The 139,326-nt window shown below is 50.5% G+C and overlaps 5 protein-coding genes and 1 long non-coding RNA gene across 9 annotated transcripts; 3 read left to right on the top strand and 3 right to left on the bottom strand.

The window, feature by feature from the left end:
* The first annotated feature begins 5,780 nt into the window (after positions 1–5,780).
* Positions 5,781–15,174, top strand: JPH4 (junctophilin 4). Of its 2 annotated transcripts, XM_007536491.3 has the most exons (6): positions 5,781–6,383; positions 6,872–7,420; positions 7,972–8,740; positions 11,653–11,771; positions 12,055–12,587; positions 13,575–15,174. In XM_007536491.3, exons 2-6 carry the CDS (start codon positions 7,042–7,044, stop codon positions 13,656–13,658), a joined length of 1,884 nt encoding a protein of 627 aa, XP_007536553.1. In that variant the 5' UTR covers positions 5,781–6,383; positions 6,872–7,041; the 3' UTR covers positions 13,659–15,174. The 2 variants fall into 2 exon arrangements, with proteins under 2 accessions (XP_007536553.1, XP_060031288.1); XM_060175305.1 differs by lacking the exons at positions 11,653–11,771; positions 12,055–12,587; positions 13,575–15,174 and adding an exon at positions 9,177–9,497 and having other exon boundaries at positions 5,784–6,383.
* Positions 15,175–15,302: 128 nt separating this feature from the next.
* AP1G2 (adaptor related protein complex 1 subunit gamma 2) lies at positions 15,303–23,469 on the top strand. 2 transcript variants are annotated; one of them, XM_060175304.1, is made up of 22 exons: positions 15,303–15,475; positions 15,820–16,065; positions 16,435–16,559; positions 16,699–16,840; positions 16,961–17,057; positions 17,169–17,245; positions 17,337–17,432; positions 18,073–18,153; positions 18,410–18,508; positions 18,626–18,681; positions 18,845–18,958; positions 19,099–19,239; positions 19,320–19,374; positions 19,451–19,573; positions 20,245–20,334; positions 20,409–20,536; positions 20,738–20,842; positions 21,019–21,124; positions 21,207–21,342; positions 22,474–22,745; positions 22,944–23,042; positions 23,184–23,469. In XM_060175304.1, exons 2-22 carry the CDS (start codon positions 15,862–15,864, stop codon positions 23,283–23,285), a joined length of 2,448 nt encoding a protein of 815 aa, XP_060031287.1. In that variant the 5' UTR covers positions 15,303–15,475; positions 15,820–15,861; the 3' UTR covers positions 23,286–23,469. The 2 variants fall into 2 exon arrangements, with proteins under 2 accessions (XP_060031287.1, XP_016049903.1); XM_016194417.2 differs by having other exon boundaries at positions 15,318–15,475; positions 22,582–22,745.
* On the bottom strand, positions 23,454–26,555 carry THTPA (thiamine triphosphatase). Its single transcript, XM_007537634.3, has 2 exons — positions 25,645–26,555; positions 23,454–24,294 (listed from the first exon to the last, which is right to left on the bottom strand). The coding sequence occupies exons 1-2, from the start codon at positions 26,189–26,191 to the stop codon at positions 24,161–24,163; spliced, it is 681 nt and encodes a 226-aa protein (XP_007537696.1). The 5' UTR covers positions 26,192–26,555; the 3' UTR covers positions 23,454–24,160.
* A 6,546-nt stretch (positions 26,556–33,101) lies between these two features.
* On the top strand, positions 33,102–70,518 carry ZFHX2 (zinc finger homeobox 2). Its single transcript, XM_007536522.3, has 10 exons — positions 33,102–33,498; positions 53,061–55,114; positions 55,256–55,773; positions 56,231–56,471; positions 60,121–60,195; positions 61,118–61,176; positions 62,642–62,842; positions 63,202–63,328; positions 63,490–66,972; positions 67,170–70,518. Exons 2-10 carry the CDS (start codon positions 53,110–53,112, stop codon positions 68,141–68,143), a joined length of 7,683 nt encoding a protein of 2,560 aa, XP_007536584.1. The 5' UTR covers positions 33,102–33,498; positions 53,061–53,109; the 3' UTR covers positions 68,144–70,518.
* A 3,085-nt stretch (positions 70,519–73,603) lies between these two features.
* On the bottom strand, positions 73,604–82,538 carry LOC132533477 (uncharacterized). The gene is made up of 3 exons (XR_009545377.1): positions 79,032–82,538; positions 78,598–78,702; positions 73,604–77,780 (listed from the first exon to the last, which is right to left on the bottom strand). It is a non-coding gene; the product is annotated as an uncharacterized LOC132533477 (long non-coding RNA).
* A 36,411-nt stretch (positions 82,539–118,949) lies between these two features.
* NGDN (neuroguidin) lies at positions 118,950–127,880 on the bottom strand. 2 transcript variants are annotated; one of them, XM_007536530.3, is made up of 11 exons: positions 127,680–127,878; positions 127,177–127,236; positions 126,115–126,186; positions 122,820–122,957; positions 122,506–122,590; positions 122,154–122,206; positions 121,707–121,830; positions 121,429–121,597; positions 119,905–120,061; positions 119,750–119,807; positions 118,950–119,120 (listed from the first exon to the last, which is right to left on the bottom strand). In XM_007536530.3, the coding sequence occupies exons 1-11, from the start codon at positions 127,689–127,691 to the stop codon at positions 119,101–119,103; spliced, it is 948 nt and encodes a 315-aa protein (XP_007536592.1). In that variant the 5' UTR covers positions 127,692–127,878; the 3' UTR covers positions 118,950–119,100. The 2 variants fall into 2 exon arrangements, with proteins under 2 accessions (XP_007536592.1, XP_060031294.1); XM_060175311.1 differs by lacking the exon at positions 126,115–126,186 and having other exon boundaries at positions 127,680–127,880.
* Positions 127,881–139,326: the final 11,446 nt, after the last annotated feature.

Consider the following 139,326-nt stretch of genomic DNA (forward strand, 5'->3'; position numbering starts at 1 on the left):
TGTATTATAGGGCCATTGTAATCAAAAGTGCTTGGTACTGGAACATGAATAGACACACTGACCAGTGGAATAGAATTGAGAGCCCAGAAGTAAGCTCCTACACCTATGGACATCTAATCTTTGACAAAGGGGCCCAGACTATTAAATGGGGAAGGCAGAGTCTCTTCAGAAAATGGTGTTGGAAAAAAAAGTAGAAAAAGTTGGAAAAAGTAGAACCTGAACTGGAATTGGCATATTGCACCAAAGTAAAAGACCCTGGGGTGTGTGTGGGAGGGGAGGGGAGAATACAGGTCCAAAAAGGATAACAGCCGACCTAGTGGGGGTTGTATTGTTATATGGAAAACTGGGAAGTGTTATGCATGTACAAACTATTGTATTTACTGTTTAATGTAAAACATTAATTCCCCAATAAAGAAAAAATTTTAATAGTGATAACATTCTGGAATCATGATCCCAAGAGCAGGGGAAGTAGTGTATCCAGCCAGCAGTGGTTAGAGAGAGGAAATGCAGTATCTGGCAGCAAGCCATTCTTACAGGCTGCCATCTCTGGATCTCTGGCCCAATCCTGACCCCTGGTGGCTTCCCATGTGATGGACAGAAACTCATCCCATGTTGGGGAAGGGGATGAGGGTGGGAGATACCCATGTTAAACTGATTCCAGGACAGCAGGAAGATGAATTCCCCACCCCAGGCTGGGGTCTCCAGGAGATACCATTTCCCTAACCTGCTAGAAGTCCTTCTAGAGGCTTTGCTATGCTATAGTTGTTAAGTGCCTTCTCAATGAATTCTTCAATCAAGTATATCAATGTCTAAGAAGGATGCATTTGTTATCTGTCAAGGTGGCAAAAGGTGTGTGTGTGTGTGTGTGTGTGTGTGTGTGTGTGTGTGTGTGTTACAATTAAAGGTCAGCTCAGGTTGTGATACAATATAAGCAGTTGTGGTCTGGGAGGTGGCGCAGTGGATAAAACACTGGATTCTCAACCATGAGGTCCTGAGTTCTATCCCCAGCAGCACATGTACCAGAGTGATGTCTGGTTCTTTCTCTTCTCCTCTTTCTTTTTCATAAATAAATCATTTTTTAAAAAACTCCTAAATTCTTTTCTTTTTTAAAGCAGCATGCTTATTCACCAGTGGTGAATGCAAGTTTGTGCAATTTTTCCAGAAGTGATTCTTTTTAAAAAATATTTATTTATTTCCTTTTGTTGCCCTTGTTGTTTTATCATTGTAGTTATTATTGTTGTTGTTATTGATGTCGTTGTTGTATAGGACAGAGAGAAATGGAGAGAGGATGGGAAAACAGAGAGGGGGAGAGAAGAGAGACACCTGCAGACCTGCTTCACCGCCTGTGAAGCGACTTGCCTGCAGCTGGGGAGCTGGGAGCTCAAACCAGGATCCTTATGCCGGTATTTGTGCTTTACGCCATGTGTGCTTAACCCGCTGCACTACTGCCTGACTCCCTCCAGAAGTGATTCTAGCAAGATAAACTCAACATCTCACAACATTTCTCTCTTCTGAACTGCTAACTCAACTGTCAAACATCAAACCTCAAGAGATCAACAGGCTGAAACCACACACCTATAATATGAAATGGCCGGGAAAGAGCAAGATTAGCCGCCATGTTTGTTACTCAGACTGGAGGACGGGTCCATACATGGGCATTCTTTATATTGTTGTTCAATTCTGTTTTCTTTATGTTTGAATTTTTTCCAGGATAAGAATATTTTAAAGGAAACACCAGAAATGCAAAGATTTGTACAGGGGCGTTAATTTTTAAGAGCCAACTCTGTGCACTTATCATAAAAATGCTATGCTTGGAATGGTTTAAGCAAATTACACAAATGGTGGAATATTATATAGTCATTAAAAATTCAAGGCTATTTTAATGATGGGGAAATGCTTACAATGTAATAATGCAAAGCAGATAAATAGGATAAAAATTGTGTGTAGCACTTAACTAATTTACTGTTAAATAAAACTGCAAGTAGAAGAGAGTCAGGCGGTGTAGTGCAGTGGGTTAAGCGGACGTGGCACAAAGCACAAGTACTGGCGTAAGGATCCCGGTTCGAGCCCCCAACTCCCCACCTACAGGGGAGTCGCTTCACAAGTGGTGAAGCAAGTCTCTCAGGTGTCTGTCTTTCTCTCCCCCTCTCTGTCTTCCCCTCCTCTCTCCATTTCTCTCTGTCCTATCTAACAAGGCATCAACAACAACAATAATAACTACAACAACAACAAAAAAACAAGGACAACAAAAGGGAAAATAAATAAATAAATAAATATAAAAAACCCTTAAAAAAAACTGCAAGTAGAGAAGACTACTTGAAAATACCAAATGTTTCACAGAACTATGGATGATTTGTATTGTTGATATTATGCTATATTTTCCTAATTCTATAATGAGCATGCTTCACTTTGATTAATAGGTCCAAAAAGCACATTTGTCAAAGTCTACTAGCATGCGGCGCTGATAAATACTCAGCTCTAGGGACTACTACGGATTAGTTATGCAGCAATAAGCAGATTAACTCTTGGGGCCCAGAACCCTCACCTATAAAGCTGACATAGGGGCCCGGCAGTGGTGCACCTAGCACAGCCCATACATCATCATGTGCCAGGACCTGGGTTCAATTCCTGGTCCCCATTGGTGTCGGGGGTGGGGGGAGGGTGAGGAGTGGGAAGTTTTATCAGCAGTGAAGCAGTGATTTGAGGGTCTCTCCCTCCTCTCTCTATCTATCTTCCCCTCCCCTCTCAATTTCTGTCTCTATCAAAAAGAAAAAAGGAAAACTGTCTGCTGGGAGCGGTAGATTCCTCATGTAGGCACCAAGCCCCAGCTGTAACTCTGGGGGGAAACAGGACTGACCTAATGCCAATCCGTCCTTCAGGTCACCATTTACTAGGTGTTCACCACACACCAGGAAGCTATACACAGGAATGGATCTCCTATGTGCGCTTAGTATATGCAAATTCAGCCTCTTCAGCTCCCCTGGGTGATGCAGAGGGCCAGTCTCTCAGCCTCGCCCCTCAATGAACACACATGCTCCCCCATTTTATTTCTACAGGATCATCTCAGCCTCCATTCTGAGTTCCAGAGCAGATGATGATGATGATCCCATCTAGAGCTGCACAACCAGGAAGATTTTTCTTTTTTTTTTTTTTCCTCCTCCAGGGTTATTGCTGGGCTCGGTGCCTGCACCATCAATCCACCGCTCCTGGAGGCCTTTTTTTTTTTTCCCCTTTTGTTGCCCTTGTAGCTTCGTTGTGGTTATTATTATTGCCCTTGTTGATGCAGTTCGTTGTTGGATAGGACAGAGAGAAATGGAGAGAGGAGGGGAAGACAGAGAAGGGGAGAGAAAGATAGACACCTGCAGACCTGCTTCACCGCCTGTGAAGCGACTCCCCGGCAGGTGGGGAGCCGGGGGCTCGAACCGGGATCCTTACGCCGGTCCCTGCGCTTTGCGCCACATGCGCCACCGCCCGACCCCCCCAGGAAGATTTTTCAATTTAGCAGCCAGGGCTCAGCAGCATCAAGAATCAGACACTTCTGGCCCAGCAGGCTAGCTCACCTGGGGAAACAACTGCTGTGCCATGCCCGCAACCCAGGTTCAAGCCCCCAGCCCCCAAGGCGCTGGGGGGAGCTTGGGTGCTATGGTGTTTCTCCCTTTCTGTCCGAGAAAGTCAGCCCCAGCAGTGTATCCCTGGTGATCACAAAAAGGAGGAGGAGGAGAGGGAAGAGGGAAGGGGGGGGAAGAAGGAAGGAAGGAAGGAGGAGGAGGAGAAAAGAGGAGGGGGAGAAGAAGAGGAAGAAGAAGGAAAGGAAAAGGAGGAAAAGAAGAGAAGAAAGGAGAAGTTGGGAAGGGAAAAAGGAGGGGGAGGCAGAGAAAGGAAAGAAGAAAGAGAAAAAGAAAGACTCAGCCATCTCCATTTTCCGCAGGCCCAGCCTCAGGCCTCCAGCCTGGGCAGAAGAGGCTCCTTTGGCTGTGAGGACTGAGTGAAGTCATTTTGATGGAGTGCCAATTCGGCTGAAGCTGTTCCACTGACGCTGGCTCCCTCTGCTCTGACGCCAGGACACTGGGGGACGGTGGCAAAACCAACCAGAGCATACACACACACACACACACACACACACGCACACGCACACGCACACGCACACAACCTACATACCTGCCCCACAAGAAGGGATAGCAGGACCTGGAGGGGCACAGAAGCACCAAAGGCCTGACTCAGGTCAGATATGGGGTGTGGAGACTGTGCTGAACATTCCACATGTTCCTAACAGCTCTGTCAAGCACTCTGCTTATTTCAGCAGCTTCTATTTCAGCGGAGTCATTCTGCCAACAAGGCCCACTCCCTGTCTTTCACTTGACCTGCCCCCGACTCCCTGGAAAGCAGAGTGCAGGTTTCCAGCCCATTAGCTGGTTTCTCTGTGTTTTCTCCTTTTCTTGGGGGACCTTAACTGAGGAACAGAGGGAACTGCATGGAAGAGGGTTAAATTCCAAGGGTGGACTAACCCATAGCTTGCTGCCCTGAACTCCTTTCTGGAGTTCACCTGCAACCAGTAGATGGCACAGTAGAAAGCCCTGAATTCGCCTTCCAGCACCACTGCGCATACCAGAATATTGCTCTGGTTCTCTCTTTCTCTCTTCACTATTTCTTTTTTTTCTTTCTTAGAAATTAAAATGAGGGCTGGGGAGCGGTTATACAAATGACTTTTATGCCTGAGGTTCTGATATTCCAGGTTCAATCCCCAGTACCACCATACACAAGAGCTGAACAATGCTCTGCTCTGGTGAGAAGAAAGGAAAAAAGATTTAAGTGTCAGGGGGACTGGTGGTGAGGAGGAATAACATGATGGTTGTGCAAAGAAAAGGACCCAGGTTCCATCCTCTGCACCACCATAAGCCAGAGTTAAGCAATGCTCAGGTAAATAATAAAAATAATGATAATATCTCTTTCCCTGGGGGAGTCAGTCTAAGTTAGAGTCGATCCTTTTGCCCTGTTTCTAGCCCACAAGCCTAGCCCAACTTGAGCTGAGGGGCGAGGGCCTTTTTCCCCCTGTAAGCAGCTCTCTGGGGAGCTGTCAGGGTGGGGTGGGGTAGCAGGCTAAGGAGGGCCTTCCCCAGCACAAGGGCCTGCAAATGGGTAGGTGTGTCCTGGCCTCTAGGTTAGCAAAAGATTCCCAAATGCCAGATCTACTTAGCATTACCAATCATGACCTGGCTTCCTATGGGGGCGCAGGGTGGGTGTCTGGAACAGCACAGGGAGGGTGCAAGTGGGGCAGCCTCCAGTTCAGGAAGAGCAGTGAACCAGGTAGGCAGAGGCATCCATGCCCAAGGCTTCCTGGCTTCAGTCCAAGCAGCTGGCAGATTTACCCTTTTCCTCAGGGTCCCATAAACACCACTTCCGGTCCCCCAACCTTTTGCCAGGGTGCTTCCCTGGCAGAGATTCTCTCCCTGCACGGCTCTCCTTTCCCTCTCTCACATCGAGCTTCTCCTCCTCCTTCTTCCTGGCTTCTCTCCCCCCCACACCCTACCCCCATCCTTCACCAGCATCAGAAAAGGGGGGTCTCCTCCCACCCTCCCGCACCCCCAGGCTCTGGCTGCACCCCTGCGCTCCTCAGCCTCACCCCCAGCACCTCTCTTTGCATTCCTCTCGCCCTCTTCCAGCCTCGCAGCCCGCAGCACCCTCCCCCCCCCCCAGCTCTGCTCGGCCTCCCCCAGCCTCCCCATCTTCAGCTCAGACTCCTCCCCCTGCTCCTCTCCCCTCCTCCAGCCTCACCCCACTGCCTGGGGGTCTGGTGGCTCTTACTTCTCTACCTACCTCCCCTTCTTGTGGTGGGCATCCCCCCTTACCACCACCACCATCATTCCTCACCATCTCCCCTCCCTCTCTGCCCCTCCCTTACTTCCCCTCTGCTCTCTCCTCCCGGCCCCTTTAAGTCCTCCTGGCCCTGCCTCCCCAGTGATGCTGGGATGGAGCAAACATTGATTTGTGCTGGGATGGAATCAGAATTTTGATTTTTTTTTTCCTCTCCCAACCATAAGAAGAAGAAAAATAATAATAATAAAACACCCCCTCTTGATAGCCCCCTCCTTCCCCAACCCGCTCCCCGCTCCTCTTCTCTCCCTCCAGCCCAGCAGATCTTCTCGCTACACTATTCCCATCTCCCCACCCCTGCCCCAGCCTCGTCGCCCCCCCACTTCCCACTGCCTGCTCTTCCAGCTGGGGAGAGAAGGGACTTGCTTCAGCGGCGCCCCCACCTTCTCTCTCTGGGTTGGAGCAGTCTCCCCGGAAGGGGAGGGGGCTCGGCTTGTCTGGGAGAGGTGGGAGTGGAGGTACCCAGCCATGGCTGCTGTGCCCGGGAGGCAGCCCGCGCCCCAGCCCACATGGTGAGTAGCCTGCTTGTCCCCACCCTCGCCTTTCCCCCTGCAGATCCCCCCCCAGCCTCATCTTCTCCCCTACCAAGCCCTCTGCCCACCTTGCTCCATCTTTCCTTACACCCCCCCCATGCCCCGCGCCCCTTCTGGCCAGGGAAGCCCCCCAAAACGGGGTGCTAGAGGGGTCCTGACAGCAGGCAGGGAAGTGGATGACCTACGGCTCTGCCCAAGAGCCGCCCCCCCCCCCCCGTTAAAATTGCCATCCACACTTGCTACTTTGGGGCTCTAGGTTAGAGAAGTGGGACTCCTCGGGGCTGGAACCCCAAGTCCTGGGAGGGGTGGGGGGCGCCCCGGAGCCTCCAAAAGCTTAGGAAATGTCTGAAGCCGCTGCCCTGGGGTGGGGGCCCGGGGGCGGTGCTGGTGCCCCCGAGCCGCTGGGCCCACGAGCGGTGGGCAGAGAGGAGGGGCCTCGCTGCCACTTCCCCCCTCTCTCTCCGCAGCCGCTCAGGATGAGGGTCCGGCCCTGTCAGCCCGCGCTGGGCACCCCCCGCCCGGCCCCCGTCTAACTGCCCCCGCCCCCAGGCCTCGCCCAGCTCCCAGGCCCCAGCCGGCTCTCCAGCCCCAGGATGCGCTGAGCCGCCCGGGGGCTGAGGCCGCGCCAACTACATGCATGTCCCCCGGGGGCAAGTTCGACTTTGACGACGGGGGCTGCTACGTGGGGGGCTGGGAGGCGGGGCGGGCACATGGCTACGGCGTGTGCACCGGGCCCGGCGCCCAGGGCGAGTACAGTGGCTGCTGGGCGCACGGCTTCGAGTCGCTGGGCGTCTTCACGGGGCCCGGCGGGCACAGCTACCAGGGCCACTGGCAGCAGGGCAAGCGCGAAGGGCTGGGCGTGGAGCGCAAGAGCCGCTGGACGTACCGCGGCGAGTGGCTGGGCGGGCTGAAGGGGCGCAGCGGCGTGTGGGAGAGCGTGTCGGGCCTGCGCTACGCGGGGCTCTGGAAGGACGGCTTCCAGGACGGCTACGGCACCGAGACCTACTCGGACGGAGGTGCGGGGCCCCGCCCACGACTGTGTGTCTGTTTGTCCGCGCGCGCGCGCGCGCGATCCCGCCCGGCCTGGCCCGCGTCTGCCTCCCCGCCCCCCGCTTCCCTCCAGCCTCCCCCTGGGGCGCGCCCCCGGGCCCAGCCTCGCCTCCTGCCTGCCGGCCCGCTACCTGCTCGACTCCGTTCTCCACCGCCCCCCCCCCCTGTCTGGCCCTCACACTCCCCCTTCCACCTCTGCCCTCTGCCTGCAACCCCCCCAAGTCAGCTCGCCCCCGTCTGCCTGCCACGTGACTGTCCCATACCTCCCATGCCCCCCCCAGCCCCCATCAGCTTCGGCACTCGCTCTGGACTGTCTGTCCTGCCGCATCCAGCCTGTCTGTCCCTCGCCCTGGCCCTGGCCCGCGCTGCCCGCGTGCACCTGTCTCCTGGGCTCTCCCACCTGCCCCCACATGGCCCGTCCCCCGCCTGCCCCGCCCAACACTTGGGCCTCCGGGGTGCGAGGGAGCCGGGATGCGGTGAGCTGTGGGCCCTGACTCTGTGCCCCCCACCCCCGCAGGCACCTACCAGGGCCAGTGGCAGGCGGGCAAGCGCCACGGCTACGGGGTGCGGCAGAGCGTGCCCTACCACCAGGCGGCGCTGCTGCGCTCGCCCCGCCGCACCTCGCTGGACTCTGGCCACAGCGACCCCCCGACGCCGCCCCCGCCCCTGCCCCTGCCGGGCGACGAGGGGGGCAGCCCGGCCTCCGGCTCGCGGGGCGGCTTCGTGCTGGCCGGGCCGGGGGACGCCGACGGCTCCTCCCGAAAGCGCACCCCCGCCGCCGGGGGCTTCTTCCGCCGCTCCCTGCTGCTCAGCGGGCTCCGGGCCGGGGGCCGCCGCAGCTCCCTGGGCAGCAAGCGGGGCTCCCTGCGCAGCGAGGTGGGCAGCGAGGTGGGCAGCACGGGACCCCCGGGCTCCGAGGCCAGCGGGCCCCCGGCCCCCGCGCCACCTGCGCTCATCGAGGGCTCGGCCACCGAGGTGTACGCGGGAGAATGGCGCGCAGACCGGCGCAGTGGCTACGGCGTGAGCCAGCGCTCCAACGGGCTGCGCTACGAGGGCGAGTGGCTGGGCAACCGGCGGCACGGCTACGGGCGCACCACCCGGCCCGACGGCTCCCGCGAGGAGGGCAAGTACAAGCGCAACCGGCTGGTGCACGGGGGCCGCGTGCGCAGCCTCCTGCCGCTCGCCCTGCGCCGGGGCAAAGTGAAGGAGAAGGTGGACCGGGCCGTCGAGGGCGCCCGTCGAGCCGTGAGCGCCGCCCGCCAGCGCCAGGAGATCGCCGCGGGCAGGTGGGCACGCGGCGCGCAGGACGCAGCTCGGCAGGGGCCGGGGGCGCCCTGAGGACCAGCCTAGAAGCCTGTGGGGCTAGAGCAGGCCAAGAGGGCCCTGGGTATTTGGGGTGCATGTTTCTGAGGCTACAGGTGGAGGTGGGTGTATCTGTGGGTGGCTGGGTGCTTGACGGGGCACCCAGAAGACTGGGAGTGGCAGTGAGCGCTGCCTGCTACAGGCCCAGAAAGCTTCTCGGAACCCAGGCGCGCCCTGTGTTGCCTCCTCTTACTGCCCATCCAACCTCTGGGCAGAGACGGGGAGTCCAGTCCCTGCCTGCCCAGAGTCTAATCCCAGCCAGGTCTTGGGCCTTGGGCCTTGGGCCTTGGGCAGTCCGGTTTGGACAGCTCCTTTGTTTTGAAAAGACAGGAGCTCTCAGCTTTGCCTCCCTTTTCCCAGCCGATGGAGTTTGAGAGAAGGCATGCTTGTGGATGCAATGTGCTTCCTGTAAATCAGACTACGTTTCCATGCATAGAAATCGTCCTGTCCAAAACAGTCCAGTCCAGTTCGAATAGAATGTAAACCAGATGCAGAGTTTCACATCTTCTAGTAACCATAGGAGAAAATTAAAAGAAACTGATGGGGGGGAGGGGGCAGCATCCTGATCATGCAGAAAACTCTCATGCCAGAGGCTCTGAGCACCCAGGTTCTGTCCTCAGCAGCACCATAAGTCAGAGCTGAGCAGTCCCCTGGGGGAGTGTGTGTGTGTGTGCATCTTTCTGTCAGTATCTCTCTCATCAAAATTAAAAAAAAGAAAAAGAAAAGAAAAGGAAACAAATCGATGAAAACATCATAAAAAAATGAAAGGGACTTTAACAGTGTAATTGTATATGACCCAGTATGTCCAGATTATTATCATTTCAACCTACAATGATATATTAAGGAGCCATTTCACATCCTTCTTTTCAACTATGTGAAATATAATATGCATCCTACCCTTTATGCACATGATTTCCATTCAGACTGGCCATAGCTCAAGTGTTTGTCTGTCTGTTTGTTTGTTTCTTCCTTTTCCACACTGCACTACTCAGCTGACTTATGGTGGTACTGGGGATTAAACCTGGGACCCAGGAGTTTTACGTATGAAAGTCTTCTGCATATCACCCCCACCCTCAAGTGCTTTTGTAAAGATTTATTTCTTTTATTTACTATATATGAGACAAGAGTTTCACATGAGACAGAAACCCACATGGTACATGTGGCTCTGGGAATTGAACTGGAAACCTTAGGCATGCAAGTTAAATGCTTAAACCAGCTGAGCTATTTTCCCAGCCATTCAAGTATTTACTAGCTACCTATGGCTTGTTACTGTTAGATAGCATCGATCCAAAGGAAGCCAAAAAAAATGCTATTTGTAGTGATACTCACAGACCTGTAATCTAGACAACTCACACATTTGAATTTTTATAAGTGAATTTTTCTTTTAAAGAAAAGGAAGGATGTCACAACTGAAGGCCTCTGTTTAAATCTGAAACTGTTTCAGAGGGTCAAGATATACCCAAAGATATTTAAATGGGCTTGCATATTGTTTGTGTGTGTGTGTCTGTGTGTGTATTAGAGAAGATAGCTGAATCAGAGCATACTAATCTGGATGCATATATGGGTGCCTGGATGGTTGGAGTCCAAGGCCTTAAGCCAGGAAAAGGGGAGGGCAAGGCATCGGGATACTTTGGGCTAGGTAGAGAGTGGGCATGTGCAAGAAAAACTGATCTCAATAGCTAGAGAATCAGGCAGTGGGAGGAGGCTGGTTGGTCTCCCCAGCAACAGGCCTGACAACCCTCATTGGCTGCTGGCTGCCATGGAAACAACAGAGCCTCAGCAGCAGGTGTCTCTGCCAGGTAGCCTGAGCCTGGCCTGATGCCTGACTACAGACTGGGTCTGCTGCCTGGAACCTGATTCCTAGAGCCTCCATCCTAAAACACACAGGCCTTTCTCAGTATTCGTGCATTTTGGCTGCCATTAGTACTCCATGAAACCCAAGTACAGCTCGGTTTCAGGACAGGGCTCATCATGCAGTGTGAAAGCCCTACGACAGAACAACAAGGTTCTCTGAGGCCTAAAAGCTCCAAGGGTTCTTGATTCACCCGATTAGAAGGCAGGAGGCTGGCCATACAAGGTGATGCTTCAGTGCCCACCACTATCTTTCTCTCTCTCATGCCCAGACTGCCTTCCTGGGCCGGGTCAAGCAGGTCTGTGGCCACAGGGCATTCTGGGTCTTCCTCCCATCTGATTGCCTCCAGCTCGGCTTCAGTGAGGGTTATGGGACTTATTTCATGATTCCAAGACATCTGTGATGAACATCAGCTGGTGGAAAGAAAGGGAAAACATTAGTATCACCTGGCCTGAGTGGAAGGCCACAGTGGAGGGAGGACTGCCAATGCCTCGAGTGTACCTGCAGCAAAGAGCAGGGTGGCCCCAAACTCAAGGCAGGGCCACTCAGAGCTACAGGATGGAGGTTCAGGTGCAGGGTTCTGTGGCCCTGGGGAGCATGTGAGGAGATTAGCACTGGGAGGTGAGCGCTCAGAAGTGCAACTGCAGAGGGTGTGCAAAGAGCACGAGGTCGCTTCTGTCACTGGGAAGATGTGAGTAGAAGTGTGGTGTGGAGGGCCTGGCCCATGCAACTGGAGCAAAGGAAGTGTTACTACAGGACAGGGTGGCAGGAAGGTGTGAGAGGAGGAGGAGTGGGTAGTGACAGCAGTAGGCACAGCCCAGGGCAGGACAGGAGATGGGCCAGGGCAAGTATGAGCAAGGGCAAGGGTTCCAGAGCTGAGTGCATCCATTGGTGGTCCGGTTGGGGAGCTCAGCAGGGGTGAAGGAGAGTCTAGAATGCCTCATGCTGGCTGGCTAAGTGTCTGTCTGTCCCCGGGCCCCACAGGGCCGCAGATGCCCTGCTCAAGGCGGTGGCAGCCAGCAGCGTCGCAGAGAAGGCTGTGGAGGCAGCTCGGATGGCCAAACTCATAGCCCAGGACCTGCAGCCCATGTTAGAGGTCCCAGGTGAGGCGTGGGCAGCCTGGGGAGTGGAGAGCAGTTGGGAACCAGGTGGATGGAGTGGGGGAGTCATGCATGGCAGAAGAAAAAGGAATCCCTGAAAGGAAAACCGAGAGGTTCAGGTGTAAGGGTGTGGGCCAGGTCTGGTTGCTTGATAAAGCAGCATGATCAGGACTAGGGGTTCAGGGGTCTTGCAGGGAGGGACTGTGCCCACACAGGGGATGCAGCTGTAGCTTCTGTAGCCCAGAGCTAGTCAGGTCCCTCTGACTCCCAGCATTCCCTGCCCCAGGCCGCAGACCCAGGCAAGACTCAGAAGGTTCCGACACCGAGCCCTTGGATGAAGACAGCCCTGGGGTGTATGAGAATGGACTGACCCCGTCAGAGGGCTCCCCTGAACTGCCCAGCAGTCCTGCCTCCTACCGCCAACCCTGGCGACCCCCCACCTGCCGGATCCCACTGCCTCCTGGAGGCAACCGGGGACCCTTCTCCAGTCCCAAAGCTTGGCCTGAGGAGTGGGGGGGCCCAGGCGAGCAGGTGGAGGAACTGGCTGGCTATGAGGCCGAGGACGAGGCTGGGCTGCAGGGCCCAGGACCCAGAGTTGGTTCCCCACTCCTTGGGGGCTGCAGTGACAGTTCTGGAAGTCTTCGAGAGGAGGAGGGGGAAGATGAGGAGCCCCTGTGCCAGCTGAGGGCCACAGGAGCCCCAGAGCCTGAGCCCCTGGCCACAGCCATCCTGCGGCACCCCTTCTCAGGGGCTCCTGAAGCCAGGTGCCTGACAGAAGAGCCTGAGGAGCCCGCTGCCACCGAGAGGCCTGCCCAGCCGGTGAGACCCTCTCTGCGCCCTAAGTTTTGCTTCCTGTCTCCCTCTTTTCTCAGCAGAGCCTTGCCACTCACCCTTTCCAGGCCTTCCTGATCCCAGGGGGAGCAGTGAGAGCTGATTTGGACTCCTTAGACTCTTGCACAGTCTAGGATCATATCCCACCTCCAAAAAGAGAGAGGGAGAGGGAGAGGGAGAGAGAAAGGGGCACCTTTGAACTGGAAGAAACTGTAGACCTTCCTGCCCATCTCCTTCACTTGACAGATGGGAGGATTGCCAGCCCTAGAGCTTCAAGTAACTTCCCAAGGTTACAAACTAATAATTACCAACAGTGCCTGAACATCTTTCCTTGTTCTCCTTCCATATCATTTCCAACTCTGGTTTCCTACTCCACCCCCTACCCCCACCTCCACACTTTCCCTCTTTGGTGCTCAGAAATAAAAAAGGAAAAACTGGTTCCCTCCCCACCCTGACTCTCCCTCCCTCTCCTGGGAGGAAGGGAAATAGGAAAGGAGGCAGAAAAAAAAAAAAAGGAGGGGCGGGGTTTCCCCAGAATACTCTGTTCTGATTGGACACCAGGCCTCCTCCCGTTTCCTAGCAACCACATCCTCACCCCCTCCATCCCTCTCCGCTTTGCTGCAGTACCGGTGGCGGCTGCCAGCATCTGCTACCAAGGCCAGGCACCTTCTGCCTGAGCCACGTGACATGCTGGTGGGAGGGAAGCAGAGGGAGGAAGGGCTGATCCTGACTTGAGGGAGCTGGAGAGAAGGCAGGGCTCTGCCTGGAGAAGAGAAGTGTTTTGCAATCCAGAACAAAGGTTGATGTCGGAGTCGCCCCCTCCCCCCACCACACACACACACCCAACTTTGGCCTCTGAGGAGAGGTGCTGTTTCAGCATTGCCACGTTGTCACTGCAGGGTAGGGTGGAAAGTAGGGGCTGCCATTGGCCCCTAGTCCTCAGGATCTGAGCCTGGTTCCTGTCTATCTCTCTAGGGAGCTGCCAACCCCCTGGTGGTGGGAGCCGTGGCCCTCCTGGACCTCAGCCTGGCGTTCCTGTTCTCCCAGCTCCTCACCTGAGGCTCCTTCTTGGCCTACTTCTGGCTTTTGGTCGCACCTCTTGGCTTCTTTGGCCTGCCTTTTTCTCTGTTCCTCCTTCTGGTCGGGTTTATTTTGTTTTGTTCTTTCCCCTCTCCCCCGTCTCCTTTACTTTCTGTCCCCTCCCCCATCTCCTTTTCGTCTCTGGCCTTTTCTTCTCCCTTCTCCTTTCAGATTCTCTCATTTCCTCTGGACCTGACTGTCTTCCTCACCCCCTCCCCCACCCTCCCTTTCTCTAGATTGTTTACATACGAAGGGCTTTTCTTGCTCAGAGTCATTCTCCGCTCTGAGGCACACACACATCTAAGTCAGACCATTGCCCCCCACCCTCCCCTTTTCTTTCGACCTGAACTTTTATGAGGGTGGGGGTCTGGTGTCCTGAGGAGTATCCTGAAGCTGAGTGGAAAGGAGGAAGAAAATGGACAAGGGGTGACCATACTGGACGAGATCCTGGCTGAGCTACTGTGCTCCCTGACCCAAGGGACCGGGTGTCCCTCCGAGGCCTAGTGTTAAACCTCCACGTGAGCCCTTGGAGGCTCCGAGCTAGGTTCTTACCTAACCTGAGCCTTCCTGAAGGGGCAAAGGGAAAAGCTATTAATTCCTCCCTGCTACTCTCCTTTGTCTCTTTCCTCAACAGCCTGTCTTTCTCTAGTCCCTAGGATGGCACATTACATCAAGAGCAATGTGTAGAGGAAAGAAAATGCCCAGTGCAGCCAAGTCCACCCACTAGGCTTTCCCACCCTCCTCTCCCCCTCCCCTATATATTCATTTGGTTGGTCTGGACTCACTTGTGGCCTTTGATTAAACTTCTAAGGGGGTCTGAAGAAGACATTTCTACTGCAGAAGGTAATCGTAGTTGGGGAGCAAGGACTCTACTCCACAACTCTTGAGAATTGTGACTGGGAAAGGCAGACTGGAAAAACAGGAACTCCGGGGCCAGCAGAAGGTGACACAAGCTTTAGTAGTTCCACAGAGGGTCGGGTCCCTTCGGCCATGGCACTGGGATCTTGTGGAACTGGGAGAGGACAGGAGGGACCAGAGGAAGTCAATATCCCAAGTCCCAGGCAGGGTGGGGTGAGTGGTAGGTGGAGAGCCCTGTTGGTGGTTGAAGCTGGTAGTAGCTTTTCCCCTGGGAGCAGGAAGCCCTAGGAGTGGGGACTGTAGGGTCCCTGGGGGAATCTTTCCTCCCTCCCCTGCATGAGGCAGAGGCAAGCTGCCTGCCACCCCCCTCCCTAAGGAATGGTCTTGCCTGGGAATGCCCACCACATCCTCTCTGTGTCGTTGTCTTCTTCTTTTTTTTTTCCCTAGTCAAACTGTTTACTCCCTGGCCTGCCCCCCCCCCCCTTTCCCTCTCAACCTTTACTTCTGATTTCTATTTCATGGAATTTGGGATTGAAGATAAACTACAACAGTGCCGCCAACACCAAGTCTTGCAGGAAAAAAAAAATACAAAGAAATTTAACAAAAAAAATATATTAATAAAAAAGTTCAAAACGGGGGGGAATTGTGATCTCCTTTGGGGGTGCGATGGCTTCAATGCCAAGTTTTCGAGACTCTTAGGCTGATGAGAAGGTACCAGGAGGCCCTCTCAGAGGCCCCCAACCCCGGCAACCAGGCCTGTGACACAAGCCCTTCTGGGGGTACCAGCTTCTTCCTCCTAATGCCGAGGCCGGAGGACTCGAGGACTCGGGAGGTTGGGAGGGGCGGGCCCCGTGACGCGGGCGGGGAGAGGAAGGACCAGCTCCCGCCCCGCAGCGCCGCTTCCAGGAAGAGCTGGGGGGAGAGCGCGGAGAAGCCAGGTAGGGCTGGCGTCTGGGGGGTGGGGGGGACGCCAGAGACGCGAACGGGGTGGGCGGGAGCGGTGGCCGCGGGAGGCGCAGGCCCCGCACTGGGCTTCCCAGCCTCGGGCGGCGGGATGGGCGCGCAGGTGCGGCGGCTGGGGCACTAGGCGGGGCTGCGCGTGCTCAGGGGGAGAGCGCATGCGTAGTAATGGCGCCTTCCTTGGGCGGTGGGGTAGAGGGCGGGGTTTGGAAGCGCACGTGGCTTCAGGTTTAGGGTCACTGCCAGGCTGGAGTCATTCGGGTGGCGGTGTAGGGCAAGGCTTTCCCAGCCAGAAAGGTTTCAAGCCCCTCTGCCTCCCTAGGCTCTGTTCCCCCTCCATCCCCTTCCATCCCGGCCCCCCAAGATGGTGCTACCTTCACTGAAGCTTCAAGATCTAATTGAGCAGATTCGTGGGGCCAAGACTCAGGCCCAAGAGCGGGAAGTGATCCAGAAGGAGTGCGCCCACATCCGGGCCTCCTTCCGGGATGGGGACCCTCTGCACAGACACCGCCAGCTAGCCAAGCTGCTCTACGTCCACATGTTAGGCTACCCGGCCCACTTTGGACAGGTACAGGGCTGCACCTGCTCCATTCTGAATTGGATGGGGGGGGGGGGAGGCTAGCGGGCCAGGGTCTCGGATCCCCTTGCCTCTTTATACCCCAGCGTTATTTCTTCTGCACCACTTCAGAGCCTTCACAGCTTCAACCACAGACCTCCTTCCCCGGTACCCCTCTCCGCTCTTTCATCTGGACTGAAACCTTCGTTTCTCTAGCCAGCCCTTCAGAACACTGCCTCCACTCCACGGAGGGCTAGTTCTGCCTCTCCTCTTGTTAAGGGAAGGCTGTGGGATAGAGCGTCCCTGTAAACTAATCTGGCGGGAAAGAAGACAAAAGGAATGGTTGTACCCGCAGTTTCATTTCTGCCCCTTTCCCTATAGATGGAGTGCCTGAAACTGATTGCCTCCACCAGATTCACAGACAAGAGGGTGGGCTACCTGGGGGCCATGCTTCTGCTGGATGAGAGGCAGGATGCCCACCTGCTCATTACCAACAGTATTAAGAAGTGAGAGGGTTCTGGGAAGCACTTGGAATCAGGGAGATGGGAGCGCGGGGAACTGGGAAATCCAGGGGGGCTCCCTGCTGGAGATACTGGGAAGGCCTTGGTTTCTCAGTGGCTTGACCAACTGACTTCCCAACCGCAGCGACATGAGCCAGGGAGTCCCGGCAGTGCAAGGCCTGGCCCTGTGCACACTGAGCACCATGGGCTCTGCTGAGATGTGCCGGGACCTGGCCAGTGAGGTGGAGAAGCTGCTCCTACAGCCCAGCCCCTACGTGCGCAAGAAGGTGAGGTGGCAGAGTTCCAGGCATTCGCCCCTCTGAAACTGTCCCATTTGCTGTGTGGTGGAGAGACAGAGGAGGTGTCCTGGTGGAGCCTGGCCCTCTCTGAGCCCCTGGCCTCTGCAGGCTGTGCTGACTGCAGTGCACATGATCCGGAAGGTCCCAGAGCTCTCCAGCATCTTCCTCCCTCCCTGTACCCAACTGCTTCGTGAGCGCCACCATGGTAAGGCCCAAGCTTCTCTGCAGTGGGAGCACCAGCTCCTAGGAGAAGGGCAGAGTGCAAACACACACACGCACACACACGCCCACCACTCACTCCCCACTCTGACTCCAGGCATCCTGCTGGGCACTGTCACACTGATCACGGAGCTCTGTGAACGAAGCCCTGCGGCCCTCAAGCACTTCCGAAAGGTGGGCTGGTAGTAGGGCAGTGGGCTTGGAACTGGGCTGCAGGCTGTGAGGATCAGGAAGGGTGTTCAAGTAAGACTGTGCCCTCCTCTAGATGGTGCCCCAACTGGTGCAGATCTTGAGGACCCTGGTGACAACAGGATACTCCAAGGAACACAGCATATCTGGAATCAGTGACCCCTTCCTGCAGGTGGGCTAGCCCTTCCTGGCTGCATCCCTGGGACAAAGTTTAGCCATACACCTGTGGCCAATGGCCCCAACACCATTTAGGAGATGCTGTGGAGGGAGCTTCAGTGCTCTAGGAGTCAGCCCAGAGCCGTGAAAGTGCACGTGTGAGGCCCCAACACAATAGAAAGAAAAGCCAGATTTTTTAAAAGATGGCCTTTCATTTGCAATGGACAGGTTCATGTTTGCGAGAAACTAGTGCTCAGTCTCTAGCAGTACGTGCAGTGCTGGAGAATGAACCAGGAACCTCAGTCACACAGGGCCTGTTCCCTACCACCTGAGCTGTTCCCCGCCATACCCCCATCAATAAAGAAGAAGAAAAGAAAAGGTGGGACAGAGAGATAGCATGACAGTTATGCAACAGACTTTCATGTCTGAGGCTCCTGAGACCCCCTACACTACCATAAGCCAGAGCTTAGCAGCGCTCTGGTAATAATTAAATAAGTAAAAAGCCTGATCACCTCTCAGGGTCCAAAAGGCTTATGGAGGGAAGGAGGGACAAGGAGGCTCTCGGGATACCCTCCTCAGTGTGGGGTGTTCCACAGCCCCATGTGACTCCTTGCCCTCTGAGGCCCTCTCCCCTTCGACCTGTAACCTATCTTCAGGTTCAAATACTTCGTCTGCTCCGGATTCTGGGCCGGAACCATGACGAGAGCAGTGATGCCATGAATGACTTACTGGCTCAGGTAGGGGCCCAGAGGGGTACTGGGCTGACCCCTGGTCCCAGCAAACCTGAGCCATCCTCAAGTGGACACACATGTGCAGATGACATGTGATGTGGAGAGTCATGTCCATGCTTCCTTCTGGACTGATCTTGGGGACAGGGACAGTCTGCTTTAGTGTGGCAAGCCCAACACAGAGCAGGGGCTCACAGAACTGCATCAGACGGCTGAGGGACAACATGGTAGGGATGGTAGATGCAGCCTGTCTCTGTCTACCCAGGTGGCCACTAACACTGACACCAGCCGGAACGCAGGCAACGCAGTCCTGTTTGAGACAGTGATGACCATCATGGACATCCGCTCTGCTGCTGGCCTGCGGGTACCATCCTCTCTGCTTCCCCTTTGGTGACCCCACTCGCCCGCCCCACCCCCCAAGCAGACAGGTCCTGTTCAGTGTCCCCCCGTCCTGACTGACCCCACCCTCTGCTGCCTCTAGGTTCTAGCTGTCAACATCCTAGGCCGATTCCTGCTCAACAGTGACAAAAATATTAGGTAACAGATCCGAGTGTCTGGCTGAGCTGTGCCCCTGAGCCAGGTTCCCTGCTCTTCTTCCAGAGTGTCCTGATGTGCCTGCCTGGTCTCCCTGCACCCAGTGAAGGGCCAGGCAGGGAGGGGTGACAGCCATGACATGGCAGGGCCTCTCCACTCTGGGCAGGTATGTGGCACTGACGTCGCTGCTGCGGCTGGTGCAGTCTGACCACAGTGCGGTGCAGCGGCACCGGCCCACCGTGGTGGAGTGTCTTCAGGAACCTGACGCCTCCCTCAGCCGGTGAGCAGGGCAGAGGGCAGGCAGGGGGCCCAGCCCCAGCAGCCAGAAAAACTGGAGTAAAGGAGCCAAGGGGGAAGGGGAGGGCCTGCGTTGCATCTAGGTATGAGCTGCCCTGTCTGGACACATCTCTCTCCTGCCAGGCGGGCCCTGGAGCTCAGCCTGGCTCTGGTGAACAGCTCCAATGTGCGAGCCATGATGCAAGAACTACAGACCTTCCTGAGCTCCTGCCCCCCTGACCTGCGGGCTGACTGTGCCTCAGGCATCCTGCTGGCCGCAGAGAGGTGAGGCCACAGGTGCCTGACAGACATAGAGGGTGGGGTCGGGAGGGCACGCCAGGAATCATGAGCCGAATGTCCCATAGGTTTGCCCCCAACAAGCGTTGGCACATAGACACCATCCTACGCGTGCTGACAATGGTGAGGTGGGGGCCAAGCCGAGGGAGCTGGATGGGGGCAGGCAGGGGTCACGCTGACTGAGCCACGCTTCCTCCAGGCAGGCATCTATGTGCGGGATGATGCGGTGGCCAACCTGATCCAGCTGATTGGGGGGGCCCAGGAGCTCCACGCCTACTCTGTGCGCCGTCTCTACAGTGCCCTGGCAGAGGACATTTCCCAAGTACGCCCACCCCTGCCCCACCTTGATCCCTTTCAGCACTCTGGGACACCTGCTCTCCACACCTGACCCCCCCAAGGTTTCTCCTTCATGGACAAAGCTGTCTGCCAGTGGAGGAAGCACTCAAGAATAGAGGCCCTGTTTCTAGCTAAAACGATGCTTGGACTTATATCCTGCCTCCCTGGCCACCGATGGCTAACTGAACCTTCTTTCTGCTGGGCAGAACGCTTTCTGAACTGCCATGAAACTTTCAGCTAAGGAGAGATACCAGTCAGGTTTAAGCTCGGCCCCCACTGCACTGGGGGAAGTTTCTGTGCCTTGGTGCACCTGTCTCTTGCCTCTCTCTCTCTCTCTGAAGTCATCCTGAGTCAACAGCTGCCAGCCAGCATCCTGAGTCCCTTTTCCATCTGCATGAAGCAGGATGCACCCAAACCATCCACCCTCTCACCTCAATCTCCTGTGCCCTTTGTGGTTAGGCCATGTAGTTCTGATGATTTTCCACCAGAGGGCAGAGGAGCCTAGTTGCAATGGAACCTGACTGCGCCCCAGCCCAGCCCTCCCCTCTGGACATCCCTTTAAGCCTCACCATCTTGGCAAAGCCAAAAGGTGTCTTGGGCCCTGGCAGTAGAGATGGGACTCAGACGGGGCTCAGCACACTGCTTTTTCTCACACAGCAGCCAACGGTGCAAGTGGCCACCTGGTGCATTGGAGAATATGGGGACCTGCTGTGGGAGGGCAGCTGTGAGGAGAGCGAGCCCCTTCAGGTGAGGCCAGCATCAGGGGACACCGAGGAGGGGCCTGTCAAGAAAGGAGACGCTCAAGACTTGCACCCCTGCAGGTGGAGGAAGAGGAGGTGCTGACACTGCTGGAGAGGGTGCTGCAGTCCCACTTGTCGCTGCCGGCCACCCGAGGCTACGCCCTCACCGCCCTCATGAAGCTCAGCACCCGGCTCCGTGGAGACAACAAGTAAGAAGGGTCCCCACCCAGTCTGGACACCTCCAGCGAGAGCTGCCCCTTCATGGTACCCAGCAGTCTAAGCCCCCCACTCCCTGGGTCCATTCTGCTGGGGGGGGAGGTTGGAGGCGAAGACACTCTCCCCTCCTGGCCATACCCAACTTGAAGGCTCTGGACAGACTGCCTTTCCCACTCACATTGCCCATCTCCCAGCCGAATCCGCCAGGTGGTGTCCGTCTACGGAAGCTGTCTGGACGTGGAGCTGCAGCAGCGGGCTGTGGAGTACAACGCACTCTTCCGGAAGTACGACCACATGAGGTGCGGGTCCCTCCCCGGGCACAGGGGCTCATCCTCACCCACGGTCAGCGCCTCCCCTCCCACCAACCACTGAAGCTAAGCTGTCCTCCAGGCCTCCTGGCTGGGCAGAGGACCAGCAAGGAAGTCAGAGCATTATTTCCAGCCCTGGGGGCCAAACCTGCCTTCCATCCCCTCAGGGCTGCTATCCTTGAAAAGATGCCAGTTGTGGAGCCGAGTGGCCCTCAGGCTGATGAGGAAGCAAAGGAGAGCGGAGAAGCTGTCCCCAGCCCTTCAGAACCCCAGGTGAGTAGGCTGGGAGCCCCTGAAGCGGAAGAGGATTTGCCTGGGCTCTATCCCGCCACACCCTTCTCTGCCTTTCCCCCAGGCCTCAAAGCTCATGGATCTATTAGACCTCCTGGATGGTTCTTCTGGGGAGGCCCAGCAGCTGCCCCCCATGGCTCCTTCCCCAGAAGACAGCCTGGTCCACCTCCTTGACCTCCCCTGTGATCCTCCAGCCCCAGGTAAGCCTCAGCTGGGGGGGGGGGGGGGAACAAGAGCATAGACTGCTGTTGTTTCTCAGCCCCAAAGACTGAGTTCCAAGGGCCATGTTCCCTGCTATGTGTCCCCACATTGGCAGCCGGGTTCATCAGGTGGTGTCCCTCCCCTGCTGGATGGTCTAGAGTATCTCCCCTTGGTTCCAGACTTTTTTTTTTTATAGTTTTTTTAAAAACATTTATTCCCTTTTGTTGCCCTTGCTGTTTTTTATTGTTGTAGTCATTATTGATGTTGTTGTTGTTGGATAGGACAGAGAGAAATGGAGAGAGGAGGGGAAGACAGAGAGGGAAAGACAGACACCTGCAGACCTGCTTCACCGCCTGTGAAGCTTTTTAAATTTTCTAAAAATATTTGTTCCCTTTTGTTGTTTTATTGTTGTAGTTATTATTGCTGTTGTTGATGTCGTTGTTGGATAGGACAGGGAGAAATGCAGAGAGGAGGGGAAGACAGACACCTGAAGCTCTGCTTCACCATCTGTGAAGCGACTCCCCTGCAGGTGGGGAGCCGGGGGCTTGAACCGGGATCCTTATGCCGTTCCTTGTGCTTTGCACCACCTGCACTTAACCCTCTGCACACCGCCCGACTCTTGCCCTTGGGGTCATGCTTCCTCCTGGCTGGGCTCAAAGATGTGAATTACCCATTCCAAAGGTCCTTTCACATCCTCCTTATGTGGAGTGTTCTTTTCCTACCCATCACATGACAGTTTTGTTCTTATTTTGCAGGCCTCACTGAAATGTCAGGTGTATTTCCCTGCATTTCCCTGCTGCGCCCACTTCAGTGAGTTCCTCTCAGTTATATATGCAAAGTTTGCTTTGTCCTGCAGAGCACCAGCTAGAACCTTGGAGGACTTCCTTGTTCTCTTTCGTTTTTTTGTTTTGTCATCTCTGGGGCTTCAGCATTCCCAGAATGACTTATTTCAGACAGAGACAAAGAGGCAGAGAGAGAGAGAGACCACAGCACTGTAGCTTCCTCCAGTGTGCTGGGAGCTGGGCTGGAAGCATGGGGACACACATGGCAATGCAGCCATTTGCCGGCCCTCTTCCTTGTTCCCTCCCAAGAGGCAGGGCAGCCCGGCTTCCTGTTCACTTCATCCCCAGCATGTTCGAGCAGTGCTGCGCACCCAGCGGGTGCTCCCCCACTTCCGGTAGATGACGGGACGCGCTGTCTTCGGCCCACGCGTGAGCTACTTCTCTCCCCTACTCCAGCTCCCATCCCAAATCTCAGAGTGTTTGAGCGCGAAGGACTGCAGATCAACCTGTCTTTTGTTCGACCCCCCGAGACCCCTTCCTTGCTCTTAATCACCGTCACTGCTACCAACACCTCAGGGGGTGATGTCACCCACTTCATCTGCCAGGCTGCTGTGCCCAAGGTTTGTAAAAAGAGACAGCACCTCAGGAGAGAAGATCAGAGTAGAGACGGGTGGGTGAGCAAATGAGAAGGGAAAGGTGTGTGTGTGTGTGTGTGTGTGTGTGTGTGTGTTGCAGAGACAAGACTTGGGGGGCTACAGGAGACGGTGTGGAGCCCGGCTAGCTTCCTCACTGTGCTCTGCCCAACCTCCCACATCCAGAGTTTCCAACTGCAGCTACAGCCCCCAAGTGGGGACACAGTTCCAGCTCAGGGTGGCCTTCCGATGACCCAGCTGCTCAGGATCCTTAACCCTAACAAGGTGAGAGCCGCAGGAGCTCAAGCCTCCTCCACCCCTAAGGCCCAGGGACTGGATGAGTGGGGGGTGTGTTTTTCTCTCTGCAAACGTGTGTCGTGACTTTGCTGACAACGCGCTGACTCCAGTCTCCACTCATGTCCCTAGGCCCCCCTGCGGCTGAAGCTGCGCCTCACCTACACTCACTTCGGTCAGTCCGTGCAGGAGATCTTTGAGGTGAACAACTTGCCTGTGGAGACCTGGCAGTAACTCAGCGTCCACTCACAGCCTGAAATCCAGATCGGGGACCTGGGCTACTTGGAGCCTACTCCTGGGTGGGGGAGCTGCCAGCAGGTGGCGCTCCAGGCCTGTGCTAGCCACTGCGAAAAGCCCAGAGCCTGCCCACCCCGCCCCCCAAAGAGAAAATCCAATAAAGCCTGAAGGGGGAAAGCCATTCCTGAGGTTTATCTGAAGCAGGAAACAACAGTTCACAACAGCCAGGGAAGAGCTTCTCACACAGAAAGCTTGCATCCACCTCTGAGCCTCAGGAACCTGTTTCAACAAAGAAGGGTTCTTCTCCAGCTCTTTCCAGGTGGGGGCACAACTTCGCCCCCTAAACTTCCACAGGGGGCACTTCCCACCCTGAGCCAGAATGCAGCACGTGGGCAAAATCAGAGCAGAAGCTCCATGTTTCTGACACACAGGATCCCCAGACTCTCCCACCCTGCTGCTACCCCTCACCTCCGCTGCGGCAGGGAAATCCCCGATGCCTCCCCTCGGCTCTAACTCAGCTGTAAGGCGCTTTAGGAGCCGCTGGCAGAATCAATGGCATCGACCAAGGGAGGGGGGATGGCAAGGGATTTTCCTGTGCTTAACTACTGATCACGGCTAAGTGGAAATCCTATAAACACGAGCGGAAATCAATGGAGGCTGCTTAGCGGCCAGGGGAGAGGGGCGGCCCACAGATCGCATCTGACGGATGAGGGAGAGGAAGCAGCTGGGGAGGGCTCTCGGAATGATAACGGAGGGTCTGAGGGAGGAACAGATGGATCTGGAGAGAGAAGTTGCCGGGACGGGCCCAGCGATAAGCCCTGCTGGACCCAGAATGCTTTGCCTGTAGAGAAGGGGGTACCCTAGTACAGGCTTCAGCCAGGCTGTTGCGTCCCTTGTGGCATCTCTCTGAAGTCATTCACTTCCAGCAAGCGCAGATAGTCCTGGGGTCGGAAGCGCTGGAGGTACACAAGCAGCTTGGCAGGTGCTTTCTCCTGCACCAGCACACCTACAGGCAAAAAGAGAGTGAGAGGACCAGACCGTGCAAGCACTTTCGCTCTGCTCCTAGCCCACCCGGCTGGGACTCCAGAGTTGTTTCCAAGGCAGCGCTGGGACTCTGACTGTCACCCACCAGCCTGCTCTCTTATCTGCCTGTGGAAGTGGACCGGCCATAAAGGGCCCTGCAGGCCAGACTAGGACTGAGAAGCCAGGCGGGAGTCCCTCCTCCCATGAAGAAAAATGGTGGCAAGGTTTTCAGGTGCCCTGGAGACAGAGGGAGCCTCCGTAGCAACTCGTTTCAATTACTACTCCTTGCGCCCAATCAAGATTAAAGCCTATCTAGGCAAGCCAGAGCTCATTAGCTTGGTAATGAAGCACATGCAGAGCTGCAGAGGGATAGGAACCAAGGGATGTGGAGGGGAGAGAAGCAGCTACACCCACGGAGTCAGATTCATGTAGACTTCCAGCCTCTGTGTGGTGCGGAGCCGCGAAGAGGCAGCATCTCAGTTGCTGCTGGCACCTGCTGGGACTCCGTGCTGTAAGCCCCCATGGGAAGCAAACCCCAAACTTATGCAGATGAACTGTCTGCAAGGAAGCTAAACCTGGGAAAAGGAGAGTCTGCCTACACTCCTCCCGCTGTCTCACTCATCTAAATTCGGCACAAAGGCAACAGGACAAATTAAATGAGGATTTAGGTAGTTATCAAGAAAGCGACAGGACAGGAATTAAGGGAAGGGAGGTAGGACAGAAATGGCCAGTGGAGCCAAAGGAGGCCTGGAATAGCTGGAGATTAAGAGAATTCAGATCAATATGAAAGGCTGGTTCCACCCAGAGGTGATGCAGTGAATAAGGTGTCAGATACTCAAGTGTGAAGTCCCAAGTTTGAATCCCAGCACTGATGTGCCACAATGATGCCCTGACACTCTTCTGCCCCCCACAATTTATTACATAAATAAATCTCTTTAAAATAAGAAGAGCTGGCAAAATAGTTCCCCTGCATAGGGTACCTGCTTTGTCATATGCACAACCCAGGTTCAAGCCTATCCAGCCTACAGCAGTGAGAGAACTGGGGAGACAGCATAATGGTTATGCGACACACTCTCATGCCTGAGCTGCTGAGGTCCCAGGTTCAACCCCCAGCACCACCATAAACCAGAGCTGAGCAGTGCCCTAGTCTTTGTCTCTCTTATTAAAATCAAGTAAATAAAATTATAGAGAGAGAGAAATGACTGGGACAGCATGGATCAAAAAGACGAGTTAGATCCAGGTGAGACTGCTTCCGGGAAAGAAAACGAACTGAATATGCAAGACCCCTGTTGGGGGAGGGCAGCTGAGGAGACAGGCCGCCTGTCCCTCTTACCAAGCAGGCTGCTGAGGCTGTTGATCTTCTCTAAGGCAGCTGGGACTTGGGCCTCCTTGTGCACCAGGGCCTCCACCTCACCCATAGCGTAGCCGAAGTCAGCTGTGTCCAGGTCTACCCTCAGTGGCGGGTCACTTTCCTCAACGTGCGGGAGCACCACCTTCCAGGATCTACGTTTGGTCACAAAACTGGCTACTTCCTGCAGCCCCAGGGGCCCCAGCACAGCAGCCACACCTTCAGCTCCCAGGACCCCGACCCCCAGCACCTCACAGAGCCGGGCCACCACTGCAGGCTCGGCTGTGACCTCCACGTACTTATTGTGGGGTCCCGACACACCTGGTGCTCCGGGACATTTGAACTCCCACCCACTCCCCTCTCGCAGACGCAGCCAGTGGTCAGCTCGCATGAGGCTCAGCTCTGCCGTGTCATAGTAGATGTCTCGGAAGCTGACCCGATGCTCAAGGATGCCCCCCAACTCCTGCAGCCGCTCCTCTATCTCAGGCCCGGGGAAAAACTTTCGCTCCACCTCAATCAAACCCTGGGCCATGCTGCCTGCAACGTCAATCAACAGATTTCTGCTGAACTCCCTGGGTGCTCAGATGGGGAGTCACAGCCCTTCCCTCCCTGCCCACCGGGCTGGCAGTGATGGTATAAGGCTCTGCAATAGTGACTTCCGCCGCTGCTGTCGCCCGAGCGAGCAGCGGGCGCCCCAGAAAGCAGGTTGCAGTTCACGGTCCTGCACGCCAGCCTGCGAGCCTGCTGGGCACCTTCCCCCCCATCTCAGCACCCGCCCCGAGTCTCTCCTCACTGCCTACGGGTCGCCCTCTCGCCCGACGTGCAGATAGGTGGAGCGAGTCCACGCCGCGCCGGTAAGGAATGCCGGGAGCAACCCCTGACCCCCGACCTCGACCCTGCGGGGCGCGCTGCCCAGATCCGGTGCACTGTCCCGACCCAAGGCGAGCGGCCATGTTAGACCCGCCGCGGCCGTGCGGGGGCGGAGACAGACGGAGCCAAAAGGCCCAGCTGGGAAATAGGCGGGCAGAGACCTCCGCCGCCGTGAGGCTCGGACTGAGGCCGCCTCGCGACATACAGCTCCCGGTCCCTGCCGGTTCTTTGAGATCCGCCTGGGTCTCGGGCCCCAGGTTGAGCCCGGCGCCCTGGCGTCCGTTGCATGCTGGGAATTGTAGTTCCCAAAGACGGGCTACGCTCATCCGTCGCCATGGTGACAGGAAAGCTGTGATTGGTGCCAGCAGGACTCTCCTCTAGTTGAGCTGGAGCCTTCGTTCAGGTGGGCCCGAGATACAGACCACTCACTCAGACACTGCTCAACAGATTTTTTTTTAATATTTATTTTATTTTATTTATTCCCTTTTTTTTGCCCTTGTTGTTTTATTGTTGTAGTTATTATTATTGTTGTTGTCGTTGTTGGATAGGACAGAGAGAAACGGAGAGAGGAGGGGAAGACAGAGAGGGGGAGAGAAAGACAGACACCTGCAGACTTGCTTCACCGCCTGTGAAGCGACTCCCCTGCAGGTGGGGAGCCGGGGTTCGAACCGGGATCCTTATGCCGGTCCTTGTGCTTTGCGCCACCTGCGCTTAACCCGCTGCGCTACAGCCCGACTCCCAGATTTTTTTTTTTTTTTTACTACAATGGTGGCCCACTAAGTGCAGACAGGTGGCAATGGGCTGAGACTTTTTAAAAAATATTTTTAAAAAATATTTATTTATTCCCTTTTGTTGTTTTATTGTTGTAGTTATTATTGTTGTCGTCTTTGTTGGATAGGACAAAGAGAAATGGAGAGAGGAGGGGAAGACAAGAGAGGGGGAGAGAAAGATGGACACCTGCAGACCTGCTGCACCGCCTATGAAGTGACTGCCTGGCAGGTGGGGAGCCGGGGGCTCGAACCAGGATCCTTGAGCCGATCCTTGCGCTTCGCTCCATGTGCGCTTAACCCGCTGCGCTACGGCCCGACCCCCGGCCTGAGACTTTTAAAACGTGTTTATTTTATGTTCTAGGGGAAGAGTGAAAGAGACCAAAGCACTGAAGCTTCCTTCGATTAAATAGGGGTTGGGCTTAAAGTCTAGGTGGTGTGCAAAACAAAGCAGCGCACTATCTAAGGGAGCTATTCTGCCAGCCCTCAAAATGGTATATTTGAAATTAGAACTAAAGTCATGATGGGATTTCCATAGTTGGAAACCCGGAGAGAGGCAGGACCAGCATGCGCAAAGAAGCTAAGAGAGGGCTTACACCCCACCCCACCCCACCCAACCCCCCCCCCCCCCCCGTGTGTAAACAGAAGATGCTGGAAACACAGGGGCATATTGGCAGCAGGCTGAGGAGTTTGTTACCGAGATTCCAATGACCCTGAAATGGCTTTGTCAGAGATGTAACAGAAATACTTGTGTTCCCTTAAAATCTTCTCTCTATTTTAGCGTAGAGAGAAACCCATCATAATTTGAAAGCGCTGACTGGGAGCTGGGCTCACTGCCATCGCACAGCAGCACAAGAGGTCATTCTGTTGTGGTTTCCACTTAATGCAAGTTGCTTTCACGCCACTGTGAAGTTAAATAAGTCGAATGCTCTGAATTGAGGACTGGGCATATAACTGAATGTTAGGACACAGGATTGAAGCTCCTGGTTCAATCCCTGGAATTGCCATATGCCAGAGTTAAACAGTGCTCTGATCTCTTTGTTATTTAGGCTTTTGTTTGTTTTTACTAGAGCACTGCTCAGTTCTGGCTTACAGTGGTAAGAGGAATTGAATCTGGGTCTTTGAAGCTTCAGACAAGAAAGCCTTTCTGCATAACCATTTGCCATTGCCCCCACACTCTCTGCCTCTCTTTTATATTTTATGAAAATAAATGTAAAATTCCAGTTAACCCGGTCTATAGGGTGTTCCCACCCCACAAGCGATGGAACAGGCAGCAGGTAGCTCTGTCTTTCTCCCTCTTCTCTCTCTCTCACCCAGTTTCTGTTTCTGTCATAAAAAAAGTAAAATATTTTTTTAAATGAAGTGAATATTTTTTAAGAATTTATTTATTCATAAGAAAGATAGGTAGGTTGAGAGAGAGAAAGAACAAGACATCACTCTGGTACATATGCTGCCAGGGATTGAACTCAGGACCCCGTGGTTGAGAATGCAATGCTTTATCCCCTGCACCACCTCCCAGACCACAAAGTGAATATTTTTTTTAAAAAATTCCAATCCAGCAGCCAGGTGGTAGTGCACCTGGTAGAGCACACATTGCGATGTGCAAGGACCTGGGTTCAAGCCCCCGATCCTCACCTGCAGGGAGAAAAGGTTTGCAAGTGGTGAAGCAGTGTTGCAGGTGTCTCTGTCTCCCTCTCTATCACCCCCTTTCCTCTTGATTTCTGGCTGTCTCTATCCAATAAATAAATAAAGATAATTTTTTTTCAATTCTAGTCAAGTTGAACCACTATAAACGTAGGTCCATCTGTATAGGAAAACACAGAAGTGGCTTTTTGCTTTGGCGGACCGAATAGCTTACTTCCTCTGATGTTTGTGGAGGTAGCAACTCTATACGTCAGCTTTCTGGGGCAGTAGCTTGCTGAAGATCAGTGACATTCATCAGTTCCTGAGCTCCCTCCTACAGTGGATGAGAAGTTCGAGGTTCTCAACACCTGTCCTCAACTCATTATGTTTCTGAAAACACAGCCAGTGGGAAATACTATGGGTTGCACACTGGTTTCTACATAAGGCATCTTGAGCTTGAAATGTCTTGGATGTACCCGCAACTAATTTCAAGTCAGCAACGCCACAAATTGTGTCTGACGTATGTGCTTTATTTTACTGAAGACCTTTGGTGACAGCTGTCACAGAGTTAGAAGTGGATAAAATGGAGTTTGAAAGATAGCTGAATAATTTGGTTCTAAAATGAGTCTTGACATTCTGCTGGGGAGTCATGGTCCCTTTATATTTAAACACATTTTAGAAGAACTGCACTCAACCAAAGCACTTAAAAGGAAGCCATAAGGGGGAGTCGGGCAGTAACGCAGCAGGTCAAACATAGGTGGCACAAAGCACAGGGACTGCCGCAAGGATCCGGGTTCAAGCCCCCGGCTCCCCACCTGCAGGGGGGGGTCACTTCACAAGCGGTGAAGCAGGTCTGCAGGTGTCTTATCTTTTTCTCCCCCTCTCTGTCTTCCTCTCTCCATTTCTCTCTGTCCTATCCAACAACAACGACATCAAGAACAATAATAACTACAATGAAACAAGGGCAAGAAAAGGGAAAATAAATATTAAAAAAAAAAAATTAAAAAGGAAGCCATAAGTTAAGTGTTTTTAAAATGATATCTTAAAATTTACTGATTGTTTGATCTGTAAAACAAATTTCATCTTTGTAGAGCTTCTGATGACCCAATTAATATGCAATGTACCAGTCTTTGTATATACTGCTTTTTAGAAATATCTACTAAAATGAGTCACTTGGATTTAAGAAAGAAAGAAAGGCAAAATGTGAATGTGTCCTTCACCCAAGAAAAACTCCAGTGGTTAGGGACTGAAGGGACACCTACCCTAACTCTTTTCACTAGCTTTTCATCTGCCCTTTGCTTTTCAGGGTTTTTTTGTTTGTTGTTTATGTTTGTAATTTTAGGAAGGGGGTCTGGCAGAAGAAAAATGTCTTCCCTGGGTTTTAAGGTCCTGTTCAGGAGGGCAGAGGCAAACTATTAACAAGCTCAGACTTCAAAGTCAAGTGGAGCTGGGGTTGAATCCCAGTTTCACTCTGTGTGTATGTCTGGCCTTGGTAAGCCACTCTGTGCCCTAAACCTGGTTTCTCGTGGTTGCAATATAGGTGCTTCAGTTACATGTGAAGATCCAGTGACAAAATGTCACATAGTAGATATTCAAGATGTTTTCTCTCTCCTTCTTCTCTCCCCCACGAACTCCTGTCAGCCTGCACCTCTCTTAAAGAGACATGAGTTATAGCAGTTAGTGTGGGCTCTGAAGCCAGACTACCATCAATGGTTCAGTCAGGATGCTGTCACTTGTTGGCCATGTGGCCTGCAGTTAATTATCTTTTTTGTGCTATGGTTTCCTCAACTGTAAAATGACACTAATTGTGAGAATTACACACAGTATGGAAAAATGCTTAGAACTGTATCTTTGCACTCAATAAATCTTAGCCACTATTGTCATTAGAATGCTGAAGAGTGGGTAGCAGGGTGGTGTCACACTTGGTTGAGTGCACGTTACCACGTGCAAAGATCAGGGTTCAAGCCCGTGGTCCCCAACCGCAGGGGGAAAACTTCATGAGTGTTGAAACAGTGCTGCTGGTCTCTCTCTCTTTCTCTCTCTCTCTTTCTCTTACTCTCTCTCTTTCCTCTCAGTTTCTCTCTGTATCAAATAAATAAATAAATAGGCTATAGAAGAGTTCAGCTGGGATGGTGCAGTGAATAAAACATTGGACTTGAGGGTCAGGTGGTGGTGCACACAGAATCATGCAAGAGGACCCAGGTTTGAGACCCTGCTTCCCACCTGCATGGGGGATGCTTCATGAGAAATAAAGTAGGTATACTAATGAAGCAGGTGTCTATCTTTCACTCTCTTTATCTCCCCCACCTCTCTCAATTTATCTGTCCTATCAAATAGAACAAAAAAAGGGGGTTGGGGAGCTGGGAGCAAATTGATTTATAGTACCAACCCCAGTGATAACCTTGGTGGCAATAAAAATAGAATAAAATAAAATAAACACTGGACTCTTGTTCATGAGGTCTTGAGTTTAATCCCCAGCACTGCAAGTGCCAGAGTGACTCTCTAGTTCTCTCTCTCTCCTCTCTCTTTCATAAATAAATAATCATAAAATACATGTATAGCAACCCGGAAGGCATAAGGGGTAGCATAATGGTTATACAAAAGACAACCATTCTTGAGTCTCTGAGGCTCTAACTTCAATCCTTGGCACCACCATAAACTAAAGCTGAGCAGTGCTCTGACTAAATAAATAAATAAGGATTTAAAACCAGAATGAAGAATATAGCATCCTGGGAAGTGCTGCAGTAGATTCAAATTCTCAAGCCTGGGGTCCTGAGTTCCATTCCCATGAATGTGCTGGGCTGATACTTTCCCTTTCACTCTTTTTCATGTTAATAAATAAACCTTAAAAAACAAAAACAAAGAACTTGGGAGGTGGTACAGTGTCTACAGTATTGGACTCTCAAGCATGAGATCCTGAGTTCAATTCCAAGCATCCCATGTCCCATAGTGATCTCTGCAATAGATATTTTATTTTATTTTATTTTATTTTATTTTATTTTATTTTATACCAGAGCACTGCTCAACTTTGGCTTATGATGGTGCAGGGGACTGAACTTGGGATTTTGGAGCCTCAGGCATGAGAGTTTGTTTGTATAACCATTATCCTATCTACTTCTGCCCAATAAATAAGTCTTTAAAAAAATCAGGGAGTCGGGAGGTAGCACAGCAGGTTAAGCGCAGGTAGCGCAAACACCTGCGTAAGGATTCCGGTTCGAGCCCCCGGCTCCCCACCTGCAGGGGAGTCGCTTCACAAGCAGAGAAGCAGGTCTGCAGGTGTCTATCTTTCTCTCCCCCCTCTGTCTTCCCCTCCTCTCTCCATTTCTCTCTGTCCTATCCAACAACGACGACATCAATAACTACAACAATAAAACAACAAGGGCAACAAAAGTGAATAAATAAATATTTTTAAAAATCATAGGGCTAGGCTAGCATAATAGCTCACAGGAATAGTGCACTTTGTTATGGTTATAACCCAGGTTTGAGCCTGCCCCCCAGTGCACTGAAGGAAGCTATGGTGCGACCCAGAATGTTGAAACCCAGAGACAGCAGCCCCCTCCCCCAAATATATGTATATATAAACTTGTAAACTGAAGACAAGGACCTAGAACCTTCACTCCCTCTACCCAACTCTGAAGGTATGTGACTATGTGGAAGAGACAAAGTTCTCAGAGAATAATTGCCGTGGAAGAGGAAGTTCTAGTACCCCATTGGAAGGGAAGGGAAGGTAACTGACATGGGAGCAATGAGGGAGAAAAAAATAATAATAAAGGGGGCGGGGAACCTAAACCTCGGAAGTCTCTGGAAAGCCTATATAGAAGCTACTGCTCTGGAGCTGGCTTAAAACACAACATAACAGGAGGAAGAGAAGAGGGGCTTAGAGTTTAAAGGACCCTGTTTCTCCGCAGGTAACGGCCTGGAACAAGAGTCGAGCCGGTGGCCCGCCAGCCCCGGGCCTCAGCTCCAGCCCGCGGGGGTCCAGCCCGGGCGGCCGCTGCTGAGCCGGCGCTGGGCGGCCGGGGGTGGGGCGGACTACAACTCCCGGCATGCTCCGCGGCGGGCGGGCCGCTGCACCTGCTCAGTGGGGCCGCCCCGGGCGCCTGGGTATTGATTATTCCATTGTGTGGGACGCCTGGGCTCCAGCCAGTGAATGAGGTGGAGGAGTGAGGGCGAGGAGGAGGAGGAGGAGGGCGAGGAGGAGGAGGAGGAGGAGGCAGGGAGCGAGCGAGTGCTCAGGGTGAATCAATGGAAACCCCCTCACGAAGCCGGGAAAACACTTCAGCCGCAGCCAAATAGCATTGATTATTTTCCTTCACTTCCCTCACCGCCGTGAATTTTTTATTTATATATTTTTTTCCATCTCCGTCCCCGACGCCCGGGAGTGAGCGCTGGAGGGAGGAGGAGGAGGAGGAGGAGGGGAAAAGAGAGAGAGCGAGCGAGAGCGAGAGAGAGAGAGAGAGAGAGAGAGAGGGAAATCAACACATCGGAGAAGTCCCTTCCAAGAGCCGCCCCCTCCCCTCCCCGCCTCGCGCTGCTCGGCGGCCGCGGTTCGACTCCCGTCCCTGCTTCCAGCTGAGGTGTAAGTGCATCGATTTCCGATGCTGCTGGGTTGGGTGTTTTGTTTTTTTTTTTTCCCTCCTTCTCCCTCTCCCTCTCTTCTCCCCTTCCTTGCTCGCTCTTCGGAAGCTCGAGGCCGGCCGAGGGGGAAAGGAGTCGCTTAGCGACTGCCGCTGGAGGGCACGGAGAGGGACGGGAAGGGGCTGGGGGGAGGGGACACGGAGGGACCCACGGACAGGACGGACAGAAGGAGAGCCGAGGGGGAAGGAAGGGGGGAGAGGGCGAGCTAGCGGGATAGGGCAGAGAGGGGTGCAGGAGTGGAGGGAGCGGCGGGGAAGGGGAAGGCATGGAGGCTGGGAAGGGAGGTAGCCGGACAGAAGGACGGTAGCAGAGCCTGGACGGATGGCGCCGAGCGGGTCGGGGTCGGGGTCCCGGGGCCGGGGAGGGGGCGGCGCTGTCAGCCCAGCGGGGCCGGCGCGGGTGGGGAGGCGGCGCGGGGAGCTGGGAGACTGGACGAGGAGACGTGGACACCTTTCAATCTGTCTGCGATTTTGCCTGAAGTTGAGCGTTTCGCCTTTTTTTTTTTTTTTAACAGAGTAGGTGCAGGGAGGCTACTGCTTGCTTCAGGGTGAAGTGAACCCCCACACGCACTCCTGGCCCCCGATTCTGCATGGCTCCTGTCGGCCCCGCTCTCAGCAGCCCTCGCATTTCTGAGCCCTGGCGGCGCCCTGGCCCCACTCATGTCTGTCCATGTGTCTCTCTGCCTCTTGGTTTTGCCTTTCCCCACTTCACTCATCCTCCCCACCCACCCGCCCATCTGGCTGGCTGGCTCTGGGTGTCACTGTCTCCACATGTGACTCCTCTCCGTGTGTGTCCCTGTCACTTTGTGGCACGCCTGCCCCCTGGCTCTTGTGCCTGTCTGGGCCTCTGTGCCCTTTGCTCCCGGGAGCCCGGTGCCTCTCTCTCTGGCGTCTTCAGCTACTTTGCCATGTGCGGAGCAGTCGGCATCAGTAGTCACCGGTCAGGGACCTGGAAGAGTTGAGGCGCGGAGCAGATGTGTGTTGTCCCCCCCCCCCCCCCCCCCGCCCCCGCCCCCGCCCCCGCCCCCAGGACAGGACAGCAGTGCCTTGTCAGTGTGGTCTGGACGCCCACCTCCACACGGAAGCTTTGGAACTTCCTGGCATTGTTGACAGGGATGTCCCCTTTGCCACGCGCCTGACCCTCCACCCCCACCCTCAGCACCTCACTGCTGACCTCCTGTGTGCCGGCCTCTTCAGCAGCTCCCTACCCACAGGCCTCTCTTCTTTGACGACTTAATCTGCTTTCCTTCGCTTACTTTCCCATTGTATATTTTCTTGGTCTCTCGTTTTGTTTGCTCCCCCTTCCTCCCCATCCCTGTTTCCTGTGATCTCCTATGCCTGTTCTCCATCTTTGTTCCCATAATCTGCCCTCTTCCTACCTTGTTTCCTCAGTCACCCTTAGTTCCTTTTATGCCTTATCCCCTCACCCATCATTTGAGCCCCAGCAGCAAGAGGTGCCAGGGAGCAAGGGGCTGGGAGTATGGTTTGTACAGGCACATAAACAGGCGAGAAATCAATTTAATGGGCTTCCAGGGGCATATAACCCCTTCATCAGCCAGGGCCATTATGTTCGTTAGCTGTCAACTTTGATTTTGTAAAGGGACATGGGCGAGGACTCTGAGCTCCACCCTGCTTCGCTGCCTCCCCTCCTTCAGTTTGTTCTAGAAATCACTAGTGGCCTTTCCTTCACTTTCTAGCCCCACGCCTTCCCAGGCCCCTGCTATTGGTTTGGCTCAACTCTTTCCCAGGCAGTTTTCACTGGGGATGACAGGACATGTCTCCTGCAAGGGCCAGGCTCCCCCTGTCTGCACCCTGCACCCTAGAGTGAAGGTGCAGTCAGGAGCGCCCAGCACTGTTTACCCAGACCTCAGGAGCCTGGGAGGGTAAAAGGAGGGTGTCCAGATGTGAAGAAAAGGGGAGACTTAGTTACGGAAAAGAAGGGAAGGCCAGTTGCGTTGAAGCATGGGGCAGAGGCATGTGTGGCAGGAGGAAGGAGTAGTGAAAGGAAGGGAAGGGAAGGGAACCATGCGGAATGGGGGGCAGGGAGGAATCGAGGGTGATTAATGAAGAACTGGGAGAATAAAATATAACCGGAGCTCATGGCAATGCAGAAGGGAAGGAGAAAGATTCCAGCCCCTTCCTGGGGGGGCGGGCAGTGGAAAGGAATACAGTGGGGAAGTGCGGGAAGGGAGGACCTGAAGGCTGAGAGGAGGTGCAAGGAGTAGGGGAGCACGGTACAAAGAAGGGGCTGGGGAAGCAAAGGGAGGGGTGCTAATGCTGATTGCTGATGGGAGCTGCACCAAGCTTGGTGGGGAGAAGGCCGGCCGGGAAGGATGAGCTAGCTATCAAAGGAAACAAATGCCTCTGTGCGGGTGAGAGAGGGAAAGAGAGCACTGCGGGAGAGGCAGTTTAGGAAAAATAAGTAAGTAAAAAGGCTGAGCAGAAAGACCACCAGGGCCAAGCCCCCAAAGAAGGCAGTACCAAAGGAGAGGGCCCTTACCCCCACCCCCATAGGCCGGGCTGGCTCATCTCTAAACCAGGCGGCAGGCGCTCTGAGATGAGGAAGTAGATTTCCCATTGACTTTGGCTGACAGGAACTTGAATCTTTCTAGCCCCCAGAGAGCCAAAGACCTCAAGCCTCTGATGTCATAAATTGTTGGTGTTGCCTTGGCAACCTGACAGGGTTCCTCCCTCCATGATGTCAGAATAGCTGGTGTTACCTTAGATCTACAAGAACAACTTGCTGCTTTGCTGGGGGGGGGGGGGGGGAGCTGTTTGCAAATGGGGCCGGGACAGGTCTGATCTGTCTGGTTCCTGAGTCTGTTAGCTTGACCTTGGCTCTGGCACTGTCCTTAGCTCCCAGTGAGGTCATGTTTGTGAGAGTCTCCCTGAGGTTTCAGAAGCCTGCTGGGATCAAGGAAGGGACTTTGAGGGCAGGTAGGGGGACTGAGAGGCCGAAGAGAACTGGAAGTGGCAGTTAGAGACTGCCAATGGAGCCGGGCTTTGTGAGCAGGGAGGGGAGTTATTGAAAACTGTAAGATGAGCCTCGCTTTGGGTTTAAGAATGGAGACTGAAGCTGGAAATGCAGGCAAGAGGGAATCAGAGCCGGCAAGAGTGTGAACTAATGCAGGGTGAGAGAAGAGGGGTGAGTCCCGAGATGCCAGAGGACATGGTGGTAGTTGGCTCCCAGGAAAAGGAGGAAAGGGAGAGAAAAAAAAACAAAACTCTGAACTGGGGAGCCACATTGTCTGGCGAGAGACCCTGGGTCATGTCCATCTGGTTTCCAATTGCTTGCCAGCGTTTAGCACATCTGTCATACTAACTGATCAAATGTTGACTTGATAGGAAGGAAGAGAATTGACCCATCTTTCTTTCACCAGCAGGCCCGAGTCTGCACTAGTCTAAGGCGAATGGGTAAGTCAGAAACAAGGAGCTGGCTGGCTGGCAGGCAGGCAAAGGACAGGGAGGCCAGCAGCAAGACTGGGGTAGGGGCAGACGTGGAGTACCTTCTGCTGAGGGCTGGTGGGTTTTTTTGTTTGTTTTGTTTTGTAGAGCTAAGGGACTGAAAACATGAATGAACAGCCTCAGGGGTGAGCCGCCCAAGGGAAAGAGTGGAGTAGGCTGAAACGAGGTGGCTTCCAGGAAAAAAAAAAAAAAAAGGTTGGGAGTTGTATTCCAAGGCAGAGTCATCAGGGTTGAATTGGAGTTGGAAGTAGTATCCCCACCCCATCCAGGAAACTGCAATTGGATAGATGCTTCCCTTATATACAGACCTCCGCAGTGCCAATACAAAGCCCATCTGTCCATACCAGGCCCTCCTGAACATCCTGTGCCAGTGCAGACAGCAACAAGGAGTCCTTGTTGGCCAGACTGGCCAGAGGCAGGAGGTACAGAGCAGGGTGTGAGAAACAGGGAGTGGCCTTGCCGTCTGACTGCCCCTTGCTGCATGAGCCCAGAGGGCAGCCATGTGGGGGTGGGGGTGGGGGTGGGGGTGGGGGTGGGGGCGGGCAGGAGATGTGCTGTGGAGAGAATGGAGTCTAAATCCACAAGAGCCAAGGAGAAGAGGCCCCCAGAGGCTCCTGGGTCCTGTCCCTGTAGTGATAAATCAGAAAGCTGCTGCATGACATTGGGAAGCTAGAAAAAGAGTTGGAAAGAGCTGTAAGAGAGCAGACCCGCCACCTCCGAGGGCCCTGCCCCCGTGAGAAAGGACAGGGAAGCAGAGAAGGAAGGGGCTGGGGGCGGGTGCTGGAGGGAGGGTCCTAGGCAAGGCAGTCAGCTACACCGGCAGCCGCAGCCCTGGACTGGGGCAGCTCATATTTTGCAGCAGGCGACAGGCTGTCGACACGGCGGTTCTTTACCTCACCGTTAGAAACTCATTTCATTGATTTTTCCATCTTTCTTCTCTGGCTTCTCAGTCATCCCACCACTCACTTTCCCAGAGCTCCCTGGCCTCCGTGGGGGGGGGGGGCAGGGGGAGGAGGGATGGCTGCCTCCCCCTCCCCCATCCCAGGCTGGTGGGACAAGAGAGGAGGGTTTCGGGGTGCCTTGTAGCACCTTAGGGGGATCTGCATTGGCTCTCATTACCTTCTTCACACAGGAGCCATTGCAGGCAGTGCCTGTTCAGGGTGCCAGTTAAGGGCTGACAGGGCCCAGACCTCACCACCAAGCTGAACCACCACAAGTGTGTGAGTGTGTGTGTTTCTGTGTGTGAGTGTGTGTGTGTGTGTGTGTGTGTGTGAGTGTGTTTCTGTGTGTGTGTGTGTTTCTGTGTGTGTGTTTCTGTGTGTGTTTCTGTGTGTGTTTCTGTGTGTGTGTGTTGCGGGGGGGGGGTCGCTGTATACACTAGAAGCTGTCTTTCTTTCTCATTCCTCACAGACAGCTCAGCACCACTGAAAATCTCTCTCCGGGCTGGGGAAATAGCTCCCTTGGAGAGTTTGCTGCCTTACTTTGGTGCTGTGGTCTCTTTTTCTCTCTGCCTCTATCTGAAATAAACACCTTTTAAAGAATTATTTCAGAGTTCAATGTGAGAACCAGACAGAACTGTTGTGTTGGGGGTAGGAATATGGATCTGCAGGGTTGTATGTGAGAAGGTAACTTCCCAGCCTGGGCCCCTCCACAAGGCATCATGAGGAAGGAATAGTGCAGCCCAGGGCCTGTGCAGGGAGTAACTAGAGGGTGGAGAGCGTGCGGCTCAGCTCAGACACTGTGCACACTGGGGACATTTCCCTGGTGCCTCTTCCAGTCACAACCAGCCTGGCCTCTCCCTCTGGGGCTGAGATTGGGCTAAAGGTCAGGAGTCAATTGCCAGTCATTTGGCTTCTCAGTGAAGGGGGGGCAGAGGGTGGGACTGAGTGTGAGATGGTTTCCCCAGGAACTGGAGGGGCAAGCAGCCATTTCCATTCCATTCATTTTGGTTGCCTGTGGCTCCTACCTGCCTCAGTCTTCAGCCCAGAGTCTTCTGACTCTCTTTTTCTCTACTTTTGGGGTCCAGCGTGCCTTGGGTGTGGATTCGCAGCTTCCCGTGCCTCGGGGCACCCACAACAAGCTTTCTCTCTGCCCCCACCCCCGCCCCCTTAGTGGCCTTGGTGCACTGGCTTGCATGGGCCACCAGTGCCTCTCCCCTCCGGCTCCTTCAGGCTTCGGGTTCCCCAGTCCTAGAGTGAACCTTGCGGGAGCCTGAAGGAGAGCAGGTGGGACTAGGACCCAGCGAGGTGCAGGATGCCCTGGGCAGAGAACCACCAGGGTGAGGGGCCAGAGGTCAGAGACCCTCGACTCCTGCCAGGAGGGAGGGAGGGGGGGAGAGAGAGAGAGAGAGAAAAAAAAATGTCATGGCTCAGGGAAGGGGTGTGGGGCAGGGGGAGACGTGGCGGAGGGAGGCCAGAAGATGGGGGCGGCGGGGCCCGCTCAGCCCCGGGTTCAAGCCGCGCCGGCATTGACCCTGACGAGAGGAACTGAAGTGGCAAATTAACGACGATAATGAAGTCACTGCTCCTTGTTTGTCTTTGCGGGTTTCCCCTTGAGATTTGTCCTCTGGCCAGTCGGGGCACGGGCGGGGGAGGGGCGCGGAGGACAGACGGACAGACGGGAGGCGGCGGGGAGAACAATGGGGAGCGGGCGGCGGGCCGGGGGTGGCGGGCCGGGGCGGGGCCTGCGCGGCGGCTCTAATGGCTGTGAAATGAGGTTAGCTCCATTAGAGGCGGCGAGAGTGTAACGAGATCGCACTCATTAGGGCCGGGCAGCCCCGTAATTACACCACCCCAAACACGCCCAAGCCCGCCGGGCCGCCCTGCGCAGACAGGCCCGGCACCCGCACACGCACACGCACAGGACTTGCGGGACATGGCACCCCGGGGCCCACAGCCAGCACCCGGCTCAGGGGCTGGGCCAGGCTGCACCCAGGCGGCCCTGCCAGTCACACGCCGACAGCTGTAGGAGCGGCCGCCCCGCTTGCTCGCTCGGGAAACCCAGCACGTGGAGGAATAATGATCTTCCTCTTCCCTTTTATTGACCACACACAGAGTGCTGGGCTCCAGCACGGTGGGCTCAGTGGACTCAACTGTGGGAGGAATGACTCCCCGACCCACAGGAGGAAAATGGATTTTTAGATAAGAGACAGAAAGAGAAGGCACCACCGAGGCTTCCTCCAGTGTGGTGGGGGCTGGGCTCAGACCTGGCTCGTGCACATGGCAAAGCAGTGCCCCATCCAAGTCAGCTGTTTTGCAGACCCAATTTATTTCTTGATTTATATATATTTGGGGGTGGCGGGGGGGAAGCATCCCTGACAACGTGCAGTGCCGGGGAATGGAACTAGGACCTCATGCTTTTTTTAAGTCCAGCACTTTCAGCAGCACTGCACCTCTCCCAAGCAGTGAGAAAACTACTGCAGTTAAGCAGCCCTCCCGCCGGATTTGCATTTAGGAGATCCACACCATGGATCACGGTTGGACCCTCAAACATGAGGTCCTTGGATTCAATCCCTGGCATCACATGTACCAGAGTGAGGCTAGGGTTGTCTCTCTTCCTCCCCTCTCTCAAACCAATATTTAAATATATATTAGGAGAATTAGGTTTTGATTGATCGCAGGTCTGTGACCTTAAAGGCTCTTTCACGTCCCATCCTGTTGGTAAGATAGGACACACCTGTGTAGACTTTAAGCTGTGAGAGGCATTATCACTAATGAGTACAGGTGGTGTCAGGTCAGCCTGCCATGTGGGCACGCACACAGCTCCTTGCCTGTGGAGGGGGAGGATGGATGGCCATGGCCAGGACCTGTGCTGAGACTTCAGTGTGCCTGGCACCCTCTGGAGCTGTACAAAGCAATGGCCCTGTTTTGGCTAGTTAAAAAAAAAAAATTTGTCTACTTAATTTATTCAAATGAAAGAGTGTTTCACATCACACACACACACAGGGGGGGGGGGGGCGCTGGTACATGTGGTGCTGAGAATCGAACCAGGAACCTTAGGCATGTAGGTCCTGCTATTCTACCAGTTGAAAGCTATTTCCCCAGTGACTGTTCTGCCCCCTTCCTTTTTAAAAATATTCGTTTATTTCTTATTGGTTAGAGACAGAGAGAAACTGAAAGGGGTAGGGGACAGAGAAAGAGACAGAGATAGACATCTGCAGCCCTGCTTCACCACACATGAAGCTTTCCTTTGCAGGGGGGGACCAGGGGCTTGAACATAGGTCCTTGTGCACTGTAATGTGTGCACTTAACCAGGCGCACCACCGCCTGCAGCCCCCCTTTTAAGATTTAATTATTAATGAGGGAGAACCAGAACATCACTTTGGCGCATGCTTTGGTCCAACATCCTAACCACTGTGCCACCTCCCAGGCTGTATTAGCCAATCTTATATTAAGAAACTAAGGACAGTGGGAGAGATAGTATAATGGTTATTCAAAAATATTTTTGTAGTGGGTCGGGCAGTAGCGCAGTGGGTTAAGCGCATGTGGCATGATGCACAAGGACTGGTGTAAGGATCCCGGTTCGAGCCCCCGGCTCCCCACCTGCAGGGGAATCACTTCACAAGTGGTGAAGTAGATCGGCAGGTGTCTATCTTTGTCTGTTCCTCTCTAACTTCCCCTTCTCTCTCTATTTCTTTCTGTCCTATCCAACAATGATGACATCAATAACAACAATAATAACTACAACAACAATAAAAAACAAGGGCAACAAAAGAGAAAATAAATTTATATTTAAAAAACTTTAAAAAATATTTTTGTGCCTGAGGCTCCAAATTCCCAGGTTCAGTCCCCCCATACCACCATAAGCCAGAGCTGAGCAGTGCTATGCCCCCTGCCACTGAAATAAAAAAATACAATATGTTAAAAAAAAAAAAAAAGGGACAGAAACTTAAGTGGGAGAAGGGCTGTGGGGGACTATGCCCCTGTAATATTTTTTTTAATTTATTTTCCTTTTTGTTGCCCTTGTTTTTTTATTGTTGTTGTAGTTATTATTATTGTTGTTGATGTCGTCGTTGTTGGATAGGACAGAGAGAAATGGAGAGAGGAGGGGAAGACAGAGAGAAGGAGAGAAAGACAGACACCTGCAGACCTGCTTCACCGCCTGTGAAGCGACTCCCCTGCAGGTGGGGAGCCGGGGTCTCGAACTGGGATCCTTGCATCGGTCCTTGCGCTTTGCGGCATGTGAGCTTAACCCGCTGCGCTACCGCCGGATTCCCGTCCCTGTACTCTTACAAAGCCTTATCAAATTGTTAATAAAAGATGGAAAAAATAAGAGAGAACATAAGAGGGATAAACCAGGAGTCGGGCAGTAGCACAGTGGGTTAAGCGCACGTGGTGCAAAGTATAAGGACCGGTGCAAGGATCCTGGTTCGAGCCCCCGGCTCCCCACCTGCAGGGGAGTCACTTCACGGGAGGTGAAGCAGGTCTGCAGGTGTCTGTCTTTCTCACCCCCTCTCTGTCTTCCCCTCCTCTCTCCATTTCTTTCTGTCCTATCTAACAATGATAACATCAATAACAACAACAACTACAACAACAATGAAAACAAGGGCAACAAAAGGGAAAATAAGTAAATATATATATATATAGAGAGAGAGAGAGGAGAGAGGGATAAACCATCTAGCACCGGGAGTTAGGCGGTGGCGCAGCGGGTTAAGCGCACGTGGTGCAAAGTGCAAGGACCCGCCTAAAGATCCTGGTTCGAGCCCCTCCCCACCTGCAGGGGAGTCGCTTCACAGGCGGTGAAGCAGGTCTGCAGTTATCTATCTTTCTCTCCCCCTCTCTGTCTTCCCCTCCTCTCTCCATTTCTCTCTGTCCTATCCAACAACGACATCAATAACCACAACAATGTTAAGCAACAAGGGCAACAAAAGGGAAAATAAATAGATAAATATAAAAAAAGAAAAAAAATTAAATAAAAAAAAAACATCTAGCACCATTAAGCACAGAGGAGCCTGGCAGCACATGTGCTCAAGGCACACTCAGAAGGGCAGAGTAACAGGCTCAGACTCAAAGATCTCAATTTAGATACATTCCAGCCAGACTTCAGAAGTTTACAGATTAACCAAAAGCCAGAGGCATTGGGTCAAGCTACCTGAGTCCCATTTCAACTCTGCTGTGCCCCCCCCCCCCCCAAGTACAAACAAAACCTTGAATGACTTGCCTATCTAAGCCTGCTTTGTGTTTGGACAGTGGGGGTGATTATCTAGCCGAGGATGAGTAGCCATATCTAGATCACCAGACTGTAGTGCAGGATCAGGATGGCGTGCTTGCTGCCAAGGGTTTGTCATTGTGCCTGGTAAACAGGTAAGGAGTGTGTGTGTGTGTGTGTGTGGTTACTTACTCTATTTTTAAATCTTCATTTTTTTTTTATTAGAGCACTGCTCAGCTTTGGCTTATAGAGGTACTGGGGACAGAACCAGGGATGTAAGAGCCCTGGACATTAAAGTCTTTTTGCATAACCATTATGCTATCTCCCTAATTTCTTTATTGGTCTGTTTGTTTTTTTAAAGATATATTTTATTTCATGGGAGGGGAGGAAGAGAGGGAGAGCGAGTGTGGCCGGGTATGGGTTAAATGCACACAGTGTGAAGCACAAGCATCCAGGCTCCAGCCCTGGGCTCCCCACCTGCAAGGGTGTCACCTCACAGCTGTGAAGCAGGTCTGCAGGTGTCCACCTTTCTCTCCCCCTCTCTATCTGCCCTTCCTCTCTCAATTCCTCTCTGTCCTATCCGATAAAAAAAGGGGGGAAATAGCCTCCAGGAGCAGTGGGTTCATAATGCCATCACGAAGCCCCAGTGATAACCCTGGAGGCAAAAGAGAGAGAGAAAGAGAACAATCAGAACATCGCCTCTTGGGCTGCTTGATCGGTATTTTATCTTTTATTATAATTTTTTATTATTTTTATTTTTTATTGAATAAAGAGCCAGAAATCAAGAGGAAGTGGGAAATATGGAGGGAGGGAGAGAGAGAGAGATGCAGCATTGCTTCACCACTCATAAAGCTTCCCCCATATAGGTAGGGAGCTGGGGGTTTGAACTAGGATCCTTGCTCCAGCCCTTGAGCTTCTGCACTTAACCCGGTGCACCACTGCCCAGCCCCAACCTCTGTTTTTCTCTTTTGTTTATCTTCCTTTTTCCTGCTGGCCTATCTCACTCCTTGCCATTCTAACCGTGTGGTAAACACTTAAATATGGTGTTGTATTTTTATGATTTGTTCTTGTAGTTGTTGTATTTAAATGAGTCAAAGTATTTATTTACATTGAAGATTAATTATTAACAAGGAGTAGTGGCACACCTGGTTAAGCACACATATTACAGTGCACAAGAACCCAGGTTCAAGCCCCTGGTCCCCACCTGCAGGGCGAAAGCTTTATGAGTGGTGAAGCTGGGCTGCAGGTGTCTCTCCTTTTCTCTCCCTTTCTACCTCCTTCTCCCCTCTCACTGTCTCTGTCTCTATGCAAAACAAATAATGAAATCAATAAGTAGAATTAAAATGGGGGGAGTTGGAGTATCCTTGGTTTCTCTTTATGTTTTAATTACTTTTTAAAAGTTTCATTTCATTTTAAGCACAGAGAGAGAAAGGCCAAGACCAGAGCACAGTCTGGTACCTGCAGTGCTGGGGACCAAACCCAGACAGCTCAGACACGCATGTCAGATGCTCTGCTGGTTGAGCATTTACCAGCTGCTTTTTATTTATTCATTTATTTGTGATCATCAGGATTTCACTGCCCTTGGGCTGATTTCTTTATTAGTGATTTAGTATTGATTTACAGAATTTATAAGATAACGGGGATAATTCCACACCGTTCCCACCACCAGAGTTCTGTGTCCCCATTCCCTCCATCGGAAACTGCAGTCAATCTCCCAAGGTCACTCATGTGCACTGAGTATTATTTCTGTGACTGTCTCTGTGTGTATGTGTGTGTGTATATATATATATATATATATCATGGTCGCTTCCTTTCTAAGTCACACCTACACCTATTACTACTTCTGAGTATCCTTTGTTCCTCTTTCTATCTGGGTCCTGATAGATTGTGATTCAGAGCCCTCTGGTCATCTTTCCCTAACATTTCAACCCCTCTGGGAGTATAGACCAAAATTCTTTTTTTTTCTTGAATTTTGTGATGTTCAAGGTAGTCTTTCTTTCTTTTTTCTTTTCTTCCTTTTTTGTCTTCAGGGTTATTGCTGGGGCTCGGTGCCTGCACTATGAATCCACTGCTCCTGGAGGCTATTTTTTCCCCCTTTTGTTGCCCTTGTTGTTTATCGTTGTTGTTGCTGTTGTTGTTATTTCTGTCGTTGTTGGATAGGACAGAGAGAAATGGAGAGAGGAGGGGAAGACAGAGAGAGAGAGAGAGAAAGATAGACACCTGCAGACCTGCTTCACTGCCTGTGAAGTGACCTCCCTGCAGGTGGAGAGCTTGAACCGGGATCTTTACACCGGTCCTTGCGCTTCATGTCACGTGCGCTTAACCCACTGCACTACTGCCCTGCCCACCAACATTCTTTTTTTTTTTAAATTATTTTTATTTATTGGATGGAAACAGCCAGAATCAAGAGGGTAAGGGGAGAGATAGATACCTGCAGCTTGCTTCACCACTTTCACGTACTCTTTTTTTTTTTAATATTTATTTATTTATTTATTTCCTTTTGTTGCCCTTATTTTCTTATTGTTGTAGTTATTATTGTGGTTGATGTCATTGTTGTTGGATAGGACAGAGAGAAATGGAGAGAGGAAGGGAGACAGAGGGGGAGAGAAAGACAGACAACTGAAGACCTGCTTCACCACCTGTGAAGTGACTCCCCTGCAGGTGGGGAGCCGGGGGCTCTAACCGGGATCCTTTCGCCAGTCCTTGCGCTTTGTGCCACCTGTGCTTAACCCGCTCTGCTACTGCCCGACTCCCTGCCTTACCACTTTCAAAGCTTTCCCCCTACGGGTGGCAACTGGGGGCTCAAACCCAGGTCTTTGTGTATTGTAGCATGTGCACTCAACCAGATGTCCCTCATCTGGCCCCTAGACCACAATTCTTTACAGGACACAGAAGGTGGGAAGTCTGGCTTCTATAATTGGTTCCTCACTGGACATGGATGTTGGCAGGTTGATCCATACTCCCAGCCTGTTTCTGTCTTTCCCTAGTGAGGTAGAGCTCTGGAGCAGTGAGGTTCCGGATCACACTGGTGAGGGCGTCAGCCCAGGGAGGTCAGGATGAAATCATAGTAGCTTCTGCAACTTGGTGTCTGAAGGCAGTAAGATATAAACCAGGACAAAATGTTTAATAAACAGGAACTAGAAAGTAGGAGTAGAACAGGTGAGAATAGGGATTTTAGGGTAGAGAGAAGCTAGGAAGTCTTTTTAAGTATGTTCCTAGGGTCTGGGCTGAATTTTTCAGCTCAAAAAAGAGAGACAGAAAGGCACTACAATACCCCAGTGCAGTGGGGACCAGGCTCAAACCTGAGCTCAAATCAGAGCATCACATGCTCTGATATAGCAGGCTCTTTCCCTTGTGAGCTGTCTTAGATCAGTAGCTTTTCTGTTTTTAAAATAAATTATGTAAGATTTCGAGACAGAGATAGTGACAAGGTTTTTTGTTTGTTTGTTTTTAATTATTTTGATGTGAGAGACCAGACTACTGCTTATAGCACAACTCTTTCATATGCTATCTAAAAGAGAGAGAGGGTGAGAGAGAGAAGGAAATCACAGTACAGGGGCTCGGGAAATAGCATGATGGTTATGCAGAAGACTTTTTGCATGCCTGAGGCTCTGAAGTCCCAGGTTCAATCTTGACCCCACCTTTACCACCACCACAAGCCAGAGCTGAACAGTGCTCTGGAAAAAACACACAGAGAAACACACACACACACACACACACACACACTCACACGGGGAAAGAAGGAAAGAGATCATAGCATTGCTCCACCATCCTCCACCATCCTTGCAGCTTCCCCCAGTGACTTTAATTTTCCCAGTGTGGTGTCCAGGCTCAAACCCCAGGCTTTAAGCTTGGTGAAGCGTATGTCCTCCCAGGTAAGCTCTCTATGCCTGCCTTTGCTTCTTTGGATCCTGTCTCTGATTCTGAGCTCTCTATCCTGTCCTCGTGGTCTCAGAGTCTACAGTTCTGTTTTCCCACAACTTTTTTTCTTTTAATATTTATTTTCCCTTTTGTTGCCCTTGTTGTTTTTTTATTGTAGTTATTATTGTTGTTGTTAATGATGTCATCGTCGTTGGGTAGGACAGAGAGAAATGGAGAGAGGAGGGGAAGACAGAGAGGGAGAGAGAAAGATAGACACATGCAGATCTGCTTCACCACTTGTGAAGCGACTCCCCTGCAGGTGGGGATCCAGGGCTCAAACCGGGATCCTTACGCTGGTCCTTGCACTTTGTGCCACCTGCGCTTAACCCGCTGTGCTACCACCCAATTCCCCTTCCCACAACTTCTTATCTGAGCTGCTCTGTCTTATAGCAAGCATCTCGCTCATACAGTCTGTGTTGGAGCCTCTGAGTATCTTCCAATATTAAGTACTAGTACTGACCACCTGGATGGGAAGCCAGATAAAGAAGTGGGGTTTGGGGCCAGGAGGTAGCTCACCAGGTCAAACCCACACTTCACTATGTGTGAGTCCTGGTTCAAGACCTAGCGCCACATGGGAGCACGCACCCTGGACAGTACTGGAGGAGGTCTCCAGGGATGGTGGAGCAGGTACTGGGACCTTTCTCCTTTCTCTCTCTAAATAAGAGAAACAAAACAAACAAAAAACCATGGGGCCCTGGAGGCCACTCAGTGGTTTTGTGCACTTGTGAGGCCCTGGGATTATCTCTCAGCACAGCATGGAGAGAAAACAAAAAACAAACAAACAAAAAAACTGGGGTGAGGTTATGGGGAGAGGCGAATTCTCTTCCAGCCCTGCAGGTTCCCTTTTGCAGCCCAGTGATTCTGTTTCGGTTCAGGAGGCCACAGCTGAGCACTGAACGCAGCAGCGTCATTCTTCCATCCTGAGGAACAGCCAGAGAAGCAGCAGCTGCATCGCCTCACTTCTTTTTTTTTTTTTTTTTTTGCCTCCAGGGTTATTGCTGGGCTCGGTGCCTGCACCATGAATCCACTGCTCCCGGAGGCCATTTTTCCCCCCTTTCGTTGCCCTTGTTGTTGTAGCCTTGTTGTGGTTATTGTTGTTTGTTGATGTCGTTTGTTGTTGGCTAGGACAGAGAGAAATGCAGAGAGGAGGGGAAGACAGGGGGAGAGAAAGACAGACACCTGCAGACCTGCTTCACCACTTGTGAAGCGACTCCCCTGCAGGGGAGGAGTTGGGGCTTGAACCGGAATCCTTGCACTGGTCCTTGCACTTTGCGCCACGTGTGCTTAACCCGCTGCACTACGCTGGATTCCCATGTCCTCACTTCTGTCCAGTACCATCCTCCGATTTCTGAGCTTACCCCCTGAGAGATGGCGCAGCAATGGGGTGGTGGGGGCGCACATTTTGGAGCAGAGATTTCCCCTCAGGGGGTGACTGCACCTTCAGGGCCCTTCCCCCTCAGCAGCAGCAGCCTGGTAATTTAAAGCTCTCTCTGTTGCCTCTAATGCGATCCTTTCATTTTATTGACTCTCTCTGCCGTCTGTGGCGCCCCTTCCCATCAATCTCGGCTCTAATCACGCCACTGCTGGCTCTGTCTCCCCTAACCCCTCAGCCTGGGGTGGGGGCCCAGCCCTGGCCTCTACCCAGGGCTTTCCTTTCTAGCCCCTGCCCCTGCCCCTACACACACACACACACACACACCCTCCTTTCCCTTACACACACACACACACACACACACACACACACACACACACACACACACAGCTAAAATGTGCCCCCAGGGAGGGGAGATGCCCTGAGCTGGAACTGGAGGAGGCAGGGCTGAGTCTGAGGGGAGTCACTGACTGAGGTGGGGGGCTGGGAGGTGGTCTGTTTCTGCACTGTCCCTGGTGGAGCTGAGAACAGAGCTCCAGACGGGCTGAGAAAGACACACCAGGGTGCAGAGAGGGAGGCGGGGAAGACTGAGGAGGTGATGGCGGGAGTAAGGAAATCATTGCTGCTGTTAAAGGCTGTAACAGAGCGGGTGATGGGCAGAGCCTGGAGGGGGAAAGAGGAGAGGGAGAGTTTGAGAGTGTGTGTGTGTGTGGGGGGTGCACTGAGGCAGGATCAATTTGCAATTGAAATTCAGGAAGAGGAGGGGACAGGAGGGAGGGGAGAGATGTGTGATTGTAAATAGAAGCTGACCTCCTCTGGGCCCACTCTGGGTCTGACCCAAAGCTAAGCTCCTTCCGTTGGCTGCTGGGGAGTCAGGCCTGGCAAACAGCAGCTTTGCCAAGAGGATCTGGTGCTCTGGCCTTCTGAAAAGCCCCCCTCTGAAGTTAGAGCTGGAGTTGAGAGTTGGTAACCAGGAAGGAGCTGAGCTGGTGGGTGTGGAAAGCCAGGTGGGCCCTAGGGAGACAGCACTCAGGAGAGGCCTTCTGTCTGGCTTTCATGCAATTAGCCCACTTCCCTTTTGGTTCCCTAACTGCCTGCCCCCTGGCCTTGGTGCTGATTTGCATTTCATTAGCATACCGGCCCTGCCCCTAAATGACTGAATTCTGGCCTGCCTAGACCCCAGGAAGCAAAGAGGAACAGGAATGGAAGCCTGTGGGCTGGATGGAGCCAGCTCTAGGACCCCCACATCCCATACCCCCCAATCCTGGCCATTAAGGAATCTGGAGGTGAGGAAGGTCTCCCAAAGAAGGGAGAGGTCCTACCCCTGGCCCTTTCCTGGAAGTGCTGTGTCTGACTGCCTGAGACACTGGGAGACCTGGGGTCCTGGTGAGTGTGGGGGGCTCAGGAGAAGAAGGTTAGAATAGGGAGTCAGGTGGTAGCACAGCAGGTTAAGCGCACGTGGCGCAAAGCACAAGGACCAGTGGCAGGATCCTGGTTCGAACCCCCAGCTCCCCACCTGCAAGGGAGTCGCTTCATAGGCGGTGAAGCTGGTCTGTGGGTGTCTATCTTCCTCTCCCCCTCTCTGTCTTCCCCTCCTCTCTCCCGTTTCTCTCTGTACTAACAATGACGACATCAATAACAACAGTACCTACAACAACAATTAAAAAACAACAAGGGCAACAAAAAAGGAAAAATAAATTTAAAATAAATTTTAAAAATAAAATAAAAATAAATGTTAGAGCCCTGTGGGAGATTCGGTGCTTCAGGTACTGCAAGAGGAAGTCCAGGAGGCCTGGCTTCTAGACCTGGCGGGGGGTCATTTTGCCCGCACCGTATCTGCAGATAGGCTAGCAGGATGGGAAAGCCAGGCCATAGCTTCCGAGTATCACTCTGACCCCCCACCTCATGCCCACCCTTTTTAAAAAATATCTTTATTCCCTTTTTGTTGCCCTTGTTTTTATTGTTGTAGTTATTGTTGTTAGTGATGTCATCATTGTTGAATAGGACAGAGAGAAATGGAGAGAGGAGGGGAAGACAGAGAAGGGGAGAGAAAGACACCTGCAGACCTGCTTCACTGCCTGTGAAGTGACTCCCCTGCAGGTGGGGAGTCGGGGGCTCGAACCGGGATCCTTACACCGGTCCTTGTGCTTTGCGCCACATGTGTTTAACCCACTGCGCCACCGTCCGACTTCCCCACCTTTTTTGAATTGTACCACTTTGAACTCTGACCTCTCTTTTCCTTGGCTGCCTCATCTATAGAATCAAGAGGTGGCGAGGTTAGCGAAGGTGACTGACAGAAAACATCTATTGGGTTGTCGGAGAAGTCATGAAGTACTTTTGCATAGAAAGCATAGAAAAATACATCAGTGTTAGAATCTGGTGCCTCTGCCTTAGTACTATCAATCACAGCATTACAGTTACTATTACTTTTTTTCCTATTTATTTATTATTGTCACGTGGGTTATCACTGGGGCTCGGTGCTGACACTGTGAATCCACATAGCCTTGCAGGAATTTTTTCCTTTTTTTTTTCTTTCTACTTTATTTTGTTTGACAGGACAGTGAAACTGAGAGGGGAGGAGGAGGTAGAGAGGGAGAGAGATAGACACCTGCAACCCTGCTTCACCACTCATGAAGCATCCTCCCTGCAGGTGGGGAGCAGGGGCTCAAACTCAGATCCTTACACACGATGTGCTTAACCAAGTGCACCACTGCTCAGCCCCCGTTACTGTCACTTTTCATCTCTGGGGCAGAGGCTAACCAAGTCCAAGCACTTGTCTTTCAGCTGGCCAGGGAAGTGGCCACTTGTTCTGCATTTGTGACCACAGATTATCTGGAAGGCATCTGAAGAACAGTGGAGGCCCCTGCAGGCAGGCTTAGCTTGGGCAGGAGAGAAATGCCTCTCAGGGGGCCTAGAGAACCTGGGGGCCTCTCCCAGAGTTCATCCACTTAGCAAGACTCAACTGTGAGCGAAGCCGCTTTCTGGGTGCTGACAGCAGCAAATGAAACTTTGTAGAACGGAGGGGAAAAAAATAAGACAGCAAGTATCTGGCCGTGATCCATCACTGAAGGAAGTGACCCTGCGGCTGCTTGAGCTTCTGTAAAGAACAGGCCTGGGTGATGGGTGTGGTGTGGGTGGGAAACAGGAAGCAGGCAGAGAGCTGGTGCTGGCCAGCCAGGAGGCGTCCAGTCAGACAGGCCCTGTCAGAGCAGGGGAGGGAGTGGGGATTTTCAGTATGCTGCTACAGTGAGAAGCCATTGCGGACAGGGGCCAGGCGGTGGTGCACCTGGTTAAGCACACACGTTACGGTGCGCAAAGACCCAGGTTCAAGCCTCTAATCCCCACCTGCTGGAGCTTGTGGTGAAGCAGGGCTGCAGGTGTCTCTTCGTCTCTTTCCGTCTCTTATCTCCCTTTCCTCTCTCAATTTCTCTTTTTCTATCCAGTAACAAACAAACAAATAAATAAAGATAGAAAAAATCAGGGGGCAGGTGGTGGAGCACACAGTCAAGCTCACATAGTACTAAGCACAAGGACCTGTGCAAGGATATGGGTTTGAGCTCCTGCTCCCCACCTACAGTGGGAATGCTTCACAAGTGGCAAAGCAGGTCTGTAGGTGCCTATCTTGGGAAGGAAAGAAGGAAAGAAGGAAGGAAGGAAGGAAGGAAGGAAGGAAGGAAGGAAGGAGTCATTGCTGAGTTTTAAGCAGAAAGTGGTATGGTTTATATTTTAAAGGTGACTCTTTGTGGTGCCCGGGATTTACTATAAAACAGTAACAGGGCGGGAGGAGTGAGTGGTGATAAAAGAAGGTCAGGTGACCAGGCGACAACTTACTCAGTAAGACTCACACTTGACCATGCCAAAGGACCCAGGTTTGAATCCTCAGTCATCACAAGGGAGAGCCTGGGCTGGGGACGTTTGCTGAGCAGTGAAACAGTGCTGTGGTGTCTCTTTTCTCTTTCACCCTCTCTCTCTAAAAGGAAAAAAGCAGAGCCTCAGCAGTAACCTTGCTGGCAATAACATAAAATAAAATGAAACAGGGTCAGTTATGAGCTGGTGGGGTTTTGCTTGCTCGTTTGTTTTACCTGAGCACTGCTGGGGATTGAACATGGGAATTTAGGGCCTCAGCATGAGAGCTGTTTGCACAATCACTACACTGTCTCCTCAGCCTGGCACGGGGGCTGTTGATGGGTGACGTGTCCAGGGCCTTTCTTCCATGCTTTCATATGTGCTCAGTGCCTTTCTCACTGAGAACCCAAGGGACCAGGGATTCTGGCTGTTGGGTGGGAGGAGGCTGGCTTGTCACTGAGGCAGAGGGGGCCGAAGCGGGCAGTGTGAGTATCGTCCTTTCCATTTGGGAAGAAAGGATAAAGGAGTGTGACATGTTTGCAAGGTTGCTGTTGTACATTTGTGAGGCGAGAAATGACTTTCAGATTTTATGGCTAAGCAACCAGACAGCTTGAGAAGGGATGACTGGCGGGTCAAGTGCAGGAAGAAACAGAGCTCTGACCTGGAGGCGTTCAGTCTGGCCCTCCGGGGAGAGTGTGGGCTGTGTCTCCCTGCACCTCACAGCAGGCACCCTCTCTGTCTCCCTCCATGCAGGGTACTGGCTGGCACGCTGAAATGACCCCCCAGACTCCCTCCGTCTGTCATGGCCACCCTTAACGCAACACCAGCTCCTGCTGGCACCGCCCCCTCCCCTGGGCACAATGCCACACCTTCGGGCACCGCCACCTCCGGGGCCCCCTCTGACACTGTCACCAAAGAGCCCCCAGGGGGTCCCCCCTCCACCTCAGAGAGCATGAGGCCCTCAGAGCTCGGAGGGCCACCCTTGGAGTCGGGCTGCGGCCTCGTCCCACCAAAGGAGACTGGGGAGCCCCAGGAAGAGCCCAGCAGTGGCGGCTCCCCACCAAAGGACCAGGGGGCGGCTGAAGATGGGCCACAGGAGGGAGGAGGGGGGCTCCCTCCTGTGGACCTGAGTAACCATCTCTTCTTCACGGCTGACGGGGAGGCCTGCCTCGTGGCCCAGCCCGCCCTGCCAGGCCACAGTGAACTTCCATTACCAAAGGGCTTCCCTTGGGGGGTGTTGGGCAATGAGGAGGAGCCCCAGCCGCCCAACCTCGCTCCCCTGCCCCCCGCCCCCCTCACTGCCCTTCACATCCAACACGGCTTTGACCCAACCCAAGGCTTTAGCTCTTCTGACCAAATCCTGTCCCGCGATACCTCAGCGCCATCTCCGGCCGCCTGCGAGGGGAGGGATGGAGCCTTCTGGAGCTACCAGCTGGCTGCAGACCCACCCAGAGATCCCAAAGATGGCCCCACAGGGGGTGGTGGCAGCGATGGGGGGGACCACAGGGCGCCCTTCTGGCTCTGCCTCCTGTGCCGCCTGGGCTTCAGCAAGCCCCAGGCCTTCGTGGGCCACTCCCAGTCTCACGGGGTACAGCCGAGCCCAGCCCAGTGCCAGGCCCTGCTGGCCCGCCCAGCCTTGCTCCACCAGGGTGGCGAGGGCTGTGTGACCCTCCTCAGCTTCCTGGAACCAAAACCACCTGCCCAGCTCCCTTTGTGTGCCCTCCTTAACAGCGGCAGTGCAGCCCAGCCCGGGGAGGGTGCCCCTAGGGAGGCAGAAGCCCAGGGCACCGTGCCCTCAGAAGTCATGGCCCTCCGCCCCCCCTCCCACCCCCCCACCGCAGCCACCTGGAACCCTAGCCCAACCCAAGCCAAAGAGCCCCCGCAGGCGGCAGGTGAGGTGGGGCCAGAGTGGCTCCCCGAGGGCCAAGACGAGGAGGGAGGGCTCTGCCCCCCACTCAACCAAAGTTCACCTGCCCCCAAGGAGGCGGGCACCCTCCCTGCGCCGCCCGAGGAGCCCGGGGACCCGCCCCAGCCCTACCGCCTCGCTGACGACTTAGCCCCGGCCCCCGCCGCCTTCCAGGGCCTCAGCCTGTCCAGCCACATGTCTCTGCTGCACTCGCGCAATTCCTGCAAGACGCTCAAGTGTCCCAAGTGCAACTGGCACTACAAGTACCAGCAGACCCTGGACGTGCACATGCGAGAGAAGCACCCCGAGAGCAACAGCCACTGCAGCTACTGCAGCGCGGGGGGCGCGCACCCGCGGCTGGCCCGAGGCGAGAGCTACAACTGCGGCTACAAGCCGTACCGTTGCGACGTGTGCAACTACTCCACCACCACCAAGGGCAACCTCAGCATCCACATGCAGTCCGACAAGCACCTGGCCAACCTGCAGGGCTTCCAAAGCGGGCCCAGCGGCCAGGGCAGTCCCCCCGAGGCGGCCCTGCCCCCCGCGCCCGGGGACAAGGAGCCTAAGCCCAAGTCGTCCTGGCAGTGCAAGGTGTGCAGCTACGAGACCAACATCTCCCGCAACCTGCGCATACACATGACGTCCGAGAAGCACATGCAGAACGTGCTCATGTTGCACCAGGGGCTGCCGCTGGGCCTGCCGCCGGGGCTGGTGGGGCCTGGCCCCCTGCCCCCCACGGGTGCCGGCCCCGCGGCGCCCCCTGAGCTCTTCCAGTACTTTGGGCGGCCCCAGGCTCCCCTGCCCAGTCCCGGGCTGAGGCCGGACAAACCGCTGGAAGCCCAGCTGCTTCTCAATGGCTTCCACCACCTGGGAGCGCCTGCCCGCAAGTTCCCCGCACCGGGTGAGGCTCTGGGCTCTGCCCCTCCCGCCCCTTCCTTCCCTGCCTCCGCCCTGGGGTGCACCCCATGAACTCCCACAGCAGCACCCTCTCCCCATGGGCTCCACCCCCTCGTCCTTCCACTAATCTGTCTCTGTCCCCTAGCCCCAGGCAGCCTTTCCCCAGACACCCATCTGCCTGCCAGTCAGCTCCTGGGCTCCCTGCCCGACGGCCTGCCCGCTTCACCGCCCCCGGAGGATGGCTCCGCCCTGAAGGTGTTCCGCTGCCTGGTGTGCCAGGCCTTCAGCACCGACAGCCTGGAGCTGCTGCTCTACCACTGCAGCGTGGGCCGCAGCCTCCCCGAGGCCGAGTGGAAGGAGGTGGCCGGGGACACCCACCGCTGCAAGCTCTGTTGCTATGGCACCCAGCTCAAGGCCAACTTCCAGCTCCACCTCAAGACTGATAAGCATGCCCAGAAGTACCAGCTGGCAGCGCACCTGAGGGAGGGGGGCGGGGCCGCGGGCAGCCCGGTCCCCCTGCCCCTGGGTGAGGGGGCACCCTACGGGTCCGTCCCTCCACTGCACTTGCGCTGCAACCTCTGTGACTTTGAGTCCAACAGCAAAGAGAAGATGCAGCTGCACTCGCGGGGCGTGGCCCACGAGGAGAACAGCCAGATCTACAAGGTGAGCCGTGTGGGGTGTGGGGCACCGGCACTGCCAGGGCTTAGCCCAGGGGCCTGGGGTGGGGGTTGGGGGGAACCCGAGCAGCCAAGTCAGATAAACAGGAGAATCTGTGCCAGGGCAAGCCACTGCACAGGGCAGCCTCTGACAAAGTCTCACCTGAACTTGATTCTGCTTTCCTGGTGTTGGGGGCTGGAGGGAGGGACTGCCCTGTTCTGTGTCTCTTGTCACCATCGGTCCCACCAGATGGGACCAGCCAGCTTTCACCCCTGTCCTGGGGAGTCCAGGAGAGCTGGATGGGCGATAAGGAGGGAGGGCAGCAAAAGCAGTAGCACTCGGATGGCCATGGCAGAGGAAAATAAGGGAATGGGCAGAAAGGAGGTGCTGCGGCTCAGGCTCCTTGGTTGGGGAGGGCGCTGGCCATCGCTTCTGAACCTGAGCAGGCTCTCTGTGCTTCCAGTTTCTGCTGGAGATGGAAGGGCCTGCCGGGCCGGAGCAGGGCCTGTTCCGCTGCCTACTGTGTGCCTGGGAGGCACCCTCGCGCCTGGCGGTGCTGCAGCATCTGCGCGCGCCTGCACACCGTGATGCTCAGGCCCAGAGGCGGCTCCAGCTGCTCCAGAGCGGCCAGGCGGCCACCGAGGAAGGACTCCCAGCCCTGCAGAGCATCCTGAGCTTCAGCCATGGGCAGCCCCGGATGCCGGGTGAGGACACGGGGTTCAGGGAGGGCAGCGCTAAGGGCGCTGGGGCAGGTGAAAAAGGCACCAGGCCCTGACAGCCAGTGCATGTCAGATGGGGTGATACCACTGGATTTGGGGAATCATGAGGACTGCCAGCGGAGGGCTGGGACGAGAGGCTGAGGGAGGATGTTGGGCAGAGGCAGGGCGTGCCAGGGCCTCCGCTGGGTACAGACAAGAGGATGAGGGGAGAGGCGTGGCCACTATGTGGGACCCTGACAGCCCTGGGTGTGGTGGTAGGAAGTGGTTGGGTGCCGAGCTAGCGTGGGGGGCTAGCGTGGGGGTGCCTCTTCCCTGGCGTGTACTCTCTGGGTTGGAGAGAACATGACTGGAGCCAGCCTGGGCTGCTGCTCACTCAGCGATGCGAGAGAGATGACTCAGGAATAGACTGGCAGTGGCAAGGCAATTCAATTCTTTATTGATCAGAGAGCCAAGGCTTTTAAAGGTCGGACCCGGAAGTGGCAAGTTGGAAACGGAGATGGCTATGAAAGGGGCAGAGAAAGGCAAAAGGGAGCTGGAAAGGTAGGAACTTCCTTAGTAATTGTTGCGAGGGTTTTAACTGGTAGGATTAATAGTACCCTGCAGGCAGGGAGGGTCTTGAGGGTAGAAAGAAGATAGATCAAAGGAATTAAATGGGTGGGGATCTTTCAGGCAAAACAATGATTACGTAGATAATAAGTCTGATAAGACGAGACAATGGATGTCCCTTCAAGTCAGGCCCTGCCAAGCTCAACCACATCCTCACAATTTCCCGACAGTTGGGAAGGGAAAAGAAAGTGGAAAACAAAATAACGGAGCATCCCAAGAGGTGGTGCAGTGGATAAAATGGTGGACTTGCAAGCATGAGGTCCCAAGTTCAATCACTGGCATCCCGTACTAGTGATGTTTAGTCCCCCCCACTCACTAGTGAGCAAATATTTTTTTTAAAAAGGGGGGGGTGTTGCTGGACAGGGGAGCACCTAGTAGAGTATATGTGTGACCATATGCAAGCCCTCAGTTCCCCCCTGCAGGGTCCATCTTTCTATCTTTTTATATATTTTTTATATTTATTCATTATTTTCCCTTTTGTTGCCCTTGTTGGTGTTTTTAAAATTTTTTTATTTATTTAAAAAACCCTTGTTGTTTTTTTATTGTTGTAGTTATTGATGTCATTGTTGTTGGATAGGACAGAAAGAAATGGAGAGAGGAGGGGAGACAGAGAGGGGGAGAGAAAGACAGACACCTGCAGACCTGCTTCACCGCCTGTGAAGCGACCCCCCTGCAGGTGGGGAGCCGGGGACTCGAACTGGGATCTTTATGCCAGTCCTTGAGGTTTGTGCTACATGCGCTTAACCCACTGTGCTACCGCCCAACTTCCAGGTCCGTCTTTCTATCCGTCTCTATTTCTCTCTGCATCTTTTTTTTTCTAAGTCTGCAACCACTCCTTTTTTTAAAAAAAGAAAAAAAATGTATATTTATTTGGGATAGAAGCAAAGAAATTGAGAGGGAAGGAGGGAGATAGGGAGGGAGAGATGCCTGTAGCACTGCTTCACAGCTCATCTTCCCCCCTGCAGGTTGGGAGCAGGGGGCTTGAACCCAGGTCCTAATATGTGTGTTCAACTAGCTGCACCACCACCTGCCCTCCCCCCTCTGTATAAAAACAAAAACAAAACCACCAAGATCAGTGGAGGCTGTGTAGACACCGCACCCCAGTAATAACCCTGGTGGTGAAAACAAAAAACTAGGGGTCCCCTCTGTACAGGCTGCATTTGCTGGAAGGTGGTGGGCATGTGACCTAGAAGCAGCAGGGGTGGGAAGCCTTTGACAGCTCCCCACCCTCCTAGTCTCCTAGGGGGTCTTCTGTGGGAAGGCTGGCCTTAGCCCCCCACCCCCCTGGCAACCACAATTGGACCAGCCTGCCAGGTGCCACCGGCTCAGCGGATGCAGGAGAAGAGCCTGGAAGGGGTGGTCAGAGGTGGGCATGGGTGTCTGGGCTCTGCAGAGGCCTGCAGTGGGTGAGGTTGAGGGCAAGGGTGAGGGCAGGGCACCAGGAACCAGGAACCGGCAGCATTGACTGGTGCTAATTGAATTGCCAATATGCTGGCTGGAGTTAAGTGCCAGAGGGGCCCGGATCAATAGCTAACGATCCTGGCGCAGGGCTGAATGGAGTTAAGGAACTTTAACACTTTAATTAGGCCGCCACTGAAAATAAATTCCTACACATCTGTCAATTCTTCCTTGAGTGGTAATCTCCTCTCCCGGCCTGGCCCCCAGCCTCCAGCTCAGGGGAGCTGCTTCACCCTCAGTTCTGCTGCAGTATCCACCCCACCCCTGGCGTTTCTGGGGCTCCCTGATTCCTCGGTCCTGCAAACTGGGGTTGAGTCTGGTCCTGTTTCTGTCACTTACTACTTGTTTCCTCAGAACCTGGGACTCTGTGCATGTGCAAAGCATGGGGCTGCCGCCTTGGCACAATTCTTACTTTCAATTTTGAAAGAGAAAGGCCAGAGCATTGTTCCACATCTGGAGAGCTCGAGCTACTGGTATCCTTGGCTCCCATGTAGTGTTGGGGCTCAAACCTGGGGCCTCACACATGGAAGGCATGTCCTTGAGCCACTCAGCCACCTCCTGGGTCTCTTGTTCCCTCATTTATTTATTTTACAAAGTACTGCTCAGCTCTGTTTTTTTATATTTATTTTATTTTTATATATTTATTGATTTTTTTTCCATTTTGTTGCCTTGTTTTTTATTGTTGTCGTAGTTATTATTGTTGTTATTGATGTCGTCATCCTTGGATAGGACAGAGAGAAATGGAGAGAGGAGGGGAAGACAGAGAGGAGAAGAGAAAGATAAGAGAGCTGCAGACCTGCTTCACCGCCTGTGAAGCAACTCCCCTGCAGGTGGGGAGCCACGGGCTCGAACCCGGACCTTATGCCAGTCCTTGCGCTTTGCACCACATCTGCCTAACCCGCTGCACTACCAACTGACTCCCTCAGCTCTGTTTTTTGGTGGTTCTGGGGATTAAACCTGGGACCGCCTTGTCCCTGGAATGAAAGCCAGTTGTTTGAACTGTTGTACTCTCTCTCCAGTCCTTACTGGGTAGATTATTTAACATATCTTATTTGATGGGATAAAGAGAGATTGAGGAAGGAGGGAGAAATGGAGAGGGAGAGAAACAGAGAGACATTTGTAGCACTGCTTCACCCCTCATGAAGCTTCACCCTGCAGGTGAGGACTGGAGGCTTGAACCTGGTGACGTGTGTGCTCAACCAGGTGTGCCACCATCTGGCCCTCTAAAACCAAAAAAAAAAAAAAAAAAGACAGTTTTTAAGAAATTTATTTTGGGTGACCTGGGAGATAGCCCAGCTGAAGGTCATGGGAGCTTGTGTACCTGCAGCTCCTGGTTGGGTCCTCACATCACATGGCACTCTGGGAGGTAACCACAGGCATGTCCTGTATCTCCCCTCGGCCACTAGAGATGATCTTTTAGACCCTACCGGCCCCACTAGTTTCTCCCTCACGCTCTGTTTGTTTGCACTGGCTTTTTGTTCTGTCTGTGGATTCATCCGTTATTTCTAGTTCTGGCTGCCCATCCTGATGCCACACCCCTTTAAGCTGACCTCCTCCCCCTTCTATACAGGAAAGGTGCCTGTTACTACGGGAGCAGAGCTGCCCACCCCCGAGAAAGACACCCAGAACAAGACAGAACCACTGGGTGAGTTGCTCGTCTGCTCTGCCTTCCTCTATCCGCTGTGTCCGCCTCCGCCCACCCATCCTTACACGTTCCGAGATGCTCAAGGGACCCCTGCAGTAGCCCCCAGCCCACAGTGAGGCCTCTTGTGTGGAAGCCAAAGAGTTGGAAGAAAGGGCTCCCTGGAGGAAGGAGGGTCCACTCCTTAAAGGCTGTGTGCTTTTTAAAAAAATATTTATTTATTCCCTTTTGTTGCCCTTCTGGTTTTATTGCTGTAGTTATTATTGTTGTCATCATTGTTGCATAGGACAGAGAGAAATGGAGAGAGGAGGGGAAGACAGAGAGGAGGAGAGAAAGACAGACACCTGCAGACCTGCTTCACTGCCTGTGAAGCGACTCCCCTGCAGGTGTGGACCCGGGGGCTCAAACTGGGACCCTTACGCTGGTCCTTGCACTTTGCGCCACGTGCGCTTAACCCGCTGCGCTACCGCCTGAATCCCAAGGCTGTGTACTTCTGTGCAGCCAAACCTGCCTGTCTGCTCAGAGCCCCACCTCCTAATCTGAACCTTGCACCTCTCTCTTTTTAAATTTGAAAAATTTTTATTTTTATTTATTGGATAGAGACAGGCAGAAATTGAGAGGAAGGGGGAGGTAGAGAGGGATAGAAACAGAGACACCTGCAGCGCTGCTTCACTACTCTCAAAGCTTTCCCCCTGCAGGTGGGGACAGGGGCTTAAACCTGGGTCCCTGTGCACTGTAACATGTGCGTTCAACCGGGTGTACCACCACCCAGCCTCTCTCTCTCCCTTTCCCTGGAGCCTAAACCCCACCCTAGATGCTCAGATACACAGCAGGTCATCTTACAGAATGTAGGGGAGGGGCAGTGGCAGGGGAGTGGTCTGAGGGTAGGAGGTCAGACTGTCTTATTCTCTCCTTTCATCTTCAGCTTCGGAGGAGGCAGAGGACAAGACTGGTCTTCCAGGAGACAGTGCCGGCCAGACCACGGTCAGAACCCAGGAAAAGCTGAGTGGGTGGGGGTGAGGGTCCAAGCAGCTCTGTGAGATCTGCCCATAGTCTGAAGACTGTAATTCGCATTAGGGGAGTGCTAAGAGGCTTCAGACTCAAGGTCGACCTGGTTTTGGTCATGCCCACACATGACCTTTAAGAGGCTCCACCTTGGTTCCGTTACAGACGCTTGGTACAAGGCAGAGCTGTGCCTGCGGCAGGAACACAGAGGGAGGGAGACTGGCTGGGTGGGGGTGGAGGGCAGGGATCTGTGGGAAAGCGGAAGAGAGGGGTGAGTAGGAGCTGTCAGAAGTAGGTGAGAGGAGGTAGGAAAAAGAATTTAGAAACTAGAGAGGCAAAACCAAAGCTCCTGCGGCTGGCTACACAGTGTTTTATTCCTGCGGGGAACAGAAAGGCAAAAGGATGTGGATATTCGTGTTCATTTCCGACAGAAGGCCGTGAGCCTGGTCAGAATGCTTCTAGCACCTTCTTCCTGAAGGCAGAAGAAACTGGATAGCAAGCCCTGAGAATCTCACAGGCTTCTGCTTATCCCGTTCAGGACCCGGGAGTGTGGTTCAGTCCTATGGCCTAACACCAGACTCCAGTGGCAGCTGCCGTCACTGCAGTGTGCGCTGTTAGTCACTCCTGTGTTGTGTTGCAGCCAGAGCTTCTGTCCTTTGCTTCCCTTCCCCCTACCCTCCTGCCCCTCCTGCAGGCCTGCCCCAGTCTAGGTGCCTACAATGATCTTCCAGTGAGTGCCCTTTCCTTGATGGCTGTCCCTGTCCCCATCCTGGCCTACAGGCCCGGGCCAGTGCCTCTGTGGCAGGGAAGCAGAGCTGCAGATTAGAGGTCAGGTGACTAAGGCACAAGCCCACGTGTGGGCAGTAGTCCCGCCAGGCTCCCAGCCTTGCCCACTACTGCAGGAGTGGGTGGGAACGCACTCAGAGCCAGGCCTGTGTTTTCCCTAAGCCCCTGGGGGAGCTGTGGTGTTTGATTACATTAAGAAATGAAGGCTTAGGGGAGAGTGGGGGGAGTGGGGGCCCCTAAGCCTCTGAGGAAGAGTAGAGCCAGGGCTTCTAAACAGGCAGGTGGGGAAACCTATGTAGGAAACACCGGCTCCGGGAGGAGCCTTCGGGGACAGTGGGCAGGGCTGGGGGTGCTCCCAGACATGGGACGTGCTGGAGGAGGGAGCTACTCCTGGAACAGAAGCTGCAGCATGGGGCAGGCAAGAAGATACAGGGCCAGCCCGCCCTCTGGCACCAGAGACCAGGAAGGACAGGGAGGCAGGGAGGGAGGAGCCAGATTTCAGACTGAGACAGGCAGGGCCCCTCTGGTGTGTCTCACCTCATCAGCTGGGGGTGGGGTGAGGCGTGTTGTGTTCAGGAACCCAAAATCTGAGTGACTGTGACTGCCCCCCTTCCCCGTCCCCTGACACCCCTCCCACCTTGTGTGTGTGCGCCCCCAGGTATACTGCTGCCCGTACTGCACCTTCCTGAGCCCTGAGGCTGAGCAGGTGAAGTCGCATGCTCTCTCCCAGCATGCCGTGCAGCCCAAGTACAGGTGCCCGCTGTGCCAGGAGCAGCTGGTGGGCCGGCCTGCCCTGTGCTTCCACCTCAGCCACCTGCACAACGTGGTGCCCGAGTGTGTGGAGAAGCTGCTGCTGGTGGTGAGTGCTGGCCATCGAGGCCCTGTGAGGGGCCCTCCGTGTGGGTATCCAGGCATGACTGGGGGTGGGGGTGGCAGGGAAGCAGCGCTCAGCACCTTGGGAGGTGATTTGGCATTGGAGAGGATCTCACAGCTGCACTTGTCCAGCGGCCCATGTGTGCCCCAAGGGGGAGCTCTTCTTTGCCACCCATCTGGCCCTGAGGAAGTGTGCATGGGCTTCCTTCAGGACAAGCCTTCTGCTTGGTGGGAAGGCAGCGGGAGCTCAACTGGAGAGGAGGGTGAAGCCGCGGAGAGGCCGGGCATGAAGTGTGCCAGCCAGGGTTCAGTGGGCGGGTGGTCAGCAGGATTCCTTCTCTCCAGGCCACAACCATCGAGATGACTTTTACAACCAAAGTGCTGCCCAGGCCTAATCTGAGCCCTCAAGGGGATGGCCCGGAGCCCCCTGCTTCTGGGCCGGAGCCCACACCCAGCAGAGAGCAGACAGCAGGTAAGGAAGGGAGCGGCAGGCCACTCCAGGATGGCAGGAAAAGGGGTGGGTTCTGGAGAAGGTCTGGTGGCAGCTAAGACAAGCACCAGTTGCCTAGATAGAGGGGACAGGTCTGCTGTGGCGAAGTCGTCTTCTCACTGGACCCCCTTCTCTCCTATTAGAAGGCCCTCCCCTGGCCCCAGAAGCCAGTCCTGGCCCTCCTGTGGAGCCGCCCCCACCTTCGGCAGAGGCCCCAGACAAGCTCACGGGAAGCCCTGAGCAGCCCCCCTCCCCAGCCCCATCTCCAGTCCCTCAGCCTGATGCCCCAGGTGATGAAATGGCCCCTCCACCGGCCATGGCTGAGGAGGAAGAGGGGCCCGTGGGGGAGCCCCGCCCTGCAGAACCTGCTCCCTCCGACTCCCGCCACCCTCTGACTTATCGGAAGACCACCAACTTTGCCCTGGACAAATTTCTTGACCCAGCCCGGCCCTACAAGTGCACGGTGTGTAAGGAGTCCTTCACCCAGAAGAACATTCTCCTGGTCCACTACAACTCTGTCTCCCACCTGCACAAGATGAAGAAGGCCGCCATCGACCCCTCGGCCCCTGCCCGGGGAGAGGCTGGCACCACACCGGCTAGCACCTCCGCCACCGACAAACCCTTTAAGTGCACAGTCTGCCGAGTCTCCTACAACCAGAGCTCCACCCTGGAGATCCACATGCGCTCTGTGCTGCACCAGACCCGCTCTCGGGGGGCCAAGACTGACGCCAAGGTGGAGGGGCTGGAGCGAGGCCAAGAAGACCCCAAAGAAGGCGAGACAGAGGGGGAGGTGGGCTCTGAGAAGAAGGGCCCCGACAATGGTGGCTTCATATCAGGACTGCCCTTCCTGTCCCCTCCCCCACCTCCCCTGGACCTGCACCGCTTCCCGGCCCCCCTCTTCACCCCACCTGTCCTGCCCCCCATTCCTCTGGTGCCCGAGTCACTGCTTAAGCTCCAGCAGCAGCAGCTGCTCCTTCCCTTCTACCTTCATGACCTCAAGGTAGGGCCCAAGTTGGCACTGGCTGGGCCCGCACCCCTACTGTCCCTGCCGGCTGCCACCCCTCCTCCCCCACCCCCACCTCCGAAATCTGAGCTGCCTGAGCGGGAGTGGGAGCGGCCCCCAGTGGCAGAAGAGGGAACTGAGGCCGGGCCTGCCTCACCGCCCAGCGCGACACCCACCGAGGCAGCCCGCACAGCGGCGAAAGCCCTTCTGGAAAACTTTGGCTTCGAGCTGGTGATCCAGTACAACGAGGGGAAGCAGGCAGTGCCCCCTCCCCCGACGCCACCACCGCCAGAGGCTCCAGGGGGTGGGGACAAGCTGGCCTGTGGGGCCTGTGGGAAGCTCTTCTCCAACATGCTCATCCTCAAGACCCACGAGGAGCACGTGCACCGCCGCTTCCTGCCCTTCGAGGCCCTGAGCCGCTATGCCGCTCAGTTTAGAAAGAGCTATGACAGCTTATACCCACCCCCTGCAGAGCCCCCCAAACCGTGCGACAGCGCTCTGGATTCCCCGGCTCCCCAGCTGGGCCCACACTTCCTGGTCCCAGAGCCTGAGGCAGGGGGGGCCCGGCCCCCGGAGGAGAGAGGCCGGGCAGTTGGGAGCTGGCCCCCAGAGGAAGAAGATGGTTCCAGAGGGAATCATGCCCAGCTCATGCCAGCAGGCCGCCGCTTCTCCAGAACCAAGTTCACCGAGTTCCAAACACAGGCCCTACAGTCGTTCTTCGAGACCAGCGCCTACCCCAAGGACGGTGAGGTGGAGCGGCTGGCCAGCCTCTTGGGCCTGGCGAGCCGCGTGGTGGTCGTGTGGTTCCAGAATGCCCGCCAGAAGGCCCGCAAAAATGCCAATGAGGGCGAGCCGGTGCCAGCCGGAGGGGGAGCGGGGGGCACCACCGGCTGCAGGCGCTGCCATGCCACCTTCTCCTGTGTCTTCGAGTTGGTGCGGCACCTGAAGAAGTGCTATGAAGACCAGCCTCAGGAAGAGGAGGAAGAGGCAGAGCGAGGGGAGGAGGAGGAGGAGGAGGAGGTGGAGGAGGAAGAGGCGGAGGAGGGTCAGGGGCCGGAACCCCCAGCGGGATCAGAGGGCCCGTCTCTGGAACCTCCGGATAGGGACAAGCTGAGGAGCCAGGCGGAGGCTGCTAAGCCAGGCGACCAGGAGCCTGACGGGAGGGCGCCCCGGTCGCCGCCCGCCGCCCACACCTGCGAGCAGTGCTCCGCGTCCTTCCCCAGCCTGGACCTCCTCACCGGCCACCGGCGCCTCCACTTCGTGCCGCCCGCGCAGCCCGCGCCCCAGCTCCTCGACCTGCCCCTGCTGGTGTTTGGGGAGCGCGCCCCCCTAGCGGCCAGTGCTGCGGCCGCGCCCCCCGGGCCAGCCCTGAAAAGGAAGCTGGAGGAGGGCAGCCTGTCCCCCACCGGCAGCGAGGCGGGGGCGGGCGCGGAGGGCGAGCCGCCCCGAGACAAGCGGCTGCGCACCACCATCCTGCCCGAGCAGCTGGAGATCCTGTACCGCTGGTACATGCAGGACTCGAACCCCACGCGCAAGATGCTCGACTGCATCTCGGAGGAGGTGGGGCTCAAGAAGCGCGTGGTGCAGGTCTGGTTCCAGAACACCCGGGCCCGCGAGCGCAAGGGCCAGTTCCGGAGCGCCCCCGGGGGGGTGCCTAACCCCGCTACCGCCAAGCCCCCCGCAGCTTCCAGCCCGGCACCCTTCCCCAAGTTCAACCTCTTGCTGGGCAAGGTGGAAGAGGGGGCTGGGAGGGAGGCCTTGAAGAGGGACGCGCCGGCTTTTCCTTACCCCGCGGGCACTCCTGCCGCCACACCCCTGCCTTTTCTGCCCCCTGGGAAAGAGGCCAGCGCCCCCACTCTGGAGACACCCCTGCCTCTTGCCCCGCCCCCTCCCGCCAGCGAGGAAGAAGGCCCAGAAGTGGCCAAAGCATCCCCGGAGAGTGAGGCTTGCAGCCCCTCTGCAGGTGACCTGAGTGATTCCTCCGCCTCCAGCCTGGCTGAACCTGAGTCCCCCGGGGCTGGAGGGACAGGTGGGGGCCCAGGAGGTGGGGTTGGGGTTCCAGATGGAATGGGGCAGCGGCGCTACAGGACCCAGATGAGCAGCCTGCAGCTGAAGATCATGAAGGCCTGTTATGAAGCCTACCGCACCCCCACCATGCAGGAGTGTGAGGTGCTGGGCGAAGAGATTGGGCTGCCCAAGAGGGTCATCCAGGTCTGGTTCCAGAACGCCCGTGCCAAGGAGAAGAAGGCCAAGCTGCAGGGGGTGCCAGCAGGCGGGGCCGGGGGTGCCAGCGGTGAGGGCCCCCTGGGAGCCCAAAGAACCGACTGCCCCTACTGCGATGTCAAGTATGATTTCTACGTTTCCTGCCGAGGCCACCTCTTCTCGCGCCAGCACCTGGCCAAGCTCAAGGAGGCTGTCCGAGCCCAGCTCAAGAGTGAAAGCAAGTGCTATGACTTGGCCCCAGCCCCCGAGGTGCCCCCCGCTCCCAAGGCCCCACCTGCCACCTCATCTGCCTCTCTGCCCCTTGGGACTGCCCCGGCCCTGCCTCGCCTGGCCCCAGTTATCCTGTCCAGCCCAGCTCTGGCCCAGCCCCCACTGGGCAGCTTAGCTCCTTTCAGTTCAGGTGAGTGTGTATGTGTATATGTGGGGGGGGGGGCACTGAGGAGGCCCTGCCCTTCCCTTCCCCTCTCCATGCTCGAAGCTCCAGTCTCCCATGACCTCTCTCTGTTTCAGGCTCTTGGGAGGAAGGAGGTGGTAGGGATTGGGGGGGGAGTGTGGTTGGAGAGTGCTAACCCTTTATCTCTCCTCTCATCCTCCTAGGCCCTGCAGCCTCCTCAGGCCTCCTCGGCCTCGCCACTCCCGTCCTGCCTGCTACCACAGTGGTCCAGCCCACTGGCCCAGGCCGCCCCTTACCTCAGAGACCTGGGCCCGACCAAACCCACACCTCCACAGCAAGCAACATTGACCCTGTCCCTGGCCCCCCCGCCGAGCCCTCCGGAGACAAGGTCTCTGGTGAGCGAAAACCAGTCACATCCCCTGCCAACTCCTCTACTGATGCCCTCAAGAACCTCAAAGCATTGAAGGCCACTGTCCCTGCCCTGTTGGGGGGCCAGTTTCTACCCTTTCCACTGCCCCCTGCAGGGGGTGCCACACCACCAGCTGTCTTTGGCCCCCAGTTACAGGGAGCCTACTTCCAACAGCTCTATGGCATGAAGAAGGGTCTATTTCCCATGAACCCTGTGATACCTCAGACCCTCATCGGACTGCTCCCCAACGCCCTCCTCCAGCCACCACCCCAGCCCCCAGAGCCCACAGTGCCTCCCAAGCCTCCAGAACTGCCCGTTCCGGGGGAGGGGGATGCCGGGGAGGCCGAGGAGCTGCTGTCAGGCAGCAGCGGCATCTCCACAGTGGACGTGACCCACCGCTACCTGTGCCGCCAGTGCAAGATGGCATTTGATGGGGAGGCCCCAGCCACGGCCCACCAGAGGGCCTTTTGCTTCTTTGGGAGGGGCTCTGGGGGCTCCGTGCCCGCCCCCTTGCGGGTGCCCATCTGCACCTACCACTGCCTGGCATGTGAGGTGCTGCTGAGTGGGCGAGAAGCCCTGGCCTCCCACCTGCGCTCCTCCGCCCACAGGCGCAAGGCGGCGCCGCCCCCCGGGGGCCCACCCATCACCGTCACCCACGCCGCCACCGCCGCCTCGGCTGCTGTGGCTTTTGCCAAAGAGGAAGCAAGATTACCTCACACGGACTCCAACCCAAAAACTACTACTACCTCTACACTTCTAGCTTTATAAACAGATAAACCAAGATGGGGGCTGAGGGGGGTGCCCGAGGGGCTCCCTCGTCTACCCCAGGGGTGTTTGTGTAGAGCTCAGACCCTCCACCCCAACCCTTGGCTTTGCCCACCTCATGGGAATCTTTCAGTTCCCCCTCAGTGGGCTTTACACACCCCACCTCCAGCAGAGTCCTGCCTCCTCCCCACCCATGCAGACACACAGTACCCTCAAGTCCCCAGATGCGTCACCTGCCCATCTCCTGACACACCCCACCTTGCCATCCAGATTGCCCACCTGTGCCCACCAGCCCACTATACACAGAATGTCCCCTTGTCCCCACGCAATTCCCAGCCACCGGTTTCTATAAACAAACCCAGACAGTCCTGCGCTGATCCACTGAGAAAACACCAAAAGAAGAAAGGGGAAAAAAAAAATGAAGCAAGGAAGAATGAAAAAAGAAAACCCATGACGAAGAAGGGGAAAGGAAAAGAAACTGCCACCACCCTCCTTCTCCTCCCCACCCTTGTCCAGAGCGACACCTGCTCAGATACTTTCCAAATACCCAGCTTTCTCCCAACGCTGGAGCCTGGGATGGGCAGGGAGCCCAGAAAACTCAGAGCCAAACTGGAGGCTGGGGGGTGGGGGTGGGAGGCAGGCTCCTAGCTCTCTCTCTACACCTCTCCTCCCTAACCCCAGCCCTCTCCCTGGCTGACCAGGATAGTCCCTGCGGCCTGGACTCCAGGGAAAGCCGCCGCTGGAAGGCCCTCTGCCAACCCCCCACCCCACCCTGCATCCCGGGAACTGCAGTAACTTATTCTCAAAGGCTTTAAACACAGAGACCCTCTCAGCAGCCGTGGGCCCGCCCCTTGTCCCAGCCCTGCCATGTGGGGGCCCAACCCCCAGGGACAGTGCCGCCCACCAACGGCAAATCCAAAGTTCTTTAAAAAAAAAAAAAAACAACTGAAACACAACCAAAAAAATGAGCGAGAGAGTGAGTGAGTGCAGGTGCGTGCACACATGCATGGGAGAGGTGGAGAGACCAGAAGAGCGGACTAGAGAAAGACAAATGTGGAAAGTACCCCCAAAACAGAACGCTGAAAACTCTCCCATCAAAGAAAGTGGTTATTTCCTGTTTGTGTCACTTTTGCCCCCATTTTTAAGGGTTTCTTTGAATCTCCTTGTCTCTGGAAGATCCTTGCATGGGTGCCGTGAGTCAAAAGACAGGGCGGCACAGCCTGGCCCTGCCTGTCTGAGCAGTGGGAGCTGCTGGTGGCGGGGAGGAGACCCTGGAGAAGAGGGAGACACCGCAGTACGCCCTGAATCAAGGATCAGGACAAGGAACGTCTCCACGTTCCCAGCTGAGTGAGGTTGATGTTGCCAGAAATACTTGGGCAGCCAGCAAAGAGGTGGCTCAGCTGGGTTTCTGAACCCAGAGTACAATTCCCTCTCCAGCAGTTGCCCCCGATTCCTCTCACCTGGCCCTTCCACAGACCTCATCTCCTGCCCCCACTCCGCCCCCTCCCCTTCCCCCCCCCCCCCCACTGCTCTGGGTTGCCTTCGAGTTTCTCATCATTTCTGGGAGCTCCTTTACTCTTACAGATCCTTGCTCCGTTAGCGTTTTTCTGGTCCTCTTCTGTGACTGCTCCAGCCCAGCCCAACTGTTTGACCAGCTGCAAAGGGTATCCGCCCAAAAAGAGTCAAGGTCTCCTTGAGCCAGAGCTGATGACAGCTGTGGAGATGGTGGGCAAGGAGATAAGGGAAGCATAAAGTGGCACGAGGGTGACAGTAAGGGAGGACAGAGGAGGACCCCATGTTGAGGAGCAGAGGGTGGAGAAGCAGGTGCTTTACTCTTGCAGACAAAACCCCACCGGGCTGTCCCACCTTGTCCCATGTAGACCTCCCCTGTCCGAGTGGTCTCCTGCCAACTTACCCTCCTTTGGGCTTCTGTTACCATCATGCGCTTAGCACCTGTGTGCTCACACATACAGTCCAGTCAGCCCTGGGAATTAGGTTACCAGGTCTGCCCGTCACCCCACTCTTTGAAGAAGCCAGCACTGATGTGGTAGCTTCTGTGCAGAAAAGATGGGAGGGGAAGAGAGGATTCAGCTCAAACCCTAGTCCCCTCATGTTCTGTGAATCCTACTTCCAGCCCCCATAGTTTCCAAAATAATTTTTTAAAAATTTCTGGCAGATTGGGGGTGGGGTGGAATTAGCTATTCTGATGATGCCAAAAATGCCAGTCCCAAATGCAGGCAAATGAATGGAGAGAAACTGACTTGCTGTGGTTTCATTGCCAACCCCCCATGTCTCGTACACCCTCCCTCCCTCCCCATCCTTTTCTCTCTTCTGTTGAAATTCTGTGTATAAAACTATTTTCTTAGCCGCATGTATAAGAGGAAAGAAGCTTTTTCACTCTGTGCTTTCTGGGAATGTGACTTGCATATAAAAGTTGAAACAAAAGTAGGAGAAAAAGAGGGAACATTTTGGAGAAGGGCTGGACAAACGCCTAGCATGGCTGGTGACGCGCGGTGTCATAAATGGGAGGGACTCCCAGCCAGGGCTCGAGCACTTTCACCCTGTGACTGGAACCTGAGACCCCTCTCCTCTTGCTTGCCCTGCAGCAAGCACTGTTTCTCAAACCCAAATCTCAGCCTGAGACACCACACACACATTCAACAGGTTGGGACGTCAGTATTGACTCAGAAGTTGTTCTTACCTGGGATCCTGCATCTTGGGAGACAAAGTTCTGGCTGACTGACCCTGACTTTGGACAGTCTGCTTCTCTGGCATGCACCATTCCACGCTCCTGGTGGCTACAAGCGTCCCGCCCCCGTCCCTTTCTTAGGCCCAAAGTCCTCGGCAGCCACGTTCCACTTAAGAGACGAGGTAGGCAAACACGGAGGCAGCACCGCCCCACATGGATGCTAGAGGCGAAGGTAAAGTCACCTGGGTGAAGCCTCCTGGGTAGTAACAGGCCAGACTCAAGCACTTGCCACACCAGCACTTACCCCACAGTCACTCCACCCCCTCTAGTCAGCCTGGTCTCCCCAGGTTTGGGGGCCAGGCTGAGGGATTTCTGGCATCCATATGTCCAAATGCATCCGGAATCTGATTTACCTTACTTGCCACCTGGCTCAATACTGGGAGCAGGAGAGGGAGATGATCATGAGTGTCTACTCCAGACCAGAGCATGTGGGGACTGCTACAGGTGCTTGGTTCTGAACTGGGAACATACATCCAAGTCTGAGAGATCTGAAGAATTAGTGGCCACTTAAGTGGGGCAGAGTTGTGGGGGAGACAGCATAATAGTTAGGCAAAAGACAATCAATCAATCATGCCTGAGGCTCTGATGACCCAGGTTCAATCCCCAGCACCAGCATAAACCAGAGCTGAGCAGGGCTGGGGGGTGGTGGAAACAGTGGGGCAGAGGTTGGGCAGTGGTGCACCCAGTTAAGCACACGTAGTACTAAGTGCAAGGACCCAGGTTCAAGTCCCTGCTCCCCACTTGCAGGGTGGGGGGCACACTTCACAAGCTCTGAAACAGGTTTACAGGTGTCTCTTTTTTTTTGCCTCCAGGGTTATTGCTGGGGCTCGGTGTGGCTCTTTTTTCCATTTTATTGAATAGGACAGAGAGAAATTGAGAGGAGAGGGGGAAATAAAAAAGGAGAGAAAGATGCACACCTGCAGACCACTTTCACCACTCATGAGGTGTCTTCCCTGCAGGTGGGAAGCTGGGGGCTCAAACCTAGATCTTTGCACGGGTCTTTGTGCTTCATACTATGTGCTTAAATGAATACACCACCACCCGACCCCCTCCTTCTCTATCTCCCCTCCCCTCTCAATTTCTCTCTGTCCTATCAAATGAAAAGAAAGGGAAAAAATGGCCACTGGGAGCAGTGGATTTACAGTGTAGGCACCAAGCCCCAGCAATAACCCTGGAGGCAAAAAAACAAAAACAATGGGGCGGAGTTTGCATCAAGCCCACAAAAACAGCCCAGAACCCAATTCCCCCACTCTTTTCCTGAGCCCTCTAATCCCTAAAGTGCAAAAGCCCAGAGAAGAGTCAGTCGTTCCTGACACAGTATCACCCATCTGTCTGAATCCACTGCCTCCTATAACTACATCCAGGACCTACCAACCAGCTCAGTGACAACCCTCTCCCCGATTGCCACCACCTTAATGTTTCCAGGTATATTTGTTCACCTCATCATTCATCCAGATACAGGCAGGTACAGCTACAGAGCTGGGGGGGGGGGGGGGCCCACCTGTACCATGACACAAACAAGGACACCACGAGAGACAGCAGTGGAGCCAGGCAGAGCTACAGGGACACACTCAAATGCCAGCATGGATGGGGGGGCATGGGGCAGAGGGAACATACCTTAGGCCTGTCACCCAGTGGGTAGAAATACCTAACAGTACTACTTCTTTTCACAGAATAGTAGGCAGGTAAGCTTTATAAACAAAGTCAGAAGAAATACAGCCTGTATGAGCAGGGTGACCAAAGTTGACTATTTCTCCATGGAGAAAAGGTCAAGGTCAGGCAGTGGTACGCCTGGTTAAGCACACACACGACAGTGTGCAAGGTCCCAGGTTCAAGCCCCTGGTCCCCACCTGTAGGGGGAAAGCTTCACAAGTGGTGAGGTAGGGCTGCAGGTGGCTCTCTGTCTCTCTTCCTATCTCCTCCCCTCTCAGTTTCCCTCTGTCTGTATCCAATAATAAATAAAAATTTTAGAGAGAGAGAAAAAAAAGGACTTAAGGGGCCGGGTGGTGGCATACCTGGTTAAATGTACATGTTACAGTGCACAAGGACCAGATTTCAGGACCCCAGTCCCCACCTGCAGAAGGGAAGCTTCCTGAGCGGTGAAGCAGGGCTGCAGAAGTCTCAGTCTCTCTCTCTTCTCTTCGCTCTCAATTTCTCTCTGTCTTATCAAATAAACAAGTAAATGAAGAAAAAGTCCTGAAGAAGTAAATGAGAAGTCAAGAGAAACACCAGGGGGAAATTCTTATGAAACATGGAGGCAAAGTTATGTGGGATCCTGTGTCCCAGGAGGGTCCTGGGAAAACTTCTCTCCTGGCTTCCGTGAGATGTTCAAACAACCAGCTGGGAGCCAAGAGTGAGAAACATGAGCCGTGAGGAGGTTAGTTCCAGGGGACTGAGAAAGGAAGAGATGCTAATGGCTAGGAAATGCTTGCTGCGAGAGGAGAGGCTGTAGGTCTAGCCTCATCACCTGCAGGACTGTAATGTGGAGGTGCTGTGAAAAGGGTCGGTGTGTGTGGGGGGGGCAGGGGTGGAAAACCTGCCTAAGCACTCACATTACAGCGCACAAGGACCTGGGTTCAAGCCCCTGGTCCCCACCTGCAGAAGGAAAGCTTCACGAGTGGTAAAGCAGGGCTGCAGGCGTCTCTCTTTTCTTTTTATAAAGATTTTTAAAAATTTTAAAAAATATTTATTTATTCTCTTTTGTTGCCCTTGTTGTTTTATTGTTGTAGTTATTATTGTTGTTATTGATGTCCTTGTTGTTGCTGGATAGGACAGAGAGAAATGCAGAGAGGAGGGGAAGACAGAGAGGGGGAGAGAAAGACAGACACCTGCAGACCTGCTTCACCGCCTGTGAAGCGACTCCCCTGCAGGTGGGGAGCTATGGTGGTGGTGGTTTCTCTCCCTCTTTATCTCCCTCTTCTCAATTTCTGTCTCTAGCCAATAATAAAAAATAAATATATTTTTTAAAGGGGGTGTGAGAGAAGAGAGGGAGAAAGAGAAAACGCATCTGGGAACACAGAGTCATCACTTTGCAGATTTGGGTAAAAGGTGAGATGGGCTCCCCATGGAAGCCTGACAGGAAGAAAACTACTTTGTGGAAAGAGCATGGCAGTGAGGACCCATCCTGTCAGTCCTCATGTAGGAAACCAGGACAGCATTCCACACGGGCCAGGGGGAGAGCTTACTATGCCATGGCAAGTGCACAGCCCGGGTTCAAAGTCCAGAGCCGCACGGGAGTGCTGCCATGGCCCCAGGACATCTCCAGCTGTAGGAGTAGTGGAATCACACGTGTGTGTGGGCCTGGCTATACACGCATACACACACCCAGGGTAGTCGGCATTGTTCCCAGCTAGGATCTGAACCTGCTATTTCTCCCAGTCCTCAGCCACAGGGTTTTCTAGCAAGAAGCTAGAGGAGAAGCAGGTTGGTTTTGTCAGAAAGAGGTAAAGTAAGGGGACTTGATACTGACTCATAATCCTATCTAGTCAGACACATACCTGTCGTCAAAACACCAAAGCAAACGACAGCAGCTCAGCATGTGTCACACCAAGACCCTTCCTAACATCCAACTCTGCACTGCATCCTCTCACCTGGACTTGAAGAACTTCTTACCTGTGCTCACTTCCAGACAGCTCAAACCACGGACAGCATCGTGTGCAACTTGCTTCGTGTCCACAGTAGGTGAGGCCCTGTCTCCTGTCCCCCTTCTCCACTGGGGCCAAGCAATGTCTCTAGTGCCCACCCCATACTGAGTCACCAAGTGCAGGGGAACACGGCTTGGGCCACAGAACAATCTCCTCAACCAGTGGTTCTCAGAATCCTTCAGACTCAGGGTGAAAGGAAGAGTGACTTTTGAAAGTATTCCTTCAGGGACGTGGTGGTACACCCAGTTAAGCATATGTAGTACTAACTGCAAGGACCCATGTAAAGACATGGGTTTGAGCACCCGCTCCCCACCTGTACCTTCCTGAATGGTGAAGAAGGTATCTATCTTTTTCTCTTCCTCTCTGATTCCCCTCCCCCTCTCAATTTCTCTCTGTCCTATCCAATAAAAATAGAGGAAAAGGGAAAAAAATGGCTACCAGGAGCAATATATTCGTAGTGCCAGCACCAAGCCCCAACGATAACCCTGGAGGCAAAAAAATAAATAAATAAATAACAAAAAAGTATTCCTTCAGGGGAGGGATTCTCCTATAGTGATTCTTGCTGGTGAGAAGCATTGTTAAATCTGCCTGATTTGACCTTACAATCTTGCCTTTTCCTTCTTCTGCCCCCACCAAAAGGGCACACACACACACACACACACACACACACACACACACACACACACACACACACACACGACCTACATGACAGTACAAAGATGCAAATGTGGTGGTTATGGAAGGAGATGAAAGGTACAAGAGGCATGGAAGATGCACATTAGACTAACCATCCCACAAGGTGGCCACCATCTCTCACTGAACAGTGCTACTCAAAATTTTGTCCATGACACTTCCTGGTCACCTGAGTACTTATTTAAAATGCACATTTCTGGGCAGAGGAGATAGCAGAATGAGTATGAAAAACTTCCATGCCTGACACACCAAAGGTCCCAGGTTCAAGCTTCAGCATCACAATAAGCCAAAGCTGAGCAGTGCTCAGGCTAAATAAATTAACAAAACATATATTTCTGGGCAGGGGAGAGAGCTTAATGGCTACGCAAAAACATTTTCATGCCCATGGCTCCACAAGTTCCAGGTTCAACCCCTTGTACCACCATAAGCCGGAACTGAGCAGTGCTGGGAGTCGGGTGGTAGCACAGCAGGTTAAGTGCATGTGACACAAAAAGCAAGGACCGGCATAAGGACCCCAGTTCGAGCCCCCGGCTCCCCACCTGCAGGGGAGTCCCTTCACAGGCGGTGACGCAGGCCTGCAGGTGTCTGTCTTTCTCTCCCCTTCTCTGTCTTCCCCTCCTCTCTCCATTTCTCTATCCTATCCAACAACAATGACATCAATAACAACAACAATAATAACTACAACAACAAAAACAACAAGGACAACAAAAGGGAAAATAAATATAAAATTTTTTTAAAAGAACTGAGCAGTGCTCTGGCAAAAATAAAAACATAAACAAACAAACAAACAAAGAAAACATACATATCTGGACCCTACCTCAGCCCCATTGAATCAGAAGCCCTTCCAATGACTCTGTGCAATCTGGGGTCTGAAAACTGATTCAGGGTCAGAAAGACAACTCATTCGGAACGTGCACTTGCTATGCACCTGACCCAGGTTTCAGCCCAGCCCCTACCACACTGGAGGAAGCTTCCCCTCAAGTGTCTTCTTCATCAGCCCCAATGTCACCCCCACTTCTGCCACTCTGGAGATCTGTGTCTTCTGCTCATGTTGGCTGTTCTTGAACAAGAGAAAAGGCACAAACTTTGTTCACTCACCCTCTCTGCTTCTTCCTCTGCTGTGGACACCACCTGGCTGCCCCTGAGGCTGCCATACGCTTCCAGAGAAACCTCCGCCCCAGTGGCTCGGCCTGGCTGCTCTGGGTCGGTCCTAGCTGCCGTCAGAGCCACTCCAGCCTCCCATGAGTCAGATCATGGACGCCAAGTGTCCTGGAGGCTCACCCTCAGCCTCCAGCAACCCCGGCCAACAAGGAAAGTCTGACCTGCTAGAAATCTTTCCAGGTGGAGACTCAAGGTCCAGAGGTGTGGAGCTGCCAGTGGCCCTGTTCTGGAAGTCTCTCCACAGACGCTGGGGACTCTGCTCCCACCAGATTCTCTCTCTCTCTCTACTAGGCTCACTACTGACCCTCAGCCTCCTCTCCCTGCCAGGTGTGGACTTCAACTCTGGGTGGGGTGTCACTGAACAATTCCCCAGCACAAAATGTCTTTGACTGTCTTCAGCACCTTGGACCTACTGACAGCCGGCCTGCCTCTAGGGCCACCTGACCCTTGTCACCCTGTCTCCTAACAGGGGAGAAGGTGGTGTCTTGTCTCAGGTCCAGCCAATCAGTCACAGGGCACAGGGTTGAATACAAACATGGGCATGGGTACATCCCACCCACAGCCACACCCAGCAGCAGGGCCCAGGGTCCCTTCCTTCTCCCCTTCCCAGTGCTTCTGGCTCTAGCACCATTTCTGTGACAGCAGAGCTGACTGCTCCCTCCTAAAGCCAGGGGTGTGGAGTCCACTGGCTCTTAATAGCCTGTGCCCAGTTCCCTTGAAACTCTAGTGTCCCCTGGAACAGCTGTTCAAATGCCAAGTGTGGTGCCACCTGAAGCCCTCTCTGGGGGCGGTGGGGGTAGAAGGGAGGTGGAGGTTGTGTTGGGGAGCAGGCTGAGCGCCGATGCAGCCTGGCTGGCGAGGGCATTGTGGTGCCACTCCCCAGCACAGGCTCCGCCCACAGCCTGGCACTGGGGCGCACACCGCTGCCCTCCCCTCTGCCGCTAAGTGGCGATCATGAGCATGTTTGGCGGCTCTGGGCTTGCCGCAGTGCCAGGATCTGAGACACCGTTCACGTGCCAGTGCAGTGCTGCCAGGCATGGTGGCGTCTTGTTGGTGGGGTGCCAAGCAGGAGGACCCAGGAGGTGATAGAGAAAGGAGAGAGAGGTGGAGTGGAGCGACTGGGAGGCAAGGAGGCCCCAGGGAGAAGAGAAGACACCTCATGCATAAGGGTGGCAGCTTCGGACTGACTTCAGAAAGGGGCCCTTCCCTCCCCTGCCACGCCCGCAGCCACAGATACAGACCAGGCGGAGGTCTGGCCATCTTCACAGGAACTGGCCGGGGGCCAGGCGGGACTGCCAGCAAGCTCCATCCTTCCTCCTCGGGGTCCTGGCAATGGCGCGCTGCTTCCTTTGTGTCCTCAGTCTCTCCCCGTCTGCCGCTCCATCCCCCAGGCCTAAGAGGAAGGGCATGGAGGGCTTGGCAGAGAAAATCTGTTCTCCCAGACAAGTCACACACAAGAACCCACCCCACACCTGGCACAACAATCCTGTCTTTGCCAATCCAGATTGGCATAAGGCATTGTCACCCTCCCCCACTCCACACAATGCCAGAGCCCAGGCTCAGCTCTGGGGGCAGTGCCAGCACCCCCTGCCTCATGCCAAGGTCCCTTCACCGCTCCATCAGCACTGACAGAGGGTCAGGTTGGCAGTCCTTCTGGCCTGTAGACGCTACCTTGGCACTTCCCTGCTTACTCCTTGCTCCACTTTGCATCCCAGACTGAAAGGGAATCACCCCCTCCAAGCCCACAGCTTCCCAGAGGCAACACTGGCCACACTGCCCTGCCCTCCTGTGCCGCTGGGTCCTCTTCCACTGCCCGGCCCAGGGCCCCAGGTGAGAAGCCACTGGCTCCCTGTGCCAAGCCCCAGGGCTCCTGCCGCTGCCCCCTCCCCAGCAGCTTCCTCCCTCTCTGTGGGCATAAGGTGGCCGCTGCTGTGCCTATGCCTACAAGCAGACAGCGACCCCATGGACCCTCCTCTTCCTTCCCAGGTGCCAGCCCACTTCCCTGCTTCCCCGTTAGCCCTCTGTCCTGCTGGTTGGGCACTAGGTTGGCAACTTCAGTGCCAGCCCCTGCCCATGCCCATACCCAGGAGGCCCACAGCCCACCCACACTTGGCGTCCATGTACATGCGCGCACATACACACATACACACATGGCCCCATGAGTGCCAGGCGGCGGTGGCAGACACAGCGATGCACGGTGACTGGCGTACCAGAGAGACAGCCAGATCCAGCACCTGATCCAGCGCCTGTGTGGGACTGGGCGGGCGGGCGGGAGATGGAGGCAGGCGATGGCCCTAGGTTGGCAGCCGATGGAGCTGGGAGAATGGAGGGAACAGATGCTCTTTGCCCACCCTCCCTCCTTCTCTCTCCGAGATCAGTGCCAAGCTGGGGGGATGGGGACCGGGAAGGGTGGGGGAAGGGTGGCATTTGGAGAGCTGGCAGGCAGGGGGAGTTGGGTCCGCCCAGGCTGGGCAGTGCCGGCACTGGCTGCTGCCTCTCCACTCTGCCATCTGTCTCAGATCTCTCCCTACCCCCTTTCTCTCCCTCTCTCTCTTTCTCTCTTTTTCTCTTTCATCCACAGCAACATGAAAAGAACGCCCACCCCCAACCTCTGCCAGACCCCCTGTGTCCCCCCACAACTCACCAGACTATACCACCACCAGGCCATCTGTGCTCACTCCTTCTGGCCCGGCCGGCCCGACCACCTTCTTTCACTTGCCTTCGCTCTCACACCCAGAGGGTGTGATGTTAAAAAATAAAATAGAATACAAAATAGATGCATATTTTTAAAAAGCAACTTAAAAGGAAACTATTTTCTTTGGGGATGCCCTGTCCTTCTAAGCCTGGGTCCTCAGTGCCAATATTTACGGCAGGCAGAGAGCCCCTGTCCTCAGCTGGTGCCCATGAATCCATGCCAGGGAGGAGGGGGCGGGGGGCAGGGTGGGGTACTGGAGAGCTCTCTTCTCTCTGCGCCTGTGGTGGTTTCTCTCTCTCTCTCTCCCTCTCTCTCTTTTTTTCCTCTTCTTCCACTTCCGGAGCAGATTCAAATAGCTCTAGAGCCTTCCTTCCCCACCCCCAGTTCCCAGGGCCCTGTGCCCTTCTCTCCTCACTGCTGATTTTGTTCCTCGATCACCCTTTCCTTTTTGTGTGTACGTGTGGATGTGTGCGTGCGCACGAGTGTTTGCATCCACGGCGGTGGGCACCGTGCCAGCCACCGCACAGCCATCTGCGACGCCTTCTGCAGCCTCCGCAGCTTCACCCTGCCACCTTCAGCCCCCAGCTCCCCTGCACCCAGAAACCCACCCCCAAGTCCCCTAACATTAATTAGCTGCTGAATTAATTAAATCGTGCATGCTAATTAACATTCCTACAGGGCAGGCTGCCAGGCTGGGGGTGCCGAGGGGGCAGGAAGAGGAGCTTGGGATGGGGAGGAAGGAGGGAGGAGAGCCTGTCTGTCGAAACAGGACCCAAAAGGAGAAGGAAAGAGAAGAGGAGAGGGTGATGGTCAGGGCATGGAGAACTGGGTGGAAAACCAGAGTGCAAGTGAGAGAGAGCAAGCAGCCCTCTCTGAGCAAGTCAGACACTGCGCCCCACAAACTTGCCTTCCAGTCCCGCCCAGCCTGGAGAGGCGTATATCACCCTCAGGTGGGACACCCAACTTGAAGAGGAAACCAACCCCAACTAAGCCTCAGTCAACAGCGACTGCCTGTCAACCCAACCATCAGAGCCCACAGACAGAGAAGGCTCTGGGCTGAGACTGCTGATTTCTGTCAAGGTCCAGGTGAAGGGGACATTCCAAGAGCTTCTGCTGCAGGGAGACATGAATGCCAGTCCAACAGGCATCAAGAGCAACTAGCTCAGAACCACTGGCATAGCCAGCAGGGCTGTCCTAGGAAAGCTGTCTCCAGGATTCCAGAGCAGGGAAAGTAGACACTCCTACCCACTGCAGGGGTCAAGCGCTGGGCAAAAAGTAAGCCAGGGCTATTTAGCTGTGAGTTGTTGCTACAGAGAGACAGGTGAAACATCTTTCTGGCAGTGCTCTATGAGACACTCATCTAATGAGATGTTAAAAAAGGGGGGGCTGGGCGGTAGCGCAGTGGGTTAAGTGCACATGGTGCAAAGCGCAAGGACCAGCGTAAGGATCCCAGTTTGAGCCCCCTGCTCCCCACCTGCAGGGGAGTCGCTTCACAGGCGGTGAAGCAGGTCTGCAGGTGTTTATCTTTCTCTCCCCCTCTCTGTCTATCCCTCCTCTCTCCATTTCTCTCTGTCCTATCCAACAACAATGAGAATAACAATAATAATCATGATAACAAGGGCAACAAAATGGGGAAAATGGCCTCCAGGAGCAGTGGATTTGTAGTGCAGGCACTGAGCCCCAGCAATAACCCTGGAGTCACAAAAAATAATAATAATAAAAGGGAGTCGGGTGGTAGCACAGCAGGTTAAGCACACATGGCGCAAAGCAAGGACCCACGTAAGGATCCCGGTTTGAGCCCCCGGCTCCCCACCTGCAGAAGTGTCACTTCACAGGCGGTGAATTATGTCTGCAGGTGTCTACCTTTCTCTCCCCTCTCTGTCTTCCCTTCCTCTCTCCATTTCTCTCTGTCCTATCCAACAACAACAAAATCGATAACAACAACATTAATAACTACAACAACAATAAAGAAACAAGGGCAACAAAATGGAAAATAAAAATAAAATAATTTTTTTAAAAAACTGTATATTCCCCTCTCAGGAGATTCAAAACAATGCCCATTGGTGTGTTAAAGGCTCTAAGAAGTTCTGGGGAGAAATAAACAGCAAAAATGGGTCAAGACCACAGAATCCTCATTTTAAAAGTGTTCTATAATACTTTGGTTTATGCAGAAGTGGAGTTCTACTGGGGTCAGGGGTAGGGAGTTCTATACTACACAGCTGGGATTGTTCTGGTCTAGAAGCTGGCAGACAGCTTAGCAGCTCTCAGTCACTGAATCATAATATCTCATAATCAAAAGTGACAGCACCCAGGATCTGGTCTTCTGAATGTAAGGAAGGAGGGTGCCCAACTAGTCCGTATGTCACCCTCTAGACTCACAGAGCCATGTCCTCAGAGCTAGAAAGAGACTGTAAGAACCATGCAGTCTGAGGACGATGCCCCGGGGGCGGGGCAGCCTGGTGGAGCCATACCAGGAGCCCATCCTTTCCCATGAGGCTTTTGGGGAGCCTGAGAGCTGTGAAGCAAGGTGAGAACACTGTTGAATGGTTTTTGCTTTCTGGCTTCTGTTGTGCTCCGCAGCCCCCGCCCACCTTCACACAGCCACTGGCACTTATACAACCCACCAACCCCCAGTCTCACTGAAGTGACTCTATTCTTTAGAATTTCAAACACCACTTTAATTTTTTAAAGATTTCTGTATCTATGAGTGAGAAAGGAAGGGAGAGAGCCAGAGCATCATTTTAACACATGCAGTACTGGGCAATGAACTTGGGACCTCGTGCTTGAGAGCCTAATTAAAGCTCTACTCTTGTTTCACCTTCTGGGCCACTTAAACACTACTTTATTTACTTACTTTTCAGGCTTCCCTGGAATGAAGACCCCACCAATGTGTCCTGGAGCTCCGCTTACCCAGAGACCCACCCTACTAGGGAAAGAGAGAGGCAGGCTGGGAGTATGGACCAACCAGTCAATGCCCATGTTCAGCGGGGAAGCAATTACAGAAGCCAGACCTTCCACCTTCTGCAACCCACAATAACCCTGGGTCCATACTCCCAGAGGGATAGAGAATGGGAAAGCCATCAGGGGAGGGGATGGGATATGGAGATTGGGTGGTGGGAATTGTGTGGAGTTGTACCGCTCCTATCCTATGGTTTTGTTAATGTCTCCTTTCTTAAATAAAAAATAAAAAATAAAAAAAATTTGGGCTGGGGAGACAGCATAATGGTTATGTAAAAAGACTTTCATGCCTGAGGCACCAATGATCTCAGGTGCAATCCCCAGCAGCGCTATAAGCCAGAGCTGAGCAGGCTCTGGTCTCTCCTTCTGTGTACCTTTCTCTCTATCTCTCATTAAAATAAATAAATACGTTTACAATTTTATTTAACTTTTTTTTTGCCTCCAGGGTTATTGCCTGGGCTCGAGGCCTGCACCATGAATCTGTTGCTCTTGGACACAATTTTCCCCCTTTTGTTGTCCTTGTTGTTTTATCATTGTTGTGGTTACTATTATTGTTGTTGTTGCTGCTATCATTGGATAGGAAAGAAAGAGGAGGGGAGACAGAGGGGGAGAGAAAGATAGACACCTGCAGACCTGCTTCACCACCTGTGAAGCGACTCCCCTGCAGGTGGGGAGCCAGGGGCTCGAACTGGGATCTGGGATCCTTACGCCAGTCCTTGCGCTTTGCATCACATGCACTTAACCTGCTGCACTACTGCCCAACCCCCTATTTAACATTCTTAAATATTTATCATTTCTTGGTTTGATAGGGGAGAGAGAAATGGAGAGAAGGAAAGATAGGGAAGAGACAGAGAGACACCTACAGTATTGCTTCACTACTCATGAAGCCTCTCCCCTGCAGGTGGGGACCACTGGCTTAAACTCAGGTCCTTATGCACTGTAATGTGTGCAGTCAGCTCGGTGCACCACTCACTACCTGGCCCTCTTATCATTTTTTCAATGAAATAGATATGGGGAGGAGAGCAAAAAGAGAGAAAGAAACCAAAGCACTGCTCTGCTCTGGTTTGTGGCAGTGCTAGGGATTGAACCTGGGATTTAGGGGCCTCAGGCAGAAAAGTCTTCTGCATAAGCATTGTTTATTAGTTTTATTTATTTATTTAAAATTGTTGCCATTAGGGTTATTGCTGTGGCTTGATGCCAGCACTGTAAATCTACCATTCTTGGAGGCCATCTTTTCTTTTTCTATGTTATTTGATAAGACAGAGAGAAATTGAGAAAGAAGGGAGAAGGAGAGAGAAGGGAGAAACCTGCAGACCTGCTTCACCACTTACAGGTGGGGAGCAAGAGCTCGAACCCAGGTTCTTGCACATGGTAATGTGTGTGCTCAACTGGGTGCCCCACAGTCCAGCCCCCTAAACACCACTTTAAATAGAGAACAGTAGAGCCCAAAAATGTCTTGCTTGGATAGTGTTTTGCCATGCACATGGCCCAGGTCTGAGTCCGGCCTCCACTGTGTCATAGGAAATTTTGGTAATGTTCTCTCTCTCTCTCTCTAGCTATCTCTCAAGAAAGTTGGTTTACAGCAGTGAAGCCCAGAATGATAGCGCTGTCAGGAATGACGAGTCCCTTGGACTCCTAATACGATGCCGACCTGGTCCCCGTGAGAGGCCTCAGGCATTTCCAAGTGTGCTTCTCTGCCCACCTGACTTCCCCTCTGGCTGAGGAGCCAGCTGATAAAGGTGGAGACAAAGTGAACTCAACTATCCCACCAGGCAGAGCAAGACGTGATGATAACTCAGTCTTCTCACGGAGCACACAAAAGAGCCGCTTTCACCCTCCAGTGGCCTCTCTGTCCACTGGGCCCCTCTCAGCAGTCAGTGAGAGGCCAGAGGCCAGTTTTCCAAGGTCACAGGTTCTACCCAGGCTCACTCTCCTCCTGGGATGGGGTTTCCCTCTCCAACACCCAGGGCCTGGGTCACTGTCGCTGCTTGCAGAAGCCTTTCAACGCAGCAATATAAATGGTGATTATTCTAGTATCAAATAGCATCGCCAAGCCTGGCCAGCTCTGTACAATGGAGGTAACGAAGGCAAGCATGAAATTCAATATTGATAAACCACACATTGTTTTCTAGAGAGTTCACTCAATCTGACTGGCGGTTGCTTCCTAAGCCTCCTGCCATTAGCAATAAAGAGGGTGGGCAGAGGGCCCCGGGAGTGGGGAGATGGGACAGGGGGAAAAGAAAAGGCTTTCTGTTTCCAAGGCAAAGCAAAGTGTATGTGTGGTGTGGGGGGAGAGATGCTGGGGGAGCAGTCCCAAGTGCCTGCTGCCCTACAGCATCCCCAACTGTGTCTGTCTTGTCTCTCTGAGAGTTCGCCTCAGACTAAACTTCCCAGTGCAAAATCTTACCTGAGAGAGCAGAAAGGGACCTATCATCTGGGGCATCTCTGCCCTCCACCATGGCACTTGGACTTCCCTGCATTTCCCTTAAATAAAAGGACGTGGAGGCTAGAAAACTAGTCCAAATGATAGAGCACTCTCTCTGTCTCATGTGAAAGCCTCTCATATGTAATAAATATAGTAAACATTTTTAAAAACTAAAAAGGGGGGTCAGGTGGTAGCACAGTAGATTAAGCGCACATGGTGCAAAGCGCAATGACCGGCTCATGGACTCCAGTTCGAGCCCCCAGCTTCCCACCTGCAGGGGAGTCACTTCACAGGTGGTGAAGCAGGTCTGCAGGTGTCTACCTTTCTTCTTTTTTTTTTAAAAATAAGTTATTTATTTATTTATTTATTTATTTATTTATTTTTTCCTCCAGGGTTATTGCTGGGGCTCGGTGCCTGCACCATGAATCCACTGCTCCTGGAGGCCATTTATTCCCTCTTTTGTTGCCCTTGTTGTTGTAGCCGCGTTGTGGTTATTATTATTTCCATTGTTGATGTTGTTCGTTGTTGGATAGGACAGAGAGAAATGGAGAGAGGGGGAGAGAAAGATAGACACCTGCAGACCTGCTTCACCGCCTGTGAAGCAACTCCCCTGCAGGTGGGGAGCCGGGGGCTCGAACCGGGATCCTTACACCGGTCCTTGCGCTTTGGCCACATGCGCTCAACCCACTGCGCCACCGCCCGACCCCCAGAAGTTATTTATTTATTAATGAGAAAGATCAGAGGAGAGAGAAAGAACCAGTCATTAGTCTGGTACATGTGCTGCTGGGGACTGACTCGGACTTCATGCTGGAGAATCCAGAGCTGCACTACCTCCTGGACCACTTTTTTTTTTTTTTTTTTTAAGATTTATCGATTCCTTTTTGTTGCCCTTGTTGTCTTATTGTTGTAGTTATTATTGTTGTTGTTATTGATGTCGTTGTTGTTGGATAGGACAGAGAGAAATGGAGAGAGGAGGGGAGACAGAGAGGGGACCACCTGTGAAGGCACTCCCCTGCAGGTGGGGAGCTGGGGGCTCGGACCAGAATCCTCATGGCAGTCCTTGCGCTTTGCGCCACCTGCACTTAACCCACTGTGCTACCGCCAGACTTCCAGGTGTCTGTCTTTATCTCTCCCTCTCTGTCTCCCCCTCCCCTCTCCATTTCTCTCTGTCCTATCCAACAACAATGACATCAATAACAACAATAAAACAACAAGGGCAACAAAAGGGGAAAAACACAAATTAAAAAAATAAAAATAAAATAAAAAGGGGGCAGGGGCCGGGGGTGGTACATCTGGTTGAGTGCACATGTTATGATGCACAAGGACAAGGGTTCGAGCACCTGGTTCCCACCTGCAGTCGAAAAGTTTTTTTCTTTTTTTTTTTAATTTTTAAAACATTTATTTATTTGTTCCCTTTTGTTGCCCTTGTTATTTTATTGTTGTCATCATTGTTGGATAGGACAGAGAGAAATGGAGAGAGGAGGGGAAGACAGAGAGGGGGAGAGAAAGATAGACACCTGCAGACCTGCTTCACCGCCTGTGAAGTGACTCCCCTGCAGGTGGGGACCTGGGGGCTTGAACCAGGATCCTTAGGCCAGTTCTTGCACTTTGCGCCACGTGTACTTAACCCACTGTGCTACAGCCCAACTCCCAAAAAAGCTTTTCTAGTGGTGAAGCAGTGATGCAGGTATCTCTGTCTCTCTCCTGTACATCCCCTTCCTTCTCTACTTCTGGCTGTCTCTACCCAATAAATAAAGATAGTTTTTTTTAAAAAAAAAAAAGTAAAAAACCAACCAAACAAACAAAAAATCCAACTGTTTTTGGTTTTTTTTAAATATGTATTTATTTATTATTGGATAGAGACCGAGAAAAATTGAGAGGGAGGGAGGATAGAGTGGGAAAGAGACAGAGACACCTGCAGCCCTGCTTCACCACTCGTGAAGTTTTCTCCCTTCAGATGGGGACCAGAAGCTTGAACCCAGGCCCTTGAGCACTGTAATGTGTGAGCTTAACCAGGTGAGCCACTGCCTGGCCCCTTTATCTTTCTCATTAAAATAAATAATAAATATTTTAATTAAAAAAATAAAAAGAGCAGCTCAGGAGGTGATACAATGGATAAAGTACTGGACTTAAAAAAAATTTTTAATATTTATTTATTTTCCCTTTTGTTGCCCTTGTTTTCATTGTTGTAGTTATTATTGTTGTTGTTATTGATGTTGTCATCATTGTTAGGACAGAGAGAAATGGAGAGAGGAGAGGAAGACAGAGAGGGGGGGAGAAAGATAGACACCTGCAGACCTGCTTCACTGCCTGTGAAGGGACTCCCCTGCAGGTGGGGAGCTAGGGCTCAAACCGGGATGCTTACATCCGCCAGCACTTCACACCATATGCGCTTAACCCGCTGCGCTACCGCTGATTCCCAAAGTACTAGACTCTTAAGCCTGAGGTGTTAGATTTGAGCCCTGGAACCGCATGCATCAGTGTGGTGCTCTTGTTCTCTCTCCTCTCCCCCCCTCCTTAATAAATAATCTAAAGGGCCAGGTGTGGTGCACCTGGTTGGGTGCACATGTTGCAGTGCTCAAGGACCCCGGTTCAAGCCCCTGGTCCCCACCTGTAGGGGGAAAGCTTCACAAGTGGTAAAACAAAGCGGCAGGTGTCTCTTTGTCTCTCTTCCTCTCTATCACCCCCTTGTCTCTCAATTTCTGACTGTCTCTAGCCAACAAATAAAGATTTAAAAAAATTTTTAAAAATAATCTAAAAAAAATGGTTCATGATTTGGTCAGAACTGTTTGACCAATTCTATGGGGGAGGCAGGCTAAGATGGGCTATCAGTATTTTTTTCATTTGTTGGTTTTTTACTTTTTTTGAGGTAATTAATGGTTTACAATCAACAATAAATATAGCTGTTAGTACATGTGTGAATTTTCTCAGTTTTCTGCAAAACACTCCTGCCCCCCACCTAGGTCCTCCTCTACCATCATGCGCCAGGACCTGGAAGCCCCCACCGTCCCAGAGTCCTTTGCTTTGGCTGAATACACCAAACCCAGTCCAAGCTCTGCTTTGTGTTTTTCCTTCTGTTCTTGTCTCAACTTCTTTCCATGAATGAGATCATCCCATATTCATCCTTCTCTTTCTGGCTGATCTCACATAACATGACTCCTTCAGGTTCCATCCAAGATGGAGAAAGTGAAATCATTATTCTTGACAGCCAGGTAGTGTTTTTGGCTTTTAAATATATTTTATTTTGTTTTTAATGAGAGAGACGCAGAGATAAAGCCACATGCAGGTCGGAGCACTGCTCAGCTCTGGCTTATGATGGTGGTGCTGGTGGGGGTTGAATATGGGAACTCAGGAAGTCTTTTGCATAAACCATTACGCTATCTCCACAGTCCCCTCACTTCAGTGTAAAATAAAACAGGGGCTGGGTGGTAGCGCACCAGGTTAAGTGTACATAGTACAAGGCACAAGAACCCATATAAGGATCCCAGTTCGAGCCCCCAGATTCCCATCTGCAAGGGGTTGCTTCACAAGCAGTGAAGCAGGACTGCAGGTGTCTATCTTTCTCCCTCTCTATCTTCCTCTCCTCTCTCAATCTCTCTCTGTCATGTCCAAAAAAAAAAAAAAAAATCCTAAAATAAAATAGAGAGAGAATGGCTAGAATGCCATTTGGGGGATATGCTATGACAGGTTTCAAACTCAGGACCTCATGCTTGCAAGTCTGGTGCTCTGACTGCAGTGTCACCTTCCAGGCCTCCGTTTCATGGCCTGTACCTTCCCACCAGGGGACTCACTGCCTCACATCTCCTTCACAACTTCAAGAATATGCAATTTAAAAAAAACCTAAAATACCGCACCTGGGAAGTTAGCAAATTAAAAGGAGCTTATCTGGAATGATGGCAGTGCCTCCTTCTGCCCACCTGGCCTGGGGGCACCCAGAAAAAACAGGGAAGCAGGGAGTCGGGCGGGTTAAGTGCAGGTGGCACAAAGCTCAAGGACCGGCGTAAGGATCCCGGTTCGAGCCCTCGGCTCCCCACCGCAGGGGAGTCGCTTCACAAGTGGTGAAGCAGGTCTGCAGGTGTCTATCTTCCTTCCTTTTCTTTTCTTTTCTTTTTTTTTTTTTTACCAGAGCACTGCTCAGCTCTGGCTTATGGTGATACAGGGGATTGAACCTGGGACTTTGAAGCCTCAGGCTTGAGAGTCTCTTTGCATAACCATTATGCTATCTAGCTCTGCCCAGGTGTTTATCTTTCTCTCTCCTTCTCTATCATCCCCTCCTCTCTCCATTTCTCTTTGTCCTAACAATGATGACATCAATAACAATAATAACTACAACAACAATAAAAAACAAGGGCAACAAAAGGGGAAATAAATAAATATTTTAAAAATACCTAAAATAATTAAGTTAGTAAGGTTGTACACATCCTCAATTAGTATTAGGGGGACTTGTTAGGCTCTCTCTCTTTTTTTTTTGCCTCCAAGGTTATCACTGGGGCTTGGGGCTGGCACTATGAATCCACTGCTCCTGGCGGCCTTTTTTTTTTTTTTTAATTGGAAAGACAGGGAGAAATTGAGAATGGAAGGGAAGACAGAGGGGGGAGAGAAAGACAGACACCTGCAGACCTGCTTTACCACTTGTGAAACAACCCCCCTGCAGGTGGGGAGCCAGGGACTGGAACTGGGATCTTTGCATGGGTCCTTGCACTTAATACTCTGTGCTCTTAACCTGGTGCAGCACAGTCTGACCTGCTATTAGGCTTTCTAAGAGAGTCGGTTCCTTGGTGTTGTGACTCTAAAGGCTGTGCAGCTAGCGCCCTTCTATCCAGCAGGCCTCACGTCTGTAAGTCCCACTAACATTTGACAAATGAGCATCTGCCTCCTGCCAGGGACAGGACAATGCCTGGAAAGAGCCACGAGGAGCTCCGGGAACCGTGAGCAGACTGTTACTGTGTGAAGCATTCAGCAGACAGGAGTCAGATGAGCAAGTGTCTTCAGTGTACACATCATGGAGTAATGCCAGTGTCACTCTGAAGGCTTTCTAGATCAACGGGAGGCCTTCAAGTAGGTGAGGATCACAACATCTGTGCTTCAGTGAGTTCATTGTGGTACATAATTGGAAACAAGATTTGAACAGGATCTAGACTAGAGGCAGGGATAATTCTAGAAGGTTGGGGCTGATCGAGGGCTAGAGGTGATTAGAAACTGAATAAAAACAAAGGCAACAAGGGGGTCAGGCGGTGGCGCAGTGGGTTAAGCACACATGGTGCAAAGCGCAAGGACCGGCATAAAGATCCTGGTTTGAGCCCCCGGCTCCCCACCTGCAGGGGAGTCGCTTCACAGGCGGTGAAGCAGGTCTGCAGGTGTCTATCTTTCTCTCCCCCTCTGTCTTCCCCTCCTCTCTCCATTTTTCTCTGTCCTATCCAACAACAACAACAAACAACCACAAGAACAATAAAACAACAAGGGCAACAAAAGGAAAAAAAAAGCCTCCAGGAGCAGTGGATTCGAGCCCCAGCAATAACCCTGGAGGCAAACAAAACAAAACAACCAGAAACCAGGGGCAAAAAGAAAGGGAAGTAGCTGCACCTTTCCTGAACTAATGGTATATAGGGGTGAGTGTAAGAAAAAAATCTAGAGTGATGCTCAGGTTTTATGTTTGCTTGGGACAAGAAGATAATGGAACCACTCACTGGGAAGGGAAAGAAAAGAAGTAAATTTGACAGGAAAGTCATGGAGCTGGATTTAGAAAGATTAAGCAATAATTTGTTCAGACCATTTAGTGAAAGTATCCATAGGGTGGGGAACGATAGCATACTGATTATGCAAAAGACTTTGTGTCTGAGGCTCTGAGGTGCCAGGTTCAATCCCAGAGCCACCATAAAACAAAGTTGGTGAAAACAAAACAAAACAAACAAGCAAAACAAAGCAAACATTCATAAAGCAGTTGAATATGGGAGTTGGGCGGTAGCGCAGCGGGTTAAACGCACATGGCGCAAAGCAAGGACTGGCGTAAGGATCCCGGTTCGAGCCCTTGGCTCCCCACCTGCAGGGGAGTCGCTTCACAAGCGGTGAAGCAGGTCTGCAGGTGTCTGTTTTTCTCTTCCCCTCTCTGTCTTCCCCTCCTCTCTCCATTTCTCTCTGTCCTATCCAGCAACAATGACATCAATAACAACAACAATAATAACTACAACAATAAAACAACAAGGCAACAAAAGGGAATAAATTAAAAACAATAAAGCAGTTGAATATAGGAATGCAGAAATGATGAGGAAATTGGTAGAGTTGGAAAACTTGGGAATCAATTATATCACCCAAGAGAAATCCCACGTGAAAGATAATACTTTAAAGATTTTTTTTATATGTATAAGAGAAAGACCAGAGCACCCTTCTAGTTATATGTGGTTCTGGTCATCCTCGCACAGGCAAAGCATACACAGTACCGCCTGAGCTATCTACCTCTCTGCCCACAAGCTAGGCTCACATTAAAAGGGTGGGAAGGCAACCTGGAAGGAAGGACAGTGGTGGTTGGGGGTCGGGCAGTGGCACAGTGGGTTAAGCACATGTGGCACAAAGCGCAGGGACCGGGGTAAGGATCCCGGTTCTAGCCTCCGGCTCCCCACCTGCAGGGGAGTCGCTTCACAGGCGGTGAAGCAGGTCTGCAGGTGTCTGTCTTTCTCTCCCCCTCTGTCTTCCCCTCCTCTCTCCATTTCTCTCTGTCCTATCCAACAACGAACAACATCAACAATGGCAATAATAATAGCCACAATGAGGCTACAACAAAAAGGGCAACAAAAAAGGGGAAAAATGGCCTCCAGGAGTGGTGGATTCATGGTGCAGGCACCGAGCCCCAGCAATAACCCTGGAGGAAAAAAAAAAAAAAAAAAAAAGGAAGTACAGTGGTGAAAGCATTGGACTTGGGAGCATGGGATCCCAACTTCAGTCCCCAGCACCTCATATGAAAGAATATATGCTCTGGTTTTCTCTCATCTCCTCATTAACAAATAAGTCTTTCTAAAAATGGGAAAATTAGTTTTAATAAAATATATTTTAAAACAGGTTCAAGCCCCTGGGTCCTACTTATAGGGATAAAACTTTCTGAGTGCTGAAACAGCGCTGCAGGCATCTCCCTCCCTATTTGCCCTTTCCCTTTTGATTTCTGTCTCTGTTCAATAAATAAATCAATAAGATATTTTATTATTTATCACTGCTCAGCACTGGTTTATGGTGATGCTGGGAATTGATCCTGGGACTTCCGAGCCTGAGGCATGAAAGCCTTTTTTTGCAGCCCATGTAATGATTATTTGAATGCACCCAACTTCTGAACTCTGTCAGGGGGTTCATGTCTTATCTTAACACCCAGACCTCTGTCTACCATGAAAAGCAGCTTTCAGAAAGAGCTGGCACCGGCCTAACAGATGATGCCTGTTACAGATACCACACTGCCCAGACTACTCAAGCCTGGAGTCATTCCTGTAGGGCTTTTGTAGACAAATGTGCTTCTCGTACCCAGGTTAAGGTAGTATGCCACCTGGGACGGCTGCCGGGAGAATCAAGCTAATTAACTGGTTTCATTTATTCACTGTCTCCTAACAGAAAACAAGGCCACTGGGGAACGGGAGGAGATAACAAATGATCCAGAAAGGCAGGTGAAGGCCCAGCACACAGGGGGGTCATGATGCAGAGGGACCTTGCAGCCATGCCAGTAAGCACATGGCAGAGTCCATAGTAGAAGCTCAGGAAGGAGGTCACCACCTCCATGCAGACAGCCAGTCCCTGCGTCTCTGCACACCATCTAGCGGTAAGGGACCCAGGGATTCCCATAGACACTGGCATCTTTTTGCTGAGGACACGCCCCCAACGTTGAACCTTTCACAGTTCCATTTCCTCTTTTCTTCTTTCCTCTGCAGATTGCAGAAAAATCCCCAAGACCCACCAGCCACTTTCCTCTCTCAGAAGCTCCATGTTAGAGGAAGCAGTATGGACCAATAGGACACTGGCTCCACTCAGCCTCATCCATTTGGAGGCCCTGGCCAGCCAAAGCCTGCTAGCACAGAAGGAGGCCAGGGAGGGCTGCAGGAGCTCAACTACGTTCCTTACCACATGCAGCCAGAGCTGGATCCCGGATCACTGGTGGGCAGCCAGCTTAGCAAGATGTTTTGATAAGCTGGTCAATTAAATCGCTCCCACTGAACACCTTCATGTATCCCGTAGATTTCCTGTTTCAATGATCTTCCCTTCCTCTCTCTCCCTCCCCGCCCCTCCCCCCCAAAACAGCACAGGAAATGTGAGGCCAGGCAGGAGAGGGGTGGATGGGGAGAGGCAGCATGTCTTTTCTCCTTTTTAAAAAAAAGGCTGAGGGGCCAGGCAGTGGCATACCTGGTTGAGCGCACACATTGCAGTGCACAAGGACCCAGGTTCAAGGACCAGGTTCCAGACACCTGCAGGGGGAAAACTTCACGAGTGGTGAAGCAGGGCTGCAGGTGTCTTCCTGTCTCCCTATCTCCTCCTCCACTCTCGATTTCTGGCCATCTTTATCCAATAATAAATAAATAAATAATAAAACAAACATTAAAAAGGCTGAAGGTGGGAATAGATATTACTATTTTTTAAATTTATTTCCTTTTTGTTGCCCTTATTGTTGTCCTTATTGTTGTTGTTATTGATGTCGTCGTTGTTGGACAGGACAGAGAGAAATGGAGAGAGGAGGGGAAGACAGAGAGGGGGAAAGAAAGACACCTGCAGACCAGCTTCACCGCCTGTGAAGTGACTCTCTTGCAGATGGGGAGTCGGGGCTCCAACCGGGATCCTTACGCTAGTCCTCGCGCTTTGCGTGACATGCGCTTTACTCACTGCACTTCCGCCTGACTCCAAATATTCATCATTTTTATGCAGAGACTCCCATACCTGAGGCTCCAAAGTCCCAGGTTAAATCCCTCGCACCACCATAAACCAGACCTGAGCTCTGGTTAAGAAGGAAAAAAAAAAAAAAAAAAAAGGGAGGAGAAGGAAGGAAGGAAAGAAAGAAGCAAAGGAAACCAGGTAATGGTGCACCTGGTTAAATCCACACACTGCGGGGGTCGGGCTGCAATGCGGCGGGTTAAGCACACACGGCGGAAACTCGGGGACCGGCTAAGGATCCTGGTTCGAGCCCCGGGCTCCCCACCTGCAAGGGGGTCGCTTCACAAGCAGTGAAGCAGGTCTGCAGGTGTCTGTCTTTCTCTCCTTCTCTCTTGTCTTCCCCTCCTCTCTCCACTTCTCTCTGTCCTATCCAGCAACAACATCAATAACAACAATAATAAAAACCACAACAATGATAAAAACAAGAGCAACAAAAAAAGGAAAATAAATAAAATATATATATATTTTTTAATATTTATTTTATTTATTTATTCCCTTTTGTTGCCCTTGTTGTTTTATTGTTGTAGTTATTATTGTTGTTGTCGTTGTTGGATAGGACAGAGAGAAACGGAGAGAGGAGGGGAAGACAGAGAGGAGGAGAGAAAGATAGACACCTGCAGACCTGCTTCACCGCCTGTGAAGCGACTCCCCTGCAGGTGGGGAGCCGGGGTTCGAACCGGGATCCTTATGTCGGTCCCTGTGCTTTGCGCCACCTGCGCTTAACCCGCTGCGCTACAGCCCGACTCCCAAAATATATTTTTTAAATCACACATTACAGTGCTCAAGGGCCCGGGTTCAAGCCCCTGGTCCCCATCTGCAGGGGAAAGCTTCACAAATGGTGAATTAGTGCTGCAGGTGTCTCTCTGTCTCTTTCCCTCTCTCTATCTTTGCCTCCCCTCTCAATTTCTCTTTGTCACTATACAACAATAAATAAATATATTTTTAAAAAGGCTGAAAAGAGACAGCATGGTGGAAAAGGAACTGGGCTAACAGTCAAGAAATATAAATCCGGAAGTCTGGCGGCGCAGCGCATGTGGTGCAAAGTATGAGGATGGGCTAAGGATCCCTGTTCAAGTCCCTGGCTCCCCACCTGCAGGAGAGTCTCTTCAGGAGCGTCGCTTCACAAGTGGTGAAGCAGGTCTGCAGGTGTCTATCTTTCTCTCCTCCTCTCTGTCTTCCCCTCCTCTTTCCTTTTCTCTCTGGCCTATCCAACAACGACAACAATAATAACAACAACAATAATCATCACAACAATAAAAAAAGGGCAATAAAAGGGAATAAATAAATAATATTTTTAAAAAAGAAATGTAAATCCAGGGCCTGGCTCCACTGCTCACAAGCTCTGTGGCCTTGGACCTTCCAATTCACTTCGCTGAGTCAGTTTCCCCATTCAAATGGGGGCACTTGGTCCATGTGATCATCAGACACTCAGGACCTTCCACGGTGAGAAGTGTGTTATACTTATCTCGGTCTCATAGAGCTCCTAAGTAACTATTGATAAAGCCCCTGACGCCTGGAGGCTTAATCCCCAGCACCACCAGAAGCCAGAGCTGAGTAGTGTCCTGGTCCCTTTTCTCCCTGTCTCATTAAAATGAGTAAGGCAATCTATATTAAAAAATATCTTCATGGGGATTGGGTGGTAGAGCACATAGTACTAATCACAAGGACCTGCACAAGAATCCAGGTTCAAGCCCCCACTCCCCACCTGCAGGGGGCGAACGCTTCACAGGCGATGCAGCAGGTCTGCAGGTGTCTATCATTCTTCCTCTCTATCTTCCCCTCCCCTCTCAATTTCTCTCTGTCCTACCCAATAAGATGGGAAAAAATCTGCCTCCAGGAGCAGTGGATTCCTAGTGCTGGCACAAGGCCCCAGTGATAATCCTGGAAGCAAGAAAACAAAACAAAAAGACTTCATTATTCAAATAGAGAAGTGATTCTTTGAAAACTAGGCAGTAAATAGAAACGGAGTTTCTTTTTAAAGTTTATTATTATTTTTTTTTAGTTTTTATTTATTATTGGATAGACAGAAATTGAGAGGGGATGGGGGGGGAGAAGAGAGGAGAGAGACAGAGAGACACCTGCAGCCCTGCTTCACCACTTGGGAAGCTTTGCCCCTGCAGGTGGGGATCAGGGGATTGAACCTGGATCCTTGCACACTATAGTGTATGCACTTAACCAGGTGAGCCACCTCCTGGCCCCTGTAAGTACAGAGTTGTTTTTTTTTTAATTAATTAATTTAACCAGGTGAGCCACCTCCTGGCCCCTGTAAGTACAGAGTTGTTTTTTTTTAATTAATTAATTTATTTTCCCTTTTTGTTGCCTTTGTTGTTTTTTATTGTTGTGGTAGTTATTATTGTTTTTACTGATGTCATTGTTGTTAGATAGGACAGAGAGAAATGGAGAGAGGAGGTGAAGGCAGAGAGGGGGAAAGAAAGATAGACACCTGCTTCACCACCTGTGAAGTGACTCTCCTGCAGGTGGAGATGGGGGGGCTTGACCAGGGATCCTTCCGCCGGGGTCCTTGTGCTTCACGCCACATGCGCTTAACCTGCTGCGCCTGACTCCCCAAGTGCAGAGTTTTGAGGTCAATTTCTCCTAGTCCCCTAAATCATGAAGCTTTAATGACATTTTTTATATTTATTTATTTACCAGAGCACTGCTCAGCTCTGGTTTATGGTGGTGCAGGGGATTGAAACTGGGGCTTTGGAGCATCAGGCGTGAATGTCTCTTTGCAGAACCATGAATCTCTTCAATATCCCTCGAGTTTTTTTTTTTTTTAATTTTTATTTATTTACTTTCCCTTTTGTTGTCCTTGTTGCTTTTATTGTTGTAATTATTATTGTTGTTGTTAGATAGGACAGAGAGAAATGGAGAGAGGAGGGGAAGACAGAGAAGGGGAGAGAAAGACAGACACCTGCAGACCTGCTTCACCGCCTGTGAAGCGACTCCCCTGCAGGTGGGGAGCCGCGGGCTCGAACCGGGATCCTTAAGCCGGTCCCTGCGCTTTGCGCCACGTGTGCTTAACCCGCTGCGCTACAGCCCGACTCCCGATTTTTTTTTTTTCCCTGTTGTGGTCACTTACATTTCCTGTGGTTACAGAGGCAGCACTCAAAATTATTCAACTATCTTAGAGCTTCAGGGCTAGGAAAGGCCTCCTTCCCCTCTACCTAGCTGCGTCTCCACTGCTCACACAAAAAAGCCTGCGAGTATAACAGGCTCTTCTCTGCTGTTCCCACTGCTGGTTACTGAGGTGCAGCATATGCCCTGCACAGGAGGCCCCAGGTTCGCTCTCTGGCACCACCACGTGCGGTAGAATGGTGCTGTACTGTCGCAGTCAGATAGCCAACAGGGTTTATGTCCTCCCGTTGGTTTCTGTGATGTTTGTTTGCTTTTTTTTATTCTGCTGTCTTGTTTTTCTTTACGTATCCCTGTGTGCGTGATCTGTCTCCAGGCTTGCAGTTGCCTTGCCCGTGACTGTAGGACTGGCTTCTGCTCTCTGTGTGCTGAGACAATGCTAACACTGTCAAGAGGCCTTCCTTCACCTGATGATGACCCTGAGGTTTTGAGGCTTCCACTCAAGGGGAACTGATCTGCCTAACCTAAAGAAGTCACAAGGAATCGGGGTCGGGTGGTGCTGCACCTGGTTGAGCGGACATGTTACAGTGCGCAAGGACCAGGGTTCAAGCCCCTGGTCCCTACCTGCAGGGATAAAGTTTTGCGAGTGGTGAAGCAGGGTTGCAGGTGTCTCTCCCTACCTTCTCAATTTCTGGCTGTCTTTGTTCAATAAATAAAAAAAAAAATTTTTTAAATCACAAGTAGGTGAACAGGCAGTAGCGTGGTGGGTTAAGCATGCATGGTGCAAAGGGCAAGGGCTGGCTTAAGGATCCTGGTTCAAGCCCCCGGATCCCCATCTGCAGGGGAGTCACGTCTGCAGGTGTCTATCTTTCTCTTTCCCTCTCTGTCTTCCCCTCCTCTCTCCATTTCTCTCTGTCCTATCCAACAATAATAACAACAATAATACTAACCACAACAAAGGTAAAACAACAAGGGCAACAAAAGGGAAAAAATAGCCTCCAGGAGCAGTGGATCGTACCAAGCAGGTACCAAGCCCCAGCACTAAACCTGGAGGCAAAAAAAAAAAAAAAAAAAAGAATCACAAGTAATGGTGTTGAGCACACATATTACAGTGCGCAAGGACCCAGGTTCAAGCTCCCTGGCCTCCATCCACCTGCAGGGGGGAAAGCTTCACAACTGGTGAAGCAGGGCTCTAGGCGTCTGTCTCTCTCCCTGACAATCACCCCTTTGCCTCTCAATTTCTGACTGTTACTATCCAATAAATAAAGATTATAAAAAATTAAAACAAAAAAGTTACAAGTAAGGGGGAAGTTTTAACTATTAAACAAAGAAAGGCATTTTAGCAGAAAAGCACTTAGCTAAAATGACGTATCCCTTGATTCTTTAATTTACCTCTCCTTGGGCCTTTAAGTGAGTAATAAGTCGCCCTGACAGACCACCCCATGAATATTTGTGACTGACAAAGGGAGAAGCAGGTTCTTCTCACTCGGCATCAAGCCATACTCCAGTGCATGTATCTTCTTCATTTTCATTTCTTTTTTTTTTTTTTTGCCTCCAGGGTTATTGCTGGGGCTCAGTGCCTGCACCATGAATCCACTGCTCCTGGAGGCTATTTTTTTTCCCCTTTGTTGCCCTTGTTGTTTTATCGTTGTTGTGGGTATTATTATATTATTACTGTCGTTATTGTTGTTGGGTAGGACAGAGAGAAATGGAGGGGGGGAGACAGAGAGGGGAGAGAAAGATAGACACCTGCAGACTTACTTCACCACTTGTGAAGTGACCTCACTGCAGGTGGGGAGTCGGGGTCTCAAACCGGGATCCTTACTCCAGTCCTTGTGCTTCACGCCATGTGTGCTTAGCCCGCTGCACTACCGCCCGCCCTCTATCTTCTTCATTGCCTTCACTTAGTGTGCCGGACTGTCTCGGAAAGGTCATGACATGTTTTTCCTTCTTCTTTTTTTTTTTTTTAGTATTTATTTATTTATTCCCTTTTGTTGCCGTGTTGTTTTATTGTTGTTGGATAGGACAGAGAGAAATGGAGAGAGGAGGGGAAGACAGAAAGTGGGAGAGAAAGACAGACACCTGCAGACCTGCTTCACCGCTTGTGAAGTGACTCCCCTGCAGCTAGGGAGCCGGGGGCTCGAACCGGGATCCTTACACCGATCCTTGAGCTTTGCGCCACCTGCGCTTAACCCGCTGTGCTACCGCCTGACTCCCATGACATGTTTTTCTATGCAAAAATGCATCATGACTTTTCTGACAAACTGTTATTTCCTACTCCTTGAACAGCTTGGGGAGCAGGCTTTTCTCATTTCTCAAAATTAAGCTCACACTCTGCCTTTGGTGTGGGCCTTTTCCTAAATATATATACCTTGCTTTAAATTAAAAAAAAAAAAGATGAAGCTAGGTATAAAGATATTCCAGGAAAGACACAAGATTTAGATAATTAGACTCTAAAAAAAAAAAAAGAAGAAGAGAAAAGAAAAGAAAAAAGAAAGTACCTCGGAGAATAGGCCTAGGACAGAGGTCAGAAATAATAGGGGGAAAGTTACCCTAGAGTTTAATCAAGAGAGACCTGTCAATATTTGGCTCGTTCTGCAAGAGACAATCCAGAAGGAGCAATTAACATAAAGCAAATTCAGGGGAAGAGCTGCCGTGTGCCCTGTACTGGCAAGGGAAATGGCATCTTCGACTCGGCTGGCACAGAAATATGCTGGAGACAAGCTCATTCCCCACTAACAGCTCAGCCTTCTACCCAGACATTCTACTTCTAGGCGTTTATTGTGCCTCCAGGGTTATCACTGGGCTCAGTGCCTGCACTATGAATCCACTGCTCCTGGCAGCCATTCTTTTCTGTTTTATTGGATCTGACAGAGAGAAATTGAGAAAGGAGAAGGAGATAAGAGGAGAGAGAAAGATAAGACACCTGCAGACCTGCTTCACTGCTTGTGAAGCAACCGCCCTGCAGATGGGGATCCTTGTGTGGGTCCGGGCACTTTGTACTATGTGCACTTAGCCCAGTGCTTATAGGGAAAACAATTCAGCATTCTTCGCAATAGCAGTGTTGAGAATAAGTCTTATCATTATGGAATAGTTACAAAAACTATAGATGTTGGTAGTCAGGCAGTCAGTGCAGCGGGTTAAGTGCAGGTGGAGCAAAGCACAAGGACCGGCGTAAGGATCCTGGTTCAAGCCCCAGCTCCCCACCTGATGGGGAGTCGCTTCCTAAGCGGTGAAGCAGGTCTGCAGGTGTCTGTCTTTCTCTCCTCCTCTCTGTCTTCCCCTCCTCTCTCTATTTCTCTCTGTCCTATCCAACAACAATAACAACAAACCACAATGACAAAAACAACAAGGGCAACAAAAGGGAAATAATAGCCTCCAGGAGCAGTGGATCGTGGTGCAGGCACCAAGCCTCAGCAATAACCCTGGAGGCAAAAAAAAAAAGTATTCATGGGTAGTGACTGTTTCATTATAGAAGCCTTGAGCAAAACAAATAAGCAAACCCCACAGATGAACTGAACCACAGAAGCCGACATTATGTGTCAAACAGAAGATGCTTCCGAGGTAGCCCACCGGGTAGAGCAAATGTCTTGTCATTCATGTGACCCAGACTTGAGCCCCAGAAACCAGATGGGAGTGTCACAGCCCTGGGACAGTTCTGGTGTTGTCTCTCTCCATCTCTGTCAGTCTGAATGAAGTCAGTCTGGGAATGGTGGAGACTAGGCTTCACCCCCAACCCCCCCCACACACACACAAACAGGTGGGAAGAGAAGGAGGAGAAATTATTTATTTATTTTCCCTTTTGTTGCCCTTTTTTATTGTTGTCGTAGTAATTATTATTGTTGTTGTTACTGATGTCGTCGTTGTTAGATAGGACAGAGAGAAATGGAGAGAGGAGGGGAAGACAGAGAAGGGGAGAGAAAGACAGACACCTGCAGACCTGCTTCACCACTTGGGAAGCGACTCCCCTGCAGGTGGGGAGCCGGGGGCTTGAACCGGGCTCCTTACGCCGGTCCTTGCGCTTTATACCACCTGCGGTTAACCCACTGCACTACTGCCCTTTTTTACTTTAAAAAAAAATATTTTTATTTTATTTTTGAGAGAGAGAAACACCAAAGCACTGCTCAGCTCTGGCTTATGGTGGTGCAGGGGATTGAACCTGGGACTTTGGAGCCTCAGGCATGAGAGTCTCTGCATAACCATTACGCTATCTACTCCTGCCCTTTTTTTTGTTACTTTAAAATTATTTATTTATTTATTGGATAGGGACAGAGAGAAATATAGGAGGGGGAGATAGTGAGGGAGAGAGACAGAGAGACACCTGCAGCCCTGCTTCACCACTTGGGAAGCTTTCCCCCTGTAGGTGGGGACCAGGGGCTTGAACCTGTGTCCTTGCACACTGTAATGTAAGCGCTTAACCAGGAGCACCACTGCCTGGTCCCAAGAAATGTCTTTAGTGGGGAGTCGGGCTGTAGCGCAGCGGGTTAAGCGCAGGTGGCGCAAAAGCACAAGGATCGGCATAAGGATCCCGGTTCAAACCCTGGCTCCCCACCTGCAGGGGAGTCGCTTCACAGGCGGTGAAGCAGGTCTGCAGGTGTCTATCTTTCTCTCCTCCTCTCTGTCTTCCCCTCCTCTCTCCATTTCTCTCTGTCCTATCCAACAACGACAACAACAGTAATAACTACAACAATAAAACAACAAGGGCAACAAAAGAGAATAAATAAATAAAATAAATAAATAAATAAATAAAAGAAATGTCTTTAGTGAACAAAAGCAAGTAACTCAACACCAAGCACTGTATAACTTCATGATGGGGGTGGGAGGGACGGGAATGACATCAGCCTAAGGTTTGAGAAAGCCTAATTTGAAATCTCTGCCAGTGAATTCTTAATCATAGGTGAGTTGCTTAATCTTTCCAAAGCCTTGATTTAAGAAATATGTAGGGACTGGTGGAGTCAGGTGGTAGCGCAGCAGGTTAAGCACATGTGGCACAAAGCACAAGGATCAGCGTAAGGATCCCGGTTCGAGCCCCCGGCTCCCCACCTGCAGGGGAGTCGCTTCACAGGTGGTGAAGCAGGTCTGCAGGTGTCTCTCTTTCTCTCCTCCTCTCTGTCTTCCCCTCCTCTCTCCATTTCTCTCTGTCCTATCCAACAACAATGACAGCAATAACAACAATAATTACTACAACAATAAAACAAGGGCAACAAAAGGGAATAAATATTAAAACAAACAAGAAAGAATTATCTAGGGACTGGAAAACCATGCTTAAGTGTATGTAAGTAAGGTTAAGTGTATGTCTTTCATGTGTCAGGCCCTAGATTTAAGCTTTCCTGGGACCACATCAGCTTCCTGGGTGGCCGAGTGGTGCTGTGGTGTCTCTCTCCTCTCTTGTCTCTCTCCAAGAAATAGATTAAAAAACTGGGCCTGAGAGGCTGCTCATGAGGTTTAAAAGCCATTTATAAAGGCTGGCTCAAATAAGCACTTCGTAAATGGTAGTCATTATTTGTATTAATAATAATAAAATCAGTATAAAAAAATGGATCTCTGAGATCATTTGAAAGAGAATATTTAAGACACTTGATTATGATTTAGATTTTATATTAATCATTATTCTTGTCTTAAATGACTCATCCTGAATGTGAGCTTCAGTCATTAAATTTTAGAGCTGGAAAAGATCCCAAGATCATTTAACTTGGTAATTCCGAAATCTGACTGTACAACAGAATTAGCCGCAGAGTGCTGACAAAGTGCCATACCAAGGTTCCATTTTGGACGGGATTAAAATTTCTGGGAAGCGGAATCAAATGATCTCTAGTTTTTTTAATTTATATTTATTTATTTTCCCTTTTGTTGCCCTTGTTGTTTTTCATTGTTGTAGTGATCTCTAGTTTTTACAAGAGGGAGCAGGACCAGGTGGTGATGCACCCGGTTGAATGCACATGTTACCACGCACAAGGACCCAGGTTCAAACCCCTGGTCTCTATCTGCAGGGGGGAAGCTTCACAAGTGGTAAATTAGTACATAGGTGTCTCAATCTCCCCCTTCTATCTCAGTTTATCTCTGTCTCTATACAATAGATGAAAAAAGAAATAGCGGGAGTCAGCGCAGTGGGTTAAGCGCAGGTGGCACACAGCACAAGGACCGGCAGAAGGAGTCCGGTTCGAGCCCCCGGCTCCCCACCTGCAGGGGAGTCGCTTCACAGGCAGTGAAGCAGGTCTGCAGGTGTCTGTCTGTCTCTCCCCTCTCTCTGTCTTCCCCTCCTCTCTCCATTTCTCTCTGTCCTATCCAACAATGATGGCATTAATAACAACAACAATAATTACAACAACAAAACAATATAGGGCAACAAAAGGGAATAAATATTTTAAAAAGATATTATTAAAAAAAGAAATAGCGGGCAAGGGTAGACAGCATAACGGTTATGCAAACACTCTCATGCCTGAGGTTCCAAAGTCCCAGGTTCAGTCCCCTGCACCACCGTAAGCCAGAGCTGAGCAGTGCTCTGGTCAAAAAAAATAAAAGAAGTAGCATGTTTAAGAAACAAGCAAACTTCTTCTAAGGCTTGTGAAAACTCTGGTGGTTACCTTTGGAAGGTTATAGGGTAGGGACACAGAACTTTGGTGGTGTGCGTGGTGTGGAACTATAAGATGTAATTTATTGTAAAGCATTTATTATTTGTTTTTAATGAGAGAGCAGGAAAGGGAAAGAGCAGAGCACTGCTGAGCTCTAGTTTAGAGTGATGCTGAGGACTGAACCTGGGATTTCAGAGCCTCAGGCTGCATAACCTTTATGCTGCCTCCCTAGCCCCACTCTGTAATTTTATAATCTTTTTTTTTTTTTTTTTGCCTCTAGGGTTATTGCTGGGACTGGGTGCCTGCACTATGAATCCACTGCTTTTTTCCCCCCTTTTGTTGCCGTTTTTTCCCTTTTGTTGCCCTTGTTGTTTATCTTTGTTGTTGTTATTGCTATCATTGTCGCTGGATAGGACAGAGAGAAATCGAGAGAGAAGGGGAAGACAAAGAGTGGGAGAGAGAGACAGACACCTGCAGACCTGCTTCACCGCCCATGAAGCGGCCCCCCCTGCAGGTGGGGAGCCGGGGGCTCGAACCAGGACCCTGGAGCCAGTCTTTGAGCTTTGTGCTAACCGCACATGGTGCGAAGCACAAGGACCTGTGTAAGTATCCTAGTTCAAGCCGCCAGCTCCCCACCTGCAGGGGAGTCGCTTCACAGGCGGTGAAGCAGGTCTGCAGGTGTCTATCTTTCTCTCCCCCTCTCTGTCTTCCCCTCCTCTCTCCATTTCTCTCTGTCCTAACAATGACAACATCAATAATAACTACAACAGCAATTAAAAAAAAAAAAGGGCAACAAAAGGGAAAATAAGTAAATATTTAAAACAAATTTAAAAAAGAAGAAATGAAAAATTCAGTCCTAATGAGGGATCATAAAATCATTATCCTGTTTAGTGACCTACCTTATCCATCACTAATTATCTATCATACTTTTCGTGACTTTAAAAATAAGAGAGCAAGTTCGGGAAATGGCACAGTGGTTAAAGCTCTGAACTATCAGGGCCAGTTGGTGGTGCACCTGGTTAAGCACTCACACTACAGTGTGCCAAGGACCCGGGTTCAAGCCCCTGGTCCCCGCCTGCAGGGGGAAAGCTTCACAAGTGGTGAAGCAGTGCTGCAGGTGTCTCTCTGTCTCTTTCCTTCTCTATCTCCCTCACTCCTCAATTTCTCTCTGTCTCTATCCAATAATAAGTAAATAAATAAAAAGTAAAAAAAAAAAAAAAAAAAAAAAAAGCTCTGAACTATCAAGTCCTGAATTCAATCTCTGACATTGTAGGTGCCAAAGTGATAGTCTGGCTTGTTCTCTCTCAAAAATATTTTTAAAAATTGGGAGCCAGGTGGTAGAACAGCAGGTTAAGCCCACATGCCACAAAGTGCACAGACCCAATAAGGATCCTGGTTCGAGCCCCTGGCTGCTCACCTACAGGGGGGTCGCTTCACAAGCAGTAAAGCAGGCCTGCAGGTGTTTATTTTTCTCTCCCATCTTTCTCTCTTCTCTGTCCTATCCAACAACAATAATAATAACAACAATGATAAACAACAAGGGCAACAAAAGGGAAAAAAAAGTAGCCTCCAAGCCCCAGCGATAACCCTGGAGACAAATAAAATAGAGTAAAAATAATAAAGGGAAGACTAGGGAACCTTCCAATGGAGGGGATGGAACGCAGAACTCTGGTGATAAAAACTGTATAGAATTGTACCCATTATATTACAATCTTATTAATCATTAAGTTACTAATATTTTTTTAAAGTTCAAAAATATAATAGGATATTTTCCACAACTAGGAATGTCTCAGATTCTAAGGCAGCAGTTATATCTTAGCATGTGGTTGTAAGTTAATCAAGATATTTGCTGAGGGGCTGCGAATGTTATGCAGCTCTAGGCCAAGGCTCTGGACTTTACTTGAAAGACCTGGATTTCTGCCCTCAAGGAGCATTACATCTCTGTGGACAGATAAGACATATCATTGTAAGAAATACTAAGGAACAGTGGAGGCACAAAAGAAGCACAAGAAATTGTGTAGGGGCTCACACACAGAGTAAGTTACTACATTTTATTATCCATATAGCTATTTCTGCAAACAGAAACAAAACAAACAAAAGGTATCCCAGTACTTTGTTCCTTATTTTAATTATTTTAACTTTACTGTCTCCAGGGTTATTGCTGGGGCTCAGTAGCTGCACTACGAATCCATTGCTCCTGAAGGCTATTTTTTCCCTTTTGTTGTCCATATTGTTTATTGTTATTATTGTTGTTGTTGTTATTGCTTCTTCTTCTAGCGTTTGCCCTTCTTCCGTAGCCAGTCGACAGCGTCAGGTTGAGCCTGATGTCAAGTTTCGAGAACTCCTTTGAGTCTGGAGAGGTGGCAGTTGTTGGATAGGACAGAGAGAAACTGAAAAAGGAGGGGAAGACAGAGAGGACAGACACCTGCAGACCTGCTTCACTACTTGTGAAGCGACTCCCCTGCAGGTGGGGAACTGGAGGCCTCAAACCGGGACCCCTACACCGGTCCTTGCGCTTTGCGCCATATGCGCTTAACCCACTGCGCTGTCGCCCGGCCCCTGTTCCTTATTTTTATGTCTAACGCTAATGTCTACTGTGCTGGAAGACACTAGGCACTTAATGTTTCTTAAATGAGTAATGCTCTGACCTCTGCACAATGAACAGGCAAATCTTTCTGGAGTGAGTGAATGATTGCAATATGAGTGATGGTGGAAAACACTATCTACGGGAGTGGTAATTAAAGGAGACAAGAAAACAGCGCTTGTTCTTGGTGTATTTCAGACTGAAAAAGGCTGGGAAATACGAAGAAGCTGCTAGCAGGTTCTATCAGCTTGCTGGACTCCTCCCAGAATTCAGCTCTTGTTGAGGAGTCAGTGGCAGGGAGGAGGGCTAATTTAGGTCCCCACTTTTTAAAAAAAAATTTTATTTATTTATTCATTCCCTTTTTGTTGCCCTTGATGTTTTTTTATTGCTGTAGTTATTATTGTTGTTATTGATGTCGTCATTGTTGGATAGAACAGAGAGAAATGGAGAGAGGAGGGGAAGACAGAGAGGGGGAGAGAAAGACAGACACCTGCAGATCTGCTTCGCTGCCTGTGAAGTGACTCCCCTGCAGGTGGGGATCTGGGGGCTCGAACCGGGATCTTTATACCTGTCTTTCCGCTTTGTGCCACATGCTTTTAACCCACTATGCTACCTCCTGACTCCCAGGTCCCCACTTTTTAAAAAACATTTATTTTTCCTTTTTGTTGCCCTTGTTGTTTTTTATTGTTGTTGTTACTGATGTTGTCATTGTTAGATAGGACAGAGAGAAATGGAGAGAGGAGGGGAAGACAGAGAGGGAGAGAGAAAGACAGACACCTGCAGATCTGCTTCACCACCTGTGAAGCGACTCCCCTGCAGGTGGGGATCTGGGGGCTCAAACTGGGCTCCTTACACCAGTCCTTGCGCTTCACGCCACATGCGCTTAACCCGCTGCACTACTGCACAACTCCCTGAGGTCCACACTTTTTTTGCGGAGAAAAGCATGACAAGTGGTCCCTGCTTCTTTTGTGGCAGCTGGGCCACAGTCACGACTTCAGTGGAATGCTCAACACCAGCCACACCCGAGTCAATCCACAGCCCCAACTCCATTCTCCTGCTCCACATACTCCCAACTGGACTGTCTCCAACACCTGGTCAAGGACAGAGGCCATGGACCTTTATGAAGTTCTAGGAATCAGTGCTCTAACACCCAGGAATGCAATGATGTGATTTATTCACTCACTGCTTTTAAGAGGTTTATTTCTTTTTAAAAATTTTTGTTTCTTTTTAAATTTTAATAGAAAGAAAAACAGAAAGACCAGAGCATTGTTCAGCTCTGGCTTACGGTAGTGCTAGGGATTCAACCTGGGGCCTTAAAGGCCTCAGGTATATGTTTTGCAAAACCATTGTGCTGTCTCCTCAACCCTATTCACTCATAAAAATAAAATATACAAATAAAAACTTTTTTATTAATACAGAGACCCAGAGCATTACTCTGGCACATGGGATGATGAGATATCAGGGATTGAACTCGGGACCCTCTGCTCCCAAGTTCAGTGTCCTGGTGAATGCACCAGCTCTTGGGCTTGCAACGACCTGATTTAAGGAGGTTCATTCCCACAGAGCTGACTGGATCACGGAGAGCAGACTCAAAGTTCACTCTGGCACAATGAGGGAAGGGAACTGAGATTTAATTTTGAATTTTCCCATCCTGGATTTTCTTGCTCTCTAGGACACTGAACACAATTTAGGATCTGACGCCTCCTTTTGGCTTTGAACAAACTCCAGCCACTCTGGCAGTAAAAGGATCCGTACTAGTCGGCCTAGCCGCAGAAGGCAGAAGGTTCTTCTTGTCTAAAGCATTTCTTTCCTTTCCTCTCCTTCCTTACTTCTTTTTTAAATATTTATTAATTTACTAGAGACAGCCAGAAATCAAGACGAAAGGGGATGACAGAGACGGAGAGACACCTGCAGCCCTGCTTCACCACTTGCAAAGCTTCCCTTCTGCAGGTGGGGACTGGGGACTCAAACCCGGGTCCTTGTGCATTGTAATATGTGCACTCAACTAGGTGCACCACCATCTGGCCTCTCTCCCTCCCTTCCTTCCTCCCCCCCGATTTATTTCCTATGAGACAGTTACATATGAGAGAGAGGAGCAAGAGCACCAGCCCAGAACTATGGCACTGGGAATCTACCCAGGAGCCTCAGGCATGTAAACCCTACACTCTACCCGTTGAGCTATGATGTCTGGCCGAAATTGTTTCCTTTAGAAGACGTTCAAGGGAGCAAACTGACAACCTCTGTGTCATGATTTCACAGCTGAGTCATGCACACTAGTGTTCTGAGAGTCACATTTCTACCTTCCACCTGTAGAGGCGCCCAGACTTTCATTTCTCTTTATTTTTTATTAGTGACTTAATACTGATTTACAAAAATTACAAGATAACAGGGGTGCAACTCCACACTGTTCCCATCACCAGAGTTCTGAATCCTTAATCCCTCCATCAGAAGCTACAGCAGTGCTCGAGGTTGCAGATACGGGTTATTATTTCTACAGCTATCTGTATCTATATTTGTATAGATTTACCCACTCCCCCCCCCCCCCCATGGTCTCACCTTCTCTTGCTTCCCAAATCACACCTACACCGGTTACTACATCCAAATGTTCCTCTCTTTTTCCTCTTCTCTCTCTGGTTCATGATGGAGTTGGAGTTCAGAGGCCTCTGGTCATCTTCTTCCTATCAGTTCTCCCCCACTGGGAGTATGGATCAAAAAAAATTTTTTTTGGCTACAGAAGGTAGGCGTATGGATCAAAAAAAATTTTGGGGGGGTGCAGAAGGTGGATTGCTTCTCTGCTGGACATGGGTGTTGGCAGGTCGCTCTATGCCCCCAACCTGTTTCTATCTTTCCCTAGTGGGGTAGGGCTCTGGAGAGGTGATGTTCTGGGACACACTGGTGAGGTCGTCTGTCCAGGGAAGTCAGGATGGAATCACAAGTGTCTGCAACTTGGTGGCTGAGGCTGCAGGTGTCTCAGCTGTAGTTGGTGAATTTTGTTAACGGTGATGGCTGTAGATATTTGTTGTTTTGGGAGAGATGGTTTCTGTTCCCTGTTACTCCATGGCCACACCTCCCAGAAGTCAGAGACTTTCACTGCTCGAATGTTAATAATTCTAGTCATATTTCTTCTCAGTAAGGTTCACTCTTCATCATTTCAAACCTCGTCTCTCTTCATACTTGGCTCCGGTTTCTTTCTATTCTTAGTCTGCTCTTCCTTCATCATCCCTATGCTCCTTCTCCCCGCTCAATCTCCTGCCCGAAATGGACAGAAGCCTGACTTCATCACTCCCTACATTTCTGACCTGGTATTCTCCCCGTAGAAATGTTAATTAGCGTGTGGGGTTTAATTAATTCGGCAGCTAATTAGAAATGGGAGAGGAAGAGTAGGAGAGGAGGGTGGGAGACAGCGCTGGCTTAGTGCAGAAGGCACCGCAGATGGTGCTGGGTTGGCTGGCACCATGCCACCACCCTCCAACCCCCTCCCCCAGCATGCTCAGCGAGGGGGGGGAGGGGCAAGAAACGAGGGGCACAGACTGGCAGAGCCTCTAGATAGATTCATTTAGTCCAGCCGCTGCTTTGTGCTGGAGAGAGACAAAAAGAGGAAGAAAATGGAGAATGAGATGGAGAGAAATGGACAGACCCACACTCAGGAAAAGGACGGGGCACTGAAACTGAATGACTCCTCTCCCCACAGCACCAGAAGAAGCCAAGAGGAGAGCTTGTTCATCCAAGAGCAAGCCAGCATCTTGGGGTGCCTTGGCTCCTAAGGACCACTGAGGAAGCAAGATGGGAAAAGGTAGCCACTGATCCTCTAGAGAAAAAGGGACGGCTGGCTCTGGCAACCAGGGACTTGGCCTACAGCCTTCTTCCTATCACATAGACTTCCTCACCATGAGCAGAAGAGTAAGGCAGCTACAGAGATCGGAAGACAGGCTGGGGGAGGGGCCGAGGGAGTGGGAACCCCAGCCGGGTATAGGTAAATGGACAAGATTTTGGAGGAAGCAGCTGAAAGGTGTGGAGTGGGAGAGGGGAGTGGGGCGAAGGTGAAGGAAAAGGAACAGATAATGGGTGAGGAAGAGGGGAGTCAGGGACTGAGCCGTGCTTTGTTTGCCAGGATGGATGGGCCATCCGTGCAGAGGACTTGGACCTACTGCCCCTGCCCAGCCAGGCCAGGCAGAGGGTGACGCAGCACTGGGTAGCAGAAGCAGGTTCTGCTGAGGACTGATCATCTAAGGTGCCGGAGGCAGGGAGCTCCTCACCTGCAGGATCTTCCTCAGCCCTGGATATTTCTTGCCCAAACCAAGAATTTATCTAAAGCAATTGAGGGCGGGGGGCTTACCTTCCAAATGAATAGAAGCAGAGGCTCTGATGAGAGGAGGCTAAGGATCCGATTCTGGGAGCTCCAGCGGGGAGATGGGTAAGGAATGGGATTTTTAGCAGCATCCAGCTGTTTCTGGAAGGGTAGGACTCAACACTCTGTGAGGAAAGCACTCCCACAGGAGGGCAGGAGCTGATGTGAGGAGTTGAAGGGTAAGGAGGAGAAGAAAGACTGGGTTTCAGAAAGTGCCCCCATTTAGTGGGAGGAATCTCAGAAGCGTTGGGCTTAAAGTCTTGGGAGGGAACAGACAAGGGCAGGCAGGAAGTCTGCCATCAGTGACAGATTACACAAAACCTGAGTGAAAGGAACTGAGAAGGAGGGTGTGGAGTCAGATGAAGCTTTTCTGGTGTTAACTGCCATGGAGCTGAATGCGAGGCAGACACAGGTCATTGTAGCTAAGAGGCAGGGTTTTCCTGGCTAGGAATTCTGATTTGATCTCTTTACCACCTAGGGCTTCCTGCAAGAGCAGCAGTGACTAATCAAAATTGGGAGAAAAGAAGTGGAAACTCAGGGTTTTTACTATTATTTTTTATTTTTTCATTCTCCAGAGTTCATATGGAGGGTTACCCAGCCCAGGCTGGCAGAGGAGACAAAGCAGTTCTCAGCGTAAGCTGCTACAAGATGTATTTCAAAGCGGAAGTCTAGGAATGCTTTCTCGGGCCTATTTTTTTTTTTTCTAGTCCAGGTTTTAATTAACAAGAAGAAAATCAAGAATGTGTATTATTAATAGAGCCACCATGACGGTTACACCTTGGCTTTAGACTGTCAGCACTAGTCAGAAGAAGCAGGTGGGGCCACAGTTTTTTTGTCTTAGCAACTCTGGGACTGAAGAGGTAATTGCAAGAAAAAAAGAAAAAAGGCACCAAAGAAAGGAAACTTGATAAAAAAAAAAAAAGAAAGAAAGAAAGAAAGAAAGAAAGAAAGAAAGAAAGAAAGGAAACTTGAGCTCCCAGCACCCATTCCCATGTTCGATCCTACCCCAAGGTACTTTTGACTGGGGCGAAGAGGAGGGTAGAGGAAGGGGGAGGCTAATTAGCAGTAAAGTCAAATTAAACTCGGGGTAGAAAATAGAAGCTAGGGCTACCAAGGTCCCTGAGACTGCTCTGAGAGGGTGGCTGGGTGACACCAAGGACCATGAATGCCAGCTCTTCCCAGGAAGTCAGGCATTTTGCCCGGCCCCCATGCCCCAGCTCTCTCACATCTGACGCTCTGCCCTAGGCCAATCAAGGTGGGAGTGGACATAAAACCTGCTGGCTGCTGGCTTCAAGGCCCTTCATGACCTGGGAGGAAGCGGAAACACCAGTTTCCAAGAGGCACAGACCTAGGCTTCTGAGAGGATCTCCAGGTCCCAGTGCCAGTTCTGCTAACAGTGTCTTTGGATGGAGCACTTCCCTGCTAGGGCTTATTTACGAAAGAAAAAGAAAACAGCCAATTTTAGCTGTTGCATCCTAAGCACCTGAAACACAGTTAATTAAAACTGAATTTATATAACTCTTCTCCATAGAGACTGAAGCCGGAAGGTCTGATTCATGGTGGTGAGCACTGGTTTTGAAGAGAGGAACCTCAACAGGGCATGCACCCACTGCCCTGGCTAGAGTCCCTTCTCAAACACGGATCAGAGACAGGAAAGAGAGCTGATGAAATGAGGCCACAGCCCAACTGTCTTCTCACACCTTGGGAAGGCAGGGGAGGTGGGCAAAAGCGGTGTCTCTAAAGCTCAGATAATAAAGTGGAAGGTATGAGAATTCTTTTTTTTTTTCACGCTGTTTTTTTCTAGGACTCTGCTGGGCAGGCAAATCCTACCTCTCTCTACTGTCTAGGAGTCAGTCTTGACTCACACAGGCTGGGCAACAGAAAGCCAGTCACTTCTGGGTTGCCCCTTAAGCTAAGGATTCTCTCCTCCCATCACAGAATGAAAGAAAGAAGTCAAGCTGCTTTATCTTTTTTTTTTTTTTTACAATCTTTTTTTTAAATACTTTTTTACATTTATTTTTATTTATTTATTCCCTTTTGTTGCCCTTGTTGTTTTATTGTTGTAGTTATTATTGTTGTCATTGTTGTTGGATAGGACAGAGAGAAATGGAGAGGGGAGGGGGAAGACAGAGAGAGGGAAAGATAGACACCTGCAGACCTGCTTCACCGCTTGTGAAGCAACACCCCTGCAGGTGGGGAGCCAGGGCTTGAACCAGGATCCTTATGCCGGTCCTTGTGCTTAGCGCCACCTGCGCTTAACCCGCTGTGCTACAGCCCAACTCCCAAGCTGCTTTATCTTGTGGACAATTCTAGAGGCAAAAACTCAGCACTCGTAACCAGCGAATTACTAGGACGCTATTAACCCAGAAGAAATAATTCATTCAGTAAGAGGAAAATTGGCCACCTGAGGTAAAAATTGAATAACTTTGCAATCAACAACATCGACAAGTTAGCTGAAGGACCTGGTCAATTAGAAGCAAGGGAGGGCACGAGCTAGAGTAATGGGCTATATTCTAGAAAGAGTAAACACTAAAGGAAGCGATGACCGAGGGGCACAGGCATGTAAAGTCAGCTGAGATACAGGAGACATACGGACTGACAGGCCGGGATGTCCTATAATCAGAACTGTGCTCTGCTGGGACCAGCCAGGCTGCCTAGCAGAGGTGGCACAGCTGCTCTGGCAAAGCCCTGCTCTGAAGATCAATGCAGGACATCTCCTCAGGGGCCAGAGAACACGCTTTAGAGCATGGTTCCCCTCTAGCCCTCAAAATACAGATCACTAAAACAATCTTTTCCAGTCCTTTGCAGTAAGAACCAAAAGTTTTGGGAGAGATATGAAAGACCTACCGTGTAAATTCTTCCTACTATCTACCTCCATTTCCCCAGCACTTGGGATCAAACTCTGTGGACCAGATAACATAGTATTTCTTGCCAGCGGAACTCATCCACTCACAACCCAAGAGGAGAACAGATCTGGGCAGGAGAGGATCCCTTTCTTGTCCCTTGTCCCTTCACTGCCCTCATTCTTGTTCTCCTGATCCAGCCTTCAGTGCCGACCTGCTCGCTCCTAACCCACTCTTATCCATGGCCTCTTTCTGTTAGGAGTCAATCTGTAAGACATCAAGGGTAGCAGGGAGAAAAAAAGAGAGAAAGGGAGGGAGGAAGAGTGGAGGTTTTAGGTAGTGGAGATGGAAACCCAGCCGAGAGAAAGAGGAGAGAAACAGACAGAGAAAGCCAGAGAGCAGGGGGAGGGGAAAAAGATGGCACCACAGGGGTGGGGGGTATGAAAGAGCGCCACAAAATTAATTTGAGGAAGGGAACAGGAGAGATGTTGGTGGAATACCAATCAGGCAGGAGAGGGCTGGGGAATGGGGAGGAGTGGTGGCGGGGAGGGTCTGCCTGCAAAGCCGCAGCAGCTCCACCTGCGGGCATGGTGGAGGGCGACAGTCAGCAACAAAAGACGCCCCATCTAAGCACGTGAGGGGGGTACAGGTGGAGGGGGAGGAAGCCATGGCTTCTGCTCTTCAGACCTCGCAGTAGCACAACACACAGGCTGGAGGAATAAATTCTATATGGCTCTCCTGGGAAGAGACAGACTTAACAAGGTAAGGGAGGGAAGGCAGAGAAGTCCTGGCTTTTTCCATTCCAAGGAGAGGGGTGGAGCGCTGGGCTGCTCCTCAGAATGTAGGCAGGGGGAAGAGAAGGGGATGAAGGGGGAGCCATGCCAGCTACTCAGAACAGCGTGTGTGCACCTGTGTCTCCTTTCTTTCACTGGAGGGTTTTAGCTCGGCTTCCAGAAACTGTCTTCCCCACTGGAGGCTGGTGTGCAGCTAGCTCCCTCCCTCCCTGGGGCCACGGATGCCCCTCACTCAGCTGCTTCCTCCCAAGCATCATTAGAAGTCCCCAGGGAGCCACCAAGCTCCTAGAAGGAGAGGGAAGGGTCCCACCGGACAGATAGACTGTGTGTGTGTGTGTGTGTGTGTGTGTGTGTGTGTGTGTGTGTGTGTGTGTGTGTTGGAGAATATGGAAGAGAGAAGGCGAAAAGCTCTGCAGAAGGGAGGGAGAGGGAGCACTGGGATCAGTGCTATTTGTTGTGTTTTCCAGGGAGGAAGGATCCGTCACAATTTTAATAATAATAAATACATGAAGACAGATTTGCCAGCACTGCTCAGGCTCCTTGGGAGGGGCGGGGGAAGGGGAGCCAATGCAGCTGCTGCGCACGCCAGCCCCCTCCCCCCCTCAGACAGGCTGAGTATTGCAGCAGCCCGCCCCTCCCCCTCTAACCGCAGTCCTCCCCATCACAGCCCACCCTTTCCCCACGGTCCCTCCACACAGCTCTGCCCCTCCTCCTCTCCCTCTCTCCACGCCCCCCACTATCTTCGTTTCCCATAGTCTTCACTCCAGCATTAAGAAGCCCTGGTGCCCACACAGGCCTCCCCAACCCCAAGGCCTGGCTCCCTCCTACACATCCCTGGCATGGCTCACAGCAGTCTCACTCATAGAACACCCCCACACACACACACACACAAATAGCCCCGCACATTCCAGCGTTTCCTGAACCCCACTGAAAACCCACCCCCACCCCCGCCTCCCCCCACTTTTAGTTCAAAGTGACCTCTTTTCCACAACCTTAAATATAATAGCCATTAAATGTGCTGTGTTCAGGGGTGTCAGGGCCTCGGGACTAGGTGACTACTGCCACCTATTGACCCAAATTTGTTCAAGATAGACCTTTAATACACTTCTTACACAGCGACACTCTGTTATTTCCCAAGCATCAATAGCTTAAACATGCAAAGGCATGGCTCTTGGGGCTTCTCTGAGACCCTCTGAACAATGAGATCAAAGACAGACAAAAGCGAGACTGGGCAGAGAGCCAGAGTGCTGCCTTTCTCTGAGCAGAGGCAGGAAGAGAGGTTGAGGGCAAAAAATAAAAAGCAACTAAGTCTTCTCAAGGGTCTGCCAGCAAAGAAGAGTAGGGCACGTTTTTTTCTCAAGGGTTGTTAAAGACTTTGCACATCACAGTATGAATGTGATCAGAGCAGAAGGCGGGATTTCACTCATGCCTCCACAAAATTGGCCAAATCCTGGGTCAAGTTTAAGTGTAAATCTGAATTCTATACACCCAACAACAGATCCCAGGGAGGCTGGGAACACTAAGGACTGAAGCTGCCTCTCCCTCTAACTAGAAACTGGACAGATAAATTAAACTCTGAAAATGGAAGATTTACATCATGCCTCTCTCTGTATGGATCAGTTTACCACCATGTAACCTTCCAGCACCTCAGGGCAAAGTATGAAATGGAAAGCCTGGACTCTCTGTGACGCTAGGAAAACAAAACAAATAAACAAACAAACAAAACCCTCACCCCCCAAAATCAGACCATTCCCTCCTCCAAGTAAAACCTATCTAATAATATCCATGACTACTGTGAACTCAAGACATTTCCTGTCTTTCAAAATCCTAACAAAACAGAGCTCTAGAAGCAACACACTAACACCTTGGTCAACCCTCTTCCCCTACACCCTGAGATGGAAAAAAACTCAAGACTGAGATGCTAAATACATGCCAAGTCATGGCCAAACTAAGTAACAGCACTCACACCTGATTTTACACATCAAGAAGCCATGGAGGGCCTCTGTCAACAATGCACTCTTAAAGACATTGAGGACCATAACAACAACAATAATAACTACAACAATAAAACAACAAGGGCAAAAACAAAGGGAAAATGAATAAATATTAAAAAAAAAAATTGAGGACCTTCACAGGCGGTGAAGCAGGTCTGCAGGTGTCTTATCTTTTTCTCCCCATCTCTGTCTTCCCCTCCTCTCTCCATTTCTCTCTGTCCTAACAACATCGACATCAATAACAACTACAACAATAAAAAAATAAAAACAAGGGCAACAAAAGGAAAAATAAATAAACATAAAAAAATAATTAATCCACTGAGGACTTTGGTACACATCTCTCAGAAACCATTCAGCTTTTTGTAGGAAACATCTTTCTTTTCATATATATATATATATATATATATATATATATATATATTTTTTTTTTTTTTTTTTTTTGCCTCCACTGCTCCTGGAGGCCTTTTTTTTTCTTTTCCCCTTTTGTTGCCCTCGTTGTTGTAGCCTTGTTGTGGTTATTATTGTTGTTGTTGATGTCATTCATTGTTGGATAGGACAGAGAAAAATGGAGAGAGGAGGGGAAGACAGAGAAGGGGAGAGAAAGATAGACACCTGCAGAGATGCTTCACCGCCTGTGAAGTGACTCCCCTGCAGGTGGGGAGCCGGGGGCTTGAACCAGGGCTCCTTACTCTGGTCCTTGTACTTTGCGCCACGTGCGTCTAACCCGCTGCGCTACCGCCCGACCCCCTTCACTCATTTTTTTAAAAAACAGATTTCTTAGGGGCTGGGTGGTGGCACACCTGGTTGAGTACATGCTACAGTGCACAAGGTCCCAGGTTCAAGCCCCCAAGCCCCACCTGCAGGGGAAAAGTTTTCCAAGTGGTGAAAAAGGGCCACAAGTGTCTCTCTCCCTATCTCCCCCTTCCTCTCAACTTCTGGCTGCCTCTCTCCAATAAATAAAAAAAAGACAAAACAACAGGTTTCTTCATTTACTTAACGAGGGGGGGGGGAGTAGAAAGACAGCAGAACACTGGCATACACAGTATTGGGGATGGAATCAGGGGTCTCATACATGAAAATCCTGCATCCTTCCTGCTGGACTACCTCTCAGATACTGAAACCTTTTTCAGATTATGCTGGCCATGTAGAAGTCCAGGGGTAACTAGGTGTCCTGGGATTAAACATTGGATTGGATGAACAGAAGCTACAAGCAGGGGTTTGGTCTGTTGTGTTCACTGCCATACCATCAAAAGATCAGAAAATTGTCTGAAACTTGTGGTTTCTGTGAAGGAAAGGTCTCAAGGAAGTCAGGTGGTGGTGCACGTTACTATATGCAAAGACCTGGGCTAAAGCCCCAAGTCCCCACCTGCAAAGGAGAAACTATTAGCCAAGGTTGATTTGACTGATCTGGCTGGCTAGGTGGGTGTCCCCTTCCTCCCTCACCGCTCCAGGTCCCTCCCGAAGCTGCATGCTCGGTCGAAGAGGACGGCCTTCCCTGAATAGAGACGGACCGGTCTTTGGTTGAGGGTATACGAGTAGCTGCGCTCCCCTGCTAGAACCTCCAAACAAGCGCTCAATCTTTTCTTGTGCTTCTTTGCTTAGATTCACTCAAAGAAATAGAGCTATAAGGGTTGTGGGTCTGTAGGGCCCTCCAGATCTGTCAAGGACTGAAAGTTAAATGTACAGAACAAAACCCATCTTTCTGTCATCCAGGAGAAATAGATCTTGGCTCTCTGACTTACAGGGACATTTAGAGATTCCATCATTTTCTAGTTGAGAAAACCGAAGACCAAGAGTGGCCAGTGATTTGCTCAAGACCTTAAGAACAGAAGACAGGGCTAGACTATCTCTCAACTAAAAATGGGCCCCTGCTCATTGGTCAAACCAGTCTAACTCCAAGACCACAGAACCCAGAACCCACAAGACCTTAGTAATAACCCAAATCCCATCTCTTTTCCATAGCACTTTGTTGGGATTCCAAACACTAAAAATTAGTAGTTCGAGAGACCCTGAGCCCTAAAACAAAACCATCACCAACAAAAAAGTGCATGAATTCTACAGATACCTCAATCTCTGTCTTTGACATTCCTGCCTTGTTTGCCAGGGCCAAAGCCTGGGTTGCACACATGACAAGGCAGATATTCTGAGGTGAACTATCCTCTGGCCCATAAGTTCTATTTATTTTTATTTCTTGTTTTTAAATTTTTTAAAAATATTTATTTTCCCTTTTCTTGCCCTTGTTGTCTTTTATTGTTGTAGTCGTTGTTAGATAGGACAGAGAGAAATGGAGGGAGGAGGGGAAGACAGAGCAGGGGAGAGAAAGACACCTGCAGACCTGCTTCACAGCCTGTGAAGCAAGCCCCTTGCAGGTGGGGAGCCAGGGGCTCGAACCAGAATCCTTATGCCGCTCCTTGCACTTTGTGTTGCATGTGCTTAACCCGCTGCACTACCGCCAGACTCCCTTAGTTTTATTTCTTACCAGAGCACTTCTCAGCTCTGGATAATTGTGGTGCTGTGCTAAACCTAGGACCACTGATGCCTCAAGCACAAAAGTCTTTTAGCATAACCATTACGCTGCCTCCCCAGCCCCTGCAGCTTTTATCTGTCTGTTCTTCCCTTTACTTTCTGTAAAGTTACCTCAAGGCTTAAAGTTGTTCTCAACAATGGGGGGTAATTCTATAAACAGAATAAGAAACCTCAGGTATGAACATCTCAGCTGATTCCTAACTTGGGGGCTGACGCTCCTGTAAACTTTTTATTCAGTTAGGAACTTTGCCTGCATACTTTTGAAAACTCTTTGTAGAAAGCCTTGCTTTTATTGACTGGTAAATTAGAACCTCAGTTGCCAGAGAGTCAAAGCAGCTGAAAAACCCAAGTCTGTACTGATTCATCATATCCTCATCTTATCATTAAACTAATACTAAAGCTCAGTAACAAACCAAAGTTCAGCCCTATAGCTCACATTTTAGAAAAAGAGAGAGAGAGAGAGATGTGGAGACAAGATAAGGAAAGAGTTTCCCTTTTCTTTTGATAATCAAACATCAAAGGTTTCTTGAGCCATTAATGCCACCTGGTGGTCAGGAAGAACATCAGTCAAACTTAAATTCATATATTTCAAATTATCTGTACTGTTATAAACAATTATTACAGGAGCTTGGAGGTTATGTTGGTCAAGAGAGTTGATTATAGTATTATAATCTTCAATATGTACTTATTAAATAACCAAGTGCTAGTTTCTGGGAGAAAATATTACTAAAGAAAACTCTCTTAAGTTTCTCTCACAACCCAAACCTCATCTTTCTCTTTTTTTAATCACCCTCTTATCAAAAACATTCCACATCCAGTGATTCCAATCAGAAAATACATATGCAAAAGGTGCTTCAATTTATAGAGAAAATAGGTTTTATTAGCAAAGATCTTTCCATATATGCAGAGAAAACAATTTATGAATTACCAGGGTAAAACCTACATACAGTGAAATTAGAGGAATCCCCAGATGACAACAAGTGTATATAAACGTGTACCCACAATCACCGCCTCCTCCGAACACCTGAAAGGAAGGGAAAACAAGAATGAGGCAAAGGAGAGTTGGAAAAGCTGGTGGAACAAGACAAAAAAAACATCTAGAAAGAGGGGTTTGATGGGCTGGGATGCCTAGGCAGTCCTTTTTTTAAAACAATATTTTTATTTATTTATTATTGGATAGAGACAGAGAGAAATTGAGAGGGGATCAGAGAGGGAGAGAGACAGAGAGACATCTGCAGCCCTGCTTCACCACTCACGAAGCTTTCCCCCTGCAGGTGGGGGCCGGGGGGCTTGAACCTAGGTCCTTGCGCACTGTAATGTGTGTGCTGAACCAGGGGCGCCACCACCAGAACAAAAGACTAGGCATAGGGCTAGAGCTAAAGTGAAATCACGACTCAAGCGATATTTTTCTATTTCAATTTAAGAAATCCAGGGCAGGAGTTCAGTGTCAGTTCTGAGAGAAAGAAACCAAGCATCTTTTTTTGTGAATGATGCTGATTTTCAGCTTGAGAAAGGAGCAAAACTAAAAGCCCGCCAAGAGAGATTTAACAATCACAGCGGTTCTCAGTACCTAGAACGGTATATTCAGAGTTGACACCTCCGCTCTTACTCCCTACCCTGCACCTGGTCGCCTAAGTGCTACCACTCACTGACCTTTTTTCTTCCGACCTTTCTTAGGTATCTTCTTCCTCTTTTTGACAGGATTCTGATCCTGGAGAAAGATTGACAGTATGTTTTCAAATAATACTCCCCCCCCCCCCCAATTCCCCCGTGTTAACATGACTCCCACCATGGCACCACCACCTCACCTCATCAAGATGAGGGGTTCCTCCTGTCAGAGCACTGATGTCACTGAAGTGTGTGAGAGAATGAAGCTGGGAGCTCATGACACTTGCTCGTTTCCGACGTCCTTTCTCTCGCTTACTGACACTTAAACGTACCATCATGCTTTCTTCATAGTTAATCCTGCCAAAGAAACACATTGCTTACAACATGCTCATCTATGGAGAGAGAAAACTACAGAAAACAACTTAGCTCAGACAGTTTCCTTTGTTCAGGTGGTTCATAAGAATTTCCAAACAGGTAGTCTGGTGGCACAAAGCACAAGGACTGGTGTAAGGATCCCGGTTCGAGCCCCTGACTCCTCACCTGTAGGGGTCACTTCACAAGCAGTGAAGCAGGTCTGCAGGTGTCTATCTTTCTCTCTCCCTGTCTTCCCCTCCTCTCTCCATTTCTCTCTGTCCTATCCAACAAGGACATCGATAACAACAATAATAACTACAACAATAAAACAACAAGGGCAACAAAAGGGAATAAATATTTAAAATTTTTTTTTATCTGATAGGACAGATGAAACAGGGAGGAAGGGGATATAGAACAGAAAGAAAGACACCTGCAGCACTGCTTCATCACTAGAGAAGTTTCTCACCTTTGGGTGGGGACCAGGGGTTCGAACCTATGTCCTAGCACATAGCAGTATGTGCATTCAACTGGAAGTGCCACCTCCTGGCCCCCAAAATCTATTATTATTAATTATTATTTTAACTAGAGCACCACTCAGCTCTGGCCTATGGTGTTGTTGGCAACTGAATGTGGGACTCTGGTGCCTCAGGTGTGAAAGTCTTTTCGCATAGCCATTATGCTATCTCCCCAGACCCAAAGAAAAATTCTTAGTATTTTCAGTTCCATAAACAGAATGTCCTACATGTGCCTATTCACTCAAACCTATCAATTGTAAAACTGAGCACAGCTGGTGAGCCTATATTCAAGTTACAAACACTGGTCTCCCCTGAACTTACCTGGCATTTCTGATGACATTGTAAGAGACTATGTTTATTGCCTTTTGCACAAAGGTGGAGGTTGTGACAGTAAAATATTATTTTGAAGGGGAGACAGTATAATGGTTATTCAAAGTATTTTCATGCCTGAGACTCTCAAGTCCCAGGTTCAGTTGCCAACAACATCATAGGCCAGCGCTGAGCAGTGTTCTGGTTCCTCTCTCTGAATTTTTCTGTATCTCTATTAAAATAAAACATTTATATATGATTCTGAAGCCTTTCTAGGTTGATATCTATATACGTGTGTGTGTGTGGGTGTGTATCCCTGTACATAATATTGCTCAGCCTAGACAGCTGAGGAAAAAGACCACTCTACCCTGCCCAGTTCCTAGTCTAGCCTACATTCCAAATCCCTAATTCTCAGAAACTGTCACCCTGAATTTTCCACTCCACTTGCTATACAATTTGTGTTCTCTTGGTACTACATAATTCATCCAAAACACGAGGACCAGTGTCTACAGTGCTGAAACAATGTCTAGTTCAAAGGACTCAGACCTGTGTTGATCCTCCTGACTCTGGCGGGTAACATGAGGATGCCGAGCATCACGGATTTCCTCTGGAGCGTCGGAGTACTGCTCCTTCAGTTCACGAATGACAGAACTGCTCAGTGCCCTTTTCTTGGCTCGTTCTAGGCGTTTCTTTTCCCGCTCAGCTTCTGTTTCATCTATGTGATTAAAAAAACAAAACAAAACACAAATACATACATACATATATTATCAGGGGTTATCACAGGATAGAGAGTCTAGCCACAGTGCATGTGGAGGAACTCATACCATAATGTACTGGAACCAAGCGTGGTGGGACATATTTCTTAACTGCTCCTTTTACAGATTTCTTCCCTGAAGCCTCTGACTGGCCTTCCTCGCCTTCCTCTTCCTCCTCATCCTCAGAACCCAACTACAAAAGGAACATAATATCTGAAAAACTTAGAAAGTGTTAGACAAGTGATAAAAACTGAAGCCAAAGTACCTTGGGGAAGTGAGAATACAAATAGAAGGTAGAGAGCATCAGGGGAAATTGCACAGCGGTGTATGCAGCAGACTTTCACATCTGAGAACACAGAGGCCTCAGGTTCAAATCCCCAGCATTAGCATAAACTAGAGTTGAGTAGTGCTCTAGTGACACAAAGGGAGAACTTATTCTAAGGAGTCAACTATAAGAAAAGAATCCAGGAGACCAGCATCACTACGAGGCTCCTTCAGCCTACCACAACCTCTCACCTTGCTCTTCATGTTGCTGGGATTAGGCTTAAAACGGAGTGGGTCATTTTCACCTGAAATAAAAAAGAAATACCTCTACGATTTTGAATTTTTTTTTTTTTAATTGTTGTTGTTATTGATGTCACTGTTGTTGGATAGGACAGAGAGAAATGGAGAGAGGAGGGGAAGACAGAAAGGGGGAGAGAAAGATAGACACCTGCAGACCTGCTTCACTGCTTGTGAAGCGACTCCCCTGCAGGTGGGGAGCCAGGGGCTCAAACCGGGATCCTCATGACCACCCTTGTGCTTTCCGCCCGACTCCTAGATTTTGAATTTCTTAAGGTCCCCACAAGATCTTTTATCTTCTACTTACTGAGGCTGCCTGTCACTGCAGTCTTGACGAGCTTGTCAATTTGATACTTCAGTTTCTGGTCCAAGGGACGAAGCTTTTCCAAAACCTACAATGTGATTAAATAGGATTATATTCCCTTCTCAAAATTAAGCACACACTAGAATCCTTCTACTAAACTGCCAAATAAAACACCAAAAATATGCAAAGCAGCAAAATACTTTTCATTTGGTTTCTTCATTTAAGCAGAATATTCACCTAAGTGAGAGACGTCACGTATCAGTCTTATATTTCAGAACTCAGAAACGTGTAAATCTAAGATGCCCACTATTTCCTACCGTGCGCATCTCCACCAGCCTCAGAACGGCAGCATGTCCCTGAAGAGACCCTCCTGAGGCTTTGTCCAGGATAAGGTGACTCAGATCCATAAGGTACATGAGCAATAGTTGGTCTTTCACTTCTAAAAGGCTGAGACCCTGAGTTCAACAAAACAATAACAAGCACAAGTTTAGCCTTAGCCAGACAATCAGGAGAGTGAGGGGAAACGGGACACACTTTTGAGTCAGGGCACGTTTCTGCACAGAGAAACACATCATCCCAGATTTGGGAGCTGCTCTCTTCCCTGATCCAGCTCTCTGGTCCTTTTTCCAGCCATGACATCATCTCCCCAGACAATAACTTAGATCCACCTGCATATCAGATGTCAGGCTCAGGGGAAAACAACAACAATGACAACAACAACAACAACTAGTATAGTCATGAGCCTTTTGGAATATAACTAAAATAGGACTACTAACACTCTATGAAACAGAGACCCCCCCCACTCTTCATATGAACTTTTCCAGTCTTTAGGTTCACGATTAGTCAACATTTTTTTTAACTCTATATGTTAACTCTTTTTTTTTTTTCAGTCACCAGGTTCCAGCTGCTAATGTGATGCCAACTGGACTTCCTGGGCAGACGACCCCACCAATGTGTCCTGGAGCCCCACTTCCCCAGAGCCCTGCCCCACTAGGGAAAGAGAGAGACAGGCTGGGAGTATGGATCGACCTGTCAATGCCCATGTTCAGCAGGGAAGCAATTACAGAAGCCAGACCTACTTTCTGTACCCCATAATGACCCTGGGTCCATACTCCCAGAGGGAGTATCTGGTAACTAGAGTATCTACTAACTAGAAGATAACTCAGCAGAATTCTTGGTGTGCGTCCATTAATATCCTGCCAAGCTGTGATGCTCAAAATTTTCTCTACATATTGCTGAATTTTGACTTTATTAAACATAATCACTAACTTTATCCCCATATGCTGAAATTACATGTACAGGTAAAAACAAGAATCTATATATACTGACACAGAATTAAGTCCACATCATCACAAATTGTAGAGAGCATGTTTACACTAGTTCCAATTGATGGGCAGAAAACACGACGTACACACTTCATATGTACAAACAAATGTCTAGAAAATAACATACAACTGAGGGGCGGGTGGTAGCACATCAGGTTAAGCACACATAGTATGATGCACAAAGACCCCAGTTCAAGCCCCTGGCTCCCCACCTGCAGGGGAGTCACTTCACAAGCAGTGAAGCAGGTCTGCAGGTGTCTATCTTTCTCTTTTCCTGTCTGTCTTCCCCTCCTCTCTCAATCTCATACAACAGCAAAAATGGGAAAAATGACCGCCAGGAGCAGTAGAGTCAGACACCAAGCCCCAGCGATAACCCTGGAGGGAGGAAAAAAAAAAAAAGAAGAAAATAACACACAACTAAAAACTACTATCCCTGGGGATTAAGCTGAGGAAAAGGAAGAAATGAACTCCTTTTGCCATGAAAGTGTCTTTCCATTGAGCATACATTTTTACTTTTATTGTATTTTTAAAATTATCTCTTTCAAAATTTATTAATGATAAAGAACCAGAGCGGGGCCAGTGGTGGCGCACCTGGTTGAGCGCACATGTCACAATGCGCAAGGACCCATGTTCGAGCCCTTGGCTTTGTGAGTGGTGAAGTAGTGCTACAGGTGTCTGTCTCTCTCTCTCCCTCTCTATCACCCTCTTGATTTCTGGCTGTCTCTATACAATAAAGATAACCTTCTCTGTATATTAACTTTCTAAAATTAAGTGTATACTATAGTTGCATGCAGAAAATTTATTTCCTTTGGCTGCTGGGGCTTTGTGCCTGCCTGAGTGATAGTGCCACTTCGGGCTGACTCCTCACCACTCCACTTTTCCTCCCCTTCTAGATCAAGGGAAACAGAGAGAGGAAAGACACTACCGCATCACTCCACCACTCACAGAGCTTCTCCTTTGCACAGCGCTTTCATATGGTGACTGGGGTTTAAGCTCAAGATCTTTTGCATGGTAAAGTGTCTGCTTGGCTAGGTGAGCCACCTTGCAGATCTACAGTTTATTCTTTCAAACTAAAGAAAGTGACATGGGTGAGCACTGATTTCTAGTTACTAAATTATAAAAAGAATGAGTCACTATATAAGATGAAACTAAAGAAGAAAGTAAAAGTACAGTCCTGGGATGACCTCCCTTTGATAAATCAGACACTCTGCCCAAGACCACACAGTCAGACTCCCAACAGTTAAGAGGTGGTATTTCTTTAATGAGGAGAGAGAGTGAACCAGAGGATTACTCTGGCACATGCAGTCCCGGGGATTGAACTCAGGACCCCATGCTGGGAAATCCAACATTTTACCCACTCACTACCTTCCAGGCTGCAAACCTACTTCACTACCTTCCAAGCTGCAAACCTACTTATCTTTCAACTAATGTGCTAGGCTCTTGAGACCCACATCATATGATACAGGATAACAGGCAAAAGATTTAAGGTCAGATAAATTGAGTGAGTGTTTTGAATCGGACATCTGATAGTCAAATATTGGATTAGGTCACTTCAATTCAGGAAGTCAGTCTCCAATACATATGCACAGTATTTCCTTCCTGTTCCAAAGAGTAATTAGAGACTCAAATGAGATCATGTGAAAGCACTTTATATTGTAAAGTACACAGTAAAAAAGGTTGTTCATAAAAATAAAGCATCTGTTCAACGAATAAACACATGATATAATACACATGCGGGCAGTTATTTCATTAAGATATTAACTTGTACTAAAGTACAGTACTCAGAACAAAGATAACAATCTGAGAAGTAGACTTTTTTACTGGAGAGAGGGAGAAAGAGATATCAGCGTTCTACTACATCTGACATGAACTAAATAACTGACTTCCTATGCCAGGAGATATCACCATGCTCTCAGGCCTCAGTGCCTTTGCAAGTGTTTTCTGTCCCCCTGACTTCTGCAGGCATGAAAGTCTGTTTGCATAACTACTATGCTACCCTCCTCTCCCATTCCAATTTATTCCTCACAGTCTTTCCCTGACTTCTTCTGCTTCCTCTGGCAATTACCTTCTCCTTGGTTAAGCAATACTGATTGTGATTCTGTAACATGACTGCTACTACTGCTTGCAGCAGAGAGATGAAGTTTCTAACACAGGAAGTTAGTCACCTCTGAAGCTTCCACACTTAGGACATATATGACACTCAATAAATATTTACAATGACAGTACCATCCCAAAACATCAAGTTAGGGAATGACTTAGTCTCCAGGCAGATCTTAGTATAGCTTACCTTCTCTGTAGGGTAGGTTCTGGCTTGAACTTTTTTGGTTAGAGCCTGCACTTGCACAGTTACAGCCATCACCTGAAATTGGACCAAGTAACACAGCTGACAGGAGCAATGAAGGGCAAAAGCTAAACACCACTTGAAAATGATCTGAAACACTGCTTAAAGTACAACACTGTCGGCTCAGTTCTTGGGAAGTACTTGAGAAACATCTTCTGATGCCTTGTCCACTGGTAGGAAGTTTTCTACTTCCATTTACAGAAACCATCTTACTAAACCCTGGGTGGGAGAGTGATGACGGAGTCTGGGACAGCGATGGTGGAGGACTGGAGCTCTATCTACGCTGTTTGAAGACACAATGTTTAGAACTATACACAGAGGTTTTTTTACTTTATTTTTATTTATAAAATGGAAACACTGACAAGACCATAGGATAAGAGGGGTACAACTCCACACAGTTCCCACCACCAGATCTCCATATCCCATCCCCTCCCCTGATAGCTTTCCCATTCTTTAACCCTCTGGGAGCATGGATCCAGGGTCATTGTGGGGTGCAGAAGGTGGAAGGTCTGGCTTCTGTAATTGCTTCCCCGCTGAACATGCGCGTTGACACATCGATCCACACTCCCAGTCACACAAAGGTTATTGTCTGGACACCCAACGGGCAAACAGAGCCACCTTTCCCAGCAACTGTTTCTTGGTACATAAGAACAGAGGGAATTCTGATGATTTCTCTGTGGAGCTTTCTGTATTCCTTTGTATTGGGGGGCAGAGAAAACCAAAACACACTCAAACAGAAAACTTTGAATTGTAGCCTATAAGGTTTTTCTTTTTTTTTTTTTTTTTTGATATTAAACAATTTTGCTCTAGGGAGATGGAGGGAGGGGATGGGGATACAGAACTTTGGTGGCGGGTGTGAAACTACACCCTGTAAACTTACAATTTGGCAACCCACTACTAGAAGAAGGAAGACAACAGGTCATTTTTCACGAAAGGCTCTTTGACAGATTCAAACACGTGCCCAGTGTGCAGGGGAGCAGTCTACTCCCCGGAGGCGACATTACTCACCTGCTCCTGGAGGCTTTTCAAAAGTGCCACGGCCCTCGGCAGGTCCGACTCTAGAGTCTCCTAGACGAGAATGAGGGAGAAAAAGAAAGCGATTCTCGGTGGGGGTGGATAGCATAATAGTTATGCAAACAGACTCCCATGCCTGAGGCTCCAAAGTCCCAGGTTCAATCTCCTGCACCACCATAAGTCAGAGCTGAGCAGTGCTCTGGTTTAAAACAAAACAAAACAAAAAAAAACGAAAAGCGATTCTCTTCTCAGGACCGCAGGACGGCGGCACACTCACTCACACCACGTCGGCTCCGCCACTTGCCCAGGCCGGCCGCGCCTCAAAGCCGCAGCCCTGCAGGTCCCTGGGGCGGAGCGCTAACTCCAGCCCTGTCTCCCCACTGCTTTTTCCCGCTGTCCCAGAGAGATCGCAGCTCTGAAGCTCAATCGCCTCAAGCCGCGGAGGGGAAAGGAACCGTCCCCTGGAACAGCGCTGGGAAGGCAGGACAGACACTCACCTGGGACTCCATCTTTCCAAGGCCCGCCTCTTCCGGAACGCTACTTCCGGAAATCGACCCCTCTCCCTACTTCTCTCTCTCTCTCTGTTTCTTTCCCTCTCTCGATAGACAGTCGCCTTTTTCGAAAGCCGATCCCTCTCTCTTTCTCTCTTTCTCCCTCGCTCTCGTTAGACAGTCACCTTTTTCGCAAATCTAAGCCAATAGGAATAGGAAAGCTTTTACTTCCGGTTCGAATAGGAAGTAAGAGAGGAGGGGCCGGGCTCAGCCAATGGCATAGACAAACTGTCTAAACTTGTCGAATTTAGAAGATCTAGTTCGCGTAAGGATGCTTGGGGAAGAAGCATGTGATTAGTCGCTTAAGTAGAATGATTGCAGCTGAGCCAATAAAACGTTGGCAGGTGGATGATGGCTTGTTAAGAGGGCCCAATGAGAGGCAGGCGTTAGCGGAGCGAACTGAGAGCCTATTGGCTCCTGGGTGCCGCAGTGGCCGGAGTCTCGCGCCGCTTCCCGTGCGCTGCCGCAGCTGTCCACGAGGGGGCAGCCCTGGCCTCGCGCTCAGGCGCCACGTAGAGGCGCCTCCATTGCTGGCTGCTGTTCCTGAACTGGCCATGCGAGATTCCGCACAGACGCTCGAGATCCCTCGGGCGATTCTGTGACCGTGGAAAAATCAGATCGATCTCTGAGCCTTTAAACATTCTAAATAAACGAGACGGCCAGTGCCGGAATTTAGGAACGAACATGTTGCCAGGACAAGTTACGCATCTCTGGGCACAGTGGAAAACCCCCTCCCTCCCTTCCTCCTCCTTGGCGTCCCAACACGTGTCACAGCCACCAGCCTGGGGCCTGGAACTGGAGTTTCCTTTCTTTTTAATACTTATTACCCTTTTGTTGCCCTTGTTGTTTTATTGTTGTAGTTATTATTGTTGTTGCTATTGATGTCGTTGTTGTTGGATAGGACAGAGAGAAATGTAGAGAGGAGGGGAAGACAGAGAGGGGGAGAGAAAGACAGACACCTGCAGACCTGCTTCACCACCTATGAAGCGACTCCCCTGCAGGTGGGGAGCCGGGGTCTCGAACCGGGATCCTTGTGCCAGGCCTTGTGCTTTGCGTGCTCTTAACCCGCTGCGCACTGCCCGACTCCCGAACGGGGAGTTTTCTAAGCAAGCAGGCCGTTTCACGGTGCACCCTGGTCCACAGCAGGACACAGTTCAAGCCCAGCCTGTCTATTTCTTGTCCTGCCTTATCTGTTCTAGACGCCTGCTCTCTCCCCCAGGGTGGTGGCGCTGGATGTGTCCCAGTCGTTCCCACCGTCTGTCTTAGGAATTCAACATCACAAGTGCAAGCGATGACCTTGAATTTGTCCCCCAGCTGCTCTACCAACCTGGGGCTGAAATAAGATCTTCTGGCTTGGAGCCCTCTCCTAGCAAGCAGGCTGGAGAAGCTTGGTTTCTAAAGCCTTTGCTGAATTCAGGGAGAAGACAAGGAGGAGGCTATTCTCAGGCTGTTGTACCATGTATTTGATGCTTCAGGCCCCACGTGCAAATCTGGGTCGCTAGACAGCCTTCTCAGTAAATCAGACTTCATAGTCTTTGTAGGGCTTATCTGGATTTGTATTATGAAAGGTTTCCATCTCCACAGAAATTCTCATACTTGCTCAGTTGGGTCACAGATAAGCTTTTCCTTTCCTTGGAACTTAAATGCAGTATGTTCCCAGACATTATAAGAAAGCAAATCACACTGCCGTGTACTGATTTTAATTACCACTTATTTAACCATTTCTTTCATTATAAGGAAGTCTTGGAGTTTGCAGCACAATACATCTTTGTGTGATTCTTTCTGGACTTAATATGTACTGGCTAAGAACACAAAATGATCAAATTTATTGTTTTGTTTATGTCAACATTTCATAAGCTAGTAATCTGTCATAACAGTGATGAGTGTATATGGAGCAATTAAACAAAACAAAACAAGAAGGGCAGGGGAGATAGTATAATGTTATGCAAAAAGCTTTTCATACCTGTGGCACCAAAGGTCCCAGGTTCAATCTCCAGCGCCACCATAAACCAGAGCTGAGCAATGCTCTTGTTAAAAAACAAAACAAAACAAAAAACTTTAGTGGTCCAGGAGGTGGCGCAGTGGATAAAACAATAGACTCTCAAGCATGAGGCCCTAAATTCAGTCCCCAGCTGTACATGTACTAGTGTGATGTCTGACTCTCTCTCTCTTCTCTTTCTTATAAATAAATTAAAATCTTAAAAAAAAAAACCCTTTAATGTGATTTAGTACACAGACTGATTAAAGATAATTAAGGGGGTCGGGCAGTAGCACACCGGGTTAAGCGCACATGGCGTGAAGCTTAAGGACCCGTTCAAGGATCCTGGTTCAAGCCACTTGGCTCCCCACCTGCAGGAGCGTAGTCTTACAAGCGGTGAAGCAGGTCTGCAGGTGTCTATCTTTCTCTCCCTCTCTGTATTTTCCCTCCTCTCTCGATTTCTCTCTCTCCTATGCAACAACACCAGCAATAACAATAATAATGACAACAACAACAAAATAGAAAAAAATGGCTGCCAAGAGCAGTGGATTCGTAGCACAGGCACCAAGCCCTAGCAATTACCCTGGAGGCAAAAACGATAATTAAGCTAGGACTCCATATTCCCTTGTGGCTCAGAGAATACAGTAAAACCATATTTCCCCCCTCAACCCAGGCCAATCACACCATCTTCCTTTCCCCTAACAAGCCACATCCTTTTTGAGCCTTGAAGAACAACCACTACTAACACTATATCTTGTATTCTCTTAGACACAAAATGCATCCTAGCTAATCTTACTATGTTTCCTGTATGATTTTGCAAGAGGAGGACATGACTTGAGATGACCATGAAAAATTGGGATCCTCAGTAGAGAACGAAACAGAATTTTCCATCATGCTGTTAGTTGCTTGCCTGCTTTGTGAGAAACAACTGAGTCCTCTCTGCCAGCAAGTCTAGCAGTGACCACTTCAAAGAAGTCATTTAGGAGTGTCACATGAACCCTCATGTAAACACATGCCTGATATCCCTTTACAAAATACCCTCTGGCTTGCATTCTGGGAGACACTAAATTTAGGGTATTTAACTCATTCTCCTGGGCAGGTGCCCCTCAAACTCAACTTTTCTTCAGTGGAAAGCTCTTGTTTGTCAGTATCTGGCTTTGTGTGTAACAAGCACCAGTCTCAGTTTGTTGGTAATAATACTTAGTTCACCTACTTAAAGGGTTTATTTCATGTCTGAGAACATGGAGGGGTAAAGAACAGGAAAGCCTCCAATGGAGGGGATGTGATGCGGAACTCTGGTGGTGGGGACTGTACCCTTCTTACCCAACAGACTTGTCGATCATTATCAAATCAATCTTCTTCTAGCGTTTGCCCTTCTTCCGTAGCCAGTCAACAGCGCCAGGTTGAGCCTGATGTAAAGTTTTGAGACCTCCTTTGAATCTGGAGAGGTGGCAGTCATTGACTATGTGGGTCATAGTCTGTCTGTAGCCGCAGGGGCAGTTCGGGTCGTCTCTGGCTCCCCAGCGATGGAACATAGCGGCGCACCGGCCATGGCCTGTTCGATAGCGATTGAGGAGGGCCCAATCATAACGTGCTAGGTCAAAGCCGGGTTGACGCTTGCAGGGGTCTGTGATGAGGTGTTTGTTCTTTACCTCAGCTGACTGCCAACTGACTGCCAACTCTGTTTCCAAGAGTCTGGATAAAAAATAAAAAAAAATAAAAAGAACAATAGTAATAATAAAGGACTTGAACATGTGTAAGCTCCTGAGTGTGATTGCTGCATTGATAAAGTGATGCTCTGGGGCCAGGTGGTGGCTAACCTGGTTGAGTATAAATGTTATAATATGCAAGGACCCTGGTTCAAGCCCCCAGTCCCTACCTGCATGGGGAAGCTTTGCAAGTGGTGAAGCAGTGCTGCAGGTGTCTCTCTGTCTCTCCACTATCTTAGCCCTTCCCTCTAGATTTCTAGTTGTCTCTAACCAATAAATAAAAATTTTTTAAAGTTAATAAAGTGGTGCTCTGACTTTTCCTTCTATTGCACTCATAAATAAATAAATAAATAAATCTTTAGGTGCTAGGGAGATAGCATAATGGTTATGCAAAAGACTTTCATGCCTGAGATTCAGAGGCCCCAAGGTTTAGTTGCTGGCATGACTGAGTGGAGCTCAAATAAAGCCAGCAGAATAGCTCACTTGGATAGTGTGGACAACCCAAGTTCTAGCCTGGGTTTGAAGGAAGCCTAGGTGCTGTGGTGTCTTTCACATTCTCAGTCTTTATTAAAAAAAAAAACTTTTTTTTAAGTAACAAAAATGAGTTGCTTCAGTGATTTTTTTTTTTAGTGTATTTAATGAGTTGTGCTAATATCACACTGGCCCTCTAAGCGATCTTATCACCCCGTTAAAGAAGGTATCTGCTAAAGAGTTACTTTGCCAGTCTCATAGTCCCCCACCTCAGTCCTAGCTAATCACTAATCTCCGGATCCTTGTAGGTTTATTCTGGAAAATTTGTGACAATGGACCCATATGATAAACGGTCATTTGTGAGACTGACTGCTTTCATTTAATACAATGTATTCAGGACCATCAATGCAAAAACATATTTTAGTACTTCGTTTCTTATAATTGCTGGTTGATATATACTGTATTTTGCTTGTTTGTTTGTTTGTTTTGTTTATCAGTTGAACATTGGGATTATTTCCACTTTGGGGCAATAATGAAAAGTGATGGGGGCTGAACAGTGACATACTCAGTTGAGCACACATGTTATCATGTACAAGGACTCAGGTTCAAGACCGCAGTCCTTACCTGCAGAGAGAAGTTTCACCAGCAGTGAAGCAAGTCTATAGATATCTCTCTTTCTTTTTTCTTTTTCTATTTTTTTGTTAGTGATTTACAAAATTTCAAAATAATGAGTACAATTCTACACCATTCCCACCACCGGAGTTCTGTGTCCCTAGTCCCTCAACTGGAAACCACAATGGTTCTCCCAAGGTCACAGTTATGGATTGATTATTATTTTTATAACTGTATGTATGTATATATATAATTTTTTGCCCATTTTTTCCCCCAGGGTTATCACTGGGGCTCGGTGCCTGCATTACAAACCTACTGCTCCTGGAGGCTATTTTTTTCCCTTTTGTTGCCCTTGTTATTTATTGTTGTTGTTATTATTATTGTTGTTATTGCTGTCATTGCTGGATAGGAAAGAGAGAAATCGAGAGAGGAGGGGAGGACAGAGAGGGGGAGAGAAAGATAGATACTTGCAGACCTGCTTCACCACCTGTGAAGCAACCCCTCCCCCTGCAGGTGGGGAGCCAGGGGCTTGAACTGGGATCCTTACTCTGGTCTTTGCCCTTCGAGCCATGTGTGCTTAACCTGCTACACTACCGCCCGCCCCCTCCTATGTTTTCTATGGTTCTGCCTCCTCTTCCTTCCTAAGTTACCCCTCTGCCTATTAGTCCTTGATAATGCCTTTCCTGCTGCCTCTTCTCTCTCTGGGTCCTGATGGAATTGAGTTTCAGAGCTCTGTAGTCATTTCCCCCTAACATCTTACCCCCTCTGGTAATATGGACCAAAATTCTTTATGGGGTACAGAAGGTGAGAGCTCTGGCTTCTGTAACTGCTTCTCTGCTGGACATGGGCATTGGCAAATTGATCCATACACCCAGCCCATTTCTATCTTTCTCTAGTAGGGTAGGGATCCTGAGAGGTGAGGTTCCAGGACACATTAGTGAAGTTGTCTGCCCATGGAGCTCAGGATGGAATTATAGTAGCATCTGCAACCTGGTGTGGTATCTCTCTTTCTCCCTATCTATCTCTCTTTCCTCTCTCAGTTTCTCTATGTTCTATCAAGTAAAAAGGAAAAGGAAAAAAGTGGCCACTAGGAGTGGTGGATTCATCATGCGGGTACTGAGCCCCAACGATAGCCCTGGTGGCAATAATGATAATAAAAGTTAATTTAAAAAAGGAGAAAAGCAAGTAAGAAAGAAAAAAGAAAGGGAATAAGGAAGGTGATGCTATGAATAACTACACAATTTTTAAAAATAATTTTATTTGGGAGTCGGGCTGTAGTGCAGCGGGCTAAGCGCAGGTGGTGCAAAGCACAAGGACCGGCATAAGGATCCCAGTTTGAACCCCGGCTCCCCACCTGCAGGGGAGTCGCTTCACAGGCGGTGAAGCAGGTCTGCAGGTGTCTATCTTTCTCTCCCCCTCTCTGTCTTCCCCTCCCTCTCTCCATTTCTCTCTGTCCTATCCAACAACAACAACACCAATAATAATAACTACAACAATAAAACAACAAGGGCAACAAAAGGGAATAAATAAATAAAATAAATATAAAAAAATAATAATAATTTTATTTATGGGAGTTGGGCGGTAGTGCGGCAGGTTAAGTACACATGGTGCAAACCGCAAGGACCGGCATGAGGATCCCGGTTCGAGCCCCTGGGCTCCCCACCTAGCAGGGAAGTCGCTTCACAGGCGGTGAAGCAGGTCTGTAGGTGTCTACAGTGGTAGAACTCTGGGCTCATAAGTGTGAGGTCCTGTGAAACTCTCAGCACTTCATATGCCTCTTTCACCTTTCTTTTTGTTTATTTATTTTCCTTTATTGGGGGGATTAATGGTTTATAGTCCACAGTAAAATACAGTAGTTAGTACATGTGTAACATTTCTCAGTTTTCCACATAACACTCTAGCCCCTTTCTTTCACTTTCCTTATCTCTTGTGAAATAACTGAATAAATGCAGTAAATCTTAAAGAAAAAAATATTAGAGTGCAGTTACATTTACAACAGAGACTGTAGTAGGCTAATAATCGTCTGAAGAGATCAAGTTAAAAGAACCACAATAAGGCAGGAAATATTTACATATCCTATGTCTGATCAGGGACTTGTATGCAAAATATGTAAAGGACTCCTGTAACTTATAATAAAAAGACAATCCAATTACCAAAGAGGCAAATAGTCAGGGTAGATGTTTCTGTAGCGATAATGTATAAGTGGCCCATAAGCTTGTGAAAAGATGTTGAATCTCATTAATCACTAGTAAAATGCAAATCAAAGCCATGATGAGCTGTTATTTCAGACTCTCTAGGGTAGATATGATTAAGAAGGCAGGGTATAACAAGCATTGGCAATGGTGGGCAGAACCTGCATTCATTGTTGATGAGGATGTAGACTGGTATATTCTTTCTGGAAAATAGTCTAGCTATTACTACGATGGTTAAACTAGAATTACCATATCAGCTAGCTAAGTCCAGGTATAGGTCTACACACATGAAGGAAAGAAAGAGAAGAGGAGGCGGAGAAAGAGGAAGAGGGGAGGAGAAAGGAAGATACATTCACATAAAAATTGTGTACAGTCAAGGAGTCAGGCGGTAGTGCAGTGGGTTAAGTGCCCGTGGTGCAAAACACAAGGACTGGCATGAGGATCCCGGTTCAAGCCCCAGCTCCCCACCTGCAGGGGAGTTGCTTCACAGGCAGTGAAGCAGGTCTGCAGGTGTCTATCTTTCTCTCCTCCTCTCTGTCTTCCACTCCTCTCTCCATTTCTCTCTGTTCTATCCAACAATGATGGCATCAATAACAACAACAATAATAACTACAACAATCAAAACAACAAGGGCAACAAAAGGGAATAAATAAATTTTTATTTTTTAAATATTCATTTATTTTTCCTTTTTGCTGCCCTTATTTTTATTATTGTAGTTATTATTGTTGTTGTTATTGATGCCATTGTTGTTGGATAGGGCAGAGAGAAATGAAGAGAGGAGTGGAAGACAGAGAGGAGGAGAGAAAGACACCTGCACAATCCCCCACACCACCATAAATCAGCTCTGGTTAAAAGAAAAGGGGGGGGGGTGTCGGGCAGTAGCTCAGTGATTTAAGTGCACATGGCACAAAGCTCAAGGACTATCCTATCCAACAACAGTGACATCAACACCAACAATAATAATAACCACCACAACAATTAAACAATAAAACAAACCGAGTCCCAGCGATAACCCTGGAGGCAAAAAACAAAAAGTTTGTTGTTTGTTTTAAGAGAGAAATTGAGAGGAAGGTGGGGATAGAAAAGCAGAGAGAGAGAGAAAGATCCCTACAGCACTGCTTCACCACTAGTGAAGCTTCTCCTTTGCAGGTGGGGGCTAGAGGTTTGAATCTGGGTCCTTGCACACGGTGATATGTGAGCTACTGCCTAGACCCTGTTTTCTCTTTTATTTTTTAAAAATATTTTATTTTATTTATTTATTCCCTTTTGTTGCCCTTGTTGTTTTATTGTTGTAGTTATTATTGTTGTTGTCGTCATTGTTGGATAGGACAGAGAGAAATGGAGAGAGGAGGGGAAGACAGAGAGGAGGAGAGAAAGATAGACACCTGCAGACCTGCTTTACCGCCCGTGAAGCGACTCCCCTGCAGGTGGGGAGCCGGGGTTCGAACCAGGATCCTTATGCCGGTCCTTGTGCTTTGCGCCACCTGCGCTTAACCCGCTGCTCTACAGCCCGACTCCCCTGTTTTCTCTTTTTTAAATCTGAGAATCTAAACCATTTTATAAGCTGGGTAAAGTTAGAAGCTCAGATCCTATCAAATATACTTTCAAACAATTTGACAATTTACTTTTTATTTCTAGAGAACAATTTAATCAGTTAAATTTTAATTCTCCTCGACAAACCTTTATCCAGACTCACAAAACAAAAAAGGGAGAAGACCCAAATAAATCAGATCATAAATGAAATAGGAGATATCACAACAGACATTGCAGAAATTCAACATATCATGCGAGGCTTCTATGAACAACTATAGGCCACCAAGCTAGAGAACCTGGAAGAAATGGACGATTTCCTAGATACCTACCAACTTCCAAAACTAAGTAAAGAGGAAGTGGATAACATGAATATCACAGCTAATGAAACTGAAACAGTTATCAAAAATCTCCCCAAAAATGAAAGTCCTGGACCAGATGGTTTTACAAATGAATTCTACAAAACCTTCAAAGAAGAACTAATACCTCTACTTTTAAAAATATTCCAGAAGATTAAAGACACTGGAAGACTTCCAGCTTCAATGAAGCCAACATCCCTCTGATACCAAAAGCAGACAGGGACACAACCAAAAAAGAAAACTACAGACCAATATCTCTGATGAACATAGATGCTAAAATACTGAACAAAATTCTAGCCAACCGGATACAGCAGTATATTCAAAAGATTGTTCATCATTACCAAGTGGGGTTTATCCCAGGCATGCAAGGTTGGTTTAATATACATAAATCAATCAATGTGATCCACCACATCAACAAAAGCAAGACCAAAAACCACATGGTCATATCAATAGATGCAGAGAAAGCCTTTGACAAAATACAACATCCCTTTATGATCAAAACACTACAAAAAATGGGAATAGATGGAAAATTCCTGAAGATAGTGGAGTCTATATATAGCAAACCTACAGCCAACATCATAGTCAATGGTGAAAAACTGGAAGCATTTCCCCTCAGATCAGGCACTAGACAAGGATGCCCACTATCACCATTACTATTCAACACAGTGTTGGAAGTTCTTGCCATAGCAATCAGGCAGGAGCAAGGAATTAAAGGCATACAGATTGGAAGAGAAGAAGTCAAACTCTCTTTATTTGCAGATGACATGATAATATACATAGAAAAACCTAAGAAATCCAGCAAGAAGCTTTTGGATATCATCAGGCAATACAGTAAGGTGTCAGGCTACAAAATTAACATTCATAGTCAGTGGCATTTCTCTATGCAAACACTAAGTTAGAAGAAGTTGAAATCCAGAAATCAATTCCTTTTACTATAGCAACAAAAACAATAAAATATCTAGGAGTAAACCTAACCAAAGAGGTGAAAGACTTGTATACTGAAAATTATGAGTCACTACTCAAGGAAATTGAAAGAGACACAAAGAAGTGGAAAGATATTCCATGTTCATGGGTTGGAAGAATTAACATCATCAAAATGAATATACTATCCAGAGCCATCTACAAATTTAATGCTATCCCCATCGAGATCCCAACCTCATTTTTTAGGAGAATAGAACAAACGCTACAAATGTTTATCTGGAACCAGAAAAGACCTAGAATTGCCAAAACAATCTTGAGAAGAAAGAACAGAACCGGAGGCATCACACTCCCAGATCTCAAATTGTATTATAGGGCCATTGTCATCAAAACTGCTTGGTACTGGAATATGAATAGACATACTGACCAGTGGAATAGAATTGAGAGCCCAGGGGGTCCGGCAGTAGCACAGTGGATTAAGTGCACGTGGCACAAAGCTCATGGACCAGTGTAAGGATCTCAGTTCGAACCCCGGGCTCCCCACCTGCAGGGGAGTCGCTTCACAAGTGGTGAAGCAGGTCTGCAGGTGTCTATCTTTGTTTCCTCCTCTCTGTCTTCCCCATCTCTCTCCATTTCTCTCTGTCCTGTCCAACAACAATGACATCAATAACAACAATAATAACCACAACAATGGTAAAACAACCAGGGTAACAAAAGGAAAAAAAAATAATTGAGAGCCCAAAAGTAAGCCCCCACACCTCTGGACAGCTAATCTTTGACAAAGGTGCCCAGACTATTAAATGGGGAAAGCAGAGTCTCTTCAACAAATAGTGTTGGAAACAATGGGTTGAAACATGTAGAAGAATGAAACTGAGCCACTATATTTCACCAAACGCAAAAGTAAATTCCAAGTGGAGCAAGGACTTGGATGTTAGACCAAAAACTATCAGATACTTAGTGGAAAATATTGGCAGAACTCTTTTCCGCATAAATTTTAAAGACATCTTCAGTGAAACAAATCCAATTACAAAGAAGACTAAGGCAAGCATAAATCTATGGGACTACATCAAATTAAAAAGCTTCTGCACAGCTAAAGAAACTACTACCCAAACCAAGAGACCCCTCACATGGGAGAAGATCTTTACATGCCATACATCAGATAAGAGTTTAATAACCAACATATATAAAGAGCTTACCAGACTCAGCAACAAGACAACAAATAACCCCATCCAAAAATGGGGGGAGGACATGGACAGAATATTCACCACAAAAGAGATCCAAAGGCTGAGAAACACATGAAAAAATCCAAGTCTCTGATTGTCAGAGAAATGCAAATCAAGACAACAATGAGATACCACTTCACTCCTGTGAGAATGTCATACATCAGAAAAGGTAACAGCAGCAAATGCTGGAGAGGTTGTGGGGTCAAAGGAACCCTCCTACACTGCTGGTGGGAATGTCAATTGGTCCAACCTCTGTGGAGAACAGTCTAGAGAACTCTCGGAAGGCTAGAAATGGACCTGCCCTATGATCCTGCATTTTCTTTCCTGGGGATGTACCCTAAGGAACCCAACACACCCATCCAAAAAGATCTGTGTACACATATGTTCTTGGCAGCAAAATTTGTAATAGCCAAAACCTGGAAGCAACCCAGGTGTCCAACAACAGATGAGTGGCTGAGCAAGTTGTGGTATATATACACACAATGGAATACTACTCAGCTGTAAAAAATGGTGACTTCACCATTTTCAGCCGATCTTGGATGGACCTTGAAAAATTCATGTTAAGGGAAATAAGTCAGAAACAGAAGGATGAATATGGGAT

The sequence above is a fragment of the Erinaceus europaeus genome, chromosome 16 (assembly GCF_950295315.1).
Source record: "Erinaceus europaeus chromosome 16, mEriEur2.1, whole genome shotgun sequence".
Lineage (NCBI taxonomy): Eukaryota > Metazoa > Chordata > Mammalia > Eulipotyphla > Erinaceidae > Erinaceus > Erinaceus europaeus.

What these genes read in the sequence shown, in the direction of transcription:
- JPH4 (XM_007536491.3), top strand. Translation starts at nt 7,042, where the DNA reads ATGTCCCCCGGGGGCAAGTTCGACTTTGACGACGGGGGCTGCTACGTG. An exon ending in CGAGACCTACTCGGACGGAG is followed by an intron (nt 7,421 to 7,971) that starts GTGCGGGGCCCC and finishes CCACCCCCGCAG; the next exon opens with GCACCTACCAGGGCCAGTGG. An exon ending in CCGAGAGGCCTGCCCAGCCG is followed by an intron (nt 12,588 to 13,574) that starts GTGAGACCCTCT and finishes CTATCTCTCTAG; the next exon opens with GGAGCTGCCAACCCCCTGGT.
- AP1G2 (XM_060175304.1), top strand. Translation starts at nt 15,862, where the DNA reads ATGGTGCTACCTTCACTGAAGCTTCAAGATCTAATTGAGCAGATTCGT. An exon ending in TCAGTGACCCCTTCCTGCAG is followed by an intron (nt 17,433 to 18,072) that starts GTGGGCTAGCCC and finishes ACCTATCTTCAG; the next exon opens with GTTCAAATACTTCGTCTGCT. An exon ending in GGATCCTTAACCCTAACAAG is followed by an intron (nt 23,043 to 23,183) that starts GTGAGAGCCGCA and finishes TCATGTCCCTAG; the next exon opens with GCCCCCCTGCGGCTGAAGCT.
- THTPA (XM_007537634.3), bottom strand. Translation starts at nt 26,191, where the DNA reads ATGGCCCAGGGTTTGATTGAGGTGGAGCGAAAGTTTTTCCCCGGGCCT. An exon ending in CAGCCTCAGCAGCCTGCTTG is followed by an intron (nt 24,295 to 25,644) that starts GTAAGAGGGACA and finishes TTTTGCCTGTAG; the next exon opens with GTGTGCTGGTGCAGGAGAAA.
- ZFHX2 (XM_007536522.3), top strand. Translation starts at nt 53,110, where the DNA reads ATGGCCACCCTTAACGCAACACCAGCTCCTGCTGGCACCGCCCCCTCC. An exon ending in TGGGCAGCCCCGGATGCCGG is followed by an intron (nt 56,472 to 60,120) that starts GTGAGGACACGG and finishes CCTTCTATACAG; the next exon opens with GAAAGGTGCCTGTTACTACG. An exon ending in ACAGTGCCGGCCAGACCACG is followed by an intron (nt 61,177 to 62,641) that starts GTCAGAACCCAG and finishes GTGCGCCCCCAG; the next exon opens with GTATACTGCTGCCCGTACTG.
- NGDN (XM_007536530.3), bottom strand. An exon ending in TGAAAAGCCTCCAGGAGCAG is followed by an intron (nt 126,187 to 127,176) that starts GTGAGTAATGTC and finishes GTCCAATTTCAG; the next exon opens with GTGATGGCTGTAACTGTGCA. An exon ending in CTTGGTTCCAGTACATTATG is followed by an intron (nt 121,598 to 121,706) that starts GTATGAGTTCCT and finishes TTAATCACATAG; the next exon opens with ATGAAACAGAAGCTGAGCGG.